Here is a 144,179-nt window from a genome sequence, read left to right as displayed (position 1 = left end):
ATGTGTCTTTTATGTTTACTTAAAAACCAAAGGAACTTTTTGGCCAACCCAATACTTGGGTGGGAGTCTGGGACTTTCCACTGACTCAATATAAGTCCTCAGTGTCCTTATTTATGAAATGCGGCCAATAACAATATCAACCTCATAAGGTTGTGGTGAGCTTTGAATGAAATTATGCGTAGAAAGCTTTTAACATAGTGCCTGGCACTCCATAACTGTTAATTATTATTATCACTGATGCTACTATTTTTAATAAGGTAGCATCATGACAGTTAAAATCTTGGAGGCTGTGTCACAAAGTTAAAAGTGAGATACCATTTTATAGAAATAATCTACTGTGAAATAATACTGCTCCTGGTTCTTGGCATAGAATTCCTAAGATCTTTATAATTTCCTAAGTGATAGGAGGATCTGACACTGATCTTCTAAATCCTTTGAAATTTCCTGGATGATAGGAATGTCTTTTGTTCTAACGAGGTGACTCTTGATGGGCTCCTGGATGGGGGCTGGCCTCCAGAAAGATCATGCCATGAATAGAAGCTTGGAAATTTCATCTCCCTCCTCCCACCTTTCTCCAGAGAAGGGAGAGAGCCTGGAAATGTAATTAATGATCGATCATGCCTCTGTAATGAAGCCTTCATAAACATCCCAATCATACAGGGTTCAAAGAGCTTCTGGGTTGGTGAATGCATCTATGTGCCAGGAGGTTGGTACACCCAATTCCCCAGGGACAGAGGCTCCTGCACTTCGGACACTTCCACACCACATCCTATGTATCTCTACATCTGGTGTTCATTCGTATCTTTTATTATATCCATTAGAATAAACCAGTGACCACAAGAAAGTGTTTCCCTGAGTTCTGTGATGATTTCTGCAAACTTTTGAAACCAAGGAGGGGTGCATGGGAACCCTGATTTATTGCCCGTGGGTCAGAAGTACAGGTGATTATCTGGGACTTGCAATTACAATCTAGAGTGGGGAGAGTCTTGTGCGATTGAGACCTTAACCTGTGGATTCAACAGGTTAAGGTAAATCCAGGTAGATGGCGTCAGAACTGAATTGAATTGTAGGACACTCAGCTGGTGTTGGTAGTTGCTTGATGTGTGGAAAACCCACACATTTTTTGTCAGAAGTATAGTGTGGTAAGAGTGTGAGAATCAAGGAGAAACACAGGAGTGTTTTTCCAACTCACCAGCATTAAAAGAATTCCAGGGCTTCCCTGGTGGCGCAGTGGTTGAGAGTCCGCCTGCCGATGCAGGGGACGCGGGTTCGTGCCCCGGTCCGGGAGGATCCCACATACCGCGGAGCGGCTGGGCCTGTGAGCCATGGCAGCTGAGCCTGCGCATCCGGAGCCTGTGCTCTGCAACGGGAGAGGCCACAACAGTGAGAGGCCTGCGTACCACAAAAAAAAAAAAAAAAAAAAAAAAAAAAGAATTCCAAGCAGGCTTCCCTGGTGGTGCAGTGGTTAAGAATCCACCTGCCAATGCAGGGGACTAGGGTTCGAGCCCTGGTCTGGGAAAATCCCACATGCCACGGAGCAACTAAGCCCATGTGCCACAACTACTGAGCATGTTTATAATGAAAGAATTTTACACACTGATATATACATACACACACACATACATATACATACATACACACTGGATTAACATTATAAAATTAGTGGGGGTTTTTTAATGAAACCACAGTAAGCAAACAAAATTTTTGAACTGGAGCCCGGGTTGACCTTGGACATTTCTTTAAAATTCAAATTAATTTCTCTTAGGCCCACATTCTCATCATTTTGCCTAAGCAAAGAAGACATTAACTTATCATTTCATTTAGCTCTTCTCATTTCCAGCCTAAGAACAAAGCCCGAACTCCAAATGTCAGTCCAGAAATGTACGCTAAGATTACCAAACAGCACTGCATAAAATAATATTGTTATTTATTTTTGTAGCAGTTTTGCCATGGAACTACCTAGAATTTAATGCCAATTTCCTCCATATTTATGTACCCAAGCCAATTTCCTTGATATTTATATACCCAAATGAACAGAGTTCAGTATTGTATATGGTAATTTCTGAATAAAAAAGCATTTCCTTCAGAAGAGATTTAAAAAAACATGAAAAGAGTGTTTTAGTGCTGACTCTAGTAAACCTGCAAAAACACGAAGGAGGTTGGGGGGAAGGGGCAATTGGGATGTGGACCAGTTTCTCTGCTTATGCCATGCCTAACTTTGGATCAACAAGTTCCCTTAGGAAGTGGAGGGGGGTAGGGATAAATTAGGAGTATGGGATTAACAGATACACACTACCATATGTAAAATAGATAAACAACAAGGATTCACTGTATAGCACAGGGAACTATGTGCAATGTCTTATAATAACCTACAATGGAAAACATTTTTTAAAAAGAATAAAATATATACATATATATGTATAACCAAATCACTTGCTGTATACCTGAAACTAACAATATTGTAAATCATCTATATTTCAATTTTTTAAAAAGGCCAAGTTCCCGGGGCTTCCCTGGTGGCGCAGTGGTTGAGAGTCCGCCTGCCGATGCAAGGGACACGGGTTCGTGCCCCGGTCCGGGAGGATCCCACGTGCCACGGAGCGGCTGGGCCCGTGAGCCGTGGCTGCTGGGCCTGCGCGTCCGGAGCCTGTGCTCCGCAGCGGGAGAGGCCACAACGGTGAGAGGCCCGTGTACCGCAAAAAAAAAAAAAAAAAAAAAGACCAAGTTCCCTTAGATGATGTAAGAACAGTGCCCAGCACTTAGCAATAGTGTCTGAGTCAGGTATTTGTTGAAAAATTTAATAAATGATGCTGTTTAAGACTCACACATATAGAGAACAGGCTTGTGGTTGCCAAGGGTGTGAGGGGGTAGTGGAGGGAAGGAATGGGAGTTTGGGATTAGCAAACTATTATATATAGGATGAATAAACAACAAAGTCATACTGTATAGCACAGGGAACTATATTCAATATTGTGTGACAAACCATAATGGAAAAGAATATGAAAAAGAATATACATATATATGCATAACTGAGTCACACTTTGCAGTAAGAAGAAATTAACATATTGTAAATCAACTATACTTCAATAAAATTTTTTTAATCATGCTGTTTAAATAAAAGATAAGTGAAAAACTGGATGAGTAATGTAAAAAAATTTGCCTATTTGTTGTTACTGATTAGAAAATGCTAGAACTAGAAGGATTCTTAGAAGTGACCTAAGTCACTTCCTATACCTCAATTCATAAGAGAAAATATGGATATTCAAATAGATTAATGGCTCTTTCAGACACAGTACTCATGTTTTCAAAAAATAGATCTGGGTAGCTGCTAGAGCCTCTGTCTTTTTTTTTTTTTTTTTTTTTTTTTTGCGGTACGTGGGCCTCTCACTGTTGTGACCTCTCCCGTTGCGGAGCACATGGCTCACGGGCCCAGCCGCTCCGTGGCATGTGGGATCTTCCCAGACCGGGGCACGAACCTGTTTCCCCTGCATCGGCAGGCGGACTCTCAACCACTGTGCCACCAGGGAAGCCCGCCTCTGTCTTCTTGACAGTACCTGCTTTCCAGAACTCTACCTCTCAGCTTATCAGAAGTCAGGGGTGTTAGTCTTTGTAATAAAAGGAGACATGGAAAAGAATACCCAGCAAGGGAATTCCTGGCGATCCAGTGGTTAGGACTCCACTGCTTCCACTGCAGGGGTCCCGGTCTTGGAATTAAGATTCCGCAAGCCACGCAGTGTGGCAAAAAGAAAAAAAGAAAAAGAAAAACCTCAGGGGGAAAAAGAAAAGAATACCCAGCGAGAGGCCCCTATGCCCAAACCCAGCTTTCCATTTCTTTATTTTGTAGTTTTAAAGCTCCCTGCCCCACCCTTTTCGAATATTCCTGTGGAAAGTTCTTGATTCTTGAGCCTGGGGGGTTTGTCTGTTTTTCAAAAAGGAAAATATTAAATCATAGAGGCTTAGCCACTGTACATGCTAAACTGTAAGTTATGTTGCTAAACTGTAAGTTATGTTTCAAGCTGTGGGGGAAAAAATTGTTTTAAAGACTGAAATAAAACCTGAAAAAAAAAACTCTCTCCAGCAAGATGGTCTCACAGTTGTCAGTCTACTTAAATGGTGGCTGACTTCCCACAGAGCTGTGTCCCAAGAGTACCTGGAGGAAGCTGCAGCACCTTTTATGACCCAGCCTCAGACGTCACATACCATCACTTCCTCTGAATTTTATGGGGCAGAACAATCACAAGTTCATCCAGAATCAAAAGGCAGAGAAATAGGGCTTCCCTGGTGGCGCAGTGGTTGAGAGTCCGCCTGCCGATGCAGGGGACACGGGTTCGTGCCCCGGTCTGGGAGGATCCCACATGCCGCGGAGCGGCTGGGCCCGTGAACCGTGGCCGCTGAGCCTGCGCGTCCGGAGCCTGTGCTCCGCAACGGGAGAGGCCACAACGGTGAGAGGCCTGCGTACCATGCAAAAAAAAAAAAAAAAAAAAAAAAGGCAGAGAAATAGAAGCCACCACTTAATGGAGAGAGTATCAAAGAATTTGGGGGTTATGTCTTCAAAATCACCACAGCCAGGTTGATAATTTGGAGCATAGTCAGCTTACCCTTTATAAGATTTTTCATTTAGTTTGGATTGTAACTATCTCAAGGTTACATTTTTAACTTTTTATTATAGAGAATTTCAAACATATAAAAGCAAACTGAATGGTACAATGAACTCCTGTGTGCCCATTACCCAACTTCAAAAATTATAAACTCAGGAATTCCCTGACAGTCCAGTGGTTATGAATCAACGCTTTCACTGCCATGGCCCGGGTTCAGTCCCTGGTCAGGGAGCTAAGATCTCATAAGCAACGCACTGCGGCCAAAAAAAAGAAAAATTATCAACTCATGGCCAACTTTGTTTCATCTATACCTCCACTTGCTTCCCCAACTCCCGTATTATTTTGAAGATTAACAATAATCACTTAATATCATATTTAGTTGGCTTTTAAACTTCCAATATCTCATAATGTCATACTTTTCTTTAATATGTTTAAATCAGGATTAAAATAAAGGTCACATACTGCAATTTGTCAATATGTCTTTAAAATCCCCCACCATCCCATTTTTCTATTTTTTGCAATTTATTAGTTGAATAAACTGGGTTGTTTGTCCTATAAACGTTTCCATAATCTGGATTTCGCTGACTGCATCCCAGTGGTGCAATTTTTCCTGTTTGTTTGTTGTTTTTAATCTGTATTTCCTATATATTGGTAGTTGGATATTGATGCTACTCAGATTCTAGTTTGATTTTTTTGGCAACACGCCTTCAGAGGTGGTACTGAGTTTTTTCATCGGGAGGCACACAATATCTGGTTGTCTCTTTTTTTTGTGACATCAGTGGTCATGGATGCTCAATGCCTAGATCCATTAATTTATTAAGAATTACAAAATGGTGGTATTTTATTTCAAAGACTCCTTTTTTCACTTGTTATCTGGAAGAGCTCCATAAAGAGGAATCTTTCCTTATCTACATTTGGTTACCCAAGGACACAGTTAGAATAGGAAAAGCAGAATGGCAGAACAATGCTTAGTTCATCCCCTTTATTTTCCAGTATTCAAAAGAGTTAGTAGATTACTTTATAAAATTCAAATAGGAATTTATTATGCAAAAAAAAACTTCAGGGCTTCCCTGGTGGCGCAGTGGTTGAGAGTCTGCCTGCCGATGCAGGGGACACGGGTTTGTGCCCCGGTCCAGGAAGATCCCACATGCTGCGGAGAGGCTGGGCCCGTGAGCCATGGCTGCTGAGCCTGCGCGCCGCAGCGGGAGAGGCCACATCAGTGAGAGGCCCACATACCAAAAAAAAAAAAAAAAAAAACTTCAGAAGGTATAGTGTATAAGCATCAGTGGTTTTTTGGTTTGTTTTTTACTTTTTAATGACATATAAAAATAAAAGGCTAGGAATTCCCAAATCAGCAGCTGTGTACAGCCCAAAAGAATATTCTGCCCAGACAAGAGCACAAAGGAAGACTCTGGGAGAGAGCTGGGAAAACTATGGAAGAGGTTTGTGTGAATATTTGGAAGACATTGTTGATATGTAGATGACAGAGGTATGAACTGCTTGGGGGAATTTGGATGGGTTCATAGACAAATAGGCAAATGAAAAAAACATAGCAAATTTAACATAGGAAAAATGAAAATTGTATGAAAAAGGAGGTGTGGTTGAGAATACTACTTGGCTTGTCTGTCAACAATATTTGCTTGGTCATAATAATGTAAACACTAACTTTTCAGGCACCATGCAGTTTGCAGGTTCTCAATTCCCCAACCAGGGATTGAACCCTGGCCACGGCAGTGAAAGCCCAGAATCCTAACCACTGGACCACCAGGGAACTCCCTAAACACTGACTTTTTTTTTTTTTTTTTTTGCGGTACGCAGGCCTCTCACTGCTGTGGCCTCTCCCGTTGCGGAACACAGGCTCCGGACGCTCAGGCTCAGCGGCCATGGCTCACGGGCCCAGCCGCTCCGCGGCATGTGGGATCTTCCCGGACCGGGGCACGAACCCGTGTCCCCTGCATCGGCAGGCGGACTCTCAACCACTGCACCACCAGGGAAGCCCAACACTGACTTTTGATATAACAAAAAATATTGATATGCTTATGCAGAGAACATGGGAGAAAGGGAAATGGGAAAGGTGGTATGGAAAAGCGAAACCCTCATCTACCACAGTGGAAAGTCAATAGATTATATCTAAAGTCAATCAGTCAAGAGGTTGAATAAAACATATCATTTAGAAAATGGCTGGAATTCCCTGGCAGCCCAGTGGTTAGAACTCCGCACTTTCACTGCGGAGGGCCTGGGTTCAATTCCTGATGGGGGAACTCAGTTTCTGCAAGGCATGTGGCATAGCCAAAAAAAAAAAAAAAAAAAAGATGATAAATGTTAGAAGAAACAGCTAAAAGAGCTGAAGTGATTGCCTCTGGGGAATAGAACTGGAAGGTATGTAAGGATCAGGCCAGGGACTTCTTTTTAGAAATCTTTAGGCAATGTTACCTTTTTATACTGTTATATACATGTATGTATTAATATTACATGTATAAAAATAGAAATTAACCTAAAAATAAAGGGATAGATTGTCCATGCAATATGAAAAATATAGAAAAGAGAGAGCTGACCTTACTCTAAGGTCAGAAAAAAAAACAACACAGAAATATTTCAGCTTATATTTTACCTGTGGACTTAACAATGATCTCTTTCATCCGCTTGCAGTGGCTTTCTACCCCCTTAAAAAAAATCAATATTTTTTTCTTTATTTCCAGTACATTCTCAATCATAATCACTAGCTTCCACTTCAGTCCTTCACAGATTATTCCAAGTCGTTTTATCTTATCATCTCATTCCTAACTCTAAACGTGATTTCAAGCTCAATCCTCTTCTGGAAATGGCCTATCAATTGCATTCATCTCAATGGACTGCCCCAATCCATTATGGAATAGTGGTTAAGGGCTTGGAGCTCTGGAATCCCGCAGACCCAGCTCCATCCCTGCTGGCCCACCTGGGGAATTAAATGGCCTTGGAGAAGTTGCTGTCTTTGCCTCTATTTCTCCATCTGTTCATGAGGATAGTAAGAGTACCTATTCCATAGGTGCAAAGGTCAAAGAGATAATATTTGTAAACAGGTAAGTCTTCCAGGTAAATATGAGTTACTATTGTTAAAGAGCAGGCAGGCATGCAGTCAGAGGCAACTCTCCTAAGTCATCTAAAAACACTAAATGGGGACTTCCTTGGTGGTGCAGTGGTTAAGAATCCATCTGCCAATGCTGGGGACACAGGTTCGATTCCTGGTCTGGGAAGATCCCATATGCCACAGAGCAACTAATCCTGTGCGCCACAACTACTGAGCCTGTGCTCTAGAGCCCGCGAGCCACAACTACTGAGCCCCTGCTCCCCAACAAGAGAATCCACCACAATGAGAAGCCCGCGCACCGCAACAAAGAGTACCCCCTGCTCGCCGCAACCAGAGAAAGCCCGCGCACAGCAGTGAAGACCCAACACAGCCAAAAATAAATAAATTAAATTAATTAATTTAAAAAAAACAAAACAAAACTGTAGTCTTAAGGATAGCACTTCCTGAGTTCTGTGAGCTGTTCTAGCAAATTATAGAAGTTGAGGTGGTCGTGGGAACCTCTGATTTTGTAGCCAGCTAGTCTGAAGGGAGGGAGGTCTTGGGAACTCACATATTTACAGCCAACACCTGAAGCGAGGACAGTCTTGTGGGGACTGTTCACTCAAAATGTACAGTTAGCTAAACTCATTGCAGTAACCAAACACTGGGGAGTTGCCAGGATAGGGAAGATCACATGGGAACTGAGAATCCTTACAGGTGAGTACCAGACCCTGCTTAACTCTCTAGGCTGTGCTGTGGCCCGCTCCGCTCTAACCACAGGGCCCCCACCTCAGGTTCAGCACCTCTTTCCCGCAACCCCAAGTCTTAGAAACCAATCCTGCCCTTCGATTGCGAGGGTTTGAAGAGCACCGACCCAACACTCCGGGACTCAAGTCCATCACACTGGCTGGGAATCGGGAGGAGCATGGCATGGAGTTAAAGGCAAAGCCTTCAGCAACAGACAGACCTGGTGAAGCAGTCAGGGTCTCCCTCGAAAGAAGACAATAAAGAAGGACTTATTATCAAGGGGTTCCCTACAAAAGAGTGGGTACAGGTAACCACAAGGGATTGCGCAGTAGCCTGGAATAGGGCCTTAGCCTCAAAGACCCCAGGGGAGAAAATGGAAGGAGAGGATTCTGTAGAGACAGCACAGTCAGACAAAAGCCACCCCTCCTCACTTCCCCCTTGTCGGTGGGGCGTCCAGTAACAGACCTAGTCCGAGCCAGGGGGCTGTTGATGCAGCCCATGCCGGTCAGCCTCTGGGGTGGAGAAGAGTAGAAAGTGGGTCTGGAGGGACAGACGGGAGATGTTGTTCAGCACTGGGGTTCAAATCCTTGCTCTGTAACCACCAGCTGTGTGATCTTCAACAAGTCCCATGAGCTTAGTTCCTTCATGAATAAAACAGAGGGCTTTAGTAAACAAGGACCAAAAGGTGGTAACGCCCATGAAGTGCTTGGTGTAGCACCTCCTTAATAGGAAGGGGCTCAGAATCTGCCAGACAGTAGTACTAAGTATGACTGCTGCTCTCCCACTGCCTTCATGACCAGCTCTAACAACTAGGCTTCTGACTTGCTTCTGAGACCCAGTTGCCGACGGTATCCCATGCGGATCATTGGATCCAGGTTATTTTCAGTGTGCCAGAGGCCCTGTCTTTGTTATTTGCCTAATCCTGGAGCCTCCTAGGAATGAAACCTTGCTGCATGCTTGTGGGTAACCATGGAAACCCGCTGCCTTCATCAGGTGGCTGGAAGCAAGTTGCTAACAGCCTGATGAGAATGACGAGAGAGAGGCTGAGAACAAAGACTTGTAGGATCCAGATGAAACAAAATCCATGACTTGGGGGTTGAATATTTTAATCCCTCAAGAGAGTTAGCACCCAGCTCTACATCTGGGGCCCCCTCCTTCAGGCCATAGTGCACATAAGACAGTGTCCTCCAAGTGCAAGGCAGGGTTGGAGGTCTCCACGCCACTCTACCTGCTGACTTCCGGTGAGCTCTGCAGACCTTGCAAGCTCTGCAGGAGCCATTTTGTTTGAAACGTTCTCTTCAGAGCCACCGCCTCTGAGGCCTTGGTTCAGGAAACCGGGAAGCAGAGTGGAACCGCTCTATAATTTTAGAGAAAGGGAGTGTATCCGTTTTCTAGGGCTGCTGCAGTAAAGTAACACAAACTGTGTGGTTTCAACGACAGATATTTATTGTCTCACTTTCTGGAAGCTAGAGGTATGAGACCAAGGTGTTAGCTGCATTGGTTCCTTCTGAGAGCTGTGAGGAACATTCTGTTCCATGCTAGCTTCTGGTGCTTTGCTGGCAATCTTTGGCATTCCTTGGCTTGTAGAAGCATCACCCTGATCTCTGTCTTCATCTTCACATGACATTCTTTTTGTGTGTGTGTCTCTGTGTCAAACTACCCCTTATAAGGACACCAGTCATATTGGCTTAGGGTCCACCTTAATGACCTCAATTAACGAATTATATCTGCAAGGATCCTATTTCTAAATAAGATCACATTCTGAGACACTGGGGCTTAGGACTTCAAGATATGAATTTTGAGGAGACACAATTCAACCCATAAAAGGGGATATAGGTGGGGAAAGGCCATCCCATGACACCTGTCCTGTATTCCTAATCTGCCAGTGTTTCTTCTGTTTACCTGAGCCGACTTCCTCAGGCCTCACCTCCGGGCATGTGCTAATCCAAGCCCCTGCTTTTTAGCTGTGCCCCAAACTCTGCAGGTACTGGGGCTACACCCAGCTGCATCCTGAGGGAAGCCAGCAATTTTTTTTTTGGTTTTTTTGACCACGGGGATCTCAGTTCCCCGACCAGGGATCGAACCCACGTTCCCTGCAGTGGAAACGCGCAGTCTTAACCACTGGACCACCAGGGAAGTCCCAAGCCAGCAATGTTTGAAGTTCATAGAAGTGAGGACGTTTAGAGCCAGACAGGCAAGGTTCAGAACCAGGTAGGAGAATGCACAGGTAAACAGAGTTACAGTGCAACTTCGTAGATCTAAGTGTGTTTATTACTGCCCCTTGTATGGACAATCTGGGCCTACAAGGCTAGACTATGGTCATATAAAGGTCTGCAGATGAGTTGTGCCCCAGAGTAAAGCAGGAACAGTCTGGCAATGGTTATGGGCATGAATATTGCTCATTAAGCCTCGGCTTCTGCATGCATAAAATGAGACCCATAAACCAAATGTATCTTATGGGATTTTTGTGGGAATTAAATGAATAATGAATATATAGCCTTAACCCCGTGCCTGGTAACATGTGAACATTTAATATGATAACTGTGGAGACCATGATGGCCACTTTAGACATTATACTGCTTCCACACATTTCCGTGATGTCGCTGACTAAGTAGTTTCGGGGTATGACATATTAGAACTTCTGTCCTTTCTTCTTGAAATTTAGCGCCCATACAAAAGTACACAAACTCTTGGGGAAATGCTGGTATTCTCTGGGATATCTCTACACAACAGTATAGCTGAGTTATGACCACTGACCCAGGCTAGGGCTATCAATTTGCAATCTACCCAAATATTTTAAGTAGCTTTTCTGTAATGAGCAGGGAAAGGGTAACAGAGATCTTTTCCGCTCCCTCCAGGGAGAGAAGGAATTCTGTGGGCTCCTGAGATGTCAGCATTGGGCTAGAACTAGGTCCTCTGAGTGCTAACAATTATCCTACACGCTTCCTAACTTAGCTCAAAAATACCCACACTCTCTCAAACAGGGTCAGAAGCACCTTGATCGTTTTGAAAAGATAATTTCCTCAGATGAGAAGTGAACCACTTAAGTAGTCATTATGTGCATCCCCTCCTGCCCCTCCTCCAAAGCCAAAGTGTGATTTAATGTATTTTAGGAACTAAAGTTCAAAATGTGAATTTCCTGTGTAGAGAAAAATTATCTGTCAGAAAGCACTTAGGAAAAGGCAGAGCAGACAGATTACCTATGTTCAAAGCTCTGTCCTTGGCCTCCTTTTCTGTTTTCCTTGACAATGTCATTCAAACGCTAGCCTGTGATGGAGGCCACTCCCTGCTTGTGTCTGTGACCTTGCTCTGCTTCTGACGGCCTGGGTTCTCCATCCCTACTGCCCACTGGAAGGTCCGCCTACAGCATCGTGAAAGCAATAGATATCAGACGGAAGGGATCATCTCTACTCTCTTCCAGCCAACCCCACCTCCTTATTTCTTGCCTTGGGACCTCTTTTTCTTGACCACTACTGCCATCCTGCTGGTCATCTGGGCTTGAAACTGCTCAGCCAGTGGTTTCTAGCCCTTTTTGAGTGTCTACCCTTTTTTTTTTTTTCGGTACCCGGGCCTCTCACTGCCACGGCCTCTCCCGTCGTGGAGCACAGGCTCCGGACGCGCAGGCCCAGCGGCCATGGCTCACGGGCCCAGCCACTCTGCGGCATGCGGGATCCTCCCGGACCGGGGCACAAACCCGCGTCCCCTGCATCGGCAGGCGGACCCTCAACCACTGTGCCACCAGGGAAGCCCTTGAGTGTCTACCTTTGTGATTGGATTGAAGTTATGGATTTTCTCCTCCAGAAAAAGAAATCTATGGCTATTCCCACAAATATTTACTCAAAATTTTGGGGTCCTTTAGGTTCCCCTATCTAAGCAAACTTTCTTCTTTTCTTTTATTTTCTAATCATATCTGCTCAAAAATCTTTAGTGATCCCTCACTGTCAATAAAATAATGTATGTCCATATTTCCTGGCCTGGTACTTAGAACATACCACAATCCAACTGCAGCCCATCTTTCTAAAATAATGGGTTAATGGGGTTTCTATGGTGGCGCAGTGGTTAAGAATCCACCTGCCAACGCAGGGGACATGGGTTCAAGCCCTGATCTGGGAAGATCCCACATGCCGCGGAGCAACTAAGCCCATGCGCCACAACTACTGAGCCTGCGCTCTAGAGCCCACGAGCCACATCTACTGAGCCCGCGTGCCATAACTACTGAAGCCCGTGCACCTAGAGCCTGTGCTCCGCAACAGGAGAAGCCACCGCAATGAGAAGCCCGCACACCGCAGCGAAGAGTAGCCCCCGCTCGCAGCAACTAGAGCAAGCCCACGCACAGCAGCGAAGACCCAACACAGCCAAAAATAATGAATAAATAAATAAATAAACAAATAAATACAATTTAAAAAAGAAAAATAATAGGTTAATGCCTGCAAAGCTCAGAATGTGGCACAAGGTGAGCACTATGGAAGTGTTGGCTATTATTATTATCATCCTTGTTTCTGTCCAACTAATCTCTCAACTTCTCCCATTACCCTTGGTGTCCCATGCTTCATTCCTATTGTGTTTTTTTATTCTCTCCCTACCAGTAATTTATTCCCCATGTCCTTAAGCCCTCCAGCCTTCTCAGATCACAATTCCCTTAACTCAGGTCCCCATCCTATAAGAAAGTCAATCTCTTCTTCAATAATTCTGAATCCACGCAGGGCTATTTTATCTTCTTCCAGTTGGGGCTTATCACCTCCTGCCCCAAACCCCTGTCTGGCTTTTTCTCTATAGGGTCTGGGTGTTGCACAGCTGTGGCCACGCCCCACACCTCATCACCATAAGCATGGACATAGCCCCCCTCCTTCATGTCCCCACTAACACCATGTTAATTGCACATAACCCAGCAACCAGAGCAATCTTTCTAAAATATCAGTCAGTTCATGTCATTTGTATAACCAAAAACTCTTTAATAGCTTCCCATCATACCTAGAAGAAAATCCAGATCCTTCCTTTAGTCAGCAAAGCCAGACCTCATTTTATACCCATGGGCAGATTTAGGTTTTGTGGAACCTGAAACTTACACAATTTATTTGGGGGGAAGGAGAGTAGCCTCTTTAAGAAAAAATATAAAATCACAAATAAAAAATTAAATTGAGGACTTCCCTGGTGTCTCAGTGGTTGAGAGTCCACCTGCCGATGCAGGGGACACGGGTTCATGCCCCGGTCCAGGAAGATCCCACATGCCGTGGAGCGGCTGGGCCCGTGAGCCATGGCCACTGAGCCTGCACGTCTGGAACAGGCGCACAGTGGGAAAGGCCACAGCAGTGAGAGGCCCGTGTACCGCAAAAAAAAAAAAAAAAAAAGGAAAAAAAAAGTACAAACAATGCCTTTATCATCAAATATACATTTACAAGAGTCTGCATGTTTTCTTTTAAAATCTTTATTCTTGTATAGACATAATGGTTACATAGTCAAAACACCCCAAAAAACTAGGGCTCTGGAAATAGACCAGACTGGGTTTAAATCCCAGCTCCATGACTTATACCCTGAGTGACCTCTATTTAGTGACTTTTGTAATGAAGATAATATTACCTACCTCATTGGATTAATGAGATAATGAGATCATAAAATTTGTATTTATTTAGCAATTCGTAAAGCTTTGAAGTAGGTTGATATGAGAGAGAGTGTTGGTGGCTACTTAACACAGGGTAGCCAGAGATTTCCTTGAGGAGATGATTTTATGCTGAGGTCTGAATGACAAGCAAGAAGCAGGCAAGTGGGGACTTTCCTGGTGGTGCACTGGTTAAGAATCCGCCTGCCCATGCAGGGGACACGGGTTCAAGCCCTGGTCTGGGAAGATTCCACATGATGTGGAGCGACTAAACCCATGTGCCACAACTACTGAAGCCTGAGTGCCTAGAGCCCATGCTCCACAACTAAGAAAAGCCACCGCAATGAGAAGCCCGCGCACTGCAATGAAGAGTAGCCCCTGCTCTCCACAACTAGAGAAAGCCCGCGCGCAGCAACGAAGACCCAGTGCAGCCAAAAATTAATTAATTAATTAATTAATTTTTTAAAAAAAAGAAGAAGAAGCAGGCAAGTGAAGATCAGAGGAAAGAGAGCTCAGTCCAGTGCAAAGACCCTGAGGCTGGAGCAAGCTTGGCTTGTTCACAGAACCAAATGGCCCAGCAGCTGGAGCATGATGAGGGGAGGCTGAGGAGCACACACTGTAATCCAAGGTCGATTTACCATGAAGTCAACGGAATGACATTTTGCAACATTACAATAAACTAGTGAGAAGTTACAGACCTCTGATTTGGATATGAAAGGCATCTTCTTTTGAAATCTTTTACATTTAGTTATTAAAAGACTGAAAAAAATCCAGAGTAAAAATTAGTAGAATATCAAAGAAAAGTGATATAGATGATAATTCAGTAGTAAACACTCTGACATTGAGAAGTGAAGTAGAAAACAGCAAAACTTATAGATTCTACAGAAAGTACTAATGTGTTAGAAGGAAGAGACAGGAAGAAGGAAGATATAAATAAATAGAAGGAAGAGAAATCTATGGCTATTCCCACAAATATTTACTCAAAATTTTGGGGTCCTTTAGGTTCCCCTATCTAAGCAAACTTTCTTCTTTTCTTTTATTTTCTAATCATATCTGCTCAAAAATCTTTAGTGATCCCTCACTGTCAATAAAATAATGTATGTCCATATTTCCTGGCCTGGTACTTAGAACATACCACAATCCAACTGCAGCCCATCTTTCTAAAATAATGGGTTAATGGGGTTTCTATGGTGGCGCAGTGGTTAAGAATCCACCTGCCAACGCAGGGGACATGGGTTCAAGCCCTGATCTGGGAAGATCCCACATGCCGCGGAGCAACTAAGCCCATGCGCCACAACTACTGAGCCTGCGCTCTAGAGCCCACGAGCCACATCTACTGAGCCCGCGTGCCATAACTACTGAAGCCCGTGCACCTAGAGCCTGTGCTCCGCAACAGGAGAAGCCACCGCAATGAGAAGCCCGCACACCGCAGCGAAGAGTAGCCCCCGCTCGCAGCAACTAGAGCAAGCCCACGCACAGCAGCGAAGACCCAACACAGCCAAAAATAATGAATAAATAAATAAATAAACAAATAAATACAATTTAAAAAAGAAAAATAATAGGTTAATGCCTGCAAAGCTCAGAATGTGGCACAAGGTGAGCACTATGGAAGTGTTGGCTATTATTATTATCATCCTTGTTTCTGTCCAACTAATCTCTCAACTTCTCCCATTACCCTTGGTGTCCCATGCTTCATTCCTATTGTGTTTTTTTATTCTCTCCCTACCAGTAATTTATTCCCCATGTCCTTAAGCCCTCCAGCCTTCTCAGATCACAATTCCCTTAACTCAGGTCCCCATCCTATAAGAAAGTCAATCTCTTCTTCAATAATTCTGAATCCACGCAGGGCTATTTTATCTTCTTCCAGTTGGGGCTTATCACCTCCTGCCCCAAACCCCTGTCTGGCTTTTTCTCTATAGGGTCTGGGTGTTGCACAGCTGTGGCCACGCCCCACACCTCATCACCATAAGCATGGACATAGCCCCCCTCCTTCATGTCCCCACTAACACCATGTTAATTGCACATAACCCAGCAACCAGAGCAATCTTTCTAAAATATCAGTCAGTTCATGTCATTTGTATAACCAAAAACTCTTTAATAGCTTCCCATCATACCTAGAAGAAAATCCAGATCCTTCCTTTAGTCAGCAAAGCCAGACCTCATTTTATACCCATGGGCAGATTTAGGTTTTGTGGAACCTGAAACTTACACAATTTATTTGGGGGGAAGGAGAGTAGCCTCTTTAAGAAAAAATATAAAATCACAAATAAAAAATTAAATTGAGGACTTCCCTGGTGTCTCAGTGGTTGAGAGTCCACCTGCCGATGCAGGGGACACGGGTTCATGCCCCGGTCCAGGAAGATCCCACATGCCGTGGAGCGGCTGGGCCCGTGAGCCATGGCCACTGAGCCTGCACGTCTGGAACAGGCGCACAGTGGGAAAGGCCACAGCAGTGAGAGGCCCGTGTACCGCAAAAAAAAAAAAAAAAAAAGGAAAAAAAAAGTACAAACAATGCCTTTATCATCAAATATACATTTACAAGAGTCTGCATGTTTTCTTTTAAAATCTTTATTCTTGTATAGACATAATGGTTACATAGTCAAAACACCCCAAAAAACTAGGGCTCTGGAAATAGACCAGACTGGGTTTAAATCCCAGCTCCATGACTTATACCCTGAGTGACCTCTATTTAGTGACTTTTGTAATGAAGATAATATTACCTACCTCATTGGATTAATGAGATAATGAGATCATAAAATTTGTATTTATTTAGCAATTCGTAAAGCTTTGAAGTAGGTTGATATGAGAGAGAGTGTTGGTGGCTACTTAACACAGGGTAGCCAGAGATTTCCTTGAATAGAAGATATAAATAGACTCCTAGAATAGAAGATATAAATAGAAGAATAGAAGATATAAATAAACTCCTAGATTGTTTGATAATCCAGTTAATGAAAATGAGGGAGGGACTTCCCTGGTGGCGCAGTGGATAAGACTCCACCCTCCCAATGCAGGGGGCCCGGGTTTGATCCCTGGTCAGGGAATTAGATCCCACAGGCATGCCTCAACTAAGAATTCGCATGCCACAACTAAGGAGCCACAAAAAAAAAAGAATCCCCCTGCCAGTGCAGGGGACATGGGTTCGAGCCCTGGTCTGGGAAGATGCCACATGCCGCAGAGCAACTAAGCCTGTGCACCACAACTACTGAGCCCGTGTGCCACAACTACTGAAGCCCATGTGCCTAGAGCCCCTGCTGTGCAGCAAGAGAAGCCACCGCAATGAGAAGCCCGCGCACTGCAACGAAGAGTAGCCCCCGCTTGCCGCAACTAGAGAAAGCCCGTGGGCAGCAGCAAAGACCCAACGCAGCCAAAAATTTTAAAAAATAAATAAATTAAAAAATATATATATATACATAAAACCATAATATGTGCAGTTTTCAATCAATTCTCCCAGATAATCAACTATGAAATTGAGCAGATGGCCCACCTCCCAATTCTCTCTCCTCCCCAAACCCACCCCCATTCCAGAACTCCTAGCAATGGCTGAAATGTAGAACAGAAATTCCTACCTCTTGTTATTGGAATGGATTCAGGGGTACACTGCCTACCTAGATTCCCCCTTTCACAACTGAGCACTCAATCCTCTACCTGCTGGGAGAGTTGGCCAACTGCTCTCAGATGAGTGTCTCTCAGAGAATTGCCCACCTGTCTTATCCAAGATCATGCCCCTGTCCTTGGGGGTATAGCCACTTCTAATGACTGGCCAATGATGGGAGGTGGGGTGGCGGGGGAGATTCCGAGTCTTTAGGTGCTCAGTGAGCAGACTGGGGAAGAGTGGGCTTCGGGTTCCAAAGAAGCTAAAGATTCCAGGACAGGTCAAACCTTCTCCCCCCAAGTAGCCACACCAGCAGCTGCAGGCATTCCAGCCCCATGGCTCAGCCTCCCCAACAAAAGACAGTGTGTGCCTGGGAGCGTGTGGGTCACTACCAAGGCTGAAAGCGGAGAAGAGGGCCTCACTGAGTTACAGTGCTGGGTGATGCTGGCTGAAGTTGCTTGCCTTCACCTCTAACTGGACAAATAGAAGTTGCAGGCAGAGGTATTTTATGACTCAGGGCTATGTGCCAGGAACGGTATCATTTAGCCATTATGAGGCAAAATAGCTCAATTTTACAAGATGTTTTAGGTTTTGTTTTTAGTGTGGCTTTCTTACTAAGAGCCAAACACTGTGTGTGCATTATCTCTTCTAATCTTGACAACAGCCCTTCGACACCAGGGTCCTATCAAATGATTAAAAAACTGAAGTTTAGAAAGACTAAGGAATTGCCCCTGGGACTCAGAGCTAGTAAAAAACATTTAGCAAGTAGGAGCCAGTGATATCAGGGATTTTAGTTTGACTACTGCTCTCTGCTGACTCCCCATGAAGTTGTAGCCCACCATAATCTTTGTCCAAAGAGCTTGTGTGATCAGGGACTTCCCTGGTGGTCCAGTGGTTAAGACTCCACACTCCCAATGCAGGGGGCCCAGGTTCAATCTCTGGTCAGGGAACAGTTCCCGCATGCATGCCACAACTAAGGGCCCTCATGTCGCAACTAAAAAGATCCCGCATGCTGCAGTGAAGATCCCGAGTCTGCAACTAAGACCTGGCACAGAAAAATAAATAAATATTTAAAAAACAACAAAGAGTTTGTGTGAGGAGCTTAAAAAAATCCAGCAAGGACCTTCCTATCAGCAGTGCCTAGCACAGTGTTTTGTACATAGAAACGGAATTGAATTGAAAGGTGCTGACAGATTTCTTTAATACCAGATGTCAATGTGATAGACACCACAAACATACTGAAAAAGGCGAAGCTGACTTTTTATTCACACCATGGAGAAGAACTGAAGTTCCATCTTCAGTTATCAGAGCTTTCTATTTCCTGTAACAAAGCAGTACTCGCAAAATCAGGATCCCAAGGTGATGTGTTTTTCTCTAACTGAAAGTACAGATGAGTCAGACGCTGTCATTGCTGTTTCAGACAAATGGTTAGGTGGGCTCATCTGCCTGCGTGAACAGCCTTCTGAGCAGTTCCCCTGCTGTGAAGGAAGAGGGGGCCTCAGCTGCCTGCTTTGGCTCCCGACTGTATCCCCAGCTGCTGACACAGTTCCTGGCACAGATGAGGCTCTGGGTAAATCTGTGTTGAAGATCAATGCACTGTCTGAGGGACATCTCAGGGTACGGGGACCAGGAAAGAGAATTAACCTTTATTGAACACCCACAGAGCCTCAGTACTGTGCTAAGCGCTGGGGTACAAAGTTGGATTGAGGACAGCTACAAGCTTTGCAGAGCCCAGTGCAAAATGGAAATGGGGGTGCCTGCACCTTGTTCAAAAAGTATTAAGAACTTCAAAACAAAAACAAAACAAAAACACCAACAACAGAAGAAGAATTTCAACATGGTGCCAGCAGAGCATTCAACCAAATGTAGGCCCTTCTGAGTAGGGCATCTTGTATGACTCACAGGTTGAACACCCAGGAGCTGGCCCTGGGTGAATTAGAAAGTTGTTATTATCTAAGGGCAAGACAAAGGCATACTGAGTGGTGATGTGATATGATACTGTGTGTTGGGGAGGGTGGCATGAGGTGTTATAAGAGCAAAGACTCATTTAGATGTCACACAAGTATTTCAATCTCCTTTTTTGAGTCTCAAATATTTTAAAAATATTATCTGTTTGGGAATTCCCTGACAGTCCAGTGGTTAGGAATCGGCGCTTTCACTGAAGAGGGCCTGGGTTCAATCCCTGGTTGGGGAACTAAGATTCCACAAGGTGCAGGACATGGACCCCCCAAAAAAATAACATAGACTTACCTTATAACTCAATAATTCAGCAATTCCACTCCTAAGAATAGGCAAATCAGGGCTTTCCCTGGTGGCAGAGAGGTTAAGAATCCGCCTATCAATGCAGGGGACACAGGTTCAAGCCTTGGTCCTGGAAGATCCCACATGCTGCGGAGCAACAAGCCCGTGTGCCACAACTACTGAGCCTGTGCTCTAGAGCCCGCGAGCCACAACTACTGAGCCCACGTGCCACAACTACTGAAGCCTGCGCTCCTAGAGCCCGTGCTCCGCCACAAGAGAAGCCACCACAATGAGAAGCCTGTGCACTGCAATGAAGAGTAGCCCCCGCTCACCACAACTAGAGAAAGCACACACGCAGCAACAAAGACCCAAACGCAGTCAAAAATAAATAAATAAATAAATAAGAATAGGCAAATCCATCGAGACAGAACGCAAATTAGTTGTCACCTAGGGCTGTGGAGAGATGGAGGAAAATGGGGAGGGACTGCTAATGGGCATGGGTTTTCTTTTTGGAGCGATAAAAATGTTCTAAAATTGGGAAGTTCCCTGGTGGCCTAGTGGTTAGGATTTGGCACGTTCACTGCAGAGGCCAGGTTCCACCCCTGGTTGAGGAACCATCCCACATGCCGCCAAAATACGAAAAACAAGAAAAAAAAAAGTTCTAAAATTGATTGTGGTGATGGTTGCCCATCTCTATCAAGATAGTAAAAACTATTGAATTTTACTTACATGGGTGAATCTAATTGTATGGTATGTGAATTATATATCAATAAAACTATTCAACAGGTAATTTTTCTTTTGGCTGCACCTTGCAGCTTGTGGGATCTTAATTCCCCGGCCAGGGATTGAACCTGGGCCCTTGGCAGTGAAGGCATGGAGTCTTAACCACTGGACCACCAGGGAATTCCCGGAAGCTTTATGTTACTGAATTTTTAAAATAACAGCTTTATTGAGATATAAATAATATGCCACAAAATTTACCCTCTTAAAATGTACAATTCAGTGGGACATTTACAGAGTTGTGTGACCACTAATATCTAATTCTAGAATATGTTCATCACCCCAAAAAGAAATCTCATACTCCTTAGCAATCATTCCCCATATTCTCCCTCCAGGCCCTGGCAACCACTAATCGGCTTTCTGTCTGTATGGATTTGCCTATTTGGGAAATTTCATATAAATGGAATCATACAATATGTGGCTTTTGTGTCTAGCTTCTTTCACTTAGCATAATGTTTTCAAGGTATATCCATGCTGTAGCATGTAGATAACATCCTTTGTATAGATGAGGAAGCCAAGACTCTGGGAAGCTAAATGATGATTTCCTCAAGGTCACATAGGTGACACAAGTTGCAGAATGGTTGGGATGACCAGCCATTCCAGTTTGCCCAGGACTGTCCCTATTTTAGCCTTGATTGTCCCATGTTTCAGGAAATCCCTGTCCTCTCTGACACACACACACACACACACACACACACACACACACACCCCATACTTTAAAAAGTAGCATGCAGCCATCATGACACTTCACCCCTAAATATCTCCATATGGATCTCCTAGAAAAAGGACATTTTAGCAAATAACCACAATACCATTACTATCACACTTAAGAAAATTAACATTAATTCAATAATATACTTTAATATCCTATCTATATTCAGATTTCTCCAGTGGTCTTTAAAACTTATTTTACAGTTGGATTTTTCCCTCCTAATGCAAAGTCTAATCAAGGTTTACACATGGCATTTGGTCGTTATCTCCTTAGTTTCTTTTAGTCTAGAAAAATCTCCACCTTTTGGTGTTTTCCATGACATTGAACTTTTCAGAGAATCCAAGCCAGTTGTCTTGCAGATTTTTCCAAATTCTGGGTTTGCCTAATTGTTTCCTTATGTTTAGATTCAGGTTAAGCATTCAAGAATTCTGCATAGGGGGTACTGTGTACCTCTCAGTGCATAAGGTCAGAACACTGCCTGCTGTCTTACTGTTGATGATGCCAAGTTTTAGCTCTTGGTTAAGATGGTGTCTGACAGATCTTTCCATGGTAAAGATACGTTTTCCCTTTGGAATTATTAATTGACCTGAAGGATGCTACTTTGCTGCTTTTATTTATTTTTATTTATTTATTTTTTTGGCCACGCCATGCAGCTTGAGGCATCTCAGTTCCCCGACCAGGGATTGAACCCAGATCCTTAACAGTGAAAGCGCAGAGTTCTAATCACTGGACCGCCAGGGAATTCCCAATGTAGGATACTACTTTGAAACCATATGATTATCTTGTTCCCCAAAATCCTTTCACTCAAAGACTTTAGCATTCATTAATGATCCTACCCTGAATCAATTATTATATTGGCAGTTAAAAACTCTAATTCTATCATTTGTCTACATTTATTAGCTGACATGCTTGTGAATCACTGTGGATTATAGATTTTTTTTTACTTTTCTTTTAATGTGTTACAATCTATTACCATTATTAATTTCTTTTCATGCTGAAATTGTCCAAAATTTGGCAACTGGGAGCTCTTAAAAACCAAAATTTGAGGGCTTCCCTGGTGACACAGTGGTTGAGAGTCTGCCTGCCAATGCAGGGGACACGGGTTCGAGTCCTGGTCTGGGAAGATCCCACATGCCGCGGAGCAACTAGGCCTGTGAGCCACAACTGCTGAGCCTGCGCATCTGGAGCCTGTGCTCCGCAACAAGAGAGGCTGTGATAGTGAGAGGCCCGCGCACTGCGATGAAGAGTGGCCCCCGCTCGCCACAACTGGAGAAAGCCCTCACACAGAAACAAAGACCCAACACAGCCAAAAAAAAAAAAAAAAAAACCACCTGTAATTTAAAGAACAAAAAAACCCCCAAAATTTGAAAGGTCTTTATAATAATCTAATGTATATGTCACAAAATATGATGGTTTTAGGGTCCATGAAACTTTAAAATGTAAAATATACTCATATATTTTAACTACTTTTTGGATGGTTTCTTGGCAGAAAATATTTGCTACCTAACTAGTTCAGAAAGAATCTGTTGACACCTTTGATTTCTTAGAAGCTGTATTATAGAACACTTTCCTTGAAGTTGATGTTGATGTATTATAATAGGACTTCCTAAGAAAACCAATGAATTTTGATCATTACATATTATTTGGGTTTGTAACAAGATTTCAAATGTCTTTAACCCAACTCTTTAAAGCGACATAGGAAGAGTTGGAGAATTAATACGACTACATTGGATGCCAGAAATTACATTTCCTGAGCAATGGTGATGAAGTATGAGGATAGAAAGAAACTCTAAATAGCCCCAATTAGATAAGATTGGGTTGGGGTGCAAGTAATAGAAAACCAGATAATAATGGCTTTAACCCTCAGGGACTTTTTTTTTTCTTATGTAATAAAAAACCCGGACTTCCCAGATGGTGCAATGGTTAAGAATTCGCTTGCCAATGCAGGGGACACAGGTTCGATCCCTGGTCCGGGAAGATCCCACATGCCACGGAGCAACTAAGCCCCTGCACCACAGCTACTGAGCCTGCACTCTAGAGCCTGCGAGCCACAACTACTGAAGCCCGCGTGTCCAGGGCCCGTGCTCCACAACAAGAGAAGCCACCGCAATGAGAAGCCTGCGCACCACAACGAAGAGTAGCCTCTGCTCGCCACACCTAGAGAAAGCCTGCGTGCAGCAACAAAGACCCAATGCAGCCAAAAAAGATAATAATAATAAAATAAATAGAATAAATTAAAAAAAAAAAAAGAAACCCAAAGGTAGTCAGTTCAGGGATAGTGGAGCTGGAACTTCCCTGGTGGTCCAGTGTTTAGGACTCCGCACTTCCACTGCAGGGGGCATGGGGTTGATTCCTGGTCGGTGAACTAAGATCCCGAATGCTGCATGGCACAGCCAAAACAAAAAACAAACAAAAACCCCAAGGGCTAGTGGAGCTGCTCAGTGATATCATCAGACCTTCCTCTTTCTTTCCATTCCACCATCCTCAGTCTGTTGCTTTTATCCTCATGGGTTCAAAATGCTACTGAACGGCTAAGGTACTGCATCTATGTTCTAGATTAGGAAGAAAAGAGAAGGGATATGAGGTCAAACTGAATCAGTCCCTATTAGGAAACTTTCTTTGAAGACCCCAGCAGGTACTTGGATTTATAACTTGTTGGTCAGAATTGGAATATACGGTCTCCTTACTTACATGGGAGTCTATCGTAGAAGAAAGCAAAGGAGAAAGAGGTTACAAATACATTTCAGTAACCAATACACAGTATCTACAGCCATATAAACAGCTAGGCATCTTTAGTTGATAGTTCATAAAAGTTACATCAGAAGAAATTAACTTGGCCACAATCTGTATGCCTCCCATTCATGAAGCAAAAAAATTTTGAGCATCTTCTATGTACTATTACTTCATTGAGAATATAAAGATGAAAGAGATATATTGCTTCATTTGTCCTCTTTAGAACATACTTATGAAAAGTTCCAAGTAGTAAATCCTAGGACTCAGGAAACAAACAGGTGTGTTCAGCTTTGTGTTGCCTCTTCACAACAATTTCAAATCCAAAAAAACAGGTATTGAATCACTCCACTGAGGTAAGTGGCTCAGTCAAATACTCACTGTTCTCCTATGTAAATGGTTCTCTTTATGAAGAATTATCCTACATTAAATTCATATTCAGACAGCCTTGCCAAGCTAACTTCAGTAGCCAGGTAGGACCAGAATTATTTCCAATGTTTATAGTAACTTGCTTATGTTTACAGAATAGTTATGATAGTTTATCTTATACTAAATGATAATAGAGAGCTATTTTGGGCATCTTACTTACAAAAATAAGTTTAAAATCATAGTGATACCACCCTAAACCCGTGTCTTTTTTTTTTTTTTTTTTTTTTTTTTAATTTTTTTTGCGGTATGCGGGCCTCTCACTGTTGTGGCCTCTCCTGTTGCGGAGCACAGGCTCCAGACGCGCAGGCTCAGCAGCTATGGCCCACGGGCCCAGCCGCTCCGCGGCATGTGGGATCCTCCCGGACCGGGGCACGAACCCGCGTCCCCTACACCGGCAGGCGGACTCTCAACCACTGTGCCACCAGGGAAGCCCAACCCGTGTCTTAATAGGTAAAGCATAAACATGTAGGACTCCTTAAAGAAAACTGTTGCATTAGGCTGCAAGCTCTCAGATATTCTAGATCAGGAATTGGTAAACTATGGACTATGGGCCAAATCTGAACTACTGCCCGTTGTAAATAAAGTTTTTTGGAAAACAGCCATACCCATCTGTTTATATACTGTCTAAGTCTGCTTTGAAATTCTAATGGGCAGAGCTGAGTAGTTTTGTGGGGGGACTGTATGGCCCTCAAAGCCTAAAATATTTACTCTCTGGCCCTTTACAGAAAAAATTTTATTTATCATTACCTAGCACATATTAGGTGCTCAATGAATGCTTCTTGATTTATTGAATGAATACACTCAAGGCTTTCCAGCTGGATATGAAAAATTAACAAATGAACAAATCTAAACACAAAGCATTTTATACTTCCCCAATTTATCTGGTATTTGCTTGTTGGACTGTAGTTTGCTATTGTTGACAGAAGACCCCATGCCTTGCCAGGAGCATGTTAGTGCTTTAAGATTCCAGAATGCAAATTGCTCTAGATCCAACTTTTCAAAGAGCTGGACTTTGGGCTAAATATGTCTCATCCACATGTTTTATTTGGCACACATGATGCTGCTGTTTGTCTTCAAAGCAGCATTAGCGGCCAACATTAAAAAATAAGGAGACTTCACAAATAATTCAAATTTCCCGCTTCTCTTGTTGAACGATCAGGCAATATGGGTACATATTTTGGTTAGGGCCATAACCACCTGGGGCTGAGTAGCCGTTACCTCCTTAGATGGAGTAAGTGCCCTCCAATTCACCACAGTCCCCACTACTCCCTATAGCCTGACCCCAGGCTGCCCCCATCCAGGTACCTTATCTGCCTGGCATTTCTGTAGACATTTGCATCTAGAATCCTTACTCTAGTGGAGTATCATTTGCTACAAAGGCCCCTAAACTACAGCACTAGCTCTACATTTGCTTGGTTTCCTGGGCTTGAAAACAGACTGGTACATCTGAAGACAAAATAGGAAAGAACAACAATGCTATTAAGCCTGTTCCCTTCATTCCAGCTAGAAGGCAAGTTCATTCTCCCACCCCCTCTTTCCTTTTTCAAGGAAGCCTGAGGACTCAGCCTGCTTTCCTTTCAGCTATTCAGCTCCCTCCACCCACTCCATCTCCTGGAGTTGTTTACCTCAAACCCTGGAGTTCAGTTTCCCCAGTTCCCTGCTTCCTCACTGCCCTTGAAAACAAACACCTTGGCCCTTTTTGTTTTTAGAGTTTTACTGCTAATCACTACAGGGAAACAGACAGGAAATAACAATAAGGAGGAAATGACAAAGTTTAAAAAACCCTTCTAGTTCTTACAGTCACAGCCCCTGATTCCCTTAATGAGATGGCACTTGGAAGTACCCTATTTTTATTCTCTCTTGTTGATTCTCATAGCTGATGGATTATGTATAAAAGAGTCGAAAGATTGTACAGTATCCAAACGGTGCTGAAGAATCACCTTGATAGAACAGGAACCGTTAGGTGGCAGCACAGGGCATGTCTTTTCTAGTCTTGCTACAATAGGCTGGCGGATGTGAGGCACCAAATTGTCTAGGAAGGGATAACTTAGCATCATCTCAGGGCAAGCACGGGGGCTGAGACCAGGCAGAGGATAAGAGCCAAGAGGCTCCCAGTCACACTGTGCCCTCAAGTAGCCACGTGTAGAATTCCTGTGTCCTTCTGTGCCTTTCCCTGATATGCTGATTAGAATCACAGACTTTAAGGGCTGATAAGAATCTTCCAGTCCAACACCTTGACTCTATGACAAGTAAACCGAGGTTTTGAGAGGTCTGACTTGAGTCCAGGTAGCTGTCTTTGCACTTTCAGTGGTGCCAGCTTATCCTTCTGACCTGTCCCTCTGGTTAAAAAGCATTTACTGAGGTCTGCTTAGAATAGTTAAAGACTAATTTTCCTAGTTTCGAAGGTGAAGTGAAAAGGCGCGTATATAAAATAGATAACTAATAAGGACCTACTGTATAGCACAGGGAACTCCACTCAATACTCTGTAATGGCCTATATGGGAAAAGAATCTAAAAAAGAGTGGATAGATGTATATGTATAACTGATTCACTTTGCTGTATACAACATTGCAAATCTACTATATTCCAATAAAGATTTTTTACAAGAGAAAAGGGGTGTCTCTGCCTGTAGCAGAGCAGGACTTAGGAAACAGAGACTTACCGGACACAGGTAAACACTGCTTCTACCTACCTAAACCACTGGGGAGAAAATTCAGGGCCCCTATTTCAGAAGGGGGGTAATAGCTCTCAGCACTCTGTGCAGCCTGGCATGTGCTCCCTTTTAAGGGACCAGATAGTATAATTGTGGCTCTTATCAAGGGTGGCCTAGCTTGGCAGGGCTGGGCTATGTACACCCAAATAACTCACCAAGCCTTTCAAATTGCATGAGTAAAACCGCCCATATTCCTAGAATTTAGACACAAATCCAAACTGCACTATAATAAAATCATGTCCTCAGGCTTCCATTGGTTTAGGGGCAGTCTAGTGATCAAAAGATAAGGCCTTATTGCAAGGTAGCATGTACTTGAAGGGGTCAGGCCCCAGAAGAGGCATTTTCCCAGAACTATTACCAATAGAAAGTGTTACTTGTTTATTTTGAAACACCTTACTGGGTGTTATAGGGCCTTGCCACTCAAATTGTGGTCTTCCAACCAGCAGCAACACCTGGAAGCTGGTTAAAAGTGGAGAATCTCTGGCCCAACCTATTCCTGCTAAATCAACATCTCCATTTTAGCAAGATCCCCTGTTGATTCCCATGCACGTTCAAGTGTGAGAAGTGCTGCTTTAGGACATCTTAGAAAAAAGGCCAAAACCAACAACAGACACCACCTCCCTCTCCCCAAATAGTCCCTACCTCAGGGAGCTTATAGGTTGTTTAACAGTTCAAACCACATTTTTCTTGAAAAATGTCATGCAAATGACCATTAAGAAATGTGTTATTGGGACTTCCCTGGTGGCACAGTGGTTAAGAATCCACTTGCCAATGCAGGGGACACGGGTTTGATCCCTGGTCAGGGAAGATCCCACATGCAGTGGAGCAACTAAGCCCGTGCGCCACAACTACTGAGCCTGCGTTCTAGAGCCCACGAGACACAACTACTGAAGCCCGCACACCTAGAGCCCGGGCTCCGCAATAAGAGAAGCCACTGCAGTGAGAAGCCTGTGCACCGCAATGAAGAGTAGCTCCCACTTGCCGCAACTAGAGGAAGCCTGCGCGCAGCAATGAAGACACAACGCAGACAAAAATAAAAGTAAAATAAAAAAGAAATGTGTTATTAACGTCATGTGGGCTGCCCTAGGACACATATTTTGAGAGCGTGCAAAAGGATGATTACAGTTAAGAGGGGTCAGCCTGGGCAGTCTTCCCACGAGCGGTGAAATTTTGATAAGTATGTATGAATGGAGAGGAAAAGGCCTTTCTTTTGCACAGATCAGGGGCAAATTGTAAACTCTAGGCAGTGGCCTATAGATACCTTATTATTTTATGCCTGTCTCTGGACTCTCACTGGATCCTTCCAGCATGTCACAGGTTGCTGTGGCTGCACACACATATAATCTCATCTCATGTTATGTATTTTGGTTTAATCAATGGTTTTCATGGGAATTCTTCAAATGTTCTCACCAATATGCAAACTTTCTTTCCTTTGGATTCAGAAAGGCAGGAGATCCTCACCCCTTTCTCGGGTAGTTGGCTGTGATTTCTAGCTCTTCTTTTATAATTGGGTAAAAGGAAATTCCTTATATGTGACTCTCCCACATAGCTAGAGCCTTTCTAACGTGGTGCAAATCTTCTCTGTAAAGCTCTTAATCAGATCTCATAAACGATTAGCCCAAATATGTTTACAGTTTCTAGGTAAAGTTAATCATCCTTGAAGGCCAGGAATTAACATGAAAAGGGGGGACTTAGTGGTTCCCCTGTTTTACGTCTAGATTTAGTTTGCAAAGCAAAAGTGATTGCACAGAAGATGAAATCCAGAGTTTCAGTGTTCATTTTCCAAATGAGCTGGTGTGATTGTAACCCTCTCCTCTTCACAGGCCTATCGGATAAACAAGAGTTGTTCCAGGGATGAAACAGTGGGGATGAAATGGAGGGTTATGAGAGCGCCCCCACTGGATGCCTGTGGGAAAGCGCGTAAGGAGAACCTGCCCCCCCCCCTCGCCCTTTCCCCCACCCCAATCCCCAGCTTCCTGAAGTGGCACAAGTAAACTGGAGACTCCAGAAGAGAAATATGATCATTATGAGGAGCTAATACGCTTTAAGTAATTCTTTAGAATAGTTCCACCGTAAGCTCAAGGACTCTTCCCCTATCTGAGCCCTGGTACGGGTCACTGAAATCAGGATGGAGCCCTGAGTCTATCCTGGTGGGCATCTACCCCTTGGCTTCAGGGCTGCAAGTTCCTCTGCCCAGTAACACTCTGGCAGGGAAGGCCCAGATTGCCCAGGAGCAGCTGACTGTTCGTCTCTGTCAGAGCCTATCATCAAGGAACTTGTCACCAGCTGCCCAGCACACGCAAGGAAAAAAATGGTTCCTACAGTCACAGAGATAATTTGGGTTAATAGGATAGCATCAGGGGAGAGAATGGCTTCACCAAATCAATACTTGAGCTTTACAAACTAATGCCTTGGCTCTGACTCTCAGTTTGTATTCAGGAGGCCATTGCTCCCAGACAGAGATGCTAAATGGAACAGACATTTCGCTCCAAACAACAGCAAATTCCCTTTTCTTAATGAGGAGTCAACTAGAGACTTGACATATTAAAGAAATTCATTTAGAACATCCATTAACTGTGAATTTTGTAATGTTTCTTGTGGTATGCTTGTAGGAAATAATGTGGATAAGCAGGAAAAGGAGAGCTGCCTGCCTGGCATGAAGGCCTGGTTATAAGAATGAATCTTTCTACATCCATGTTCATAGCAGCATTATTCACAACAGCTAAAAAAATGGAGAAAAACCCAAATGTCCACCGATGGATAAATGATAAATAAAATATGGTATATACGTATAATGGAATATTATTTAGCCTTAAAAAGGAAGGAAGTTCTGATACAAGCTACAGCATGGATGAACCTTGAAGACATGATGCTAAGTGAAAAAGCCAGTCACAAAAGCACAAATACTCTATGATTCCACTCATATGAAGTACCTAGAATAGTCTACCTCATAGACACAGAAAGCAGAAAGGTGGTTGCCAAGGGGCATGAGGTGGGGGAAAGGGGAGTTACTGTTTAGTGGGTGCAGAGTTTCAGCTTGGGAAGACGAAAACGTTCTGGAGATAGATGGGGGTGATGGCTGCATAACAATGTGAATGTACTTATTGCTACTGAATCGTACACTTAAAAATTGTTAAAACGGTAAATTTATGTTATGTTTATTTTGTCACAATGGCGTGAAAAGATGACTCTTTCACCCATCAGCCAGAGGGCAAGCCCTTCATTTAAAGGGATCTCAACCTCATTGACTCCAAGGAGATTTCTTGGAAATGTTTAGTGGAGTACAAACAGTTTAACCCCTGACTGGGTTTACTTTTGGACATAAATCATAATCATAGGGGTTGACAAACTGATTACATATCACTTAGCCCTGCAAAAAAGCTTAAGATTGCAACATTGTGACAAGTTCTACCAGCTAAGCAGTTTTCCTATCTTGTAAATCAGGACTTTTCAAACTTGAATGTACCTGGGAATCACCAGGGCATCTTGTTTTCTTTTTGTTTGTTTGTTTTTTTAATATTTATTTATTTAATTATTTGGCTGCACTGGGTCTTAGTTGTGGCTTGCGGGATCTTCGCTGCAGCGCACGGGCTTCTCTCCAGTTATGGTGCTTGCACTCCGGAGCTCACGGGCTCAGTAGTTGCCCCGTGCCACGTGGGATCTTAGTTCCCCAACCAGGGCTCGAACCCATGTCCCCTGCATTGGCAGGCAGATTCTTAACCACTGTGCTACCAGGGAAGTCCCACATTCTATGACATTTGATGAAGACATTGCTTAGCTTCCTAAAACACAGTGAAGTTGCCCTCAGAATGACTTTGCTGAAGGTCAAACACATTGACACCAATTTCTGTGTTTCAGCAACTGCGAGTGAACTCCCCTATTCTGATAAACTGTGTTTCCCCAGCTTCTTCATTTTATAGTATTAACCATTCATCTTCTCTGAAAGACCACTACAAAGGTGATAACAGTACTTTTTCATGGAATTTGGGGGAAGGCTAGAATCTCTTTTGAATATTAGTATGCTAGTTGTACTCTTTTTTATTGAAGTATAGTTGATTTACAACATTATATTAGTTTCAGGTGTACGACATAGTGATTCAACAGTTTTTATAGATTATACTCCATTTAAAATTATTACAAAATAGGGAATTCCCTGGTTGTCCGATGGCTCAGGTCCGCCAAGGGCTCAGGTTCAATCCCTGATCAGGGAACTAAGATTCCACAAGCCACAGTGTGTGGCCAAAAAAAAACTGTTACAAAATAATGGCTTTGTTTCCCTGTGCTGTACAGTATATCCTTGTTCCTTATTTATTTTATACAGAATAGTTTGTTAGTTGTACTCTTCTTATTGACCCTTTGCCCTAAAATAAGTCTTTAAAATTGCAGTGGCTCCAAGTTTGAGGTCTCTGGGCATCTAGCTATTACTAGCAATTTCCAAACTTGTATGTCTACGAATGTTTCTGTAGATTTTTACATACATACTGCCTGCTTTATGCAAAGTACTTTGCCAGGGGTTTGGGGGACTATCAAGCTCCTAATGTCAAAAGCTTTGCCCTTCAGTGGTCTGGTCTGTGCCATTTAATTCCATGGTCTCAGCACCTACCTAAACTTTAGTCCATCTCTAGGCTCAACTCTAGACAGATGTTTCTAACAGATGGGCTTGCCTATCTGAATATCATGTGGGCATCTTAAAGGCAGCATGTTTTTCTCTTTCCTCCCAAACCTGTTCTTCTTCTATTACCTACTGTAGTTAATGGAACCCTCATTTCCTCAGCTGCCCTGGCTACTGATTCTTAACTTTTTTTTGTTTTGAATTTTATTTATTTATTTTTTATACAGCAGGTTTAACTTCTTTTTTTTAAAAATTAATTAATTTATTTATTTTTGGCTGTGTTGGCTCTTCGTTGCTCCGTGCGGGCTTTCTCTAGTTGCGGAGAGGGGGGGCTACTCTTCGTTGCGGTGCGCAGGCTTCTCATTGTGGTGGCTTCTCTTGTTGCAGAGCACGGGCTCTAGGTGCGCAGGCTTCAGTAGTTGTGGCTCGCGGGCTCTAGAGCGCAGGCTCGGTAGCTGTGGTGCACGGGCTTAGTTGCTCCGCGGCATGTGGGATCTCCCCGGACCAGGGCTCGAACTCATGTCCCCTGTGTTGGCAGGCAGATTCTTAACCACTGCGCCACCAGGGAAGTCCAGGTTTAACTTCTTAAGTCATCCTTAACTTCTTCCTTTCCCACCTCAACTCCCATCAATCATCAAGTCTTATTGTTTGAGTCAGTCTCTCAGTTCTTCCTTGAACCCATTCTGTTCCCTCTTTTCAACTATCAAGACCTTATCACTTCTCACCTCCCTGTTGATTTACCTGCTGAAATATTTCCCTGTTGATTTCTTTGCCTCCAGTTCCTCCCCACAATAAGCCTTCCTCCAGACCCGCTGCCAGAATGTCTTTCTAAAGCCCAAACCTAATATTGTCCTTCCTTTACTTAAAGTCCTTCAACAAATCCCTTTTATCTGTAAAATAAAGTCCAAAGCCCATAGCGAGATCTCTGCAAGAAGTTCTGGCGACTTATCTCCTACCCCACCCACCTCTTCAACCCCTCTTCTGACACTCTCCCTACATACCTCAAGATCCCTCCATACCAAACGATTTCCCACTTCCTCACACACCATGCTGGCTCCTCCTTCAGGGACTTTCCAGATCATCTGGAATTTCAGCTGTTATCTTCAAGATCAAATGTAACCTCCTTTGTAAAGACTTCACCTCCAAGCACTCAGTGCATGCTTCTGTTATGGTACCTCTCATGTTATAGTTATTTTTTTATATGCCTCCTCCCCTCCTGGACTGAGTCCCTGGAATGTAGGGACCACATCTCACTCTGTTTTGTACACTGGCCTTTGACACTGTACTTGGTGCATAGCAAGCCTGCCTTAAATGTTCAATGAGAGGCTGACCGAATAACTTAATGAATAAATAACTGACTGTGATACGAGTCAGAATAAGAACGATAAGAAATGTGCAAATAAACTGTTGCTGTTGGGTGTTCAAAGGACTGAGACTGTAATTGATTGCAATCTTTCAATGTAACCCTATGTATTTGTTTATGTCTTAAAACAAGATTCACTTAAATCCAGCCATGGCCCACTCCTTCTCCAACTTTCGCCCCCAAATGAAACTAGTTTTACATTCTGTCTCTGGTATAATAGTAGATCTTTAGATCATTTTAGCTTTGCATATAGCAATCTGGTTTCTTGTGATAATTTACCTATTCGAAAATGGAGATTCCTTCTTTCTTCCAAGAAGGATTTAAGTGGCAGCCTCCGTACCTTCTTGTATAGAAAGTACCCAAAAAATGTTCATTGAATGAGGAAGTAAAGGATTGCTTAGGCCCCAGTGATACTCTTGAGTTGCTTGGCAAGTACTGAGACCTCTTGAGAAGTAGCTGGGTACTTAGCTGGAGCACTCTTCCTAACCTGCATGTTTGATGTCATTTCTGTTTTCAACTCATTTGCGTTATATATTGTTTCACACAGATTTTTTTTTTTTTTTTTTTTTTTTGCGGTACGCGGGCCTCTCACTGTTGTGGCCTCTCCCGTTGCAGAGCACAGGCTCCAGACGCGCAGGCTCAGCGGCCATGGCTCACGGGCCCAGCCGCTCCGCGGCACATGGTATCTTCCCGGACCGGGGCACGAACCCGTGTCCCCTGCATCGGCAGGCGGACTCTCAACCACTGCGCCACCAGGGAAGCCCCTCACACAGATCTTTTGAACTTAGTACACTGAAGTCCTGTGACTCCTATAGTGCTAATCTGCTCCAGTGTGGTTAATGTTTAACCCCTAAACCGCTGGCTGAATGTCCATAAATCTGAAAGAATAACAAGCAGAGGCCAGCAGATAGCTTGGGCTTATTTAGCGACAGGTGCTTTGTGACTATCGTCTCAGTCCTCTCAGGCACCTTATCATCCTTTCCATAAAGAAAAAGGGGACCACAAAGCAGGAGAATCCAGCTGGAGGGCAGTTCCTAAGGGGCCAAATCAAGGAGCAAAGTCTATTAACCTCCGTGACTTAAGGGGCCTGTTGTGTAATGGGGCCCTGCACAGAATTCAGAATCCAGATCTCTGATTCCTAGGCCTGTGCTTGACTCACCAGGTAATAACGGGATATCTGTGTTTTCTGCAAGCTGAATTGTCCCCTCCGAGCAGAATCATTTCATGTATTTTCTTTTCCTTCTACAATATTATGGACGGTTATTGGCTGCGGCCCCTTTTCTCTTCCTAATAGGTCCCCAAATTTTTCTTCCTTCCTTCCCTCCTTCCTTCCTTTTTCTTTTTACACCCACGGGAAGGGAGGACACAAAGCCTGGAGCACCGGCTTCCCTGGTGGCACAGTGGTTAAGAATCCGCCTGCCAATGCAGAAGACACGGGTTCGAGCCCTGGTCCCGGAAGATCCCACATGCTGCGGAGCAACTAAGCCGGTGCACCACAACTACTGAAGCCCGCGCCTCGAGCCCGTGCTCCCAACAAGAGAAGCCACCGCAGTGAGAAGCCTGTGCACCGCAACGAAGAGTAGCAACCAGAGAAAAGCCCGCGTACGAAGACCCAAAAGCATCCAAAAATAAAACAAGTAAAATTTTAAAAAGCCTGGAGCACTCCCTGGGGCCATACCCTCCCACGCTGCCTCGAGGAAGGCCCTTGGGCCCATCCCATTCCTAAGCAGGCCCTCCCACCCCTCTGGCGGCCCCAGGGGCTCCTGAGACCCCCCTCCGAGAGCCCCCCACAGCCCAGCCTGAGCCTCACCACCGCGCTCACTATGACGGCGGGGGGCGCTCTGCTCGCCGCCGCCTGGACGCCCGCTGTCTCACCGCGCCCGCAGCTCTTCGCCCCCTGTACCCGGCCGCACTGAGGGTAGGGTCCACAAATTTCTGAGTCACGTGGGATGGGCCCCACTGGGTTTAAGCCCATCAGTGCATCCCATCACACTGAGCCCGGTCGTTGCTTTAAGGATGGCCTGTGACCTAGAATGGTCTCGTCAGAGTGGACCTCCGAGGTGTGCAGGGGATTCTGGGACTTGAGCTCTTCTCAGGCCAAGTGGTAAACGATGTATCCTATTTCCGCTGCAGGCGTAGTGGAAAGGTTGAAGCCGCCAGGGGAGGGGAGGGGTTCCGTCTTGCGGCAGCAACAGAACGCATCCTGCCCAGGGGAAGAGCCAGGCAATGGAGCCCTGTTGTTTGATGCCTGGATCGAATTGTGCCTGGATCCCCAGTGAGCCAATACATTTTCTTTATTGCTTAAGCTTGCTTGAAGTTGTTTTATTTCACTTGGAACATTAAATTTCTAATTGATACACCCTAGTTACATTATAAACGGTGTGACAACAGAGAGGGTCCATCTTGATCACCCTTGGCACGTAGTAGACATTCAATAAACAAATTTTGAATGGACACATTTCAGCTGGAAGGAACACCCTATAAACTCCCCTTTACTCATTTGACAGCTAAGGAACCTGGTGATCTGTAGGAAAGTAGTGATGTGGATCTAGCCACCAGGATCTCAACCCAACACAAGGCTTTTTCTAACCACCAGGAAGTCTCCCAGTAAATGTTGGGGGCTTCGAGGAGGCCCCAAAATAGTAATCACCCCCTTTTCTCTGCAAGTTTTTGAACTAAATCAGAGGTAAGATAACAGTAAGCTAGATGGGGACCAAAAATGCCCTTTATAACTAATAAACCTGATATTTAGAGAATGTGGCCTATATTGTCAGGTACATGAGCTTCCCAATACTCAAACTCAGCATTAGACAGACCTGGCCACTCAGTGACACGCAGCTGGGCCAGAATGGGCCACCCCGTCCCACCCTGCAGGAGCAGTGTGGGCTCCCAAGAGGAAAGGAAGAGGAGATGCTAAAGAGGCACAGATTCTCCTTCGAAACTCAACCGTCCTATTAAACCACTCCTCCTTCCCAGGGAAGAATGAGCAGATGGAGAGCAATCGGGAGTGTTATGCTGTTGGGCTTCTTTCACCAGGAAGAAAACAGCAAGAGGGGAAAGACGAAGACTCTCTAGCACAAGTCAAGCGTGGTTTGGTCAGGTCAGTTGATTCTGCTTTCTTTTCAATCAAAATGGGTTCTTTTTCAAAGTGATGAAATATGTTTGCTGTCTAAAATATCATTGTCCATGGAATTACCTCACACATCACAGTAATATCAAGCTCCCAAAAGAGTTAAAGATCTTCATCTAAAATCATGCAAAGTTCAAAGGAAGAACCAAGAATTTGTGATAAAAGTACACAGTCGAGGGCACTGGATGGCAATCATCCTTGTGCTCGCACACCATGCCCATCAAAGGCGTTTCAAGAGCACTGAAATCTCACACACTTCCCACGCCGACTGTCAGTTTCTTTCTCGCTGATCTCAGAGCCACACGGTGCCTATTAGTCACCAGAGAGCACAGCCAAAGTTTAACTCCTTGGTGGCGTAGGGGAAACGGCACTTCAAATTGGATTCCAGGAATCTAGGGGAATACTAGACAGGAAGTCTGTTACAGTATTCCCAACTTGCCCAATGTCAAGGCTGGAGCTGGAAGTGTTTTTCGAAACAAATGGTCAGTTTAGCAATATGACTGTCTGCACATGCTTTTCATTTTATTCACCAGGGCACTTCTTCCTGCTCCAGGTTTTTTTGTTTGTTTTTTACGGTAAACATTTACTATTCAGGCTTCAAGAGGCATTCCAAAAAACCCATTGTTTGTAAATTTGAAGTTCGGTGGACAAAAAAATTACCACATCAACTGGACAACAATAATCCCCCAAATTAGCCAACAATACATGTAAAATTCAGCGGGTTTTACTGCAAGCAGTGGTGTCGGCTGTTTAATGTGACTGAGCACAGTTAGGGCCAGGATGCCCTGAACCCAGCATGGATCTCTTCTGGTCAGGCTGCTAAGACAAAGCTTTGATCTCATCCTGAGAAGCTCTCTGGCAGACTTCTTGCCTGAGGTCAGGAAGCAGGTTTCATTGGCCGGTCCTCCGAGAGAACCCAAGCTAACAGTGGAAACCCAGATTGAAACAGTATGTTCCCATCCTCTCTTCTCAAACGCCAAGCTGTTTTCTCATCTATTACCTGCCCCTATTTTTACCATGAGAAGCTCTCCAATGTCACTTTAGCTATCGATAATTGGCAGTGAGTTTTGCAATTAACAGCAGCCCAGAATCAATTTCAGGGAGTTACATAGAAACCATTTCCAAAAAAGCACATTTGGGGATTACTCACTGCTTGCCTTTCTTCAATCCTTATCCTACCCCACACATCATCTGCTGGAAGAATCTGAAACTTGAACCATGTGCCTAAATGCCCAGTTCTGACTGTGTGGTAGGAATTCTCTGACTGATGTGTACCTAAGGAAAGGAATGGGCAGTTCCATAAGGAGTTGCTGTGTAATTCATAACAAAGTGCTGACTCATAAGTCCTTTCTAATTTCAGACCAAAGCCCTCCGGGAAAGATTTGGGTAAAAAACTTGGCCTCAGAGAAAAGCCACTGAAGTTTATTTGTTCCCCCGAAGAAAAGCAATAGAGAATTGCCAACTGTGATGGGCACATCTCAGTCTTTGCTGTTTTATCTTGCTCATCAGCCACACCAAGGAGGGGCCTCTGTGAAGCTGAACTTCCCACCCACCTCACCCAAGCCACGTGGAGACATAACCCAAGGCTTTGGTGAGTTTCTGAGCTTCTGCTCACACGTGGCATGGGGGGAGCCAGCCCCCTCACCAATGCCCTTTAAATGACACTTCCAACACTGAAGACCGCGGGGCCTCCAATCACTTGAGAACCAGGAGGCGGATATTTATAGAGACGTTCTGTCATCTGGGCAGCCTCGAGTGGATTTTTTTTTTTTTTGCTGTACGCGGGCCTCTCACTGTTGTGGCCTCTCACGTTGCGGAGCACAGGCTCCAGACGCGCAGGCTCAGCGGCCATGGCTCACGGGCCCAGCCGATCCACGGCATGTGGGATCTTCCCGGACCGGGGCACGAACCCGTGTCCCCTGCATCGGCGGGCGGACTCTCAACCACTGCGCCACCAGGGAAGCCCGGATTTTTTTTTTCTCTCTCTCTTTCTTCAGCTCCTGATCTGGTGGGTTTGGGGCAAGAAAGCCTCCAAGGGCAGTAACCTCGGAGGAAGTGCTTGCTAATGCAAGAGGTGGGGCAAAGGGGCAGTCAGGGGGAGCCTGGAGCTGCTCAGGCTACTGGAACCCTCAGCAGCTCAGGCCAAGACTTCCCCTCCTGATTCCACATCGAGCTTCTTTAAACCAGCCTCAGCCGAACAGCTATCACGGGGCCTGGTGTTTACAGCCGAGCCCAAGACAACAGAACCATGGAGATGCCGCCCCTGTTTCTATACTGACCCAGTGGTCAAGGAATCATCCCCTGGGCCCGAGGACAACCTTTGTTGTTTCCTCTCTGCAAAACACCAGAACGCCTTTGCCTCGAAGAGGTCGACTCTGTTGTCAGCTGTGGGAAAAAACAGCCAGAGTTGCTATTTACACCCTGAACTGCAAGCTGGGTAAAAATAGCACTAGCAGCTTGGTCCAGCTTCAAACCCCGCTGCAGAAAGAGATTATTTCTGGAAGAGAAGATTTTCCTCCCCACCCACAGATCTGAAAATGGTCACCTCCCTAGAGGAAAAGAGGAGAGACAACCCCACGCAAAGGTGAAATATACCCACTTCTCCACGGCCCCTGCCCAGGACAGTGCACCAAGAGCCAGACTAGAAATGCCCTCCCCTGACAGCCAGGTCAGGCCCCAGCACAGACCCGCAGGTGACCTAGTTCAAGGTACAGTGGGAATTAATTAACTTTGACTACAGTGAGAGGAGGCTGCTCTCTGAACCTAGATGCTGCCATCATCCTGTTGGCTATTATTGCTGGTAGGCTACTTGTTTGCCCTTCCAATAAAGGAAGAGAGCTCCCCTGGCAGCACAGTGGTTGAGAGTCCGCCTGCCGATGCAGGGGACACGGGTTCGTGCCCTGGTCCGGGAAGATCCCACATGCCGCGGAGCGGCTGGGCCCGTGAGCCATGGCCGCTGAGCCTGCGCGTCCGGAGCCTGTGCTCCTCAACGGGAGGGGCCACAACAGTGAGAGGCCTGCGTACTGCAAAAAAAAAAAAAAAAAAAAAAAGGAAGAAAAAAGAATTGACCAAAAGAGTACGTAAGATCCCAAAACAAGAGCCTAGATGATCTACTGCCTCAGGGCTTGGAAACTACTAAGCTTGGTCTGGTCCCACCTCTGTATTTAAGGTGCCCTGACTGCTGGGGGCTGAAACTCTTCCCTCATGTAAGTGCTAGAGTTTAGGACCTGGTGTTTGGGATCCCAGAATTTCTTTCAAGTTCAGGAAGTGGCCCATATGACAATCATTGGAAGGAAAGTCACTTCTTTCTTTTCTGTGAAGAAGTATTTTATAGATACATATAACTGTGTAGATTATGACACCTTTGTAACTCTAAAGAGATATACACATATGGATAGTACGTGAAAAACAGCAGAGAAAAATGCCAGATCAATGGTATCATTCAATTGTCCTATAATCTGAAAGTGCCCAGGCCACCCAGAGCTGAGCCCAACAACAGGTGCTTAATAAATATATTTAGGAAGTAAGGGGAAAAGTCTCCCACATCCCATCTGCGTCTGAACCTCCTTCTTCAGAGATCCAGGAACCAAAATGAATCTTCTACTTTGAGGAAACATACCTAGGCATGCCTAACCAACTAAAAGAAAGGTGAGAAGATGATAACATATCACTCCCCCACTTCTCAGCACCTCCCAGCGACACACATACAGACCTTTACCACCTTGACCTCAGTATGAGTACTGGAGTAGCAACAGAGGGGAGAGAGCTGGGTCAACGTAGAAGAAGCAGAAAAGATAGGGATGTGCTTTGGGCGCAAAGGCAGGAAGCCTGGCTTTTCCTCTGGCCTCAGACAGACCTAGTTTTTAGTACTATCTTTGTCACCTACTGTGTGACCAAGTCACTTTACCTTTCTGAATCTCACTTTTTTCCCCTTAGAAGAGGGGTAATAATACCCCCCTGTGGGGGCTGGTGCAGACTAAGTGTAGCAACATATGCAGAACATGCGTTCTTTCAGTGCCTGGTACAGAGTAAGGGATACGCTGAACCCAGCATCCAGGAGCCGATCTATTTTTCCTGTGGCATGCCCTGGCCAGATTTTGGAATCTATCCTGCTTCCAGCTGCCAGAGGATGGCAAGTCTACCAGATGGCTAAAGTCTTAACTCCCTGAAGAAGGCATTACATCAACAGAAATTACTGAAAACTTTCTCCCACGTTATCAGGCCCTTCTGCACCATGTCCTTCATTCTCCCCTTGCACCTTTCTGTAACGCCCACTTCCCCAAGCCTTATCAAGAAGCCAGAAATAGAATCTCCCTGCTCTGACATCTCTGCCAATGGGAAGGGCTGGCCAGCCAAGGGCTGGGTCAGCACTGGCTCCTCAGTTGAGGGAGACCACAGAAACGTAGCCCCAGCACCTTTCCGAGACGCACGGACTGATGACATCGTGAGGGAAGAGTTGCTGCTCTGCTGAGTCGTAGCTATTTATTTGTTCTCAGGGCTCTGAGACTCCCCAAGGACCTGGGAAAGACAGCTGTATATCCCTTTGATCAGGACTGCTTCAGGTTTCTATTTCCAAAGTTGAGAAATCCAGACAGTGCTGACTCTGGTCCAGGGACGAAAGGAGCTCAGGTCTCTCTCTCTCTCTCGCTGACCTCTGGCCAAGGATTGTAGGCCAAGGTGGCCAGGCTCGCCCCTCCAGTCTAAGTCAGCTTCCTCCTGAGTCAGCTTTCTTCACCTTCCTATTAATAGCCACTGCTTTGGCTGGCTCCTCTCACAGTATGATTACAGTTTAATAATACATCTCAAATAAGGAAGCAGCAAACTTCCTGGAGCTGGGCTGCCGAGGGCTGGGAGAGCTCAGGCTCCATCCCAGAAAGCAGAGGCAGAGGCTTGTCTTCCGCAGAAGGATAGAGGTCCAGGTGATTAAGTCACTGGTCTCCGAGACAAGACACTGCTTTGGGGTTTCTGTCTTGCTGAGATGCCTCTGGTTTAGGGCAGGAGACAATAATACAGGCTAACTTTCATTTTATTGGAGCTTTTATCCCCACAGATATTCCTGGGCAGATATTCCTGGACTGAAAAAGTGTGGTTCTTATCCAATGATGCAGATCCTTCAGCTACCTTGGATGGAAGTTTGGGCCAAGTTAACATTAGTCCCTACAGAAGTCACCTTTTCTCTGACACTACAGTAGCAAGGTGGCCACTTAGAGAGGCTCGGGTTGTCTGGACAGGACAGGGTGCCGAGAGCAGACTGAACCCCAGCAAAAGAAAAATGCCCCCTCCTACCCCTCCTCACTCCCCAGTAAAAGCAAACAGCTAAACAATCTTTAGTGTTAGATTCATACTGATGAGTAATGTATTTGGGTTACCCTGTAATTTGTTCCAGGATTCTTGTTCTTCATGGGTCCTGGATGGGAAGAACACACACATTTAGGAGCCAGGCAACCTGAGTACAAATTATGACTCAGTCTCTCAGCTGAGGGCTTAGTAAATTTATTTTAGTTTTCTGAACCTCCATCTTCTCATGTATATAAAAGAAATAATAATCTATCCTGAAATGGTTTTATACCAGTGAAGTGAGACAACTTTGGAAAATATGCCTAGTACAGTGCCTGGAATATAGTAGGTGATCAATAAACAGTCTTAACTTTATTTCCAGAAAATAAAATGTGGGGCTTCCCTGGTGGCGCAGTGGTTGGGAATCTACCTGTCAATGCAGGGCACACGGGTTCGAGCCCTGGTCTGGGAAGATCCCACATGCCACGGAGCAATGAAGCCCGTGCGCCACAACTACTGAGCCTGAGTCCTAGAGCCCGCAAGCCACAACTACTGAGCCCGCATGCCACAACTACTGAAGCCCACGCGCCTAGAGCCCGTGCTCCGCAACGAGAGGTCACTGCAATGAGAAGCCCGCACACCGCAACGAAGAGTAGCCTCTGCTCGCCGCAACTAGAGAAAAGCTCTTGCACAGCAACGAAGACGCAATGCAGCCAAAAATAAATAAATTAAATAAAATAAAAAAATTTTTTAAATTAAAAGAAAATAAAATGTGAGGGCAAATCAAGGTCATCCAAGCCCCTCACACTAGTGGGAAAAAAATGACCATCATCTCTAAATGTGCAGACCCACGATGGGAACATCTCTGATATGAAAGCCCATAAGAATAAGCAGAACTTTGTTTCCCTTCCTTAGATTCCTACCATTTAGAAATCCCAAAGAGAGGCCCAATCTGGACTGTGATGCATCTTGCTGAGGCCATAGTGAGGAGTCTCCTGGCTCCATTTACCTTCTCTCATGACATTTATCAGAGGTCTCACAGTTGATAAACAAAGGATGGCACTGGGAAGATGGGTAGGCACGGTGTAGGGTCTGTATGCTCAGCTACATTTCAAGGTCCCCCTTAAAAGAACCAGGTCAACCAGACGTCATGGGCGAACCCTGCTCTCAGGAAGGCCAAAGGAGAAACAAAACATCATGCCTGCCCCGTTTTTCAACCTGCTGAGAAATAATCTGACCCTCAAACACCTGCTTATAAGATGGCAAATAATGGTCCCCTTAACCCAGTACCAGCTGGCTTCCCTCAGCTACTCCTTGCAGTCTAGGAGGGTGGCAGACTTTGTTCTTGCGGCAGCTTGCTTCCTTCTCGCTTGCCAACAGCCGGCACATATCTGATAGGAGCTGGCGGGAGCTCCTGGCAGCACAAAGTGGGGCAAGCCCCAGCATGACCTGCTCCCCGCTGGGCACTGAGTGGGGGCTGGTGTGGGGAGGAGAGACCAGGGCTGAGTTGACTTAGGCTCGTTCCCATAAGAGCAGCCCCCAGGGCTTCCCTGGTGGCGCAGTGGTGGAGAGTCTGCCTGCCGATGCAGGGGATGTGGGTTCGTGCCCCGGTCCGGGAAGATCCCACATGCTGCGGAGCGGCTGGGCCCGTGAGCCATGGCCGCTGAGCCTGCGTGTCCGGAGCCTGTGCTCCACAACGGGAGAGGCCACAACAGTGAGAGGCCCACGTAACGCAAAAAAAAAAAAAAAGCAGCCCCCAATCCCCTGCACCTCAGTAGGCAAAGGGGTAGGACTTCCTCAGACACCTCTTGGGGAGTGGTTCTGACTTCCCCTTTGGACCTATCCTTGGTATTAACCTAACATGATTTTACTTATATGCAGATGTTGAGGGGAATGAACACACTTTGATTTATTTCCATGCCACAGAGACCACCCGTCTGAGGATCAGCCACCCAGACACCATTCACTCCTTCGTTCATGCAACAAATAGTTTTTGAACATTGCCCTCACACCAGCCCTGTTCTGGGTTCTAAACACACTGGTGAATTTTTTAAAATGATGGTCTTTGCCCTAGGGGGAGAATCAGACACAGAATGTGAAAATTAGTAAGTATGTAATTCCAGTTGTGAGAAATGGTGGTAAGAAATGGTGCTCGGGTGCAGTAATAGAGAATGATAGTGGGGGGAGTTCCCTGGTGGTCCAGTGGTTAGGACTCCAGGCTTTCACTGCTGAGGGCCCAGGTTCAATCCCTGGTCAGGGAACTAAGATCCCACAAGCTGCTCAGCTTGGCAAAAAATAAAAATAAAAAAGAGAGAGAGAATGATGGTGGGGGTGAGGGGTGTCTTATTTAGAGGAGAAGGTCAAGGGAGGCCACTCTGAGGAGGTGACATTTAAAAACTAGATGGGATTTCGGTGGTAATTGTCTATGGAGGTCCCCCCTCACTGCTCAGCTAATTCCCTTCTCTGCTAATGAAAGACTATAAGAACAAAAGGGTACCTCAGCCAGGGATGCAGTGAAGAACATCCTGGGAGAAGAAAGGGGACTACAGAAGAAGTAGGTACTGTGGGCATATCTACTTATCTTCTCTCTCCTGCACCCCAGCACCCATTTGTCCTCTGTCCAGGGCCTTCCTGGCACATGTTTCCCTACAAACCCTTCCTTGTTCCTCTCACCTGACAGGTTCTCATTACGGTGGGGACATTGCCCACCACTGGCACAGCCCAGAGGAGCCCATCATGGGCTCACTGTCTTTGAAAGCAGTTTTCTCCAAGGTCCCCACAGGCCTGTCCTTGAATCTCCAGAAGCCAAATAGCTCTGACCTGCAATAGATAAACTCATCATTCCTGCTGGGCCAGCAGGCTAATTACAGAGTCTTCTTTCTCCAACTCTTTATCTCAGGATTGTTTTCCTAACTTAGTATCAGCTAGGTTGACATCAGTGCCATCTACTGCCTACATGAAGGAGTTGGCCCTCTAGACCAGCGGTCCCCAACCTTTCTGGCTCCAGGGACCGGTTTCGTAGAAGACAATTTTTTCACGGACGGAGTGGGGGCAATGGTTCAGGCAGTAATGCGAGCGGTGGGGAGCGGTGGGGAGCGGCAGGTGAATCTCTGCTTGCTGGCACGCTTCTCACCTCCTGCTGTGCGGCCTGGTTCCTAACAGGCTGCAGACCCTTACTGGTCCGCGGACCGGGGGTTGGGGACCCCTGCTCTAGACTGTTGGGGACCCAGCCCAGATATCAGAGCCAGACAGACATGGATTCGAATCCCAGCTCCCCACTTTTTAAAAAAAATATATATATTTTTTTATATTTATTTTGTCTGCCCCAGGTCTTAGTTGCAGCACACGGGATATTCCTTGCAGCATGTGGGATCTTTTAGTTGCAGCATGTGGACTCTTCGTTGCAGCATGTGGGCTTCTTAGTTGCGGCATGCATGCGGGATCCAGTTCCCTGACCAGGGATCGAACTCAGGCCCCCTGCCTTGGGAGCACGGAGTTTTACCCACTGGACCGGGGAAGCCCCCCAGCTCCCCACTTTAACCAGCTCTGTGACCTTGGGCAAGTCAGGAGTCTTCTCTGGGCCTCAGGTTCCTGACATGCACGACGAGGAGGGGGAAATTGCTTACTCTGCAGACTGGATGTAAGAATTAGCCAAGAGGGAGGCAGGGTGGATGCAAGGTAGCAGTGCAGGACAAATGGGAGCCTTTGTCATGATATCAGCTATAAAATAACCTCAGTGGAGTTTTGGCAGTGCCTCTTTTAGGAAGGTGGTCCATGGCTCTTTCAAGAATGGTGGCCAGGTCTCCATTTCACCAACCATTTGGCCACAGCAGCTCTTTAATACGAGTATTGCTAAGAACCAGGTGAAAGGAGGACACTTCAGGACACAGTAAAAGGCATGGATCCCAGAATCTCGGATTGGAAGGAATCCTAAGAAAATTCTAGTCCAAGTTCTTGCTATCAGGCAGGACTGAATTTCAGTTTGAGACAGATGGAAGTCTTTTCCAGTACATAGTTGAGCAGGCATCACCACGCTGCCCCAGCCGTACTGTTCTTGTGATCACACAGACTTGACTATTCACTCAGTCCTTTAATCATTAATTCAGAAAATATTTATGGAGCAGTTACTATGTGCCGAGTACTACTCAAGGCACATAGATATGGAGGCAAGAAGACAAAGGCCTGTCCCTCATGGAGACCAGTTATATGCAGAGATTTTTAAAAGAGGGAGGGAGAGAGAGGAAGGAAGGAAGGAAGGAAGGAAGGAAGGGTGGGAGGGAGGAAGAGAGAAAAAAAGAGAAGTGATATCAAGAAAATAAAACAAGGTAGGAGGATAGAGAGATGGGGTGGGGGTAATGAGGTGCAGTGGTCAGAGACGCCCCTTTGAGGAGATGCCATCTGAGCAGAGACCTGGTGGGTGAGGAGGAGGCAGGCATAGGAGGATGGGAAGAGCTTCATGCTTCAAGGCACAGAATGATTGTCCAGGTGGCTGTGGTAGTGCAACCGCAGGTATGAGAGCAAGTAGGGCCTTGAAGGTTGAATTTTATTCTAACTGCAGGGTTTTAAGCAGAGGACCGGCAACATCTGATTTATACTTTGATTTTTTTTTTTTTTTTTTGGCTGCGTTGGGTCTTCGTTGCTGTGCGCGGGCTTTCTCCAGCTGCGGCGAGCGGGGGCTACTCTTCTTTGCGGTGCGTGGGCTTCTCATTGCGGTGGCTTCTCTTGTTGTGGAGCACAGGCTCTAGGTGCGCGGGCTTCCGTCGTTGTGGCACATGGGCTCAGTAGTTGTGGCTCACGGGCTCTAGAGCACAGGCTCAGTAGTTGTGGCGCACAGGCTTAGTCGCTCCGCGGCATGTGGGATCTTCCCGGACCAGGGCCCGCACCCGTGTCCCTTGCATTTGCAGGCAGATTCTTAAGCACTGAGCCACCAGGGAAGTCCCTGTTTAAGCTTTGAAAAGATCCCTGTGGCTATTCTTGGAAATGTGCTATAAGGTGCGTGAATAAAAGTAAGGAGACCAGTTAAGGAGGTCGTTGCCATGAGTCCAGGCAAGAGGAGATGGTAAAAACTGGCCAGATTTGAGATATCTTTTGAGGGTACAGCTAACAGGACTTAGCTATGGGTTAGATATGGGGGCTGGGTGTGCAGGGAGGGGGAAGGAGGGGTTGATAGGAACCAAAGATGACTCCTAGATTTTGAACCTAATAAACTGGGAGAATAGTAGTACTGTTTAATGAGATGGGATTGTTTGGGAGAAATGACTAATTCCATGTCTTTCTCCTCTTCTAGACTATACATTCCATGAAGGCCGGGCCCCTAACTCTCTTGTTCACTGCTGTGTGCTCAGTGACTGGCACAACATCTGGTTTGCAGAATAATAAAGGCAAACACATACCAATGACTGAGCGTGTAGTCCATGCCCAGTGCTGTGCTTCATGCTTAATAGTCATGCTCATTTAATTCTCACAAGAGAAATGCGAGGAGATACTTGTTTGTATCCTCATTTTACAAACAAGAAGTTGGGTTCAGAGAGATCACATGACAGCCTCAAGGTCTCATAGGTACTAAGTGGTAAAGTGTAATAGTGGTGTTTCTGGCTCCAAACTCTAGGCTCTTCGCCAGTGTACCACACAGTCAAAGAGTCTGGGTGGGTATATGGATGGGTGGGTGGGTGGATGGATGGACCCAAGGATGGATGAATAGATGGATGGCTAGAAGGCAACATCACATGCTGAAAATCATTTATACCATAGTGTCTCTCTGAAAGTAAAAGAGATTCCAACTGGAAGGAGTAGATTCAGATCTACGCCTGAAAGGAAACACTAGACGAGCCAAGCATGAATTCCCACTAAAGTTATTCCCAGGAATGCAGAGGAGATAGAATCCACTTGGGGGAGGGGCGCGCAGGGGAGACAGAGAAAGTTCTAGAAAGCTTTGTTAAATTTTTTTTAAAAACTTAGATAGTCGAAGAAATTATCTTTTCAGGGAGCATTTCCTAGTACCTAGTACTTTTTTCAATGATCTGGGATTACTTTAAGAGCATTAGGATCACATGAAATACTTTTGATATTTGAAAAATAGCTTCTGAGAACAAAGGCAGAAAATCTTGCTATGAGTCAGGCAGCCCAGAACCTGGAGCTACTCAGGAGTGTCACTTATTACTTCCACGGCTCAACAAGTACATCAGATCTTAGTTGTGGCCCATTAGGAACAGTTGCACAATGTTTTTTCAGTAGGTGCTCTATAAGATTACAACCTTCTCAGGGAGAGTAACCGGCACCTAGTTGACGTTGACAGTGACCCAGGTCAGGAACCCGGGAGCCAGCCTAGATTCCTCCCCTTCTCATACTAAAATGATGTATACAGAAAACTTGTTGAGCACTTACGGTGCCAGACACTGTTCTCGATGCATGGATCTCACCTGATGTTAGCCACAACCCTTTGCTGTAAGTACTATTGTGTCCTCATGTTACAGATGAGGAGACCGAGGCAGATGGGTTTAAGTATTAATACCTTGGTCAAGTCACATTGCTATGAAGTGAATGCAAATGGTGCAGTCTGGAGCCACATGCAGTTAACCACTACATTACCTCATGGTGAAACAGTCCTCAACTCCAGGGATTCTGTCTCCTTAATCCTACTCCCGTTGCCTCCTCCTCCTCCAGGGGCACGGCCCCAGGTTAGGCAGTTTATCTTTTCTCATCTTTGAAATTGCCCCATTGTCCTAAATTATCTCCCTGCCCCCATGCCTCCTTCCATAACTGACCAAGTTGGATTTGATAGCCATCCTTTTTTTTTGGCCGCACCATTTGACTTGCTGGATCTTAGTTCCCCAACCAGGGATTGAACCTGGGCACACAGTAGTGAAAGCTCAGAGTCCTAACCACTAGACCACCAGGGAAATCCCTTGATACCCATCTGACTATGTCATGCTTCTGCTCAAAATCCTTTATTCGTTTCTTGTTGCCTGTGAGTTAAAGGCCCTTATAAGGCCCTTCAAAGACCTGGTCCTGACCTCCTTGTGCAGCCTCATCCTCCTCTCCTGCTGTTTCCCTTGAACCCTGTGTTCCAGGCACACCAAACACCTGCTCTCAGGTATGAGTACTATGCTTCCTTTTCCCCTCTGTGCAGTACCCCACCTCATATGCACGAGCACCTGTGCACACATGTGTGCAGGCACACACACAAATACACACTTTGTCTGCTGGGTGATTTCTCTTTATTCTTTGAGACTCGGCTGCTTTTCCTCACTCTCACAATCAGATATAGGCTCCTCTTCTTTTCCTTTGGCATTGTGCCTTCATAGCTTTGATGAAATACATCATTTTTTACTGTAATTGTCTCTCTACAAACTCTTTCTCTTTAAGATTGTAAGGTCCATGAGGGCAGGAACCATAGTTATCTTGTTACTATTGTATGCCCAGCATCTTTACATGTTCATAAATCTTTGTTAAATGAATAAATGAATGACTTGTTGAAATGAATTGATTTTCGAAGTAGAATTCAAAATCTGGGAAATTTTGGTCCCCACATTTTCCCATTGTTAGACTTATCTACCTGTGGATTTTTGCTGCAATGGGGCTCTAGTTGAGATAGAATTTAGTAGTTGTTAAGAATGAAGACTCACATCACCTGGTTTTAACTTTTTTTTTTTGTGGTACACGGGCCTCTCACTGTTGTGGCCTCTCCCGTTGCGGAGCACAGGCTCTGGACGAGCAGGCTCAGCGGCCATGGCTCACGGGCCAGCCGCTCTGCGGCATGTGGGATCTTCCCGGACCGGGGCATGAACCCGTGTCCCCTGCATCGGCAGGCGGACTCTCAACCACTACGCCACCAGGGAAGCCCTGGTTTTAACATTAAAAAAAAAAATTCATTTATTTATTTGTTTCTTTTGGCTGCACTGGGTCTTAGTTGCAGCATGCCTGCAGGATCTAGTTCCCCGACCAGGGATTGAACCCGGGCTCCCTGCCTTGGGAGCACAGAGCCTTACCCACTGGACCACCAGGGAAGTCCCTCACATTACTTGGTTTTAACTTGGCTCTACCATCTGCTATGGGCCCTTAGGTAAAAGTCACTCTCTCACTAAGCCTCAGTAAAACTGAGTTAATAATATCAATAGGACCTATCATAGGGCTAATGAGAGGGTTAATTAAAAAAAAAAAGAACAGGTGGGCTTCCCTGGTGGCGCAGTGGTTGAGAATCTGCCTGCCAATGCAGGGGACACGGGTTCGAGCCCTGGTCTGGAAGGATCCCACATGCCGCGGAGCAACTAGGCCCGTGAGCCACAACTACTGAGCCTGCGCGTCTGGAGCCTGTGCTCCGCAACAAGAGAGGCCGTGATAGTGAGAGGCTCACACACGGCCATGAAGAGTGGCCCCCACTTGCCGCAACTAGAGAAAGCCCTCGTACAGAAATGAAGACCCAACACAGCCATAAATAATTAAAAAAAAAAAAAAAAAAAAAAGAACATGGGAATACCCTGTCGGTTCAGTGGTTAGGACTCAGCGATCTCACTGCCTTGGCCCCAGGTTCGATCCCTAGTCAGGGAAGTAAAATCCCATAAGCTGTGTGGTGTGGCCAAAAAAAAAAAGACCATGTGGAGCGTCTGGTGGTTGGCACAGAGCAAGTGCTCAATACATATGAGCTATTATTAGTAGCTATTTTCCTGATAGCATTGCTTGACCCCATTGTGTCACCATCACTTTTTGAACTAAATGTCTAGAGCCTGGTTCTCAAACATGAATGCTCAGTTTCAGCATGCTCTCCATTTGCCAAAGTATTGGGTCACCCTGGATACAGGGCCTTGGGGAGTATGGTTGCAGATGATGGCTGAAGCCAGGAGTAGCCTTCTGCTTGTAAGTCATGATTTATTTCCTAGAAACCAAAAATAAGCCTTGCCAACCAGTCAGCAGATTACCTGAATTCTTCAAAATCCCCCAACCCGCCCCCTTGTTGTCCCTTGCATTTGGTAAAAGAGAGGTGATGGGTGTAAGCAGCTTTGGATACAAGCAGCAATTTCTCCTTGGATGAAAGGAAGTGGGACGTAGACTGTCAGGGTAGGATGTGGGGTGTTTTGTCCCTTTTGCTGGCTGCACAGAGGTGTACAAAGCAACCATGGATAAACAAAGCCCCTGGTGTGTGTCTCAAATACAGCTGGAAGAAATGCCTTCCTTTCAATTTTCATGCATAAGGAGGGGGTTGTAGTCTCTATTTCAGACCTGAGTTTTCTGGATCTCGATTCAAACAGCCTCTTTCAGAGGCCATAATAGTCTCAATGGAGACTGGAACTAAATGGCCGAGATATAAATTGGAAGATTATCCTGAAAATGTGTGTGCCAATGAACTGAATGAGGAGTGACAAGGAAAAGAACGAGTCCTCAAAAGAATTCAAAGACTCTTCATGTCAAATCACTTTCTAAAGAACTAAAAAATAACATAATTTTGGGTCAAGGGTGAGGTCTTCCTCTGAATGTGTAATCTTTTATAATCATTTTCCATGTGGCTATTTTAGCAATGCCATTGTCCCACCCATCTTTCTGTGAGAGCTGGCATTTCTGGTTTAAAGGAGACTAAGGTGGAAAACAGGAGTTAACAAAAAGTGGTGGGTTTTATAATCTATGCTGAGAGCAGAAGTGAATTTTTCCAAATGGATTAATCAGAAAATTTGGCCAAAGGTATATGTCCTACCTAGATGGGTAACAAAAAGGAACCATACTGGAAAGGTTATGAGACCCCATACCTCGGTCCCTCTTCCCAACACCTGCTCCTCACATCTTCATTTTTTCATTCTTATCTTTGTGTTTTCTTATGAAGCAAAATATATTTTTGCTTATTATGTAAATTTCCTCTTAAATTTCCTCTTGGCTTTATTTGGTCAGATAGGATTTTCTGCACATTTATCCCAAAGGAGAAATGTGTCAGTAGAAATCAGAAAGAAAAAAAAATGAGTATCCACATCTATCAGAACGATTAAATTGAAAAATAAACAGACAGACAGACAATTCTGAGTACTGACACAGACATGGAGCAACCAGATCTCCCACGCAGTGCTGGCGGGAATGCAAAATGGCACAGCCCCTTTGGAAAAAGTTTGATGGTTTCTTCTAAATTTAAACATCCACTTGCCATATGACCTAACAATCTTACATCTAAGCATTTACCCAAAAAAGTGAAAATATATACAAAATACATAACAAAACCTGTCCACAGATCTTAATAGCAGCTTTTTCATAGCAGCCAGAAACTGGAAACAACACAAACTTTCATCAACTGGTGAAAATACTGTAGTATATCCATAGTATGAAATACTATTAAGCAATAAAAAGGAATGACTTACAGATACATGCAATAGCGTGGACGAACCTCTAAAGTATTATGTTAAAGCATTAGGAAAGAAGCCAGATTCAGAAGGCTACTTATCCCATGGCCTTCTGGAAAAGGCAAAACTACAGGAACAGAAAACACATCAGTGGTTGTCAGGGGCTGGGGATGGGAGAAGTGGGTTCATTAGAAGAGGGACATGAAGGAACTTTTTGAGGTGATGGAAATATTCTCTGTCTTGATTGTGGTGATGATTAGCTACATGACCGTACACATTTGTCAAAACTCATAGAACTGTATACCTAACAAAGTAAATTTTGCTGTCTCTAAATTACATCTGATTTGAAAAAATATTTGTATTTCTTTAGCTTTTGAGTTTCGAGTTTCAAAATCCTAGGTCATCAAGGGTAAGAAAAAAGGACTTTAGGCCAGAACAAGGTATGTGGGAGAAAACACCACAAATGAAAGCAAGATGTCCTCACTTGTGTCCTTCACTTGAAAGGGATTCCCTAGACCCTGAGAGATAGGGAAGAGAGAGGAAGAGGAAATGATTAGCGGTGCCTGGAGATGTAGAGGCTGAACTTAATGGGACCCACAAGAAGGATTAGAGTCCCTGTTCACCAGCTTCCCAGCCTGTGACTGAGTGATAGGGAACCACAACTTGTTGGCATCCAGGCCATACTGGTGAGGACTTTCCTTGGGCAGCAGATTGCTCATCACCCTCTGACCAGACAGCTGAAATGACTCATGTTTGTTCCCCCAAGACTTGGCCCAGCTCTCTGTCCGGCTTACCCCAGGTGGAGAAATCCTCCTGCCTTGTTATTACATGAGTGACTGCCCGCCACCCCATGCTCCCTACCACTTGTAGTTGGTTAGACTGAATGAAACCATTTAAGAACCTTCACTCCCACCAGGAGATGTAAAACATGCCCACTTTAGTTACCTTTCCTGTCTTCTAAACTTTTCTCAGGAATTCCCTGGCGGTCCAGTGGTTAGGACCTGGGTTCAATTCCTGATCTGGGAACAAAGATCCTGCAAGCCGTGTGGCATGGCCAAAAATAAATAAATAAAAAGTAAACTCTCATTTACCTTATTGTTTCCAGTGGAAGGAAGGTAAAAGGTGAAGCAATCTTTCCTTTCTTCCACGTATGTTCAATAAATATCATGTTTCCTTTTGGGTTGGGATTGAAAGGAAGAATACTTTTGTTGGCTGGCTGACTACCCCTTACATCCACACAATTTTTGTTTTTTTTCTGGCCACGTGGCTTGCGGGATCTCAGTTCCCCCATCAAGTATTGAACCTGGGCCATGGCTGTGAAAGCCCGCAATCCTAACCACTAGGCCACCAGGGAACTCCCCACGATTATTTGTTCATTAAACATTCACTGCTCGGCTATAAAGAGTCTGGGTCCCTGCCCAGGAAGGAGTCCTAAGGAAGGAGATAGACAATAAACTTGGTAAGGGCCATTGAAGAGGCCTGAGTCAAGTGCTACAAGGACCCAGTGGGAGACAGGCAGCAAGGGGCCGCTGTGCAGCCTTTCTAGAACTATACTCTCTAGTCCAAGCCAGTAATTGCTGTGGTAACTCTGAGCTTTTCTTTACTGGGCAACCTCTCTCCCTTGTCACACAAGCACTCCCTAAAGAGATTAAGAAAACTCCCTGAGGGCAGGGACCTAGTCTAGTTATCCCTAGCACAATGCCTGGCTCAAAAAAGACTTGCTGGGGGGCTTCCCTGGTGGTGCAGTGGTAGAGAATCTGCCTGCTAATGCAGGGGGACACGGATTCGAGCCCTGGTCTGGGAGGATCCCACATGCCGCAGAGCAACTAAGCCCGTGAGCCACAACTACTAAGCCTGCGCGTCTGGAGCCTGTGCTCCACAACAAGAGAGGCCGTGACAGTGAGAGGCCCGCGCACCGCGGTGTAGAGTGGCTCTCGCTTGCCACAACTAGAGAAAGCCCTCGCACAGAAACGAAGACCCAACACAGCAAAAATAAATAAATTAATTAATAAAATAAACTCCTACCCCCAACATCTAAAAAAAAAAAAAGACTTGCTGGGGCTTCCCTGGTGGCGCAGTAGTTAAGAGTCCCCCTGCCAATGCAGGGGACACAGGTTCTAGCCCTGGTCCGGGAAGATCCCACATGCTGCAGAGCAACTAAGCTCGTGTGCCACAACTACTGAGCCTGTGCTCTAGAGCCCGCAAGCCACAACTACTGAGCCCATGTGCCACAGCTACTGAAGCTCGCACGCCTAGAGCCCATGCTCCGCAACAAGAGAAGCCACCGCAATGAGAAGCCTGCGCACCGCAGCGAAGAGTAGCCCCCACTCACCGCAACTAGAGAAAGCCCGCACACAGCAACCAAGACCCAACACAGCCAAAAATAAAATAAATAAAATAATTTATAAAAGAAACAAAAGACTTGTTGAAAGAATGGGTAAGTTATTGTCCTTGGGGATATTTAATATTTGCCAAATATACAGAAATAAAGAAATATAAGATAAAACATGTTCAGAAAGTGCATGCAAAGAAAAAGGATAATTATAAACCAGCCTACTAATAATCCTTGTCATTTGACTATTGGTGCACATGCATTTTTCCACTTTGAATAGCACACATCCGTGCTTTGCCTTTACCACTATTTAAGTAACAATAACCAACATTTCTTTAGCTCTGGGGTGCCAGGTACTTAATGCACATCACTTCACTTAGTCCTTACAACAACCCTCTTTTACAGATGAGTCAGCTGAGCCTCAAAAGGTAACCAGCCTATCCAAAGTCACACAGCTAACTAGAGCCTAGAAGCCTGCTTTTTAATCCCCAAGTGCCTGGTAGTCTCATGCCCACAGGCAGAAAAGCTCTCTCCAGGAATTCCTCTGTTGAGTTCTGCCTGCCTTATCTGCTTTTTCAGGTAAGTCTCCCTCAGGCTGAATCTAGCTCTACCCAAGGCAAGATGAAATATCTGATACATTGGACACAACAGGTCCAAACCAGTTATGTCAGTGGTAACTGATCTTTTCTTTGCAAGATGACTACCCAACTCCCCCTGGTTAAGCAGAAACTCCCAGAGCTCCCTCCTATAGCCAGGGCACCAGAAGGTTAGTGGCTTTCCCTTTCCTCAACCTGCCTCCCTCATGTGGCTGACATGCTTGCTGGTACTATTTCTGTATAATATTGTTGAGATATATACACGAAATGAAACCTGAGCCCTGGGTATGTCTCGTCACCATGGAAACGACTTCAAGCCTGAGTGCCTCCAGGAGATGTGGGTGCTATTCTTCCAATGGCCGTGGAAATAAGGATCTGGGAACTGGACAAAGCTAAAACAAGCCCCTGTTGGACTCATGGGAGTTTTGGTAATAAATACCATGTTCAATATAGGACTGTGTCATCAGCAGGGTGACCAACCTATATTCTCAATTTCTGACACTGTGCTGGCTTGGTTCAGAACATACCAGCCCAATGAACATCAGTTCAAATTATCCTTCTTTTGTGAAGGGATGTTTTAAACACTATTAAGGTGGCTCAAAGACTATGGTAGAAAAAAAAAAACAGTAATAAATTTCAAGAACATTCTGTAGATGAATTTTTGCTTCTGGGAATGGGAAACCAAAGTTTTCCCAAGAGACTCCATTATTAAAGCCATAAATAAAACATCCCTGATTCAGCTGCTTGGTTGCTGTGCTTGTGTGGCCGCGCTTTGGAGAAGTGGCTCAGAATTGGAGGCAGGCAGTCCAGGGAGGCTGGGGAGGTGAGAACATCCTGCTTCTTCTCCCACAAGTTGCTATAGCACATCAGTCCAGGGTGTAAGGATAATGAGCAAATTTTGCTTTATTGAAGACGACCCAAGGATGGTTACTACAAACATTTCAAACAGGATCCTAAAATGCAAGGATGTTTTTCTAGCTGACACCCTTTTTTTTTTTTTTTCATAAAAGTACACACTCTTCTCTCGAAATAAAAGCAAGCAGCGTGGTGCAGGGACCACTCACCTGATTGCCTAGGTGCCCTGGGTTTCAGTTCCAGTTCTGGATACTTACCAGGCCCGTGACCAAGTGTTGGTTACTTAACCTTCCTGGGTGTCAGCCTCCTTGGTGGAGGGATGACTGTTGGATCCTAAATATCCTATGTGCTAGTAGTGCCCATAACAGTGAGTTCCAGTCACTCAGCAAATAAAAAAGGACAAGTGACACATGTTAAGCCCTATTTGGTCTGGGCAATGTGCTGGGCCCTTTGTGGCTGTTATTTGATCCTCACCGTAACTTATGCATCGTTGCTGGTACCCCCAATTTACAAATGATGGAAACTAGTCCTGAGAATTGCAGTGACTTCCTCAAAGTGATCAATGGCTAAGCATGCAGTCAGGCTTCAAATCCCCATCTGTCCAACTCCAAAGTAACCTTCTTTCTATTTGACCTTGCTAATTCCTGAGCTTGGGATAAATCATTAACATGATTTTAATTCAAAGTAAATATAACTCGCTAGTTCTATCATAGTTTTCAAATAATTTGCTCATGCCTTGAAAAATTCAGCGTCTCTAGCCATTCTTTCTCTCATAAAAAAATGATCCCACATCACTTGGGAATTAGAAGAATCTTCATGCAACATGAACTTTTAATCCTTGGCTTATTCAAGCTGGCCTGGAGCATCACCCCCAATGGCCCCATAGAAATGCCATGTGTTAGGATACTTTAGTCACTTCTGCATGGGTATGTTTTTGGGTTTCTATCTTTTAAATCAGTCTGAGCAACTGAAAGTAACACTTTTATTTCCCCTCAAAAGAAATGAAAAATAATAGTGCTGCAATCAACAGCCATGAAATCCTGTAAAAATAAAGGTATAATACAACAACTCTTCCTCGGTTCTAAGCTCTTGGCTTCCAGTGGAAAAGCCAGGGTTTTCATTTCATGAAAAAAGAGTAAAATATGAGAGAGCAAAATAGCCATGACATTTTGGGTGTGTGCTTAGTCAGATCTGCCAGAAAGTTTCCTATTTGGTAGTTATTCGTTTTTCCTGAACAGCAGGCTGGGGACACAGATAGGGTGTGGGCTTCAGAATCAGAGTTAAAAAAAAATCCCAGCTCTTCCATGGACATGTTATTTATGCTCTCTGAACCTCAGTTTCTTCCTCTGTAAAATGGGGATGCTTCGTGGGATTGTTTTGAAATTAAACAAAAAATATACATAAAGAGCAAAATACAATAGTCTTCTTTACCCCACTCCAAATGCAAAACAGACTTGAGCAATTCATAATGATAACAATCATTTTATTATCATTGACGCTTTACTGGCACTGGGCTAGCCCTTTCCATAGATTACCTTTTTATTAAGGGAAACCAGTATTTGAAACCACGTGTTCTAATTCCAGGGCTTGCCCTGTGCCCTGCTCTGGTACACTATTATTGGGTTCAGATTAAAGGATTTATGAGCAATTGCTTCTGCAGGAAACAGCTGCCTGAGGGTCGTGGTCCATGTGGTTAGATATTTGGCCAACAGTAGGGAAAGCCATGCATAATCCTTTGTTCTCACTCAGCACAATTAGTACCTCTGCTTTTCTGCTCCCTGGGGTTAGTTTCCTGACTAGACTAGGCACATAATAGATGCCCCCAAAGTACTTGCTGAATAAATAAATGCAAATTAGTAAACTGATTGCTCATGGTATAACCATTTACTTTATGTAATATTTAATGCTAACCTCTTCTCCATTCTTCTCTTAGGGAAACTAACATGTTAAAGAGATTTTTTCTTAACCCGTTAAGTCTCCACATTAATTCAGTGTTCACCAAGCACTTATTAAGTACCTACTACTAATCAAGGGGCCAAGGATTACATATGTAATCCATTACCGAGTATTAAAAAACAACAAAGCCCTGCTTATATTCAGCTGTGGAATACACAATACTTTGTAGGTAGCATTGACCTTTGTGGCTTTGTTTAATTTTCTAATTTGCATTCCCTGAACCCTATTTATTAGGCAGTCATGGTAGGCAGACTGGGAAAGTGTCTTTTTTTTTTTTTCTGGAGTATAATTGCTTTACATACAATGTTGTATTTAGTTTCTGCTGTACAACAAAGTGAATCAGCTATGCGTATACATATAACCCCTCTCTTGAGAGTCCCTCCCACTCCCCCTATCCCACCCCTCTGGTCAGCACAGAGCACAGAGCTGAGCTCCCTGTCCTATACAGCAGCTTCCCACTAGCTACCTGTTTTACATTTGGTACTTGTATATATGTCAATGCTACTCTCTCAATTCGTATCCCCCCCCACCCCCACCACTCCCGGGTCCACAAGTCTGTTCTCTACGTCTGTCTCTTTTTCCACCCTGCAAATAGGTTCATCAGTACTGGGAAAGTGTCTTGTGAAACCACACTAGAATTAAGGCTAGAGAGGAATTCCCTGGCGGTCCAGTGGTTACGACTCCACGCTTCCACTGTAGGGGGCCTGGGTTCAATCCCTGGTCTGAGAACTAACATCCTGCATGCCACATGGCGTGGCCCAAAAAAAAAAAAAAAAGAAAGAAAGAAGGCTGGAGAAGAGAGAGGCTGAAATTTGGAACATGGTGTAGGGAAAGAACAAAGAACATAGGGCTGTGAAGTCAGACGGACTATGATTCCTGACCCTGTCACTAGCAAACCTCAATTCTGTCATCTACAAATTGAGGATGATCAGCATTGGTCACTGTTTTCCCACAGGGTGGGAAGGACTCCTAGAATGATATGAGGAAGTGCCTCATTGTGAAGATCCTACATGAGGTCACAGAAGCAAAGCACCCAACACAGGGTCTCACGCAAACCAAGCGCTCCATGAACATCCTTGCTCTCCCCTTCCTTTCTTCCAGAGTAATCTCCTCAACAGCCACTGTGGGCTACGAGAGCTTGGAAAGGTGAGGAGGATCCAAGGGCTGCTGGTCTGAGACTGGCTGTCTCCTGCACATGTTATCTTTTCTCTCCTCCCTGCCTGCCAAAGGCAAACAAGAATGAAATGATAACAGGCATAGGCATTGAAGCAAAACAGGTCACAGGAATAAGATAATGCACTCAAGGACAAATAAAAGTTACCTGTAGCTGGGCCCAGAATAGGTAAGTAAAAAGTCTAGGGAAGTAGAGAAGGTATTTCCTATTTTATAGGGAATAGGCTTTTCAAATATTATCACCAATGTGAAAACTCACAAACACATACACTCGTGTGGCTTTAATATTCTCTTTGCTATTTCGGTTGACTGCACAAAGTGGGAACTCTGTAAGTTATGGATGCAAGCTTTTGAAAAAGTGCTTTAAAATACAGCATAGGGCTTCCCTGGTGGCACAGTGGTTGAGAATCTGCCTGCCAATGCAGGGGACATGGGTTCGAGCCCTGGTCTGGGAGGATCCCACATGCCGCGGAGCAACTGGGCCCATGAGCCACAACTACTGAGCCTGCGCGTCTGGAGCTTGTGCTCCGCAACAAGAGAGGCCGCGACCCCGCTCGCCACAACTAGAGAAAGCCCACGCACAGAAACGAAGACCCAACACAGCCAAAAGTAAATGAATAAATAAATAAATAAAATTTAAAAATATATATATATAGTACAAATTGATGATGTCTAGGCAAATATGTTTAGCCTTGTTACAACTGTACTTATAATGACTGGCTATGCAAGGTTGTGTGTGCATATGGACGAGACTAGAGGAAAGGTACTTGGGGAAAAAAACAGCTGCTTCATTAGGATGATCGAATTGCCTTACTCAGTGGCTAGAACCTAATAGATGTTTAATATTTGTCCAGTGAGTGAGAAGACTTGATTTTCCATATATTATAACTGTGAATATTTATCTCCCTTTGTTAGCCAACCATTCAGAGATAATGTTGCCTCTTTTTGACATTATTTTGTTGTTTTACTTTTTTTTCCCTTCACCTAATGTAATTCTATCTCTAAAGAAAACTGGTATAAACAGAAAAGCTTGCAGAGTCTAAGAATATGGGGCTTAGTAGACAGAAATGATACATTTCTGCATTTCTGATCTCCAAAGTCAGGAGAAATGTTTGTAGATAAACAGAAGACCTGATTTGTATTCATTAATCAGCCAAGTGTCCTTAGGGAAAATAACCCCTCAGGGCCTCAGTTGACAGATCTGTGAATAGGGTTAGACAGATGACCACCTACAGGTCTGTCAGTTACTTTAAATGTTAAATGTCAAGATAAAACATGCTGGGCCAATTAAGACAGATGAGCCCTCCAAAGAATTAATATTTGAAAACTTTATTTTCTCAAATGAGCACCGACACAGATTGGAAATATGACAGAAACAATGCACTTTTCTCTAATATTGAATCACTATGTACAAATACAGGAAAAGGTGAAGACAAATTACTTGAAAATAATTATCTTTGTTATTGAAGCAAAGTGACCTGAAAATGCCACTGAAAAAAATTTTTAATTAAAAAAAAAAAAAGAAAAACAAAACCCAAACCCAACAAATACAGTTTGTAAACACAAGCATAAATAGAATCTGTATTGAAAGATAGTCTCTGCAGGTTGGAAAAGGGAACTGACTCTCACTTTCACCAAAATGTTATACAAAAACACATGGACAGATAGAATTTGGTAATATGAAAACAGCTTGTTTCTTCTTGGCTTTACCTTTCACTGCTGGCCAATTTCACGACTGTATTTTATTTTTAAATATTAAATATCTCTTTCCTTGAACTAGACCACTAGCATGTTTTCTCATTTGAGCAGACTCTTTTTTAAAACATGTAACATGATTGTGTTCAAGATTTGATTTCCCAGCCTCTTCCTGAACCTGAGGCAATCTGACCTTAAAAAAAAAAAAAAAAAAAGGTGTTTACCTCCAAGGTATGTGTATTATTTTATTGACGTTCTTTCTACCCAAACCAGTTTAATGTTTAACATGATGTGGCTTCCACAACAGCTGGAGCCCTGGGTTCATGATGAATACACTCACATCTCAGTGAGAAACACAGCTTTGACTCTGCTTGATCTTCACAACAACAGATTTCCTTTACAGTCTGTAAAAGTTGAGCACACAAAGAAAGACAAAGGAGCAAACAGGCAACAGCTCCATGCTCAGGAAAACAAAATCCTCGAGGGTTGTGCTGTTGGTCCACTCAGAAACAAAACCACCAGAGAAAAAGAGAAGAAAAATCTTATGTGCCCAAGGTGTAAACTGTAGGTACAGTGTCCCCAATAAAAACAAAAACAGGAGGCACAATCCAAAGTGCTTTACACACACACACACACACACACACACACACACACACACACACACACACACACAAATTAAAAACAAGACTCCAAGACTCCAATCTGTTGGAAATTCTTCTAACAAGAGGAATCACTCTAATTTGTTACTAAATTTATTTGATTTTATCTATTTTCTTTTCTAGCCAATAGTGGTGCAAGAAAATATTTCACTTCTCAACTTGGTAATGTACTGCAGAGTCTGTTCCATTGGGAAGAAATGCAGAGAGGCATTGCTTTATTGCCTCTGTCCAGACTAAAGTAATGGAGATCTTTTTTTTTCTTTTTTCTTTTTTAAGAGTATATTGGTGATCACTGTTTCCCTTAAGATATACTTCAAGAAATGCAGAGGAAACCACAGCATTTAAAAATGAAAATAAAAAGTGCTCTCAGGGGATCTGAGAAAACAGCACCAAATATATTATTTAAAAAATTAAATATTATTTACAGAAGTATATTTCACAAGCAACTGCTTCTTATATATCCACTTGAAAATCTTTTTGTCAAGGGGACACCTCTCTTTTACACACTGATCCACCAGTAAAGATTTACTCTGCTGTCAGGGGAACTGGGGGAGCACGCAGGCAGGCCCAGCTGACGACAGGTTGACATCAGCAGCCTGAGACTAACACCCCGACCGGGAGGCTGGGTGTAATCCAGGACCGCCGAGGCCGTATGACCTAGGGAGGTACAGGGGAGATGGAACTAGAGTCTGCCGGTTGGACTTCAGTTGAAAATGAAGGCAGCTGCTGGCTGAGGTATAAAACTTCTTCTGAACCTCAGTATAACTAAAAGGTTGTATACCTTTTCCTTTCTCACTTCTTCTCGCCTTCCCTACTCCCTGCACCCCACGCTAGCTTTATCATTGAACTCCAATTCCCCGAACCTCCCAGGGGTGAATGGATGAGGTCTTTGGTTATGCTCTGAGTCAATAATTTGGTGAGGAAATTAAGAAATGAACTGACTGAGGCCTTGAGTTGATGCATCTCCATCACTCAGCTGCGGTCTCTCCAATACTATAGACGGTAGATAGACAAGCCATGAATGAAGCTGAAGTTATAAGAAGCACTTTTGGTTGACACAAAGGGAATGCCTAATGAGTTGGGTTTTCTTCCCCTGTTGCAACATTCTGCTCAGATCTCTGGCACCAAGTACGGTGCCATGCGCCCATTGGATGTTCAAGGGATAGTAATTGAAAAAAATACCAGAACCAGGGTCTAACTGGAGCCTGCTCTGATCTATGTAAGAGTCAGAGGCCCCATCCCCACAGACACAGTGGCACATCAGTCTCCTCTGCCCCTTGAAAATTCTAGGGGACCTCATGTCCGGTTTCTATGTCACCACGCTCCGTTTTTACACACCTACCCATGTCCTCCCCAACCCCCCATACCGTCTTCTTTTTATGCAAAGGATTATCAATAGCCAGGACATTTCCTGAGTCAAGGGGCTAATCAAAATACAGAAATGATTTTGTTATCCCTTCAGCAGGGATGGGGAGGGCAACCCATGATTTCTATGCTGGCAAGCCAGCTTAGGAATGTGAAAGTTGAATTTTTTTTTTTTTTTTTTTTTTTAATTGAGATCTGGGGCCTGGGAGCCAGAGGAACTATTTCTCTGGGATCGGAAATGAAAAGACTTCTTCTGAACCTCAGTCTGCTTTCTAGTAACGTGGAGAGAACAACTTAATCTCCCAGGCTACTAAAAGCACCAAAAGATGTGGGCAAGAAGCCTTCGGGAACAAAAGATTTGTAAGAATCCTCTTTGTCTTACAGAAGCTGTCTGCTGCTAAACGTGGGGCTGGGCAGGACCACACCCATCTCAGCCCCTGTTCCACAATCAGCACACAGAAACTCAAAAAGGCATTTCCACAACAGACTCGCCCCCTCTGGGAATTTGGCTCAATTCTGAAAATGTCCTGGGTTGGCCGCTTTAATCTTGGTTAAGAATTTTACAGGTTCTCATCTCCATGAACTCACTCTTTTGTGACTTCTAAGGTGAATTTTCCTATGGGATCAGCCTACTTGGGGAATGAGGTGCTGAGAATTACCTAACATAACCTACACCTATCTTAGCAATAATAATATTTTCAGTCTAAGCAGTGAAATTAACTCAGTTAAATGAGTTTCGGTCATGCACCGCGTACTGGCTAAATTGCTGTACAACAGACTTCACAGTGTTGATTAAACGTAACAAACGCCTCTCTCTCTCAAGAGCCTTACAGGGATTTGTTCTCCACTTCCCTAATATAATGAACTTTGGATGGGGAGGCGGGGAGTGGGGTGTAACACTGGAATTTATAACTTGCCGTTTGACATCAAATCTGAGACCTTCCCATCGCTGGATCCCATTGACAGATTTGTCTCCACACAACACATTCAAGTAAAAGAGAATAGCTAGGGGCATGAGGAATCTACCGGCCAGGTTATCACTAAGCTCGAAGCCTTGGGACTTTGTTTTCCACGATCTACAATGATAGAACTGGAGAAAAACACCCCAAACTCTACGTACAAAGAATTGCTGATCTCGGTGAAGCCATTGCATACCAAAGAAGAAAGATGCACTTAACCTGTTATGGTTCAAACCTGAACTATTCCCGGCACTGCCCCGCCCCACCCTCCCTTCCTTACCACAATGCTCTTCTCTTACTAAGGTTCAGAAAAAAAGGTCAGTCAGAACTGCTAACTGGTTCTACTTTTTATTTTCTCTGGCCCAATATCAGAGCCATTTCTGCAGGAGCTCCTAAGCTGCATCCCCCTTTTGTTCCCTGTTATCCTCAATCACTGATTTTACTTGGTTGCTGGTCAAAGCCTTTGGGACGTTTGGCTCTTGCACCCATTGCAAATGGCAGTCCCCTCTCCTGTCACCTACAGTGGCTGAAGAGGCAAAGATGATTACCCAGAGGAACAGTGTGGCATCAGAGTCATCAAAACCATCTGGGCTTTTCCCGAGTCACTCATTGCTGCCAGGACACTCCCCAGCTCGGCCCAGGGGAACCAGGCCGGCCCCTGCCCTGCCAGCTACAATTAGGGCCACTTCTTGTGCTCATTTGCTAACCTGGCACATTTGGTGTCAGGAACAGAAGCTTCGGATCAGAGAGAATGCAGTCATGAGGTATTTTTTTTTTTTCTCTTTGTCCTTTTAGACAAGTCGATTATTTCAAGCCTAAGTTCCCAGGTCTCCAGGCGCAGCACAAGTTTGTTCCTACCTCTACCCTCCCGTCCCCTACCCACCCGGGACCCTCCTGGTTCCCCTCTTCCTCACACCCCTGTGCTGTGCCACTGTCCTCCTGACAAGAGGCCATCGGGCAGCTCTTCAAGGGCCCTGGGGCCTTTATCAAAGTGGGCTGCCGCCATGCGGGCAGGCATCTGTTCCTTTTGTTGTTTTGCTTTCAGCCAACACTAGAACAGAGAGAGAAGCCAGGATCAACTCACAAACAGACACAAAGCAAAGAGACAGAGAGACAGCATTTTAGAGGCTGGTCACCAGGAAGATGGTGGCAGGGGGGGAGCATGCCCCAGATGGCAAGGCCCCTAAACGGATGGAACCAAGTGTTCAGTCACGCTCTCACGCTTGGGCAGAATGTTCGGTTGGATGGCGTTCACGTGGACACTGGGGTGGGCAGACGCTCTCCAGTCAGTCCCAGCCATTGTCTTTGATCATGTGTGCCAGCTCAATGATGTATTTGCCTTCTTTATATTTCTGGCTGCTTTCAAAGGCGTGTTCCTAGGAAACACAAAGGAAGAGAAAAGACACTGAATGACCAAAGACAAGCAGATGACTTTTGGAGCGTAGGGGCCAAGGCGGGGCCAACGACAGGTATCAGGACCACTGAAGTCTGGCTCTGGCGTCACCCAGACTCACTGAGAATTCCTACCACTCAGCACACTATGTCCCCTTGGCTTAACTGCAGCACTGACTGAGGGATCAGCAGGACTTTCTCAATATTTACAATAGAATTTAAATAGTTTTAAATTTAAATGTTCTGAATTTAAATATTCTAAATATGTTCTCAGTATTTGCAAGAGCATTTCTTCAGGATCTTTGCTCATTCAAGTCTCTGGCCAAACGTCCCCATCTCAGTAAGGTCTTTACTGAAAATCACAACTTCCCAGGCAGCAATCCCTCCCTGCCCCCCTCTTTTCCTGCTTTATTTTTCTCCACAGCACTTACCACATTCAAACATGCAGTATAACTTGCATATCTATTTTGTGTTTTGTCTGTCTCCCACTACCACAAGATAAACTTCATGTTTTGTTCATTGACAGATCCATCTATGTGTGTGTGTGTCTGTGTGTGTGTGTAAAATCTTAGGGGCACTTGGTTTCTGATGTTTACCAAAAATCTGCCCTACGGAGGTATCCATAAAGTTTCTGTGTCATTATTTTATTTTATTATTATTTTTTGGCCGGTCTGTGTGGCTTCTGGGATCTTAGTTCCCCGACCAGAGATTAAACTCGAGCCCTCGGCAGTGAAAGCCCGGAGTCCTAAACACTGGATTGCCAGGGAATTCCCACTGTGTCATTATTTTAAAGTGTGCTTGTTAGGCTTAGAGAAAAGACATTCAGGGACAGGAACAAAATAGATTGTGAGGCCAAACAGGTCTCTCTTTTAATTCTTATCTTGCTATTTCCATGTCAGATGTGTTAAGTTTGTTTTTCCGTCATTGCTTTTCTCCAGGGAAAAAGGAGCTGTATGAACTCCAGGCTGAAGAACCTGGCAGCCCTTGAGCCCTACCCAGCTGCCAGGCCTCCAGAGAAGGGCAAACCCGCTGGGAGGTTACCACCTGAAACTTACAGCACTGCAGGCTCTCCCAGCTAATAAGCCCCACAGAAATAAGTCCTGCATAGGTGTAGGATCAAGGTGACATTCTATTTGCAGACACAGATACAAAAAACCATCTTGGTATATCATCTGAAAAACACTGGGTATAAGGGTCATCAGATGGCAAAGCTCAATGTGCAGAGCAGTGGACATCAGCTCTCCCTCCCGAGTCCCTAAATTAGGAAGGAGTTAAATAAATCCTACAGTCGATAGATTCTGGGCAGCATTTGTATGGACTGTATCTTCTGTTCTAGAGCTCAGGGGCTCCGGGTCTCAGAACAAGAGTTCAGACTAGCCTCTTGTTGAGAGAGGAATCATTCCACATAGCGGAGAGGGGAGGGGCACCGAGAGAAAGTGCAAACACACCACACACATACAAGAGCTGTGGGCTCAGCAGTAATTTCCCTGACACCTCATTATTCCCCGGCTCCGTCTGTGTGTGTGTCTCTGTGTGTGTGTGTGTGTGTGTGTGTGATGTGTACACAACCAGAGGAATGTGGTTTGGGAATAGGACCTATTGTTCCATAGGAGTGTATTCAGGATAGAGAGGAGGAAAAAACAAAACTAGCAAAGTGACAGTGTGTCTGTCCCTATTAAACAAAAAAAGAAGAAAGGAAAAAGTCAACACCCCCCAAGCCACAGGGCACTTGCAAAATGTCACAACTGGATTCCAGTAGACAGCGCTAGATCTGGAATTGAAACAAACATCCCCCCTAAACCCCACGTCTACTGCTTCCTAGCATCAGAAGCATCATTTAAGCATCTGACTTCCTTTTACAATTTACAAAATTATAAACTTTCTATTTACAAAATTGGGATAATCACAAGTACTTCACAGGGTTATTATAAGGGTCGGAAGGGATAATAGAATGAAAGGTTGGAGCACTGGGCCTGGCATGTGAGAGGTGATCAATGAATGTTTGGGGAGATGGATGTTCCTCTGTTGTCCTGTCCAGCTGTTGTAACTTCACCTGTGGTTTTCCCCCTTGGTATCATGACTATAAACACCCTGAGGGCAAGAACTAGATCTCATTCACTTTTGTATCCAGCACAAAGGTTCTTAATAAAGCTTTGTCAAAGGACTGAATCATTTTACCTGAAGAAAGGAGCAAAACCAGCCAAGTCAGATTTATCTTCTGTATATAAATCCAGCACATGTTCAAGGAATAAGACAGCCAAGAAGTTGGGAAACAAAGCAGCAGCAGAACACTTTTGGATAATCAAAACCAGAACTGTGGCCCCCAGGTCACTCAGAGGGGTCCAGTGGCCATACAGGGGGAGAAGGGCCAAGGCCAGTTTCTCCCGTAGGAAGCTGTGGTTAAACCCTCTTGGTATCATGAAACACAGTGTCCAGGTTTTTTCGTTCTCATTCTGAACATTTCAAGGAAGACGTGAAAAGATGGAATCTAAAGGCCATGCTGCTGCACTGCAGACTCCACCGGCAGCTGTTTTTTAGATCTGCACTTTTTTTTTTTTTTTTTTGGCCAAGCCACGGAGCTTGTGGGATCTCAGTTCTCCACCCAGGGACTGAAACCAGGCCATGGCAGTGAAAGCCCGGAATCCTAACCACTAGGCCACCAGGTAACTCCCCAAGATCTGCACATTTTTGAACTTTATTTTTTTATTTTTTATTTTTATTTTATTTTATTTTTTTTTTGTGGTACGCGGGCCTCTCACTGTTGTGGCCTCTCCCGTTGTGGAGCACAGGCTCCGGACGTGCAGGCTCCGCGGCCATGGCTCACGGGCCCAGCCGCTCCGCGGCATGTGGGATCTTCCCGGACCGGGGCACGAACCCGCGTCCCCTGCATCGGCAGGCGGACTCTCAACCACTGCGCCACCAGGGAAGCCCCTGAACTTTATTTAAATGGAATCATACTTTCATGTCTGGCTTCTTTGGTTCAACATCTTTTTTCACATACACTCATATTTTTAGAGCAGTTTTAGGTCCATCACAAAAAGGAGCACGAGGCACAGAGATTTCCCCTGTGCTCCCTGCTCCCACATATGCACGAGCTCCCCCACTATCAAAGTCCTGCAGAGTGGGGCATTTACTGCAGTCAACAAACCTACACTGATGTGTGCTCATCACTCTGTGGGCGGTTCTGACTACTCCTTCAGGCTCCTTCCCAAGGCTAGCTAACGGCAGGTCCTATGAGCCAGCCCCACACTGATGCTCTGCAATGGACAGGACAGGGAATTTGAAGCATTTTATATGGAATAAATTGCCCTCCCAGAAACAGGAAGACTCATTTTTCAATATTCCCACAATGAGAGAGAGGACAGAGAAAAGCACTGTGAAAAGATCTGCCAATAATATAATAACAATAATACAAGTTGACTTTCACTGAACACATATACGTCCTCTCACCCTGGCAAGGGACCGCCTACTCTCCTAGGTACCAAGGAGATGTTAAAAATATCTGTTGAGTCAAACAGTGCAGGAATAAATGTCCAGTTGGGCAGGTCCAGCCATGACTATATCTGACAGTGGACATTAATTAACACAATATTTGATGATGCCTAGCACAGGGTCTGGGACCTAAGAGATGTTTTGGGGACATTTACTGGAGCATCAAAGAACATGGGCTCTGCAGTCGGACCACCACCTGGACTGCTATCCTCATTTGGCCATGTAATGGCTAGACAACACTGGACATACTATTAACCTCCCTAAGCCTCAGTTTCCTCATCTGTAAACTAGGGATTAAAATGGGTAAATCCTTATCCTCTAAGGATTCTGCAAAGAGTAAATAAAATAATGTACGTCTGGAACGCAGTAAGTTGTCAGGAAATGTTATGTGCCATTGTTATTATTACCATTACTATTATTATTATTAATTAAATTGAGAGGGTGTGTGTGTGTGCGCGCACGCATGTATCAGGAGCAGGTGAAGAAAGGAGTAGGAGGGGTGGACTGTCAGTGAAAAGGGGATGAGTGTGGCAAGCAGAAGTGTGCCAGGAACTGCTCTTTGAGCTCAGTTTCCCATCCTGGTCAAAGATAATCCCACAAGGCCACGGGAGGCAAGCTGAAGAAAACATTCTTCTAATGTGTGGCTCTCAGCTAGTTCCTTCATGGCCCTCTCTCCACCAGTCAGACTCCTTGGTACTTACATATTTCCAGCCCAGAGTGGTTTTGCAGTTTTCACAGTAAATGTCTGCGACGGCGTGCAGTCCTGTTAGCAACACGCGCTCTTCTGCCGGCCCGCAGCCCACGTTAACTCTGTGCCAAGGGACAGAGAGAGAGAGCGGGGCGTCAGGCACATGCTCACCATCAGTTGTTCAAGCTGGACTTCCAGCAAAAAATTAACTGAGTACAGCTGCCTGAAGGGAAGCCAGCACTGAGAAGAGCATCATCTCTAACTGAAACCAGGAATAACCTCCCAAAAGGTAGCCACATGGAAACGTCTCCGTTGAGATGCATTTCAGATCTGCAAGCTCTGATTCAATGAGTCTACTAGAAGAAGTCTTTTATGGTTGAGACTTTGCTCAGAATTTTTCTAACAAATGCTTTTAGCCTTGTGATTTAAGGGGACAAACCGACAACCACACCGAAGTCCACAGCCACGAGCACAGGTCCTCAGAGCTTCCTGAGGACTGACTGCAGCCAGAGATGTCAGTCATGACGGCACAGTCCTGTCCTGATCACAAGGATGGGGGAGCCCCATCTACCAAATACATAGACTCCTTCAGAGAGCACCTATTATTTTAGACTGAACACGCTAGATTTCCATTTTCACAGTTCATCAGGCTTGCTTTCCTAGAGAAAGCTGTACATAAGGCTGAGCGCTGTGGCAGACTGTGCGTCTGTAGGAGGGATGGAGGCTCTTCACTCACTCCACTTTATGAAGGTTCCTCCAACCTTAGTCCTCCAGCAGATCCTGGCGTCCTATGTTCGCCCTCCTTCTCTTCCCCAGAGACACGTCTCAGGTCTAGTTATGAGACCTCCCCGTGTTGAAGCTCTCAGAAGCACTTCAGCTTCTTCCCTAGGAGACTACAGCCCTCTGTACTTACTGGGGGTAGTGACTATATTATTTTTAGCCAAAGATGATGCCACCCCCCAAAGTCCCCAAGGATAACTGGCTACCACTTGTGGTAAATAACGCTCCGTGTGAGTGTGTGTGTGTGTGTGTGTCAGAGAGGACAGGTTCCACTGTTTAATTATCACTGAGCGTTGCTTTTCCCCACCCCTCAAAATTTGCACCGAACAATGGATGTACCATTCAGAGACACTCACACTGAGTTAAAGAGGTATGCTCGTCCTTGACTTCCTTGGAACGACTGAAATGCAAGAAGACAAATCGATAGTTAGAGATCCATTTCACCCACCCATTCGGGAAACCAGCCCCAAAGCACAACAATCATTTGACCTTGCAGGGCTGACACGGCTAAAAGGGAGCAGCGAGCCAGTTAACCCTCCAGCTAGCAGATGGCATGGTGGGAGGAGGAGAAGGCAGAATAAACAGAGCTACAGAGCCCGGGTCAGCCCACACTCGGACTGTTTTCACCAGCCCAGGTAAGAAAATATCATTAATCCACACTGGCCTTTCCTGGACCCACTTGATTTCAGCCACCTGTACTGCCCACAGCTTTCAAGTCGGCTACGGCATGGAAACCAGCACAAGCACCTCTGCTTGCACTCTTGGTTCAACCCTGCAGAAGACAGCAGAGAATCCCCAAGGTAAGAATAAACCACCAAACCCACACTTCGCACAGGTCTTGCTTTCTTGGAGATCCTAACTGCTAGAAGAGTTACCATCCTCCTAAAGGGCAGCTCGAAAGCTCTCCTTTTGAGGTGTAAGCAACTTCATCTCTAGATCACAGGAATGCTCATTAAGCAGTAATCCCACTTTAACTTCTAGCTGAAAGAGGAGCTTCTTTCTTCTGGCTGGAGGATGGCAGGGAACAGGAGCCAGAGCTTGCCGTGCGATTTGGCATCTGCTTCCATGAACACAGGCCCTATCCGTGTTTTCCTCCTCTGGTTACACTGAAACGTCTGGCTGACATGAGCCGTCCATGTACTGCATTTCTGCCTGCATGTTTAATGTGGCCTGACAACTGTACCCTGAATTAAACATCCTGGTCTGCTCTGAAGACCACTCTTAAAATAAACAAACAAACAAATAAAGGACTCTCCCATGACCTCTGCTATTCAGTGGCTGGAGAAGTCTATGGGTGACTGGTTACCAGATGACCAAAGGGTAGGAGAGAACCAGACAGGACACAGATCACTGCCCATGAGACAGCTGCTGTCAGAAGCACAGGACTTTAGGGATCAGTGCTGCCAGCCAGAGAGAAAGGTAAGATTCTTGACTTGTGGAAAAACTGCCTTTGGGGAAGCTAAATTGTTGGTTGCCTCCAACATACAAATGTACCAGAAGCCTTGGCTCCCAGGTGCAGCGCTGAGGAGCAAGCAGATGTTCCCCAGCTGCTGCTCAGGCTGAAACCAGATCTCTTTCCTTTGGGTCTTGAAACATCTCCGGGGAACGTAAGAGCTCCAGGCTAGCACTGAGCATGAATAGGAGTGTCAGTCACAGCCTCGAAACCTGGAACCTGGAAGTCCATGCCAAGTGTTTGGATGAGACAATGTCCCAGCAACACAGACCCTATATTTGGCCAACCCGTTAGTTCAACTTTGGAGCACAAGACATCCAAGCACCGCCAGGATAGCAAAGGCTTCACGATCTGGTCCCACCAACCTCTGCAGTCTCTTCTCTTGCTACTTTCCCACTGTGTCCTTTGCTCTAGTCAGGCCGAACCACTTGCAATTCCTGGAACTTGCATTTCACCAACTCTGACCACCATCTTCCCTGAGATGGGGAGGCTCCTCCACTTGACCCATCCTAAGCCTCAGCTCAGCTTCCTCTCTTTCGTAAAGCTGTCTCTGACCTCCTCAGGAAGAGGTACCCATTGGTACCCATGTACTGGACTCCTCTTGTTCCCTGCCTGTTCCTTTTTCTTAGCTCTTAGCATACTGGATTTAAACTGTCTCTCTGTCTAACTCACTCACTAGATTGTGAGCTCCCTGAAGGCATCAACCATGTCTTCAATCTCTCTCTGAACCCACAACACATAGCATGAATCTGGCATCATTTATAAAATATTTATTGCATGAGTCAATTGCCTCTCATTTCCTTTTTTTTTTCTTTAAATGGCTTTATTGGTGTATATATCTGACATACAATAATAAAGTGTGTATATTTACAGTGTACTATGTGATGCGTTTTGATACCTGCATATACCTGTGGAATCATCACCACAACCAATATTATGGACTATTTGTCACATCCAGAAGGTTCCTCACATCCCTCGGTCCGGCCATCTCTTCTCTCCTCACTCTCTTCCCACTCATCCTCAGGCAGCCACTGCCTCCTGTCACTATAGTTTGTATTTTCCATAATTTTTAATAAATGAAATCATACAGCATGTAGTGTTTCTTGCCTGGCTTCTTTCACACAGCATAATTCTTTAAAGATTCATCTATTTGCTGTATATATCAATAGTTCATTCTCTTTTCATTGCTGAGTCATATTCCAGTCTGTGAATTTACCAGAGTTAATTTATCTTTGGTTTGATTTTTTTTTTTTTTTTTTTTTTTTTTTCTTTTTGCGGTATGCGGGCCTCTCACTGTTGTGGCCTCTCCCCGTTGCGGAGCACAGGCTCCGGACGCGCAGGCCCAGCGGCCATGGCTCACGGGCCCAGCCGCTCCGCGGCATATGGGATCCTCCCAGACCGGGGCACGAACCCGTATCCCCTGCATCGGCAGGCGGACTCTCAACCACTGCGCCACCAGGGAGGCCCTGGTTTGATTTTAATAAGGGATTTGGACTAGTTGACCTCCAAGTCTCCTTCCAGCTCCAAAATTATATTCTCCTATAATTCTGTGGTCCTACGTTATGGATAATTGGGAGTGCCACCCTCGAGGAAACTTCTATCAAGATCTTCAAGTTAGAGCTTAGAAGAAGGTGGTTATGGGAAAACAAATTCTAGAAGAAAGCAGACTGGAAAATGACAACATGAAGTAACACAGCTTCACCATTTATGGCAGGAAAAGACATTCACTTCTCAAAGACTCATAGATCACCTGCTATCTGCTGGGCACAATGGGAATGCAGGGAGAGAGGTAGCACTGTAAAGCTTTTCAGGGCAGCAGTCCCCCCAGAAGGTACACAAGACAATCCTTCAGGGTAGGGGGAAAATACTAGAAATTTTATCTATTTAATTTTATCTTTAAAAAAAAGTTTCACTAAACAGTATTTAGCAATGTTTTCATTTTATATGACCTTTGGAGTTCAGAATTGATATGCCTGTACAAAAATTAAAATGGAGGATATTCAGAAGAAAATGCAGGAGAAAATCTTTGTGGCCTTGCGTTAGAAAAGATTTCTTAGAAGCTACACCAGGAACACAATTTATAAAAGAAAAAACTGCTAAATTTCATCAAAATTTTAAACTTTTGCTCTGAAAAACACTTTTAGGGCTTCCCAGGTGGCGCAGTGGTTGAGGGGTCCGCCTGCCGATGCCGGGGACATGGGTTCGTGTCCCGGTCCGGGAGGATCCCACATGCTGCGGAGCGGCTGGGCCTGTGAGCCATGGCCGCTGAGCCTGCGCGTCCGGAGCCTGTGCTCCGCAACGGGAGAGGCCACAACAGTTAGAGGCCCATGTACTGCAAAACAAACAAACAAACAAACAAACAAAAAAAAAAAACACTTTTAAGAGAATGAAAAGATAAGCCATAGACTGGGAGAAAATATCTACAAATCACTTGTCTAACAAAGGACTTGTATCTAAAATATACAAAGAACTCTCAAAATTCAATAATAAAACAAGAAACCCAATTTTAAAATGGGCAAAGATTTGAACAGACTTCACCAAATATAAACAGATGGGAAACAGACCCATGAAAAGATGCTCAACATCACTAGTCATTAGGGGAATGCAAATTGAAAAACATAATTAAGATATCACTATACACATATTAAAATGGTCCAAAAAAAATTTTTAAGTGACAAAACTAAGTGCACTCAAGAATGTCTAGCAACTGGAATTCAGACATTGCAAAATGGCACAGCCATTTGGATAAGAGTTTGGCAGTTTCAATTACTCAAACGAAATGAAAACCTATGTAAATACACATAACATGGATGAATCTGAAATGCTTTAGCTAAGAAGATCATTGGTTGCCAAAGGTTATAGGTAAGGGGAAAGTGTGACTACATAGGGGTAACACAGGAGTTGGAATTTTCTTATCTTGATTTCAGCGGTGCATAAGACTATGCATTTGTCAAAACTCATTGGATTTTTTAATTTTTAATTTTACATACAGTAAAATCACTCTTGTTGGTGAAATCCAATAAAAATTTTAAAATAAGCCATCTCTAAACTCTCCTATATCTGAACACCGTACTCCTATATTTGTACAATTAGGAATTGTAAAAAATTTCCTGATCTATTTAAAAGTATTCCAAACAAAGTGCTTCAGAGGAGTTTGAAGTCTCGTTAAAAGGTACTTTTCTAAACTACAAAGTTCAGCAAAAACCTTTGTATAACTGGTGGGTGGGTTGGAAAATGGGGATCATGATTTTTGTAAGCTCAAGGATGCAAATGTTCCATTTGAATCTACCTTTGTAAGGAAGTTTTCATTAAGGGCAACTGTTAAAATGAAGTACAGAAGTATACTCTCCTAGGGACACACCTCTGAATTACTGAATCACAAAGTGATAAACCAAGATTCTTTTTTTTCCTAAAAAGAGAGCATATTCAATCGTATATACCTTCAACAAAATAAGATTAAAAGCAAATTTACAATTGTTTTATTTTTTCTTCCATCCTTTTAAATTACAGAAATTACTAAAATTTTCTAATATTTGTTTATAATGTAGGTATTACATAGCAACACATGTATACCACTTATAAGTAAGTAGACATATTAGGAATACATGCTCAAACACTTTACTGGTAGGGGTATGTGATTTTAAAGGTTTGGAGGTCACTGTTCTGGGGGCTCCAATCTGTTTCAGGCAGGGCCTGAGAGTCACTTTCTCTGGCCTGACACAGATTTGAATTCCTAGAGAGTAGGGTGGGGGAGGGCACATGGCAGGGAAGAGAGTTGCCAGTCAGGCCCAGAGGCGCCTCACAAGGCCACCACGGTTCCTCCTCCAGGCCTATTCTTCGAGAGAGAGTGCTGGCAGAGGTCCACACTCTGCAAAGGGTGCCGAAGCCAATCAGGTCTGTCTCGGAGGCAATACCTACAGAGGTACCTCCCCAGCGACAGTACCTATGAGCCTGTCTCCTCAGCCTGGCACTCAGGACCAGCTGAATCTCTGGGGCAGGATTCTGGAAGCTTTTCCACCGTGGCTTCCACACTGGGCCCCTGCCAAGCCAACATTTATGATGAGAAAAACATTCACAGAGAACAACAGGCATCTTGCAAATAGAGACAAGAATAGCCCGGCTGGGTCGCTGTCTCCTGTGGGCCCAGCCCAGCCTGGCACAACGAGGCACGGTCTGGCGCTCCCTTGAGTGAGGGTGGTACCCAAGGTGGGGAGACTGAAAGGAAGTGAAGGAAGCAATTAGAATGAAGCAAACAGAATCTCAGACCAGGAGATCCCAAACAGACTGTTGGACACATTTGTTTGCTGTCATTACTGCCAGGCAACAAGGCAGCTCTTTTCCATGTTGTGTATCAATGAAGGCTGGTATTCAGGACTCCAGAAAAGGTTTTTTTTTGTTTTTTAAATTATACAAAAACTTTTCTTCTGTCCTTTAAAGGAAGGTAATAGTTCCAGGCCCAGCCCTTCCAGCCAGCTCAAAGGAACGGAAAGGGCTTTGAGTTTCCTGTTTAGTAGCCAAAACCACCGATTTCTGGCCCCTTTGAAAGTCTGGAAGGCAGCAATTCCTTTTCAAAGTAGGAGGACCATTGAAAAAATGAATACTTGTGGGGGGAGGTGGCAACAGAGCAAACATGTGGGTTCCTCCTTCACTTGAACAGGCTCAGGCATGAAGTCCTCCTAGCATGAAGCAGAGCCTCTCAATCTCCTCTCTCTGGGAACGTCAACCATTATCAACCGAGTATGTGCCCCAGGAAGTGCCCAGAGATGAAGGAAGCAGATGCCCACCTGACTACTCAGCTGTAACATCTGGGAGCTAGACAAGCCCTTGCATATCTTCATATGATAAGAGGATCTCATCTTGGCTCAGAAATTCAGGATAAGACCCTGGTTTTACAACTTCAACTTAATAGCTACTTGACCTTGGGAGAATTATTTAGCCTCTCTCGGCTTCCACATGTTTTACATCTGCAGATGGAAACCACGCCTATTTTCCAAGTTGTTGAGAACAAGAAGTAAAACAAGGTAAACAAAAGTGCAGAGTAAAAAGATCAGTTCCCTACCTTTCCTTTTTGGCCTTTTCAGGAGCCTGGAGAAGAGAGAAGAAAAGGTTGACTCTAATCTATTTGGTTCTTCAAACTTCTTTTCTTCAGTGACTTTGGTGTCCCCCTTTCTCTGTATTATGGCATAAGGCCACTCTTCCACTCTTTGTAACTCAATATCCATAAAAATGTAGGGATGGAACTGAAGCTCCCCATGATCCTTTCCACTTGTAATAATATGAGTCTTTTAAAGCACCTAGTGCTTACTTCTCCAACCTACCATCCATAGGCACAGTGTTCATTACATGGGCTTTGAAGAGGCAGGACTGCCAGACTTTGAGCCCCAGCTTGGCCATATACTTGCTATGTTACTAACTTGGTCAAGCCAATTAATTTCTCTGAGACTCAATTTCCAAACCTGTAAAATGGGCACAATAATATAGTATTTACACCCACACCAGATCTGTATAAGAAATAAATGAGATACTATATATGAAAGAGGTAATTCATAAACTTCAAGATATGATAGATAGATAGAACCTTACCATAAAAGTTACCTTTTTAAAAAATTTATTTATTTATTTATTATGGCTGTGCTGGGTCTTCACTGCAGCACGCAGGCTTCCCTAGTTGTGGCATGCGGGCTCTAGAGCACACAGGCTCAGTAGTTGTGGAGCGCAGGCTTAGTTGTGGTATGTGGGATCTTAGTTCCCTGACCAGGGGTCAAACCCGGGCCCCCTGCATTGGGAGCTCAGAGTCTTAACCACTGGGCCACCAGAGAAGTCCCAAAAGTCACTCTTAATGTATACAATTCAGGGGCTCTTGGTATATTCACAAGATTGTGCAACCACACCACTATCTAATTCCAGAGCATTTTCACACTCCAAAAAGAAATCTTGCATCATTACCAGTCACCTTCCATTTCCCCTGTCCCTGGCAATCACAGACCTACTTTCTGTCTCTATGGATTTGCTCAACGTACTATATGCTATACTATGTACCATCTCAGTGAGAAGGTAACAGAGGTATTAGATAGAGATACAATGGAGAATTTGAAAAACTGCTGCCTTGGGGTGTTGGGTAAATACCCCACCTCAACATTTTGCTGGGGAAGGTCAGGGCAGTCCCTTTTCCTTTCTCATTCCTTTCTGCATCCATGGTTAAGCCTGGTGGAGTTTGCTATTCAGGGTCAAAGTAAACCACAGGCTCCATTCCAAAGAGCTGAAACCCAAGCAAAATAATACTGGATCTTGTTTGGATTTCACCCTTGAGGAAGCACATGGAGAAAGTGGGAAGGGTGGTAATAAAGAACAATGAGGGCTTCCCTGGTGGCGCAGTGGTTGAGAGTCCGCCTGCCGATGCAGGGGACACAGGTTCGTGCCCCGGTCCGGGAGGATCCCACATGCCGCGGAGCGGCTGGGCCCGTGAGCCATGGCCGCTGAGCCTGCGCGTCCGGAGCCTGTGCTCCACAACGGGAGAGGCCACAACAGTGAGAGGCCTGCGTACCGCAAAAAAAAAAAAAGAACAATGAAAATGATGAAAACTTCCACAATGAGAACCTGGTGCAGTTTAAAGAAACTGAACAGTGAGCTAAGAGGAAAGAAGATTAAAGGGGATTTCTTCCATCTTCTCTGCAATAAGAACAAGAGGAAACAGACGGAAATAAGAGAGACTTGGGTTAATTATAAGGGAAGAATTTCCTGACTCTGTATGACTTCCACACTAGGACACAGGTCACCGGGAAAGACTAGGAAAGAACAAAGCCATTTGTATGTGTCCATGGCTTACAGCAAGTTTTCACACATCTGTCTAGAAACCTCAAGATGGGGTAAAAAGCCATGTGTGTTGCCTCGGGGCAGAAGCATGGCTGCTTCCAGCCCTCTCTGGCTGCCTTTGAGCTTTGGTAGATCTCAACTCGCTCTCCCGTTCCTGAAACAGATGGAGGGAGGGGCAGGGAAAGGACTGGCTCTAAAGGAGGAAATATCTGCTGTGTGGAGTCATAAAATTCCAAGGGCATGGGAGCATACACGATGCAAACTATGCAAGGAACCGAATGGCAAAAACAAAAGGTGGTGTAGGGCCTGGGGCCTGGGGGCCACATTTAATTGCTGAAACGTGGAGATTTCGGTATCTAAGTCACTTAAGTCACTTAATGATCAGACCTTTCAATTCAGCAGGTGCCATCAGCTCTCAACAACCTGCACTCCCTCCTGTTCTCCATAGAGAAGGCCTGGAAAACAGGCATTCTCCACAGGGATAAAGAGCAGGGGATTCGTATGATCAGACAAGCCCCATCCTCTACAGAAGAAAGGCTGACATGTCTGTTCCGGGAGACTGGCTTCTGAGTTAGAGAGTGAACAGGTGGAATCAGGATGTAATGGCAGCCAGTTAATAGCTAGCTGAGTCCTTTGCAGTTCAAATATAAAACTAAAACCTTTAAGGGCTGAAATAATGGAGCTCAAATTTCTCTCAAAACCATCAGGCCAGGCTTCCCTGGTGGTGCAGTGGTTAAGAATCCGCCTGCCAATGCAGGGGACATGGGTTCGAGCCCTGGTCTGGGAAGATCCCACATGCCGCCGAGCGACTAAGCCCGTGCGCCACAACTACTGAGCCTGCGTGCTAGAGTCTGCGAGCACCAACTACTGAAGCCCGTGAGCCACAACTACTGAAGCCCGTGCGCCTAGAGCCTGTGCTCTGCAACAAGAGAAGCCACCGCAGTGAGAAGCCTGCGCACCACAACAAAGAGTAGCCCCCCCCATAGCAACTAGAGAAAACCCACATGCAAGCGAAGACACAATGCAGCCAAAGAACAAAAAATTAAGTGAATAAATAAATCGATTAAAAAAAAAAACACCAGGCCCTTCCACTTCCACCATCAGGTATATATTTGAAAAAACCAAAACACTAATTTGAAAAGATACCTGCATCCCAATGTTCATAGCAGCATTACCTGCAATAGCCAAGGTATGGAAGCAACCTAAATGTCCATCAACAGATGAATGGATAAAGAAGATGTGGTATACATATGGAATCTAAAAAAAAAAAAAATTGTTCTGAAGAACCTAGGGGCAGGACAGGAATAAAGACACGAACGTAGAGAATGGACTTGAGGACACGGGGAGGGGCAAGGGTAAGCTGGGACGAAGTGAGAGAGTGGCATGGACATATATACACTACCAGATGTAAAATAGACAGCTAGTGGGAAGCAGTTGCATAGCACAGGGAGATCAGCTCGGTGCTCTGTGACCACCTAGAGGGGTGGGATAGGGAGGGTGGGAGGGAGATGCAAGAGGGAGGGGATATGGGAACATATGTATATGTATAACTGATTCACTTTGTTATACAGCAGAAGCTAACACACCATTGTAAAGCAATTATACTCCAATAAAGATGTTAAAAAAAAAAGATGTGATATAGATACACAATGGAATACTACTCAGCTGTAAAAAAAGAATGAAATTTTGCCATTTGCAGCAAAATGGATGGACTTGGAGTGTATTATTCTAAGTGAAGTAAGTCAGACAGAAAAAGACATACTGTGTATCACTTATATGTGGAATCTTAAAAACACAACAAACTAGCAAATACAACAAAAAAGCAGCAGACTCACAGATACAGAGAACAACCTAGTGGTTACCAGTGGGGAGAGGGAGGGAGGAGGGGCAATATAGGGGTAGGATTTTTTAAAAAAGGGTTATTATGGGATTATATGAAATCATGTGTGTGAAACTTTTGAAAATCATCAGGCTTTTGAAAACAATTCACTATGAGCTGCTGAAGTTAAGAAGACAATGCAAGTTAATACACCTAAGAAGAACATAATCAATTTCCTGGATTTATGTTTCAATCTACACTTCTGCTCCCAAAGGCAACTGGCCATTGGCAAATGAAAATGTCCTGACACTACAAAGGATTTCTGCAAAGTCAGTGGGCAAAACCTACAGACTCTCAAGGCAAGTCTTCCCCTGTAACCCAATCCAGGCAAAAAGGCCAGAAAAGGTTTTCCTCCAAGACTAAAGCCACATGCCATGGAGGGGATTGCCTTTTAAATATTTTCTAACAAGCAATCACTACAGTGAAATTGGAGGCAGTTTACAGATGAGATTGAGGTGGCTCATTAAAATAAATTGGAAATGGTGAAATAACAACAGTCACAGCTCACATTTATATAGTGCTTACTATATGCCAGACAGATTCAAACTGTTTTACATAAACCAAGTAATTTAATCCTCTCAACAATCTGATGAAGGAGGTACTTTCATCGTTCCCATTTTACAGATGAGGAAAGCAAGGCAAAGAGAGGTTAAGACATATGCCCAGCATCAAATACAAATACATGACAGAGACCCAGGCAGTGTGACTCCAAAATCTAGGGGGAAAATGAAGATGGGATGACAAGGGTGTTGTCCAAATGACTCCCTAAAAGAAAGGAGCTCAACAGAATTAGACTAATACTGACACATTTACAGGACCTCAGAACGTACAAAGCACTTTCACATATATTAACTGATTAACCTTCAAACCAACAGAGGAGGAATCTGAGGTCCAGAGCTGTTGAATGACTTACCCAGTTTCACAAAGCTTGTAAGTCAAGGTCAGAACTTAAACTACAGCTTCTGACTCCAGGTCAAGATTTTTCTAGAATGTGTTCACTTGGAAAATGTGTCTCTTCGAAGAAGAAGGATGGATTAAGCTGTCAGAACTGATGAAAGTCTCTTAGGCTATTCACCTTCCTCTGCCCTGACTCCATATTTACTTAGCAACTGCCTAAATTTAATTCTCTCGCTCAGTGGGTTTACCTTCAAGGAAGATAACAACACACAGTCCAAGCTTTCGGGATTATCTGCTCCACTGTAAATTAATTAGAATTCTGGTCTACCAATTAGCTTCCTATGAGTTGTGTTAGGGTGAATCACTTCACCAGAGCTTGGTCACTCTTGGGTGAATGGATAAAATTTAATTTGTAAACTTATAATGCTTAAGGCTGACAGGACCACCAAGAGAATGTTCTCTGCAACCTAACCTGAAAACAGCCTTCCCAGCTAACTACTGAATGAATGATTCTCACTTCAAAACACGTGGGAAAAAATAATTAAAGCAAAGAAGCCCTTTAAAATCTCCCCCCCTTTTTTTTGGCACCTGGACTTCATGGCAAAGAATGAGCAGAGAACCCAGAAGAATGCTTTGGGGAGTTTTCAAAAAGAGAAATACTTAACTAATTGCAGTCTGCAGGAATCCCATGCAGTGGATTGCAGGTTGGGTAGCGTGGAGGATCTCAAAACAAAACAAAATATACTTATGGCTTTATCCAGTTTTAATTTCATAGGCCACTGGAATTTGAGGAGCCCCAAGGTCAGTTACACACCTGATGCAAAGCTCTTGTCCACATTTCTACCAAACCTCTGCTTAAATACTTTCAGGGATAGGGAATGCCTCCTCGGGAAGCCCATTCCACTGCCAGCCGTTCTGACAGTACCAGAACTCCTTCTACGAGCTCAACTCCTGAGAGCTCCCTGAATCCTTCATCTTTACATCCTTTGGTGCCAAATAACTTTACAGCTTTTGTCTTGCCCATACCAAGGTCTCCTTCTGTGGGCTAAGCTTCTCCCAGTTTAGTAGATGAACTAGATTCAAATCCCAGTTCTGGCACTTTCTCTACTGTATGCTCTTAGGTACATTCACCTCTCTGTTCTCAAGTTCCTCACCTGTCAAATGGGCTAATAACACCCACCTCACAGATAGTAAAGTGCCTGGCATACGATACGCCAGGCCCTCGAGAAGCAGTAGCATCCTTCCTTCTACCAGCTCCTTCAAATTTCCTGCACACAGCACGGTTTCACACTCGTTGAGTCTACCACTGTGTTTTTTGTTGTTGTTGCTTTGTTTTATTTATTTATTTGGCTGCATTGGGTCTTAGTTGCGGCACGCATGATCTTCGTTGCGGCATGCAGGATCCTCAGCTGCAGCATAGGAACTCTTAGTTGCAGCATGTGGGATCTAGTTCCCTGACCAGGGATCGAACCCGGGCCCCCTTCACTGGGGGAGTTAAAAACCACCGTGTTTTTAACCTGATTTTTCATTTCATACTAGGTGTTCCCTAAACACTTTCAACACTTTCCTCTCCTGGAAATGCTAATCAAAACACAAGGCCTTGGGGCTTCCCTGGTGGCGCAGTGGTTGGGAGTCCGCCTGCCGACGCAGGGGACGCGGGTTCATGCCCCGGTCCGGGAAGATCCCACATGCCGCCGAGCGGCTGAGCCCGTGAGCCATGGCCGCTGAGCCTGCGTGTCCGGAGCCTGTGCTCCGCAACGGGAGAGGCCACAACAGGGAGAGGCCCGCATACCGCAAAAAAAAAAAACAAAAAAAACCCCACAAGGCCTTGCTTAAACAGTCGGGCTTCAGGTTGTACATACAAACTGAAGTAGGCCAGGTGCTGTGCTCTCCCCCACCCCTCATGGCAGATGTCCAGCACTAGACCTTCCACCTGTGGCGTATTCGCATGTATCTACATTTAACCTCTGTATTCATATACCCCCAGGGACGGGGCTGAGTTAGGAGTAGAGAGTTATTGAAATAGTTACGAAGGAAGAGACAATGGTATTTAAAAGGGCTTGAAGAAATCACAGCCAAAGAGCTCTTATGAAAGAGACTTGAGCATACAAATGTTAGAAAGATGTGAGCATAAAGGGCTTGCCAACGTGCGAAAGTTGGGCACTGGTGATTCTCAGTACTCCCTCTAGAAACAGATCACGACTGGGTCAGAACATCGAGCTGACCCCCTCCCACCCGTGCCAGGCAAGGCTAGATCATCTGCCTCTGACCGGCATGACTTCCTCAGGCAGACCCCTGATTCCCTGAACTGGGAGTTGTATCATCTGTGAAAAGAGGAGGTTGACTGAGGTTTCTTACGAGGGTGGATATCCCATGAGGCCATATTCTCAAGAGAGGAGACGCCTTGCACAGTAAATGAACATTTCTGAGTCAGAGTTAGACCTCTTTTCTTGTGTTTTTAAACTTCCTGTTGGTCTGCATAAAAGGGCTTTTCTGCTCATCGGCTGGGCTATCTTATCTAAGTCCTGGCTAAGACTCATCCTCAAGACATAGAGACTTAAATCCCTTTCACCTATTCTGGTGATCAACATTTTCCCCTGGCCAACAGAAAAACCTGAGGCACATTGTGAAATATCAGGCACTAGAAAATCATCTCCCAGGCAGAAAGGTTTTGTCACACTAAAGCAGTCTATGACAGTTTTTAAATGGGGGGCGGGGGAAGGAGGGAGATCTAAATCAACAAATATTTAATGTCCCAGACCTTGCTCAGCCCCAGAGTGTGTAGTGAGCAGCTCTGCCCAGAAGATGCTTAAATTCCAGCAGAGGGCTCTCCTGGGAGAGAAAGTAGGGTGAAGAAGATGGTGAGGACTTAGCACAGCCTCAGCACAGCCTGTCTATATGCCCATCTCTTTCCCAGGGGAGGATAATAACTCAGTGAGAAGTCAGCAGTGGTCCCCAGATATTTGCTACATAATAAGAAAAACAGTGGTATCTTGTATCTCCCATAGTTGGATACCTCGTCAGGGCATTGTCTCAGGTATTATTCCTGTTTTATAAGGCAGCTGATGGGAACAGAGCCACACCTGGAAGTTAAATCTCAGAAAGGCCCTGGTCTCTCTTTTGGGCAGCTACTTCGTTTGGAAGTGTGTGTGAGCATTGTCCATTGTGTACACATCACTCCCCTATCCACTGATCTTTCCTGTTGATGGGGGTGGAGAGGGTGTGGGATCCTTAAGAGCACTAGACAGCAAATTTGAAAGCAGAACTTGTTAGTTTTTAAACAAGGATCAGCCAGTTGGACCACAGAGTGGGTGTCCCCATGCAAATCCCAGCACTTTCAAGTTGCTCCCTGAACTGAGCCCAGCCAGGACAGCAAGCCGCGTTTTTTTGCAACCAGCACTTTGATTAGGTCTAGAGAGGGACTCAATTAGCATCATGGAAACACAGAGCAGATTTCAGAAAGGAAAGGTCAGCTGCAAGCCCTAGCATTTGCTATCAGCCATCTGCCAAGCAGGAAGTGCTACTCAGATCTATTTTTAATCATCTTCCCTAGGCAAGGGTTCCTGGGAGAATGCAGAGGCCAGGCTTACTCCAAGAGAAACATTTAATTGCTACCTTTCTGTACACATTTTTAAAAGAGTCTCTGGGTACTCTGGATATCATTTTAAGTATATTCTGGACACCAACTTGTACACAGAGGCCCAGTTCTATAATGGAGTGAGTGTACTAACTCCAGGGTTCATTTCCCAAAGCAGTGAGACTGGCAAACCTAACGGTGCAAACTTCCTGGTCACTCATTTTTTTTTTTTTTTTTTTTTGCAGTACACGGGCCTCTCACTGTTGTGGCCTCTCCCGTTGCGGAGCACAGGCTCCGGACGTGCAGGCTCAGCGGCCATGGCTCACGGGCCCAGCCGCTCCGCGGCATGCGGGATCCTCCCGGACCGGGGCACGAACCCGCGTCCCCCGCATCGGCAGGCGGACTCCCCACCACTGCGCCACAGGGAAGCCCCCGGCCACTCATGTTTAGTTTAAGTGCATCTATCACTTCAGAAAGGTAAACTAACACCAGTTCATCTGGCAGTAACTCATTTGTGACTCAAGATATGGACTGGCTAAAGAAAGGAGAAAGGCTTCATCTCTCCTCCCAGAGGCCCGGCCTGTGCCGTGCTGGTCCGCCCAGGCGCAGGAACGTTTGTCCACTGGCTTCATCCCCCTCCCAACTCGCAGCAGCACTCGTGTCTCAGTTCCATTCTGCCTGAGGAATGAAACCTCTCTGCGAGGTCTGGACAGGGAGTCTGGCACGGCCATTGCAGATTATACAGAAACAGAGCCTGGCTCAGGAACCCCTGCATTCTCCCAGCCCACACACTGAACACAGAGTTTCCTTGTCTCTTGACACTTACAAACTTTCAGCCTCCAATTTCTAGCCTAAGGTAAAGCTTAGCATATGTACAAGTATGCCTCAGCCAAGTCAAGTTCCATTTGCCAATAAAGGACGGGGGCCAGGCAGCTAGCCACCACCCAGGGCTTGCCCCGCCAAACACAAGACTGGGGAGCTACAGGACCCACTGCACCCCATGACAAAGGGACAAAGGGGTCTGCCCCAGGTTTTACCCACCTCTCCACCCTCCCTCTTCCCTCCTCTTAGAAGCTTATCTGTCAGTGAGCAGCCGATGGGAAAGCTAAGCTGAAAGGGCACCTTGGCTGTGGGATCTTTGCCTGAGGATGTGAAATAAGAGACTGGGTATTTGGGGCAACTTAACACCAGTAGGAGCCCAGCCAGAGGGCCAGGGAGGAAGGGACTGAATAGGTAGACATGTGCCTCACAGGAGATCTAACCCCTCTGGGCTGGGGGGCTGGGAGTGTGGGGGAAGGGAGCAAGGCTGAAATCCCTCCCCCCAGTGGCATGGAACTCTGCTCTAGTGAGCTGTGGCATACAGGTCCCTGGGGGGAAGGAAAAAAAGGCCACTGCACAGGGTCACTCTCCCTGACCCAGTTGGACCACAAATCAATTAGGGCTTCTGAGCCCTGCTGAGTCTTGAGTTCCTCTTCTTTCTGGTTGCAGGAGCAAAGGGAGTTAATCAGTGAACAGCTTAAGAAAGAATAACTCTTCTGCTGCTCCTGCCAAAGATCACCTGTGTGCTTCCTCTGCCCTTTCCCCAGTCTGCCATGGCTGTACGTGTCAGGAAACCCATTCACACAAACAAAAAAACACCCAAAGGAGAGCTGGGGTGTCATGTTTGGTCCAAGTACTAAACCCCAGGTATAGGAAGTTACCTGGAGATTTCAGAGCCAGGCAGACTGCCTGGGAAGGACCAAGAGAGGGGGCTGGGCTAAGCTCCTTTGCTAATTCAGAGCAAGAAATAGGCCCTGTGTTAGAGCACTTAGGGGAGTGGCCTGGTGTGGTCACACCACAACTCCGGTTCTACCATTTCCAAGAGGAGTCCCCTTGATCAACGTAATGTGCCTAAGCCTCACTTTCTTCATCTGAACATGGGAACAACAGGAGAAAAGGGAACCCTTCTACACTGTTGGTGGGAAATGTAAATTGGTGCAGCCACTACGGAAAACAGTATGGAGGTTCCTTAAAAAACTAAAAATAGAGTTGCTGTAAGGTCCAGCAATCCCACTCCTGGGCATATATCTGGAGAAAATTCTAATTCAAAAAGATACATGCACCCCAATGGTCATAGCGGCACTATTTACAATGGGCAAGACATGGAAGCAACCTAAATGTCTACGACAAATGAATGGATAAAGAAGATGTGGTACATATATACAATGGAATACTACTCAACAATAAAGAAATAATGAAATAACGCCATTTGCAGCAACATGGATGAACTTGGAGGCATTATGCTAAGTGAAGCAAGTCAGAGAAAGACAAATACCATATGATATCATTTACATGTGGAATCTAAAAACATGATACAAATGAACTTATTTACAAAACACAAATAGACTCAGACAGAGAAAACAAACTTATGGTTACTTAAAGGGATAGCGGGGGTGGGGTGGGGGTGGGTGGGGAGTGAGATAAGTTAGGAATTTGGGATTAACAGATACATACTACTAAATATAAAATAGGTAAACAACAAGGACCTATTGTATAGCACAGGGAACTGTACTCAATATCCTGTAATGACATATAATGGAGTGAGTGCCTCCTTACATCTGGTGTCCTAGGTGACTTGTTTCCTTCCCCCACTAGGGGCTCTGATTCCCAGTCACATTCAGACCTACAGAATAGGAATTTCTGGAGGTGGGACCTTTTGATAAAAACCAGCCTTTTTATCCCAGCTTTTTCTGATGTACTGTCAGATTCGGGAATCGCTGCCTAAGAATCCCCATTTTCCAATGCCAGTTTCAACTACTCTTAGGCCCTAAAAGACATGAATACTGCAGAAGCCACTTATTTTCTGCCTTCACTTTTCCCTGTCCTAAACTTCAAAACTACATCAAAGGCATCTGAATTCTGCAACTCAGTTCTCCCATTAAAGTAACAGAAAAACTCAGACATGTGGGGTTGCAACTGCCAGCTTATGATGACTCAGTGAGTGAGCCTCAAGAAGCCAGGAGGGTCACATGAGAGAGAGCATCTCACCCAGAAAAGCAGGGAATCCAGGTCCTGGAGCACTATGAAAGCCCCTCTTCTCAGTTATGGGTGCCTGGTGTTTGCCAATGATTTATCTGGTTGCTGTTTAGCTGAAGGCATCACCAGGAAGGGACTGACCCCGGTTATTAATTACAGCCACTGGTTTAATTATCGGTGCTTATTAACTTTATACAATATCAACATTCCTCTTCACACAAAGCTCATGGATATACAGTCTGTAGAAGTTAGAGAGAAGTTGAGCGCAATGTGAACCAAACGCTATTACTCCCTTGCTTAAAAACTTTTTGTGGCTTCCCAGAGCATGCAGCATACAAAATTGAGTCTAAACACCTTAGCTGGGCCTTCTGGGCCCTATGTGACCCATCCCTGCTGACCTCCTGCTTCCCTCTACATGCCCTCTCCATCTCTTACCTGTGGCCCCCTAGGCTGGATCTCCTCTAGAATGTTTCTATGCCTCTGCTCAGGATGGACTCCCCTTTCTTCTTCACTTAATAAACACTCATCTTGCTCTTTGGCCCCATAGCAGCCTGACTAATCACCTACTCAAAGCCTGTGTTTCACTACATCGTATAATAGTTCACCTATTTGTCTTCCCCACTAGATCATGAGCTACTTAAGGGCAAGAATTTTGTTGTGTCCATTTCTGTAGCCCCAGTGCCTCATACAGTAGAACTCAGTATATGCTAAATGGCCAGAGAGCGGTCATTATCCAATGCCACCCTCCACAGTTAGTGGCAGGATTTCCCTGGTGGTCCAGTGGTTAAGAATCCACCTTCCAATGCAGGGGACATGAGTTCAATCCCTGGTCAGGGAACTAAGATCCCACATGCCACGAGACAACTAAGCCCACGCGCCACAACTACTGAGCCCGTGCACCACAACTAGAGAGAAGTTCCCACGCGCCACAGTGAAGAGCCCACGTGCCACAATGAAAGACCCTGCACGCCACAACGAAGATCCCACGTGCCGCAACTAAGACCCGACGCAGCCAAATAAATAAATAAATAAATAAGTTAGTGGCAGGGCCAGGCCCTAGAGCAGAGGTGGCCTGACCCTTTATTCAGGGCTTTTAAGGTGGTGCCAATGACTCGCCATCCACAGGGCCCCATATTGTTTTCCCACATAAGTGATGAGATTGTACGAAATTGTGTGCTCTGTCTGGCTTGGTTACCCTGTAACCTCTGGTGGGAACCAGTGTGCTAGATGGCTGAGGTTGAAGTTTGGCCCGTGCAGTAGAATTCTCTGGTGTCAATCAGACCTTGCCACTGAGCATAGTGCATCAACTCCTATACTATCCCTACCAAATGAAGCCACTGTGTTGATCTGGGATGCCTCCTGAAATCACATAAACTCATTTCTCCAACACCCATTTCACAACTCTCATTCCAATCTTCTATTCAGGGGTCAGCGAACAACGCACTAGGGCCAAATGGGGCCTCTCACCTGTTTTGTAAGTAAAGTGTTACTAGAACATAGTCAGGCTCATTTGTTTAGGTATTCACTATGGCTGCAGAGTTGAAACCCTATGGCCAGCATAGCCTAAAATACTATTATCTGGCCTTTACAGGTAAAGTTTTGCTGACCCCTGATCGAGCTGAAGGGAATGAAGACTCCAAACAGCCCTTCCCTTCTACCAAGCGTCTGGCTGCTCCCACTCTGGAAGTCAGTGGACCAACTGGCTTTTGCATGATGTCATTTCTTTTTTTAGCACTGGTTACAGGCCTGGGATCCACGAGGAGATTTTGCCTACCAGAGACACACAGGGGCCTGGAACACCTAAGCACATGACCTGGCATTTAATGGTGATCAAGAAATGTGTATTAAATAAACAAACAAACAAAGGCCTGGGAAGTCAGCTAGTCTGTGCCCTGAGCAAAAGTCCATCCTCCCTCCTGTCGTTTCAAGGTGACTAGTCACACAGGTGCCTGGAGCAGCCTGGTGACCTAGATTTGTCAGACCTTATCTTATCAGCTCTCCTTCCTCGTGTACTTACCCAGCACCTGGCCCCACAGTGCCCAGGGCAGACTGGCCTGTTGTTCTTCTAGAGAAGGAGACAGACTGGGAGGAACTCTCCTCCCCCACCTATACGCTCTGCTGTTTTTCTTTCTCCTGCTAAGGGGAGGATCAAGATATACGGCTGACTTGGAGCTTAAAGGAGCTCCAAGAAGTCTATTTTTTCTCACTTCCTCTCTCCTTAGGTTTCCTGGGTGAATCTGTCTAGGATGAACCTTAAAGGTTCCTCAGAGCCTTACCTGTCATTTGGAACATTCAGCATGTAGAGGGGAGGGACCAGCTGTGGGTAAAGGAAGCAAAGCAGCCACCACCCAATGGTGACAGGCCTGGTCCTAAGAACAGACATTCCTCCAAAGATAAATCAGAGAACAGCGGGTCTGATTTGCTGGCCACCTCAAGCTGCAAGAGCCCAGCTGGCAGTTTTACAGCTTGGGCTGACACTGCAGGGGAAGCAGGGGGAGTCAGGGGGAAAGCTGTACACACTTGGGCATCTCATGAAAATCAGGCAAGTTGGGTAGAAAACAATATGGAACAATATGCTGGCCTCTCAGCTGCTCCAGACAGCCCTGGGTACCAGGCTCAGGATGGATCTCCCCACTTGCACTGCTGCTAGCTGCTTCTTCAGACTGGATTCTGGGCACAAGTTGGGTGAGGGCACGTTATACATCTGTTTGCCACTGTATCCCTAGTATCTAACAGGTCAGAGGAGCTCGCTGAAAGCAGAACTGGTGGGGCTTAGTGCAGTAGGCTTCACACCAGGATCTTTTGTTTGGGCAAGGGAATGCTCTTCCAGGCCCCTCATTTATCTGTTCGAGTTGAAGTTACAGTGGATGCTCTTGGTGGGACCAGTCCTAAAAGGGAAGAGAAGGAATTTCCTGCCACTCCTCCCCCGCAAAGAGAGATAACTTTCCTTGTGACAACCATACATTGTCCCTTCAGAGACCCAAAGGCATTAGGGGCTGGGGGAGGGGAGAGTCCATGCCACCTGCTCTGCCTGTTGACATCACTGTGCTCTGGAGGGGAGGGAGCGTATGGACTGATGAGATGCTGTTGTTTTTAGCAGCAGCTGGTGGAGCTGTCTCCTCTCTTCCTCTCCTCTCTCCTCCTCCCCTGAGTCACTGTCCAGCCACCAGCAACAGGCAGGGAGGAGAGGGAAGCAGAGAGCTAAGGCTCTCCTTGGCTAAGCAGCCCTGACCCCAGAGACAATACTCTGGGTCACCAGGTCAAACCCTCCCCTCAGGAGGTGGCTGAGTGCTTTGGAAACAAAGGCATCAGAGATTCTTTTTTGGGTTTGTTTTCAAAGATAAGAAAAATGGCAGGGACTTCCCTGGTGGCACAGTGGTTAAGTATCCACCTGCCAATGCAGTGGACACGGGTTCAAGACCTGGTCCGGGAAGATCCCACATGCCGCGGAGCAACTAAGCCCGTGTGCCACAACTACTGAGCCTGCGCTCTAGGGCCTGCGAGCCACAACTAATGAGCCCAAGAACTACAACTATTAAAGCACGCGCACCTAGAGCCTGTGCTCCGCAACAAGAGAAGCCACCGCAAAGAGAAGCCTGTGCGCCTCAACAGAGAGTAGCCCCCGCTCACCTCAACTAGAAAAAAGCCCGCACGCAGCAACAAAGACCCAACGCAGCCTAAATAAATAAATTAATTAATTAATTAATAATAAAAACAACCTTTCTGTAACAAAAAAGGAAAGAAAGAAAAATGGCTTCATTCAAAAGAACCTTGCCCCGCCCCCCCACCGTGGAGCATCACAGGGTGAACCAAACTGAGAAGCAACTCTCAGCTACAGCTGCAACACTCAGGCCCGGAATTCTCTTCGAGCTGCCCAGGCTGCTGTTGTCACGGTAGTTTGAGGTTTCCGTAACTGGTTGACATGTGGTTCACGGGCAAAATAACCACCTGTCAGACTGGAAGGGAAGGGGGGTAGGGGGCAGATTTTTCCATTTAAATTCTAGAGAGGCCTCCCAGCTACTTGCAGGTAAGCCCCCCCAAGAGCAGAATGGAAGCTGCTGCTGCTGCTATTCAATTACCTCCAGAAACGTGCTGGTCCCTTTGGAATTACTATAAAGAACCAGAGACTTATACGGGTCTCAGAAGACCACCGACAACACCGTATAGCTAAAGGGCAATACCTGAGACTCAAAAAAAGGAAGGAGCAAATATACCAGAACTGTTACGGGTGCCAGGACCTGATTATGTTTGAGTGCCACTTTCTGTTTTCTGCTTAACGATATTCATAGATAGAACATTTACTGAGCATTTACTATATGTCAGGCACTGTGAGAAGTACTTTATATTGATTGCCTCACTTAATTGCCACAAAAATCTTACAGGTATCTAAGATTAATATGATTCCCCTTTTCCCAATGAGGGCACGAAGACACAGAGAGGTTACTTAACTTGCATAACTAATAGGCAAAGAAGCCAAGGTTTGAACCCAGGTAGCCTGACTCAGACGTTACACTGTTAACCACTAAGTTATGTTGCTTTGTATCATCTTCTGCTGCTATACTAGAATCAGAGGATGGGGGAGGTGGAAGGTACCTTTAATGACAGTCTAATCTAATGCCTCATTTGGATTGGATGGATGAAGAAAAGGGAGAGCCTGAGAGAACAATCTTGCCCAAGATCTCACAGCTTGATACTTTCATTATCCCGGCTGCCAGCCCTCTCTCTTCCAGGGCTGCCTCTAGCATTTTCAAGCACCCCCTCTGTGTAAGGCAGTAGGTGGCGTGTGTGGCAGGGAGGAGGTGGCAAAGCACAAAGTTAAGAGGCACTCGGTTTCCTACTCTGTAAAATGAGGAGTTGAACTAGAAAAACCCAGGGCCAAAGGCATTCGGAAAGCCTGTGACTCCAGGTCATTTAGAATCTTATTAGGGAACAAGACAATTACACATAAAAGTGCATGTAACCACATAACATAGACCATATTCTTACAAGAGTCATTACTAATTGCCAAATGAACAACCAGGCAGTGAGTACAGTGGAGGGAGAGAATCCTATAGTCCAGGAAGACATCCTAGAAAAAAATACTTAAGCTGGTCTTCAAGAATGGGTAGAAACTGAATAGAGAAAAAGAAGCATTCTCCAGGCAAGAGAAATGATAGGAGGGGAGACGGGGTAGGATTTACCACCAATAGCACTGAGACCCAGAAAACAGTCAATGCCAAAAGGAGCTGCCTAGGTCAAGCTATGATATAGAGGGCACAGACCTATCTAGACCTGTATCCCATATGGCTTTTTGCTACCCCATGGCTTTAGGCAAGTCACTTAATCCCCACCTTGAAGGGATGTTGTAAAGTAAGGAGTCCCTAACACACAGCAGATCTTCAATAAATAGTAGTTAACAGCAGCAACGTAGATTTTTCATCCTGGCACCAGTACAACCTCATCTGTACCATTCTTTTCTGCCCTCCGTAGTGAGCCTTCCATTCCCATGCACCCCAAAGATCACAGGCTCTCTGAGTGTAGGAATCATGTTGGCTTCTCTCTATCCCTAGCACCCAGCCTAGGCCTGGCATGTTGTTTGAAACACAAAAAATATTATTGAACTCTATACAGCATCACCACCAACGACCAAAAGCTACGGCTACACATAACAAGATGAATAAATCTTTAAAATGTAATATTGAGCAAAGGAAGTAAGACATGAAAGATTTATACAGAATAATTTTATTTAGGTACATTTCAGAAACAGGCAAATCTAAATGGTAAAGTACTGAATATACACCTTGGTGGTTAAAATATGAAGAGAAAGGAGGAAATTCCTACACAAATCAGGAGAATGGTAACATTCAAGGGGAAGGTTGAGAATAACTGTCGTCTTTTAGAGTTCTGTCAATGATCTACATTCAGTTACTTCAACTGGGTGGTGGTGAGATGAGCAATTCTTTAAGCCATACATTTGTGTTCTATGAATCTTTTTCTGTATATTTCATAATAAAAATTTAATGTATATCCTTAAAATACAAATATATATATATATATATATATATATATATATATATATATATATAATTGAACTGAACAATTAGTGTATAATGGTAGATTCCAGTCAGACCCCAAAATACAAACAGCCAAAGAAGCAATGGTGCAGCTTTACCATTCCAGAGACCTAGGGAGTGCTGGTGCTCAAATAAAAACACAGGGGCAGGGGTTCTGCATCTACTTCTTGCTTCCCAGGGAGAACACCCTGCTGAAAAGAGTCCGGATTTTCACGAGAAACACAGGCTTGCAATCACCAGCGTCCTTGCTGAATGCTGAGGCACGAACGTACAAACCAATCTTAGGACTGGAATCTTTTTTTTTTTTTTTTGATTTTAAAGTTTATTTATTTATTTTTTAAATTAGTTTCTGCTTTATAACAAAGTGAATCAGTCATACATATACATCTGTTCCCACATCCCTTCCCCCATGCATCTCCCTCCCTCCCACCCTCCCCATCCCACCCCTCCAGGCGGTCACAAAGCACCGAGCTGATCTCCCCGCGCTCTGCGGCTGCTTCCCACCACCTATCTACCCCACGTTTGGTAGTGTATATATGTCCATGCCTCTCCTTCACTTTGTCACAGCTTACCCTCCCCCCTCCCCACATCCTCAAGTCCACTCTCAAGCAGGTCTGTGTCTTCATTCCCGTTCTACCCCTAGGTTCTTCATGACATTCCTTTTTTTTAAAATTCCGTATATATGTGTTAGCATACGGTATTTGTCTTTCTCTTTCTGACTAACTTCACTCTGTATGACAGACTCTAGGTCTATCCACCTCATTACAAATAGCTCAGTTTCGTTTCTTTTTATGGCTGAGTAATATTCCATTGTATATATGTGCCACATCTTCTTTATCCATTCATCCGATGATGGACACTTAGGTTGTTTCCAGCTCCGGGCTATTGTGAATAGAGCTGCAATGAACATTTTGGTACATGTCTCTTTTTGAATTATGGTTTTCTCAGGGTATATGCCCAGTAGTGGGATTGCTGGGTCATATGGTAGTTCTATTTGTAGTTTTTTAAGGAACCTCCATACCGTTCTCCATAGTGGCTGTACCAATTCACATTCCCACCAGCAGTGCAAGAGGGTTCCCTTTTCTCCACACCCTCTCCAGCATTTATTGTTTCTAGATTTCTTGATGATGGCCATTCTGACTGGTGTGAGATGATATCTCATAGTAGTTTTGATTTGCATTTCTCTAATGATTAATGATGTTGAGCATTCTTTCATGTGTTTGTTGGCAGTCTGTATATCTTCTTTGGAGAAATTCCTATTTAAGTCTTCTGCCCATTTTTGGATTGGGTTGTTTGTTTTTTTGCTATTGAGCTGCATGAGCTGTTTATAAATTTTGGAGATTAATCCTTTGTCAGTTGCTTCATTTGCAAATATTTTCTCCCATTCTGAGGGTTGTCTTTTGGTCTTCTTTATGGTTTCCTTTGCTGTGCAAAAGCTTTGAAGTTTCATGAGGTCCCATTTGTTTATCTTTGTTTTTATTTCCATTTCTCTAGGAGGTGGGTCCAAAAGGATCTTGCTGTGATTTATGTCATAGAGTGTTCTACCTATGTTTTCCTCTAAGAGTTTGATAGTTTCTGGCCTTACATTTAAGTCTTTAATCCATTTTGAGCTTATTTTTGTGTATGGTGCTAGGGAATGATCTAATCTCAAAGTTTTACATGTCCCTGTCCAGTTTTCCCAGCACCACTTATTGAAGAGGCTGTCCTTTCTCCACTGTACATTCCTGCCTCCTTTATCAAAGATAAGTTGGCCATATGTGCGTGGGTTTATCTCTGGGCTTTCTATCCTGATCCACTGATCTTTCTGTTTTTATGCCAGTACCAGACTGTCTTAATTACTGTAGCTTTGTAGTATAGTCTGAAGTCAGGGAGCCTGATTCCTCCAGCTCCGTTTTTCGTTCTCAAGATTGCTTTAGCTATTCGGGGCCTTTTGTTTTTCCAAACAAATTTTGAAATTTTTTGTTCTAGTTCTGTGAAAAATGCCAGTGGTAGTTTGATAGGGATTGCATTGAATCTGTAGATTGCTTTCGGTAGTAGAGTCATTTTCACAATATTGATTCTTCCAATCCAGGAGCATGGTATATCTCTCCATCTATTTGTATCATCTTTAATTTCTTTCATCAGTGTCTTATAGTTTTCTGCATACAGGTCTTTTGTCTCCTTAGGTAGGTTTATTCCTAGATATTTTATTCTTTTTGTTGCGATGGTAAATGGGAGTGTTTTCTTGATTTCATTTTCAGATTTTTCATCATTAGTGTACAGGAATGCCAGAGATTTCTGTACATTAATTTTATATCCTGCTACTTTACCAAATTCATTGATTAGCTCTAGTAGTTTTTCGGTAGCATCTTTAGGATTCTCTATGTATAGTATCATGTCATCTGCAAACAGTGACAGCTTTACTTCTTCTTTTCCAATTTGGATTCCTTTTATTTCCTTTTCTTCTCTGATTGCTGTGGCTAAAACTTCCAAAACTATGTTGAATAAGAGTGGTGAGAGTGGGCAGCCTTGTCTTGTTCCTGATCTTAGTGGAAATGGTTTCAGTTTTTCACCATTGAGGACAATGTTGGCTGTGGGTTTGTCACATATGGCCTTTATTATGTTGAGGAAAGATCCCTCTATACCTACTTTCTGCAGGGTTTTTATCATAAATGGGTGTTGAATTTTGTCGAAAGCTTTCTCTGCATCTATTGAGATGATCATATGGTTTTTCTCCTTCAACTTGTTAATAAGGACTGGAATCTTACAGGCATTTGCAAACCACAGAATTAATTTTCAGGGTATGCCTCATAGCTCAAGTCAACATTTCCTTTTGGTATTTAAAGCAACCACATAGAAAGGACCACATTTGAGCAGATTTGTGCTCCAGCTGCCTGCAGTCCACAGCAAAAAACACAGATGATTCACTCGACTTGGTCCCCAGCAGTTCATTTGGTAATAAATTGGTGAACAATTCTACTTATGCCCACCCAGATCATTAATTTTCACAGACTGTAGGAAAGGTCTGCCTCCCAACCAAAGAGTGTGACTTCCTGAACTCAATTCCTCTTGTTCATGGCTATAAATGATAGAGAGAATTTTTCTAAGCCCTAGAATGCTTGTAGTTCTTTCCCAAGTGGTGATCAACAAGTATGTACTGAATGACCACCATGTGCCTGGACCACCTGCAGACCACTGAGGTGCATATACACTCGTATCCCCAATTCTAGTCTCTTCTTCAGCAGTTCACCTAGGATACCACGACAGCTGCCATCTGAAAGCAAAGCTCTGGTCATGTCATTACTTGCTCAAAAGTCTTCAGTGATGGGACTTCCCTGATGGTGCAGTGGTTAAGACTCTGCACTCCCAATGCAGGGGGCCCAGGTTCGATCCCTGGTCAGGGAACTAACTCCCAGATGCATGCCGCAACTAAGAGTTTGCATGCCACAACTAAGGAGCTGGTGAGCCGCAACTAAGGAGCCCGCCTGCTGCAACTAAGACCCAGCGCAACCTAATTAAAAAAAAAAAAGTCTTCAGTGGCGCCCAACTGCCAGCAAAATAAAGTCCGAACTTCTATTCTCCCAACAACCTGGCTTCAGCCTACCCTTTCAATCTGTTTTCACACAGTTCTCAATGTTACCCAAAAGAGTGGCTCCTCCCCACACACTCTTGGCCTCTACTTCCTTGTTCGTGATGCTCCTTTTACCAGTCCCTCCCCATCCATTTCCACACGTCTAGGTTCTTGCCTCAAGGTACATCTCAGTGTCACTTCTACCAAGTCTTCCCAGAACTTCTGTTTCTAGACAGATGGATCTTAAGGGCATTTTTTTGAACAACAATCCTTTGAGAACCTAATGAAAGCTATGGAACCCTCCCTAGAAAAATATACATACACATAGAATTAAACATACAATTTCAGAAATCCGTTGAAGCCAGCCCATGGACCCCAGATTAAGAGCCCCTTATTCTGTCTCTATCTTAGAGAACTAAGTTACTCGCTCAGATATTCATTGAAAATTTACCAGTCTTTAGGAGCTGTGCTGGGTGCTAGAGACACAAAGATGATGTCACAATTATCTCCACAAGTAGTTCACAGGCTAATGGGAGACATTCATCGTTATACTGTGATAAATGGTTTAAGATAAACATAAGGTGGGGAATTTCCTGGCCATCCAGTGGTTAGGACTCGGTGCTTTCATTGCCAGGGCCTGGGTTCAATCCCTGGTTGGGGACCTAAGATCCCACAAGCCACGCAGTGTGGCCCCCCAAAAAAGAAAGAGACCACCTAAGATAACTGTAAGGTGAAGGACAGTCATCCCACTGTGTCCACAGGGGACTGGTCCCAGAACCCACCTCAGATACCAAAATTCAAGGATGCTCAAGTCCCTTATATAAAATGACATGGTATTTGCATATAAACTACTATACTTTAAATCATCTCTAGATTATTTATAACACCTAACACAATGTAAATGCTATGTAAATAGTTGCCAGTGTGCATGTAGCAAATTCAAGTTTTGCTTTTGGAACTTTCTGGAATTTTTTTCCTGAATTTTATTTTATTTTTTTTTTGCGTTACGCGGGCCTCTCACTGTTGTGGCCTCTCCCGTTGCAGGGCACAGGCTCCGGATGCGCAGGCTCAGCGGCCATGGCTCACAGGCCCAGGCGCTCCACAGCATGTGGGATCTTCCCAGACTGGGGCACGAACCCGTGTCCCCTGCATCGGCAGGTGGACTCTCAACCACTGCACCACCAGGGAAGCCCCTGAATTATTTTTGATCCACTGTTGGTTGAATCCTTGGATATGGAACTGTGGATACAGAGGGTTGACCATACAAACTTCAAGAAGGGACAACTTATGGGGGAGGGGCCAAGACGGTGGAGTAGGAAGCCCCTGAGCTCACCTCCTCCCATGGGCACACCTAAATTACAACTATTTATAGAGCAGCTATAATGACCTGGGGAATGACCTGAAGACTAGCAGAAAGGATCTTCTACAACTAAACGTATAAAGAAGGAACCACAACCAGATGGGACTTGAAGAGCGCCCAGAAAACACTTTTACGGGTCCTTTACCAGAGGCCCTTAGCTGTGAGAACTCACACCATTGACTCTATGGAGACATGCTACGTGGATGAGCATCGTTTTTGCCTCTATCTAAAGACTCAAGTTGGAACCTACAATAAAGAGTTTGTACACGGAGGCTTTGGAAGAACCAAGCCGAACACTGACTCTGATTAATGTGACTGCAGACATTCCTGAGCTGGATGTTGTGTCTATAGAGGCAGACTGGCCCCCTGCTCTGGAGGACTAGCTTTCAAATTTGGAAACAAAGAGTAGGGTTTTGTGGCATGATGTGGACATCCATTCAGTATACACTATAAAATGGTTGTTGAACCACCATAATGGTGTCTTGGAAACGATTTGGATCATGTTGATCTACATATTTTAAATTTGTTGTAACATCTCAGGAGCTATACATGTGTATATTTTGTGTTACATTGTTCTAAGGGGAAAAAAAAGGGATGACTTATGAACCTTTTATCTCCCCGACTAGAGTGAAAGTTCTTGAGGGTAAAATCCTCAAGGGTAGTATCATATCTAGTACAGTGCACCCCACCCCATTACATATTTTGTATTCGTGCAATAATAGAACAGAGCCAATGAGACAAAAGAGCAAGTTATAGGCACAGTCCCCACTGCCATCACCCACATGTACCAGAGGCCTCTGAGATCCAGTTAAGGTGGTCCCAACTTTGAACAATTATGCTGTACAAATTGTACCAGCCTAATTTATGGTTTATCTCACCCTGACTTGATTCAATCTCTGCGCCCATGAGGAGAAGATATCATAAGATGTTCTATCTTACGAATTCTAAATAGTTTCTTTTCACCAAGAAACACTGTAATCTAACCACATTCCTTTGGAGATTTGCTGTAGACGTGGTTCACCTGTCACCCTTCCTGGGTGGTCGACAGATAGCTCACCTGTACCCCTCCAGAACTAACACTTCATTAGTAGGAGATTAGGGCTTTCAAAGATCAAACAGCTGAGGGAAAGAAGTAAGTAGTTTTAGGTTGGATATGTGATTTTCTTTACAAAAGCTAAATTGATTGAATGTGTTTTTAAACTGGGCTTATTAGTTTATGTTGGAACTCTTCCATAATTTATTAATTCTGCCTTTACTGCACCTCAGAAATGCTCTTTAGGAAACTGACAAACACACAACAGTGTCTTGCAAACATTGCAAAAGAAGCAAAGGTGCCCGCTATATGGTATGGGTCCTGCAACGGTGATTGTTCTCAACCTTTTGTTTCTTAAAACCTAACAATCACTCTGGCCCTAGGTTTCCACTATTCTGGAAACAAAAAAATGGACACTTTTAATGAGACAGACATTTATAGGTTTACATGCAATCTGGCTTTTTCCCCCCTCCTGCTAGAATAGAAAAACTAATTTTACTGAATTATGGTTTTTGTAAAAACAATTGTCATCCACTGGATGCCAAAACCTCTCAGTTAATAAAACTACAATATGACATATATTTTGCAAGATAGATAAGCTCACAGAATTATCTTCAAAAGCCGCATCTTATTGTATACGTTCTTTAGGAATTATGCCTTTTAATGTGACACAGAGGTCACTAACACAACTAATACAATCTGATGCTCACTGTAACATTTTCCAGGGCACCTAGAGGAAAAGAAATGAGTAGATTTTTAGAAGTTCTGTTCCTGTATTTATTTTTTACATGAAGTTTTTTCAGGACACAAATAACTGCATTCATATTTTGGAAAGTTAGTTTTATTGCACATTAAAGACAAGCTGGTGGGTGGTGGGGATTAAGAGAAACAAATCCCTGACACGTAGAGCTGACAGGATAGGATGGTACTCCCTCTTTGCCCACAGCCTCTAAGTCACTGTGTTGGGGTACAAGACTTTTTGAGAGCCACTGGTGTAGAACGCTAGTGCTCAGAGCAGAGGTGGGAGGCCGAGGGCAGAGTGGGCCTCTCAGCAGCCACCAGATCAATACAAGTCTTCAGGCTTCACAGCATCTCCCTCCCTGACACTTTTCTCAAAGCTATGCTGCAGCTAATGTCTAGGCAGGAAGGAAAAACCAAAATGTCACCACTGTGAGCCCAATGGAACCCCACAGGGAACAAAAAGAACCTGCCTCCTAATTAGACTGCAGCCCCTAAGGAGGCCCAGCTCTTCACACAGACAGCAGCTGAGGGGTGTGAGGTAGAGAAGCCCGGCCCTGAGGCTGTGTAACCTCAGGCTGTCACTGAGTTGCCCACTCCACAGCCTCCAACACCTTCCCTCTAAGGACCCAGGGCACTCAGAGCAACCTGTGTCTTGGAATGAAGCCACCGTCCCCAAAGTGGGTTCATGATAGATTAATCCAATCAATTCACCATTCTTAAATGGCCTACTTGCAACACCACTGAGGGCTAGCAGTAGGGAGGCAAGGGAAGGACTGACTACAGGTAATTTTTATGGAAAGCTTTGCAAAGGTCCAGGTTTCCATAATAGATAGTGTCCACTGAAATGAGCATTAGATTGTTTTCACTGGGGGCAACTAGCTGTTCCAATTGAAACTATTATTATTTTATAACCAAAGTATATTTTTATACTGTGACTTGCACCATTAAGTGAGAAACAACAGCGTGAGCAATTCCTCGTGCCAACTCAAAATACCTCTGCGTGCAAACACTTCAGCATTTAGACCACAGCACCCCCGAAGAAAGAAATTGTAGGAGGCCTCAGCACATTCCCTAGATAGTTCTGTCATCGATTCAAAAAGCACCCCCAACGCCCCGCACCCCCCAGCGTCCTACAGAGCAAATGCTCTTACCTTTCTGCCAACACACACAACTTGGCTGTCCTCCTCTTCCACTGCCTTATTCTCTCAAATCCAACTCCTGTGCTCCAGGTTCTAAAGTGAAACTATCTTGGCTAAAGTAAATTTGCTTAGGCAGTAACAATCCCCTCCACCCCACCTCCTTGCCTTTTTTTTTGGACATCAAGGCCAAGAGAAGCAAAGGGACTACTTTACATTTGCATAGAGCTTTGTGATTTGCAAGCCACCCACACATCGATGATCTCATCCAGCCTCCTAACAACCCAATGAGGTAAGCCTACACCCCCTACACTCAAATAAGGTAGGGCTACCTCCTAGGACTGTTCCAGCCGTGGCACACAGTAAGCACACGAGTGCTAACTACTAGCCATTAGACACAGCAAATATTATTTAACTCATTTTATTAGTGAGAAGCTGAGACTCAGAGGTTGGACAGCTGACTCCAGGCCTCTAGGAATCTGAAGCAAGCTGGGAACCTAGTGCAGGAGTCTTTCCACCACATCAATACAGACCCTAACTGTTTAAAACTTGACAACTACCCACTTCCACGGAGGCTCAGCCACGCTGATAAGAAGGGAGCCCGAAGTCCTGATTCTGTTCCCAGTTCTCTGCTAGCCACGTGCTCTGAGCTTCAGTTCTCTGGACCTTTGTGTTGGCTTCTCCATAATGAAGGCAGACTCACTTTTTTAAAAAAAAAAAACAACAAACAATGGAATGTCAAGCTTCCAGATGAAAGGCTCTGTTACAAGTACAAAGTATCATTTAATTACACTGCTGCTCCAGTTAGCTGCTTCCCAGCTCCTAACTCCCACTGGGTGGATTCTGAAACCGCATAGGAGATTATGTCAAGAGGGGAGAACAGGAGAAACATTCTCTCCCTGAACTTTCTTAAATGGAAGAGAGGAACAAAATGAAAGGCCCATTTTCCAAGGAGGGGGCTGGGGCAATGATCTTCCCATTAAGTGGACCTGCATAAGAATCTATAGATTATTTAACGCCGGGGGTGGCTGTGGAATGAAATAAAGGAATCTTTGTGCAATGCCAGCCACAGTTCCCTCACTCTCTCCCCACGGTCAGGCATTTAACACAACTCTTTAATCATCCAGCTCTAATGCACCCCATCTGTGCACTGGTTGTAGCCAATGAAACTGCAGCCTGTGCTGACTTTGGCCTGGACTTGTGAAGGAGCCTTTCTGCCCCAAAAGGGGCAGAAAGGAGGACATGAGGCCAACAGTCTTTTTTGCTCATCACTTGTCTTCTCCCAAGGCTCAAGGGCCATCCATCTGTTTATCTGACCATTTATTGAGCTCTTGCCATGGGTCAGATTCTGACCCAGAGATACAAAGCTAATCGGACATGGCCCCAGGAGGAAAAGGATGTGTAAGAGCTCCTGTGAGAGAGGAAGGAGGTAAAGAAAAATGGATGCTTTTGGCTGAAGCACAGAGGCCCGAAAAACCCCTATCTGCATATTCAGGGAACTGTTGCTTAGTTCCAAGTGGTTGGAACATAAAGCAAGGAAGCGGCAGGGACCCTAACTCAAAAGCTAGGCTCTGCCAGATCATCCAAGACCCTGTGCACCAAGCCAAAGAGGTAAGACATCAACTCTGAAGGCCACTGTCATCCCCACATACTCCCTTCTGACCATTTCACAAGGCCCAGCTTAAATACCACCTCTTCCAGAAATTTTTCTTGAACACGCTCAAAGTAATTGCTCTCTCTTCTTTGAGAACTCAAGACCTGAGTTCTTAGACAACTTGTATGAGTCTCAGCTTCTCCATCCATGAAATATATGACTAACATCACCTACCTTAAAGGCTTCTTACGAGGATTAAGTGAGATAATATTTATAAAGTGTTAAGTAGCAGTTTTTAGTACACAGAAGGTGCTTAAATACAGTTTATGGTTACCTCCACTTCTTACGATACGCAGTACTTCTTTTTTTTTCTTTTAATAAATTTAGTTATTTATTTATTTATTTTTGGCTGCGTTGGGTCTTCATTGCTGCGCGCAGGCTTTCTCTCTAGTTGCGGCAAGCGGGGGCTACTCTTCATTGAAGTGCACGGGCTTCTCATTGTGGTGGCTTCTCTTGTTGCGGAGCACGGGCTCTAGGTGCGTGGGCTTCAGTAGTTGTGGCACGTGGGCTCAGTAGCTGTGGCTCGCGGGCTCTAGAGCACAGGCTCAGCAGTTGTGGCGCACGGGCTTAGCTGTTCTGTGGCGTGTGGGATCTTCCCGGACCAGGGCTTGAACCCGTGTCCCCTGCACTAGCAGGCAGATTCTTAACCACTGCACCACCAGGGAAGTCCCCACAGTACTTCTGGATATTAAAAAGATGTCTTGTTTTCTACTCCTCTGGAGATTTCCAGAAGTAGAACAACTCATATTTTCCCTCCAAGCTTCCAAAGTGAAGAGGACTGACTCCCCTCTCCTCTCACTGACATAGCCTCCCCACATCCAAACTTCCAGGCTCCAGGGGTTCCCCAAAGGTCCAAGAGGAATCTGAGACAAGATGAGTTAGCTGACAGAGGAGGAAGCTATAGGCTGGCTGGAACACAAATAGCACAGAGGAGAGTAATTAGCAGAAACCTAGAGAAGGGAAAGTGGGCCAGAGACCAGGACTCTGAGGGCTGCAGGGTTCAAGCCTTTTGGTAACCCTAGACCCTAGAAGAGGCCTAGAAGGAGGAGTTCTTCCATCTGCAGTCCTGATTTGAGAATCCCCACTAACAGACGTGGTTGTTCAAGCAGCTTCTCCACTTCCTGTCAGATCAGCCAGCTGGACAGGACTGTTCTGTAACTGCTGATCCTTCCTCCTGCTCTGCCTGGGGCTACCGAGCCAGAGGCAGGGAAAGTGATGCCACCTTTTTTAGCAGTTCTTGTAAACAGATCAAGAACACTCAATTTTTTTTTTTTTTAAACTTTGTCTGAGTCCGCATAAAGGTTTTTTGTTTGTTTGTTTGTTTGTTTTTTTACTTTAATGGCATGAAGTCCAGGTTCTGAAAAGGATGCTTTCTAAAGCGAAAGTCCCCCGTGAGCTCTTTCTCCTTTTCCTGCAGGCTAGTAAAGCTGTTTCCCCTCCCTTGGCAAGGAGCTTGGGGCCAGGAGGGAGCAGCTCCCCTCTGAATGCTGTCTGAAGCAGCCAGTGTCTGGACTGCTCAATGGGACATTAGGTTTATTTATTTGTTAATAATCCCCCCACCCCAACTTCAGGAAGCAGGTGCCAAGGCTCCTCAGGGAAAATGGGGTTCCACTCTTTCTTCTGATTGTGACCAAACGTCATGCCATTTCACCTCACGTAGAAGCCCAAAAGGTCCCAACAAGCCAGTGGGTCAGCTCTTCACCAAGCCACTTTTGGTCCTCCAAAGGCCACCCATTTTAGTAACTAAATCATCTGGTAACCTTCCCTAGGGGCTTAAAAAGCAATATTCCCCTCCCTCATTTCAGCCATTAACCTCTCCTACAAGAGACCACCTTTCTCAGAATTCCTTTCTAGGCAGGCAGCACCCTACATCGCATGCATCTGCCAACACAGCCCAGGCGAGCAGAGTGCAAGGCTCCAACCCCTTTTCAGCCCCTCTCCCCTCTGGCTCGCGAGCCCCCAGCCCCCACAGACTCAACAGGGATGACATTTACTTTCCAAAGTTACAGATTAAACGAGTACACTCTCCCCCTAACTCTGAGTTATTTCTCAGCTGAGCGAGACAGCCATTTGGGTCAGCCCTCCCTGGACAAAAGAAGGAATACAAATGTTCCGGGCCCTTTGGCAGAGCTCATAAACGTCTGCAAACCTAGGAGCCAGAAGTGCCCTCCCCCAAGGTAGGCAAGGAAGGCCTGCAGGGAACATGTACCTTGGAAATTAGTTCATCATGATTGGCCAAGTGGGCTCTGCAGTGAATGCAGCTGTAGGTCCGGTGGCAAGAGGGCAGATATGCCTGGAAAGTCTTGGATCTTGTCATCTTCACCATTGGCGCTGCTGAGTGTGGGGTGAACTCTGGGGCGGCCCACGAGGCACTCCCACAGGATGGGTCGCACGGGAAACACCGGAAGACACAGGTAAAGGCCGTGGTTTGGCAGGGGGTGGGTGTGGGGCGGGCTCCACACACTGGTGATGTCTTCAGAGGAAGGACCCTCAAGCAGAGGTCTAGGGCTGGTTCTCAGCAGCCTGCAGTGCCAAGATAAGGAATATCATTAGCTGATGGAGCTGGGCTTCCTGCAAAGCCAGTACAGTAGAGTCCAACTGCCACCCGAGAGAGGGCAACATTTACAGGATAAAATGACCCCCCCCTCTGTTCTTACACTGTGCCAAGATGCCCCACGAATAAGAAAGAAACCAATGGAGATCCCAACATTGCTGCAATTCTAGAGTCGGAGGTTCAGTATCAACTCAGGGCTCTCAGGAGTTACCCTACCAACATCTAGCAAACCGGCACGATCACCATTCCTAGGGAGCCCTAGAAAAGGCCAGGCTTAAAGATGTGCTACCTCCAACCCCAGGGAGAGGACTCCCAAGGGGCCCCTTCTCCTGATCCAACCAAGATAAATGGCTTAAAAAGTTCAGTCTCGGGCTTCCCTGGCGGCACAGTGGTTGAGAGTCCGCCTGCCGATGCAGGGGACACGGGTTCGTGCCCCGGTCCGGGAGGATCCCACATGCTGCGGAGCGGCTGGGCCCGTGAGCCATGGCCACTGAGCCTGCGTGTCCAGAGCCTGTGCTCCGCAACGGGAGAGGCCACAACAGTGAGAGGCCCAAGTACCGCAAAAAAAAAAAAAAAATTTTAGTCTCTAGAGATCTGCTACATCAACAATCACAAGTGGATTTCTCATCCATTTCCAGATGCCAGGAGTCCTCCAGCACTTGAAACCACCATCTGCAGAGGCAACAAACCCCACACCACCTTTTGCTTATGAACTAAGCATGGGATACAAAGGATCAAGTTCCCAACCAGCAGGATCCCTCGTGGCTAGCCAGTACTTCTAGGAGAAGTGATTCTGTTTGTAATACCTTGCCCAGAAATAGATGCTCAGCACATTTTTTTAAAGCAAGTAAATTAATGAAACTAATGGCATAATCAGGATCCTGCATCTAAAATTCACAACGACAGTGAATCTGACCAGAATTTCTCTTCAACTCTCAAATTTTCCATTACTCATCCCACAGTACGAAGCATTTTTCCTTCCATAGCCTCAGCTTTTTTCTTCTAATGGGAAAGGACACTGAGATAGCCGGGTGGCTCCTAGGGCCACCTAGGGTATGTCCAAGTAGAGGTCTGAGGGCAAAACCCCAAGGTGTGAGATCCACTCCGCTTCTCTGTGGCTCACATACCTGAGGCTTCTGGACCTACCTATTCCCTGGGCTTCACTAACGGGGGTGGCGTTCCCACTTGCCTACCTCCCAGGAGAGCCAGAATGTTAATTAACGCCTGCGTCACGCTTTGAAGATAAAATTATTTAGAGAGACAGGGGAGGAAGACAAACAAAATCAGATCTTCCTTGCTGGATTATGCCTGGGATCCATCTGGATGCTTGGACAAAGCCCACAAAGCATAGTCCTCTTTTTCCTCTGAACCTCACTGGAACCGAATCTTCAGCAGGGAAGCTGCCCTCTTCCCCGACAGCCTTCCCACCATAATGTCACTGAAGGCCACTATACCCCTGGGACTCCGCAGAGCTTCCTGAGTGGCCAACACCACTGGCCAGCACTAGGCTGAAGGACAGCAGTGGTCACTATCCTTTACCCTGCATGTCCCTTGAGGAACTGAGCCAAGCAAGCTCCATATCCAGGGTGACCAATTACACAAGATGTCCAACTGGTTTTTTTTGTTTTTTTTTTGCGGTACGCGGGCCTCTCACTGCCGTGGCCTCTCCCATCACGGAGCACAGGCTCCGGACGCACAGGCTCAGCGGCCATGACTCACGGGCCCAGCCGCTCCGTGGCATGTGGGATCTTCCCGGACTGGGGCACGAACCTGCGTCCTCCGCATGGGCAGGCAGACCCTCAACCACTGCGCCACCAGGGAAGCCCCAAGATGTCCAACTGTTGAAGGGATTCAGACCTACAGGGGCCCAGGCATAAGGTCTTCCCTGCTCGGTCTCCCACCACTAATTTTAAAGATGAGTAATCAGATTAAACTGAACATCACAGAAATACTTCAAGAATACGGGGGTGAGAATTAACCTCCCCAGCTTTGCCTCAGAGATAGGCCTGGCCATAACAAGAGGTAACACGACCCCTTGGATCAGAACCCCTGCGTCTCACCCAGGCACAGTGGAAGTGGAAGTGGAAGTGGAAGGTGAGTGGTCAAAATGAAAGCCCAGGGCTTCCCTGGTGGCGCAGTGGTTGAGAGTCCGCCTGCCAATGCAGGGGACACGGGTTCGTGCCCCGGTCCGGGAAGATCCCACATGCCGCGGAGCGGCTGGGCCCGTGAGCCATGGCCGCTGGGCCTGTGCGTCCGGAGCCTGTGCCCCGCAACGGGAGAGGCCACAGCAGTGAGAGGCCCGCGTATCGCAAAAAAAAAAAAAAAAAAAAAAGCCATGGTAGACCAATGTTGTTGGGTGTTGAAGTGGAAGAGGTGGTAGAAAGAGCTAAATAGCCCACTTGGGGTTTCCCGAAATATCCTTGAACCTTCCAATACTCCTGTTCCACTCTCAGGAAGGACAGTATTTCCAGGAAAGGAAGGGGTGATAGGTCAGGGGGTAAGGAACAGGAAAGACGGAGGCAGGGGAAGCAAGCGGGAGGCTTGCCCCAGGCCAGCCACTTCTGAAGTCCACAGCCTCAGCAGCCCGGTGGGGAGCTGGAGGGGCACTGGCCCCATTCGCCTTATACAAACGCTGAGGGAAGGAAAGGCAACAATGAGCCCTGGCTGCCAGTCTGGGTTTATAGAGCAGCCACAGAGTCTGTTTTCTTACACATGCAGATGGCTTCTAAATTATGCCTTTCCCCAGAGTAGAATTATTTCTTTTCTCACTCCTCTTCTGTAGGAAACCCAAAAAAAGTTCACCGGCAGGGGTTTCTGGTTATGCTCAGCTTCAAATGTGAATCTCAAAACTTATTCATAGCTACCTTTGGAGAAATCAACATTCATAGTCTGCATTAAATGTGAGTATGTCACATACAAACACATTCATTGCACACCACAGCTCAGAACTTAAAAAGAGAAAAAGAGACCCTGCAAGCAACATCCCAGGCTGCCTGGCGCTGGAAAAGCCCCAGAGAGCCTAGGCTGCAGGCCTTGGACTTTGCCCTATGGCCATTCTGGTCCTCTCACTCTTCGCTAGGGATTGACAGGCACCCACAAAACTGACTCCTTACCCGAGAAGGAAGAAAAGAAAAAGTGGCTTGCTGTAATATGAATCTTGTCCCACTGGTACAGGGCAATCAAGAAGGAATGAGAGAGGGAAAGTGGAAAGCAAAGTGAAGGAGGATCAAGCGGGGGTCCTCGTGCCTGAGAATAAAGGAGAGAACGGGGTGAGTGAGAAAAAACGTGGGAGCTGGGGGCCGAAAAATAATCACCCGTTACTGTCTTCTTCCCTCTTAAGAGAAAATATTAAAAGCGGCTTCTTTAAAAAAGAAGTCTGTTTTTAAAAAGGAAGTAAAAAAGAAGTCAGTTTTTAGGAAGGAAGATGAAACAGATGTTGTTGTTGTTGTTTTATGGAAGAAATTAAGGGTATGGGGCTGTAGAACTCACCACATTTTAATTTTTGGACTCTGGTACCTGTTAACGGGGCCACAGGCTCCATGGGGCTTCATGAGTCCAACCCGCTGAACATACTGTGGAGTCTAAACTGATTTCCAACAATAATCAAATGAGCTCGCTTTTTTAAAGCCTCAGGGCACGTGTACAAATTAAACACCATTTTACATGAAGTAAGAATCCATCACAGTGGAAATTAAAGGAAGATTTGCCACCACCTCCAGCTGGCTCCCGCTGGGCAGCACGGAAAGCAAAGGTGTGAACTATTATGATTAAAAACAAAGACCTTAGGCACACCACTCTGAGAGCCAAATGCATAGGGAGCGCACAGCAAACCTGGCCATCCCACCTCACGGACTGGCCTTTTCCAAAAGGAGCCACAATTGCAGGTGGAACTCAAAACAGAACCTTCTGAGTGTCCCCAGGATGGAGGGGTAGGAGGTACGAATTCCTCAGATAAGTCAGGAAGGAAATGGAAAAATGATGTGGGAACAAGATTGTACCGCCACACACAGAGCCACAGAAACCGAGAAGGCAGAACTTGCCAGGGGAAGTGACACCTCCAGCCACAGGACAGGACCACCCCTAGATGTGCCTCAGCGTTGCTGTTTTTGTGGGGTGTATTGGAGGAGGGTAGGTAAAGACTGTCTGGAAAAGAAGTGGGCTCTGGAATCAGAAGCCAGTTCGACTCCGTTCTAAATGAGTGACTTTGTCAAGTTATTCAACCACTCTGACCCTCAGCTTCCCCAATTCTAAGAAGACCAACATACACAGGGTTATGAGGATTAACTGAGATTGATGTAAGTACACACACAGTGCTGGCACACAAAACACACCAACATTGGAGCTATTATTATTTTTAGTGGTTAATGAATTTTTAAAAATATATGTTGCTACTTAGAAAGAGAAGAAAAAGAAAAAGGAGGCCGAAGAGTTCAGAGACATACATAGTTTTCCTGCCACTTCCATTAGGACTCTCTAGCTTGTCTTCAAGCAAGGTAGATGGTACTACTGGGATGACATTTCTCTAAACCTCGAATTCTCAAGGTAAGACAAGGTGATGATGACACTGGAGGAACCACAGGAGTATCCCCCCCTAAGAGGTGGCTTCCCCAGTGGTCACGCTCCCAAAGGCCCTAAAAGCACGGCCAGGAACACAGCGTCTCTGATTCACACAGCCCTGGCAGGCCCCTGAGCCTCCTTTCCCCCTTAAATCCACCCTCTGCATTTCAGCCAGTGTTATGTATTTAAAAAGCAGATCTCACAAACAATAAATGCTGGAGAGGGTGTGGAGAAAAGGGAACCCTCATACACTGTTGGTGGGAATGTATGGAACAGTATGGAGGTTCCTTAAAAAACTAAAAATAGAATTACCATATGACCCAGCAATCCCACTACTGGGCATATACCCTGAGAAAACCATAATTGAAAAAGAGTCGTGTACCACAATGTTCATTGCAGCTCTATTTACAATAGCCAGGAGATGGAAGCAACCTAAGTGTCCATCAACAGATGAATGGATAAAGAAGATGTCACACATCTTCAATATACAATGGAATATTACTCAGCCATAAAAAGAAATGAAATTGAGTTATCTGTAGTGAGGTGGATGCCCTAGAGTCTGTCATACAGAGTGAAGTAAGTCAGAAAGAGATAAAACAAATACTGTATGCTAACACATATATGTGGAATCTAAAAAAAAAGGGAAAAAAATGGTTGTGAAGAACCTAGGGGCAGAACAGGAATAAAGACGCAGATTGCATAGCACAGGGAGATCAGCTCGGTGCTTTGTGACCACCTAGAGGGGTGGGATAGGGAGGGTGGGAGGGAGATGCAAGAGGGAGGAGTTAGGGGGATATATGTATATGTATAACTGATTCACTTTGTTATACAGCAGAAACTAACACACCATTGTAACCAATTATACTCCAATAAAAACGTTAAAAAGAAAGAAAGAACGAACTAAAGGAGGAGGAAAAAAAACAAAAAAAAGCAGATCTCACCATATCATCACTTTCATGTCCTTCAGAAAGGCAATACGAGGGGGCTTCCCTGGTGGCGCAGTGGTTGGGAGTCCGCCTGCCGATGCAGGGGAAACGGGTTCGTGCCCCGGTCCGGGAAGATCCCACATGCCACGGAGCGGCTGGGCCCGTGAGCCATGGCCGTTGGGCCTGCGCGTCCGGAGCCTGTGCTCCGCAACGGGAGAGGCCACAACAGTGAGAGGCCCACATACCGCAAAAAAAAAAAAAAAGGCAATACAGGACAGTGGGTAAGCAGATGGGTTCTGGATATTTAACTAAAGAAAACAAAAACACTAATTCAAAAAGATCTATGTACCTCTATGTTCATTGCAACACTATTTACAATAGCCAAGACATGGAAGCAATGTAAGTGTCCATCGATAGATGAATAGGAATGTGGTGTATGTATATAAATCTATATAAAATGGACTATTACTCAGCCATAGAGACAAATGAAATCTTGCCATCTGCAGCTACACGGTTGGACCTGGAGGGTATTGTGCAAGGTAAAATAAGTCAGAGAAAAACAAATACCATATGATTTCACTTACATGTCTAAAAAACAAAGCAAATAAACCAACATAATAAAACAGAGTCATAGATACAGAGAACAAACTGGTGGTTGCCAGAGAGGAGAGGAGTGGGGGGACAAATGAAATAGGTGAGGTACAAACTTCCAGCTGTAAAATAAATGTCAGGAGGATGAAATGTACACATAGGGAATATAGTCAACAATACTGTAATTACTTTGTATGGTGACGGATGGTAACAGGTCTTACTGTGGTGATCATTTCATAATGTATAAACATATTGAATCACTATGTTGTACACAGAAAATGAATATAATACTGTACGTTAATTATAACTCAATTTTTTTAAAAAGACGGGTTCTGAAATCAGACTCCGAGGGTTTCATATCTCAGTTCTACAATTTTCTAGCTGTGCGACCTTGAACAACTTACTTAACCTCTCTGGACCTTGCTCTCCTCATCAAAACCTAGGAACACTAATACTGACCTCCTAAGGCTCTTGTGAGAATTAACTAAGCTAATACATATACAGTACTCAGCATATGCACCTGGCATGTAGTAAAGCACACAATAAATTCCAAGTGTGTATTATTGCTGACAACCATTGACATCCATGAATGGCATCCATGAGAGACTCATCTCTCATACTCTATATACTCCATTTTTTGAACTGATATTTAAGGGTCTACTGTGTGTCAGGAACAGTCTCCTAAGTGTTCAGATTTGCCAACCAAACTCTCTGTAGTTCCCCCGAATACACCACACCTGCATTTCACCCTTCCATGGTTTTGTTGATGCCATTCCCTCCATCTGACATATCCTTCCCACCTCCTCACCAGGCCCTTACTTGTCCATTAAGACTCAGCTCAAATATCCCCTCAGCATTGGACTTATTGACCCATCCTCTGTGCTCACCTCCATCTTAACATTTACCCTATTGAAACTGAAATTATTCTCTTCTGCCTCTGTATCCTCTACGAGAGGTAAGTGCCAAGAGTAGGGACCACATTTTAGTTGTTTCTGTACCCCCTGAACTTGGCAGCACAGAGCACACAGTAGCGGCCACTGTTGGACTAAACTACCCCTGCTTCCCCTTGGGCTGCTGACTAGACCAGTCTACTCATCCATGTGGGTAGCACAAATGATTGAGGTTCCTCCCTTCCCCCTGCCAGTAACGAGGCAGGATGCAGAATGACCCTGGCCCCATGGAACCCTATTCTCCCCCATAGCCCCCACTCAGATCCTGTGCTGAGATGCCCATAACTACAGTTCTTCTAGGCAACAGAAGATTTTTCTAAGTCCTGGATGTTAATCAAAGGCCTGTCATTGGCATCCATGCCCATTTTTCACACTCACAGGGTCTAGGTTAAAATATACTATAGTAAATATTAATATAGAGAGATATACATATATACACACATATATATATATGTGTTGAGGTAACAGCTTAACCATTTTCCAGCTTTCTCCATCTCTTACTTATTGTAGGAACTCTCAGAAAGCCTGAAGAGGACTTTATGCTGACTTTAAGGACAGGAGGGTAGGAGCATGACTGAGCAGTCTGTTCCAGGAGCAAAGAGAGAAGCCCTGATTGGAGGCAATAAATAGGTGGCAGTGGAAAGGGGATAGGTAAGCCATTTCTGGGACTGGAGACAGAAAAAAAACCCAAAGAGACAGAATGGCTGTGGAAAGCCCCTATCCCAAGAGGGTAGTCCTCCTTCCCCATTCCTCATCTCACCAGAATCCTGGACTCAGACCAGGGAGCATAGAGACCCAGTTTCCCTGGGCCGCCACAAAGAGAAGTGGGTGGTGGTGTCGTCCACTGGTGAGGAGGACAGGATTAGAGACAGATGGACTTGGATTCTGTTTTGGTTCTTCTCACTAGCTGCATCGCCACTGGGCAAGTTGCCTGAAAGGGAATAACAGTGCCTACTTTATGGAGGAGACAAAAGCATCAAATGACATAAGGCAAGTGAAGCATTCAGCATAGCACCTGGCACGTCATTAGTACTCAATAACCTTGATTAGCTGTGATCACCCTTACCAGCAAGGGAGAAAAAGCGTGGGAACTGTTCCTGTTCACAAGACCCAAATGAGCAGTGCTCCTGTCTGCCAGGTTGACTCATGGTGGCTAGAGGGTTAGGCCTAAATTAATCCACTTAAAGGTATACTGTGGTTTTAGTAGGTTTTGGTGGCTTAGCTGGGGATCTGACATTATTGCAGTATCATTCCAAACAATAGGCCACTCCATCACTTACTTAGTGCAGTGGAAGTTACCTCTGCAGTCTGCACTGACTCTACTAATCCCAGGATGAGGCCACTATTGAAAACTTTACTGAAACTCCGCTATCAAAACTGCCACGAGCTGATGTACTGGGAAAGCAATGCTATATCACTTCATAGTTAACAACTTTATAGCTCTGGACCCAGCTGGTACTGCAAATCCATCCAGTTGATAAGAAAAACCAGTTTGGATAGTCAAGAAACCACTCCCGGGCTTCCCTGGTGACACAGTGGTTAAGAATCTGCCTGCCAATGCAGGGGACACGGGTTTGAGCCGTGGTCCAGGAAGATCCCACGTGCCGCGGAGCGACTAAGCCCGTGCGCCACAACTACTGAGTCTGCGCTCTTGAGCCCACGAGCCACAACTATTGAGCCCACATGCCACAACTACTGAAGCCCGCGCACCTAGAGCCCGAGCTCCAAAACAAGAGAAGCCACCGCAATGAGAAGCCCGCGCACCACAACAAAGAGTAGCCCCGGCTCGCCACAACTAGGGAAAGCCCGCACGCAGCAACGAAGACCCAACGCAGCCAAAAATCAACAAATAAAAATAAATTAACTAATTAAAAAAAAGAGAGAAACCACTCTCTTTCATAAACAAAACCAACCATTCATCTCTGTGCTGGATACAGGGCCTAGTCTTGATTTCAGGAGGCTTATCTGTCAGATGATAATCCTACATGATCTCTAGGATTCCTTCAGCTCCTGAAGTCCTGATTTCGTGTTGTAATGATGTCTCTGCCAGCTGAACCCTGCCCCAGAACTGAGTACCCATCCACCCACCTTTATTCTGTTAAGACCTTGATTTCAGCGAGGTCACAGGACCTGCCAGTCTCGCAGAGTCCACTTGGATATGGCTGGACGGTGCTTTGCAACATCTGTTAGCAAAGCAATATACTTATCACATGGTCCTTAGTTCAGCACTCTGCCTGTGAGGCCCCCAGATGAGGCTGACCTCTGTTAGAACATGGCATAGAGAAGAGGCACTTCCCCTTGAACATTCTGAAACTTACATGTAATTTACTAGTTATTACATAGAAGTAGCTGTTGCTAGCTGGCTATGAAGAGATCAGATACCATTTGGGTTGTTTGTACAATTTCAACCAAAAATGATCTGTCCGAAGATTTATTGCCAAGGACACTTGGCTAAAGTTCATCAATGGCTTCCTTCTTTTCCTTATACAACTCCAAGATGCAAAAAGGATTTAAGGTGGCTTATAAAAACATAAACAATACTATACTATTAAAATAGACTAAGAAATTATGGTAGGAGGAATAAAAGAACAAAAGGAGGGTTAGGACACAGAAATGCATACTATTAAATTGCTTAATATTTACTGAATTCCAACTGCAAATTTGGCTTTGAGCTCCCCAGTAACCAAGGCAGGAAAGAAAATACCAGCAGTTATAAGGTTTATATTTCCTATGAAATAAAAGCATCTTGGTGGTTCAGGATACAGATTTTGTGAGAGACGTTTATTTCTCCCGTGGGTGGTCACGGGAGACAGTAAGCAACCCCGCGGACAGAGCCCCAGCGCACATCAGCCCTTCCCGCCGTGTCACCCTCTTGCATGACTTTCTTAGAGGCCCCTCCGTGAAAATGGACACCAGAGGGCAATTCAGTGAAAGCGATTCTACATGGGGTCAAATCAGGGCAGCCCAAGGACGTGGCAGCCCAAGGACCCAGATCCTGACGGTCTGGCTGGATCCAGTGATATCGGCTCTCCAGAGGAATGGAAGAGCTACAGAGCCTTCTGGCAATGCTCCATGAATATCACTGATCACAACCAGGCCTCCAGCATGCCAGGTCCAAACACTAATACTTTTGAACGCTAACACTATTTGGCCCTGGTGCTACATCCAGCTCTCTCATGGGCTGTGTTTTCTCTGAAACTCTCCCTTATGGGTGTCATCTTGTCTCTCTGGGTTCTTCTGTGTCTCTGACTGAGCCTCAATCTCCCTGGCTGCTCTTCCATCCTCCTCCTCCTTCGAGGTGCTTCCACCGTATGCCTAGGCGCTCCCCGCCCCCAGCATTCTCACCCATACCCAAGTCTTCTAAGCACCTCTGTCCCCTGCTCCTGGACCTGGACTCCTTTCTAAAGGGGGCCTCTTTCTGGCTCCTAGGAAGGCACTTCAAACTCCCAAAGCCGGCACCATCTTTTCCCTTCCCCCTGATCCTATCCCCTTCACCCCCTTTCTGTTCCTTCCTCCTGAAGGCCCAGCTGCCCAAGCAGGAAACACCCTTTATTCTCTCTCCCTTCTATGTCGCACTCCATCTGTCCCCTACACGGTTGTGCCTCTCAATCCACCCCCCGTTGCCATCCCCAGTCACAGGCAGCACATTGTGTGAGCCCCGTCCTCTCCCATCCTGAACCTCCTAAACGGGTCTCCCTGACTCAGCTCTTACCTCTCCAGCCCATTCTAGAATTCTATTTATACAGCACAATCTGATCACATCTCTCTCATGTTTCAAAGCCTCCAGTGGTTTCCTAGCAGCCTACAGGACAAGGTCCAACCCGTTAGGCGGCACCGAGAACCTGGGCCCAATTCTCCTTATCTTCTCATCACCTTCCCACCCCACTCCAAACCCGCTTCCCCAGCTGACCAAGCTCGTTCACTACCTTTTCTCAAGTTATTTCAGCCTCCTGCAAAGCCTTCACCTGTCTTCTCTGCCCGGTAAATGCCTGCTCATCCCCTAATATCCAGCTCAAATAAGACCCTAAGCAGAGCTGGGGACCCCCTTCTTCCAGCATGCAAAAACCTATCCTCTGGAATGGCACTTTAACACACCATTGTTGTGTGTCTCCCAGACTGGAAAATTCCTGCAGTCAGAAGTCCAGTCTTTACCCCGCTTGGTTCCCCAGGACTCCTAGTATCCAGCACATTGGAGATTCTTGATAATTATTAATTAACTGAGGAAAATGAATGATCATCACTGGCACTGTGCTGCCCTGTAAAGCTGATATTTTTTAGTCTCCTTACTTTGTCACTATCCAGTACGATTTGAAATACTGAATTCTGAGCATTACATGGGACTCACACACCATTAATGCTCCACAAAGTTTGAAAACTAGCAAACTCTTATGACGTAAACTTACTTGGGCTGGCAGGTAGAGTCTGCAACTCAGGACTGTGGAGCCACATCTCCGATGGGCCACACCACAAGACCCTCTGGTGGTTTTACCCAGCTGCTGTCTGACGGCAGAAATATTTCCCATTCTGTCTCACCTGGCCCTTCGCACCATTTCTGTGTGTCACCTAGGGCAGCTTCCCGAGGGACCCTCCCCAGGCTGGCAGTGGCTTCTGGACCCCTAGAGAAACCCTTCCAGGTTGATCCCCACAAACCCCCCACGGCAGTCTGAGCTGCTGTTCTAGGCAAGACTGAGCCAGGGGAAACGCAGTGGTAGACTTGGTGCCGGCTAAGAGGGAAGGGGTCCCTCGACCCTGCCTTTGCTCCACATTTCAAAGAAACCAGATCCACCCTTTTCTGCAGCCCCCAGAGACTGCCGTCCTCGGCGTCAGTCCTGCATGTTGTATTTGGCCATGGTCAGAGATGATAATCCTGGTCAAAACAAAGCGAATACTTTCTTCCCATGATCTGGGACCCAAAGAGAGATTGGGTCCATGCCTCTGTCCCCAGACAAGGCTACTCTTGAACTGTAATGTAAAAACAGCCATTTAGAAGATCTATCAAGAAAACAACATCTTGAAAAGCAGAGTAAGAGATGGCCAGTCTTCAGGTTACTTCACCAGGGAACCCTCCCTTTAGCCTCCTCCAACGCCCACTAAGTCAGGCCCCCAATTCCAGAGGCATAGCACTTTTCACAGTTGTTGTTTTATTGAGATGATTATTTGTCATCTGTGTCCCACACACTCAAATATCCAATATTATTTACTGACTAAGTGAATGTCTTTTGGAATATGGGCACTGTGTGACCTTGATTTCTCTTTAACTGCTGCTCCCCGAGGGCACAGCTGGGGCCCCAATTAATTACAAACCATCCATCCCAAATCTGCCAACACAATTCTATTGTTCAGCTGTCAGCATGCCTTTGGCTTTCTCACTTTAATCTCCCATTTCAAATAAATCCAAAACTCTAGACTCTCACATCTGTGGCTGGGCTCCCTGCCTTTCCACGACTGGAATTTGGAAATTGAACTTAAAACTCAAGAGAAAAAAAGGGCAGAGGCACTTTCAAAAGGATGCCTGTTGTATGTCCAAAGTCCCAGCCATCACCAACCCAAAGATGGATGCATTTTGTTCTAAGAATTAAACTGTCATCTAGCGTTGCCATTTATTGAAGCAGCGGAAAAGGAATAGGGTGGGGAAGACAGACTGATTCTAGAGCAAATTTCTGGACTTCTCCTATTATGGGAACGGGAGATAGATTTTAATAAGAAAGACAGCTTCTGGGCTTCCCTGGTGGCGCAGTGGGTGAGAGTCCGCCTGCCGATGCAGGGGACACGGGTTCGGGCCCCGGTCCGGGAGGATCCCACATGCCGCGGAGCGGCTGGGCCCGTGAGCCACGGCCGCTGAGCCTGCGCGTCCGGAGCCTGTGCTCCGCAACGGGAGAGGCCACAGCAGTGAGGGGCCTGTGTACCGCAAAAAAAAAAAAAAAAAAAGAAAGACAGCTTCTTTTCCTTTCAGGCCTGGCACACTAAGGGGAGCCATGCACATTGCCAGTGCAGCTTTTTCATATAATTTAGAAACCTCCACAAAGCTAGCAGTTTATGGGTCAATCTTCCCACTAGATTGTGTGCCGTTCCTGACCACATCCAGAGACCATGTCTGGTTAATCATCCATCATAGCTAGCCCAAAGCTCCACTGGCACTAAGCTCAGAACGTGTTGGTTGAAGGAGGGTGGGAAAGCGGGGGAGGAGATAGGGAGAGTCATCTGAGGCCCTTCAGCAACTGTCAGCAAGCCTCCAGGACTCTACAATTTATTAATTTCGTACTATGGGCCCATAAGGGGCCAAGTACTTGATATGCATTATCTCAATCCTCACAACAACCCAGAGAGGCAGGCATTATTATGATTACTCCTATTTGAAAGACGAGGAAAAAGCTCAAGAGAAGTTAAGCAATTTGCCCAAGGTCACTCTACTAGAAAGTACCATAACTGGGATCCTGGGAACAGCCCCCCTCAACCTCCACCCCCCAGGGGATCCTTCAACCAAGACATGACAGAGAGGGGTCTGAAGATGTGCATCCTTGGTACTTGAGCCCTCTAAAACAAGCAGAATATCTCCCAGAGGGAGAGTCTAAGTCAATTAATTACAATGCAAAACAAAGATGTCAAGTTCTCTTAAAACATCTTCAGGCTGTCAGGGTTGGCTCAGTGCATCAACTTTTAATTGCAGAAACCTGAGAAAACAAATGAGGGAAGGGAATAACCTGAACCAGAAGGTGGGACAACAGATTAGGCACAAGAAAAAGCTAGTTTTCAGTTCTTATCATCTCTTCATGCTGATGGGATATTTAGCTTTAAGGCTGCAGTCATGTGCGGGGATACTTTTTCCCTCAAATCCTAAAGAAAACAAATTAAGAATTGTGCAAGCAAAACTAACCAGAAGCCCTATCTAATTTACATTTACATAATACACATGTTTATACCATTAGCACAGCAAATGCTGAAAGAGAATTCATTTCTACTTTATGGTCCATTTGGTGGTGGGTCACCTTAGGTAGGGACCCCCAAAAGACAAAGACCAAAATGGTGATAAAAGAAGAGATAAAGGGAAAACAAATATAGTGGATGACACACAGGAACATACAAACAAAAGAAGAAAAGGAAGAGGCAAAAATAGAAACTAAGGGAAAGGAGGCCAAAGGTTAAGGGTGTTTAGTAGTTGGTATCTGCCAGGGAGAGCAACTACCTTAGTGATTTCCAGACCTCAGACATGCGTGGGGTGGTCTGAATTAGGAAAACCTGGGACATTGGGGTGAGGGGGAAGTGTAGGTATTAAATTCTGATTTTATAGGCTTTTGGCTGGGCCAGGAATTCTTAAGGCAACCAGGTGTGAGAATCCCTAGGGATAGTCTCGCTTTTGAGGATGCCTATTATCTATGTCGGCTAGCCTTCATCCTCCAGAGTTCTACTGTGAATGTAAGTCACAGTCCACATCTATGGAGCTCCTCTAAACTGTAGCAATGGTAGCCCAAGCAATATCTCCTTCCTGCATCTCATATGCCTCCTGAGCATTCCTCATACATTACCTGTCATGTCATTACCTCAGTGCCTTTGCACACACTGTTTCCCCTGGCGTGTTTCTGCATGTTTAAATCCTCTTCATTCTTCCCAGCCACATCTCCAAAATGCCTACCCTTCTTTCTGTATCTCTGTAATGAACTTAAACTCTTTCTACCTTGTACTCTGGTTATTGACATAGATGTCTTAATCACTCCTATTTGAGGATATGCTCTTAGGGACAGGGGCCATATTATGACTTTTTCTCCCAAAGGTCTTATTATCTGTTGAATGACGAATACCCAGGAAAATAAAACAAAACAAAAATAAAATAAAACCAAATAAAAAGTTGAGTTTCAGCCCCAGGCCAGAGGTTCCTCTTCTCTATCTCAAAATAGGAATCAAAATTTTCCTGACTCAGGCAGGATATGTTCCAAGCCTGTGCTCTCTTGCCCCAGGTACTCCCACCCAGAACACCATGGGAAAACAAAACAAATCATTAGGCAGGTCAATATTTCCTATAACTAAATTCCGTATCAGATAGAATAAAACCACTTTCTTCTGCCCAACCAAACTCAACCACTGTTCACACCCAGCAGATCCTGTTTGAGCTTCGGTGGCATCCATAGGCCATCTGGATATCAAGCCTTCCTTTCATGGCAAGAAGTAGCCAAGGGAACTCCAGACACTAGAGGCTAACTTCATTCTGAGCAGGCAAGCTAATTTCACATAAAACCCACTAAGTCTGGACATACTACATTCTCAAGACCATGGGGGAGGGCTGACTGCCCTGCAACTCAGGAGACAGGAGAGCTCAGTGCTGCTGACCCAGCCAGGAAACAGGAATGAGAGTGGCAGTGCCACACCTCATTGGCAGATGTTGCTTTGTCCCATCACAGAGGGAAGGTAGGCTTTGCCTAGTATTGAGACGTTATGGGTTATTTAGAGTTTAAGTCAGAAGTTGGTACTTTTCCAGAATGTACAGGAGTAGTAAGAGCCTTGGACCTGAGAAATAAAAGATATGGTTTACAGTCTGTGCTTTGCCCAAATTAGTTCTGTCCTAAGCAAGTCCTTTTTGCCTGTCTGAGCCTCAATGTTTATACCTCTAAAATGTAACACCTAAAATGGATTTTAATACCCAATCCAGCATATATCTAATCAATAGAGTTATAAACCATTAACTTGAAAGTAGAGAAAATAAAATTATAAGGTTAACACTGGAAAAAATTGGGATGCAGGGCCCGACAGTTACTAAAGTCAAGCCACAAATTTGTTTCTCTGCTTCCTGGCAGCCAAAGCAAAAAAGAGAAATATGATCAGTTATATCCAATTGTCCACAAAGAAAAATCATGCCAGTTCCTTGGGAGAGGCAAAGCTTTTCCTAGCACTGGGTTCTGAAAGCAACTTCTCTGATTAACTTAACAGACATTAAGTGAAGTGGTAGCTTAAGTCTCCAACAATATAAATTATTATAAGAAATGTAGTAGCAACTTATATAAAGCTATTTTGGACAGCGTCCCTCCATAAAGCAAAGGGCAGGACACCCAAGTTCATCTCAGTGAAAACAGTTCTGGAGGGGCTGAGCTAACATGGCCCAAGTATGCAGCTTTCAGTTGGCCCGGCTTAATTCAAGGATAAAACTAAGACCAGGTAGACAACATATTCTTCCAAACACTTCTATGAATATTACTTCTTCCACATGGGATGTTTATTAAGAGTTGGGTAGCAGTGTGCAATTAGATGACTTCTAAATTCCATTCCAGTTCTGATAAATCTAAGTGACATTTTGGGTCTTCATTTACTTACACTAATTTAAAATTTGGGAGTTTTCCCCCTCTTACTGCCCACTCCCAAATCAATGGATAGGGAATTCCTGCCAGTGAGAGAGGGAATCTAACTATTAATATTAGTCTTGTTATTAATAGCTAATACCAAGCGCTTATGTGCCAGGCTCTGTGTCTGGGTTCCTGTGCATTCTCTCATTTAATCGTCCCATCAATCCTGTGTGATAGTAACTATTATTAGTCCCATTTTACAAATAAGGAACAGAGATGTAGAGAATTTTAGCAAATTGGCCTGGGTCACAGAGCTAATTATTCAGATCTTTCTGGTTCCGAAGCCAAGGCTCTTAGCTCTACTTATAGCGCCTAGTATTAATGAAATGTGATTACTGATAGAAATGCTTGTTTGCCAGGAGAACAGTGAAGCCTAGAGTAAGGCTTGTAGGGGAGGCAAGAGTTATTAACAACAACAAAATAACAATGGAGCTTTTAGAGACTTTGGCAACCCATAAAAAAAAATAAAAGGATGAAAAATATTGTGAAAAGCAGAAATCTCAAAAGAAAGTAATTCCAAGGGAACAGGAATTCCGAGGAAGAGAGAGAAAACTTCTTTTCCTCCTCTTCTCTTGAAAATGAAGTATTATTTCTTACTCTTAAAAGACTCTAAACCTTGGCTCTCTTGGTCATTCATTCATTCCACCAACAATTAGATATTTATCCTGTGCTACTCCCTGCTAGGCACTGTCAGCAGTGAGCAAGACAGAGGTGCTTCCAATCCAGCCATCAAGTAGACAATGCATTTCCAGATGGTATTAAAGTGCTTTGAAAAAAAAAATTAAGGGGATTAAGAAGGGCTGAGGGGCAGGGGTGGAAGACTGTTCTAGATAACAGGTTAGGGAGGGGCTCTCTGAGACCCAAGTGTAGGAAGCCAATCATGCAAAAATTTGGAGACCAGTGACTACCAGTAGAAAGGCCCAAGGACAAAAACAAACCTTACGTGTTTTAGAAATCTCAGGAAGGCTAGTGCAGTCGGAGCTGGACTGAAGCAGAATGGACCAGGTGAGGGCCGGTAGGAGCTGTGGGGGGAGAAGTTGGGATGGGACGGGGGAGAGGTCTGCAATGCCTACAGGGAAAAGGGGTGGATTATTTCTGAAGGGCAATGTGAAAGTTGTAAACATGGGAGTGGCATAATCCTATTTACCTTATAAACCTCCAGGGCTGTATTCCTAGCTCCCAGGGAAATTCAGGTAGGTGCAGTATCACCTTTTGTTAGGGATAATATCACTAATCTTAACAGAATCCCTTTAGCCTGTAGGCCCTGGCTTTCCATCATTGGATGCTAAAATTCAAAAAGACACTTCCTTTTCCAGAGCTTTATACCCCCTCATCATGCTAAGGGAATGCAACTGTGGTTTGGTTGACAGACCCTAGGGAAATGCCACGATAATTTACCAAGAAAATTGATCCAGACCTCAATTTGAATCCCACCTGCTTTTCCTATCCTAGGATATGCCATCCTTTTGTTGTTTCCTTTTTCTCCATAGGCTCAAAACTAAACGTTAATGTGAGCTGCTTGACCAAACTGAACATTATTAAAGTTAATTTCAACAATCCTACAGTTAGTGTTCCCATATAAGGCATACCCTTGGCAGAAGGACCACAGTTGCATTTGAATTTGGATAATTTAGAGTTCTTTTTGAAGCTAAATTGCAGCTTTGATAAATTCAAGGACATTTCTTTTACCAACACGTTTGGACACAATACCTAAGAGGGAAACATACAACATGTGGAAGCATCAGGTGTGTGTATGTTTATGCTTGAAAGTAGAGACAGAGGTAACAGAATCAGAAACCGGAATACTAACAAGATCCACCTGCACACAGGAGCGGAGCTGTTACACAGGAAAGCACCAGGGCTGAGGCAGGCGAGGAGGTGGGGAAACCTGCGCCTCTTCTTATTAACTGTTGACAGACAAGCCCCCGGCTCCCCTCCCCACGCCTAACAAAAATAAAATCACCAGTCTGCCCTCCCCCTAGACTACACAGCCTGGAATACCCAGGTATTAAAATCAACCTTTTCTGCTGCCCAAACTGTTAATGTCCCAGGCACAATGACTGTGTCATTGACTCAAAACCATTCAAATCATTAAAATAGTGAAAATTCACATAAATCTGTGAATAATACAGCAGGCTCAACAGCACGACTCATGACCCCAACCCCACACACCTAGAAACATCCAGCGGTACAGAACCATGAACAGCAGCCCTCAAGTGGGCTGGAGCGGAGTGGTGTGGGGAGGGAAGCGGGGCTGGGCTATCTCTTGGAGCCAATGCCTCATGACAGTGGAAATCAAACAACACTATACCCTTAGACTAGCCTGGGCTAGTGTGACAGATGAGGGATCCTGGGTTTGCATAGAGTATGGCTCACATATCTGACTAAGGCTTTGCATTCTTCATATCTAAGTTAATGCCTTTCACTGTTCATTGCCCCCAACTCCCACTAGTTCAGGGTTTCTTATCAACCACCTGTCTCACAACCTCATGGCCCATTTATTAAAAATGTGCCCCACTGAGAATAAACATCTCCAGACTGGACTTACATACTGCATTTTTAAACACTACCTGGGTCATCTTTATGCACATTTAAGTTTGAGGACCTCTGTTCTACAGCAATGTTTCTTAAACTGTGGGCCGTGACCCGTTTGGTCAAGAAACCAAATTAATGAGTCATGACCAGCAGTTGATTTTTTTTTAAGTAAGTAGGAAAAAATTATAAATAGAACACACTGCAGGTAGTCAGGGCAATTATTGTTTCTGGGAACTTATGCGCTTGTGGACCTCTGTGCAGGGATGTAAAATGTATTCCTCACTGTGGATCCCACTCAGAGTTTGAAAACCACTATCCTAGAGGGAAAAAGGAAAATGATATTCTTGCACATGCGTTTTCATTTTTCACCCCTAATTCCAAGCTTCTGGAGTTTAGTTCAAGCACAAGATATCAAGACAGAAAGGCTGTTATCAAATCCTAAATTGATAAGGCAAAGCCAAACTGAGGAGGGGGATAAGCCCACGGCCAACACTCTGCTCCTGCCTGAGACCCTTATCATGGACCTGGGGATAAGGAAAGGTGCCAAAGAGAAATTTGCACAACTCTCCTCAGGCTGGACCTGTTCCTTGGTGAAGAACCTGTAGCCACTCATTGTCACAGTTTAGAGGAATTAAAATGTTCCCCATGCGGGGGAGTGGGGGGGGTCAGAGGAGGCTCAGTCTCAGTATAAGGGATAGACAAGTCAGGTTCAACCCATCTTTGCAGTCCTGTGGCAGTGACTAGGTCAAGGCAAAGTCAGGAAAGGGTGAATGGTCAAGTCTCACCCCAGAACCAGCGACATGAGTTGCCTTGGGCAAGTCGCGTAACCTCTCAGTTCCCTAGGTTCCATGCATGGCTAATGTTCTGGGAGCAAGTGGGGCACAGGCAATCAGAGAGCTTCCCTTGCCCAAGGCTCTAGGACAGGGAGTCCCATCTTGCACATCTTGCCGGAACAGAAGAGAGGAACATGGGAGGAAGCGCAAGGGGAAAAAGATGGTAGCTAGCTGTGTTGTTAGCTTTCAGACTCACCAGAAGCAAGGACGTACTGACAAGAGCCTCAAGACCCGAGGAGAGCAAACTGACAAGGAGGCCAGAGAGCAAAAAACCCAGCGAAGCCCAGGAGCGTTTTCCCGTGCCATTCACAGCCGCGGGAGTGCGGGAGGGTCAGCTACATAACAGAAAAAAACGGAGGACACTCACTCACTTGGCTTTGTAAGCTCTCGTAAGCTGAGAGTGAAGTCAGAGGTGGCAGTCTCCTGGGCTGGGTCCAAAAGAACAGGTGGTTCCCCCCACCCGCCAACGAGAGAAAAGCCACCACTTGGGTAAAGACATCCAGAGGAAGTCAGCGGCCAAGGAGGGTGAACTGGAAGCAGTGAGAGATCGGCGCTGCCCCTCAGCGCAAGTTCCCGAAAGGTACTCGCTGGAGAGGCCCCTTAATTCCGTCGGGCAGGAGTGAACTCGCGCCCACCCCTTTGGCAAGGGCCCTGGGGAGGCGCCGGGAAGCGGCCAGGCAGGAACTCGGCTGCGGTTACCTCGGCCCGGGGCCGGCCAAGCGCTCCTCGGAGTCTTGAAGGCAGCCAGTCCCCCAAAGGCGGGGGCACCGAGGGCGGCGCCCCCGGACCCAGTGTCTCCAGCGGACACCCAGCGACACCGGGGACAGAAAACGCCCGAAGCTCCCACCCTGCCCCCCACAGACTCCGAACCCGCGGGAACTATGCTCAGGAAGAAGCAGCAACCAGGTCTCCAGGTCACCCCCCTACCGCCCCGCCAAACCGCGCGCGCCCGCCTAGTCCCGCTCTTCGCACAGGTCCCCGGCCCCCGACCCGGGAACCGGTGCCTTCTCGGCTCCCGCCGCGGGCCGCCGCCAGGGCCCCGGCAGTGTTTGTAAACAAACCGGTCACGTGGCCCCGGCGGCCCGCTCCCCGCCCCCTGTGCTCGCGGCCCCCAGGGTGACCCCCCACCGGACCCCGCCTCGGCCGCGCAGGGCAGAGGGTGCCGCGCGCTCTGGGGAAGCCGGGCCGCAAGGACCACGGGACCTGCGCCCAGTGACGGGGGGTCGGGCGCCAGCGCTGACAGCGCGCCCCACGCCTACGCACGCCTGGCTCGCGCAGTGCTCACGTCTGCTTACCGGGCAGCAGGCAGCCCGGTCCGGCCAGCTCTGAGCTTGGCTCCGCGGGGGTGCGCAGCAGCAAAGGACCGCCCGGCCGGATCCCGGGCTCTGGGCGCGCTCTTAAAGCCACAGTCTCCGCCACTGCCGCCGCCGCCACTCCGCATCCCTCCGGGTCGGGGCCGGGGGCTGCCTGGTGACGGACGCGCCCCCGCGCCTATCCCCTCGGCTCAGCACATAGCAACACGCCGCGGGTTGGCTGGGCCCGGCCGCAGCCCATCCGTCTTGAGCCAATCAGCGAAGGACGGAACTCCGCCCCCTGCTTCCCCTACCTCCCACCCCCCACCTCTCGGCCCTGGCCGGGCTTGGGTGAGGGGAGTGTGGCGAGTGCCGGGCCAGGCCTTATGAGGCTCAGCCAGCAGAGCCTGGCCAAGCAGGGCAACTGGCCGGAGGAAGAGGGAGAAAGGGTGATGAGGATGGGTAGGCTCTCGGCGCCCGGGAGGAGGCCGTCTATTTGGGTTTGGAGTTTGTCCCCGCTTCCAGGCTGGGATTTCCAGACCCCGGGGTAGGGAGAGGGGAAGCTTTATAGTGCTTCTTCTACTCTCTAAGTCCCTCCTCCCACCTTAGGTATCCCTAACTCAGAGGCTAAGTTACCTGAGGAAGCTCTCGGGAACTGGGACAGTTGAATTAAATAAGACAGTGCCAGCCCGACGGGGCCCAGCCAGGACCTACTCAGAAGCAAAGCATTTCCCCTTTTCTCTCTGCTGAAATTTGGCGAATTAAAAGTAGGAACGAGGCATTACAGGAATTGGAAGGTACCTAGCCCCCAGCTGCTGCTGATTTTCCAAGGCTTTTAAAGAGAAATGATATGCCCCTGAGAGTAGGATGGTCAGTGATCATAGGGGAGGCGCCTACGTTCTGGGTCAGTGGAGTAGTGCTTTTCAGGGAAGAGAAGGTTAAAAAAATAAGCCCAGGGCAGTCAGGAAATCTAGGGAGGCACCAGGTGGGTGGAGTGGGGCAGTCTCCCAGCAAGAAAACAGGTCAGTTTGAGAAAGAATGCTGGCAGGGATCAGGGGCAGAGAGCAACCCAGCCTTTTCAGTTGGCCACTGTTAGTTCTGCAGTTCCTCAGAGAGCGGTAGGAAATGCGATGTTTTATTGAGCTGCTGTCTGAATGTGAGATGCTTCTGGAGGTGCTGCAGACTTCAGCCCCCTTCCCCACTGGTTTGCACATAAATGGAGAATGGTACGGGGTAGATCCCCAGGTGGCTCAAACTTCACCGCAACTCCACCTGGCAGTCTTTAAAATATATTTGATTCAGGGACTTCCCAGACGGTCCAGGGGTTAAGACTGCTCCCAATCCAGGGGGCATGGGTTTGATCCCTGGTCGGAGATAGATAGATAGATAGACATTTGATTCAGTTAATATATTTTGCATTCAAATTGTATTCAGTTAATATACCTTGCATGGTTGGATGTGAATCCAGTCCTAATGTTAATAAAATGTTAGTAAAAACAACAAAAAAGACCTCAAAAAATCGGTATCATACCCATGTATCAGTCTCAGTGTAAGCAAGAACACCTTGTCACTGTTCACAGCTGACAAAGTTGGAAAGTTTAAAACAGATTTTTTAAAAATGACTTTCAGGTGAGAAAGAATCATGAACAAGAAACATTTAATACTTAATCTATGAAGAGGTGGTAGATTCTTTCGTTTGATTTCTGCGCTCATCTGCCTCTTGGGAAAATTTCTTTGTCTCTCTAGGCCTTGGTTTCCACAGTTTAAAACAAAGAAAATTGAACTAGGATGATCTCTAAAGTCCCTTACCTCTCCAAAGTCTAATCAGGGCCCGAAAGTCAAACTCATTACAACGTTTCAGCAATATTCTCCTAGTGAGTCTTCATGTTGCCAGATCACCACTCCCCAACAGTAGATGTTACATTAGTTTAACACCCTAGGATATTGGTATGTTATGTAACAAGATTGGTGGCTACTGTTTTCTGTTTAAATAAGAGATAATGTGAGCTCAGGAGGACAAGCCTGGTGGGGTGGTTCAAGAGGGAGAGGTGAGGACCCCTGCAGGCCTGCCGTGTGTATGCAGGGAACTGGAAGAGGCAGCGGGACTTGCAAGACCTGGAGACAATAGACCCTGCCGGCAACCAACCAAAAAAAGGAGGTAATAAGGCTGAGGGTGCCTCCTCCCAGACAAAAGAGCCAAGCACTGTGAGTTGTTAGGCCAGAAGGTAGACGTGAAACAAAGTAGTAGAAGCAACTTCTCTTCCTCTCTGAAAGCACCTCTAATGGCCCCTCAGTACACATTTACTCAGTGCCTATTCTGTGCAGAATTTCCTGCTTGGCTTGGATGGTAGTTTCCTGAAGAATCTACCAAGAGGAGAGACCCTGAGGCCTAGGGAGAGTGTGTGAGAACTGACAGATATTCATCCCATAGGGCAAAAAAAGAGGTGGAAACATATAGGGAGAGAAGTAAGGAAATTTGTTCAGATTTAGCCAGAGGGCTTTTTTTCCCCCCTAGCAGTAAAAGTTTGAGAAGTTCCTAGCCTCACAGACACGTTATCAGCTTGGCTTTGTCAGTGGCCCAGGACCCTTGTCTCCTCTGTGTGTGGGCAAATTCATTCATTCCCAAAGCCTTCACAGCAGTTCTTTTCCAGCGTCCCCTTTCTCCAATCCCACATTCCTGCCGTTGCCACACTGACATCACTACTGCCGTGGAAAGGTCACTTTCACGTGCTCATCTCAACCTCTCATAGCGTTTGACCTGATTACACCCTCTTTTCCCTCACCACCCCCCCCAACAGTGCATCAGCAGGTCCCGTCAGCTCTACTTCAACAAAATACATTTGCTCTGAACACGTCTGTCTCTGCTGCTATCCCCCTGCTCAGAGCCACCAACATCTCTTGCCTAGATGTTGCAACGGCCTGCCAACCCACCTCCCTGCTTCCAGTCTCTACACAGCAGCCAGATGGTAGTTCCTCAAAACAAACTCCTTACGATGGCCACAAGGCCCTACTAAGCCAACCTCTCTGGTCTTTCCCTGTCGCTCCTTTGCTCATGCCGTTCCAGTCAAGCTGGCCACCTTTCTGCTCCTCAGGTACACTGGGCCTGGTCTTGTTATAGTGTTTGTATTTGCTGTTCCCTCCACCTAGAACACTGTCTCCAGAAGGCTGCCTCCTCACCACTTGGTTTTCAAGTCAAACATTTCCTCCATAGAGGCCCCCCTGATACTTACATGCCCACCAGGGTACCCTCTATTCTACCTACTCCCAACTTTTCTTTCTTTTTTCTTTTTTAATTTTATTTATTTATTTATTTTTGGCTGCCTTGGGTCTTCGTTGCTGCGTGCGGGCTTTCTCTAGTTGCGGTGCGCTGGCTTCTCACGGCCATGGCTTCTCTTGTTGCGGAGCATGGGCTCTAGGGGCGCCGGAGTCAGTAGTTGTGGCTTGCAGGCTCAGTAGTTGTGGCGCACGGGCTTAGTTGGTCCGCGGCATGTGGGATCCTCCCGGACCAGGGCTCGAACCTGTGTCCCCTGCATTGGCAGGCGGATTCTTAACCACTGCGCTACCAGGGAAGTCCCCCAACTTTGCATAACACATATCTCTCCCTGAAATTACTTTCTTCGTGTTTTTATTTGTTTTCTGTCTCACCCACCTCTGAAGTGTAAACTCCATGAGAGCGTCTGGGACTTTGTCTGTCTTGCTTCCTGTTGTATCCCCAGTGCCAGCAACAGTGTCTGGCACTCGACCAATACTTGTTGAATAAATAACTGAACAAATGAATGAATAGCGCATCACCTCCTACACCATCTCCTGCAGTTTCTTTCACTTTCCTTTATCTCTTTTCCCTCTTTGCTCTTTCCTCATTCCATCTCAAAGCCTTTTGTTTGATGACTCAATCCAAAGATCAGATCAAATGTCACTTTTCTGGAAGAGTTTCCCCTAACCTCTCTAGAAAAACTAATCTTTCTCTTCTCAATACCTTCCATAGCACTGTATTCATAACTCTATTACATCACTCAGCACTCTGCACTCCTTAATAAGAGTTGTCAGTTATCCATTCTCTCTGCCAGTTCCTCCTGGGCTGGAACCTTATCAGATCGTCTTTGTATGTTTAGCACCTGGCACATGGCAGGCCCTCCCTCCAGGTTTATATTTGAGTTGAATCCAGTAGGGATCCAAGCAGGAATGGATAGGTTCTGTCCTCAGAATCCACTGATTAACAGATAACAGTCTTACTTCATAGTATGAAAAGATTAACCTGAAACTTTAGGATGGTCTATAATGAAAGGAGCTGCCTACATTTTAAAATCACAGCACAATGGAAACTTCCTGAACGCTAAAGGCTACAGGCTCTCACACTACCATACCACCTGGGAAAACATTCCCCTCTGCCTGTCTGGGGAGGGGGAGTTGCTCCTCCCAGGCTTCACTCCCATCTCCCCCGACAAGGAAAGTCCCATGACATTACATCACAGAGGGGGGCCTGGTGCCATTTTCCTGCAGACGCATCATGGCAACAGTGCTTTGTTTCTTTATGTACAATAAATGCTTTCTCTGATCCTTGTCCAAGTTCCTCACTTTCAGTCATGAAAGTGGCTGATTATGTGCTTTTCAGACTGTAAGTGGGTAAGGGTTATACATCAGCCCTCCTGAACACACTCTGAACAAAACAGCTGCTCTAATTTATTGAGCACATGTTGTGGACAGAGCAGTTTCTATTCTATCTTGTTATATTTAATCCTCAAAGCAACCTGCAAGATAGGTATTTTCCCCCATTTTTTAAAGAAGCTGATCCTATGGAATTTGAACCCTAATCTATCTGGCTTCAAATCCCATTCATTCTCTTTCTTCTACACCATCAAAGAGAACAAATGCTTCTCCCCTCTTCTCTTCAAATATCCCAATCCCTTTTACAAGGAAACTCATCCGAACATCAGACTACCCAACAAAGCAAAATTCAGAGTGCCCAGAAACAAGAGGTGTAAGGGCTTAGCACTTCCATCCTAAAAACAACAATAGAAACTATAATATTTACGTGGTGTTTCCTATGTTCTAGGAGCTGGTACAGACACTTTACATGCATTGCTTAATTTAATCCAATCTTCACAACAACCTTATGAGGAAGATACCACTGGGTCTACATACCTTAACCACAGTTCCAAAATTCAAAAAGCTCGAAAAATTAAAAGTAAGTTTGACACAGCTCATATGGAACAATAACAAGTTAATAGTATTCAATAACTAAAATCTGGGGACTTCCCTGTTGGCGCAGTGGTTAAGAATCCACCTGCCAATGCAGGGTACATGGGTTTGAGCCCTGGACCGGGAAGATCCCACATGCCGTGGAACAACTAAGCCCGTGTGCCACAACTACTGAGCCTGAGTGATACAGTACTGAAGCCAGTGGGCCCGTGCTCTGCAGCAAGAGAAGCCACACAGTGAGAAGCCCACACACCTCAACAAAGACCCAACACAGCCAAAAATAAATAATAAATAAATTTATAAAAAATAAAATAACTAAAATCTGTAGGGTAAAAAATATTTGGGAGGATACAAGGAATTGTATTCTCCTTCTTTATTTTCATAAGCTACTAATAGTACTCTCATTGAGTATCTTTTAATTTCCAGTCCTTCCCATGTGGGCTAGTCTCAGTATTTGTCTAATCAATATGTTACATGTTATAATCAGTTACAGTACCATTGAGGATGTCTCTCTTCTGCACAATTTTAAAAAAATTATTTTTATTTTTATTTTTGGCTGCATTGGGTCTTCGTTGCTGCGTGTGGGCTTTCTCTAGTTGTGGCGAGCGGGGGCTACTCTTCATTGCAGTGCGCAGGCTTCTCATTGTGGTGGCTTCTCTTGTTGCGGAGCACAGGCTCTAGGTGCGCAGGCTTCAGTAGTTGTGGCACTCGGGCTCAGTAGTTGTGGCTCACGGGCTCTAGAGCGCAGGCTCAGTAGTTGTGGCACAGGGGCTTAGTTGCTCCCTGGCATGTGGGATCTTCCCAGACCAGGGATCAAACCCGTGTCCCCTGCATTGGCAGGTGGATTCTTAACCACTGTGCCACCGGGGAAGTTCCCTGCACAATTTTTAAATTGATGTAATAAACCATAGAAGATTTTCTTATGCTCCACTTTCAAAAAACAAAAAAATTTGACATAGCTCATTTGATGGCAAACTTCAGCTGACATGAGGTCATTCATAGGCTTTATTAATCTCATCTAGTATGTTCATATGTTTCTTAGAGGAATATTAATGTTCAGAAGAGCTCATACTCCCTAGTGTTTTATGTAATATACGGTATATGCACTGAAAGTTTCTAGAATCTAAAACACATCTATGCCAGGGTTTCAAATATGGGGTTGAGGACTATATTATTATCCTTACTTTACAGATAAGTAACTTAGGTTCAGAGAGGTTAAGTAACTTGCCCAAAGTGACACAGCTAGGAAATAGTAGAACTACAATTAGAAATATGTCTGGGGCTTCCCTGGTGGCGCAGTGGTTGAGAGTCCGCCTGCCGATGCAGGGGACATGGGTTCGTGCCCCGGTCCAGGAAGATCCCACATGCCGCAGAGTGGCTAGGCCCGTGAGCCATGGCCGCTGAGCCTGCGCATCCAGAGCCTGTGCTCCGCAACGGGAGAGGCCGCAACAGTGAGAGGCCCACGTACCGCAAAAAAAAAAAAAAAGAAATATGTCTGAATCTATGAAAAAAAAATTTGGAACACATGTGAAAGACTAAGGGCTAATTCTTCTGAAGGCAAAAATAGGAAGTGACAATTCACAGTAGAGGAAAAAAATAACTTGTAAAGATGTGAAAAAATATTCAGCTATAGTTATAACAAGAAAAAAAGTAAATTAAAATTACAATGAGGTACTATTTTTATCTTATCAGATTGGAAAGTAGTAAAAAGCTCAGTAACACTGTGTTGGAGAAGATGTGACAAAATAGCCACGTATATGTTGTTTGCAGTAAGGTAAATTGGTACAATTTCTATGAAGGGCAATTTGATAACCTCTCTCAAAATAAGAAATTAATATACTCAGAAATTTCACTTGTAGGAATTTGTCTTTAAAATAGACTCACGCATGTGCACAAAGATGATATTAAAGGATATTGTAACATTGTTAGTATTAGCAAAAACTCTGACTCTCTGGGAAATGTAACTTTGCAGTTGATTAAAGCCCAGAAATTTTACAATGCTCTAAAACTGATAATGGGGGATGATTATTTTTTCTGTTCAATAGACGAGAACCTCAAATGTTATTATTTTCACCCTATATTTTCACCCTATATTAGCCAGTTATCTACCAAAATTAGCAAAGTTATTTCAGAATTTCTTTTTATCCACTGACTTTACGCTTTTCAACTTGCATAATATGTTTTGAACTCACTTGTCATCCTGGTGGTTTCTTCATTAATGAGTTAAATAAAACTTTAATATATAGTTTCTGTGCATTTATATTGGAAGTATGATTTTCATCTTTTAAAACTAATACTTTGAAATAACCTAAATCCATCCATAAAGGACTGGTTGAATACATTACAATGCCTCTACATGAAGGAATACTCTGCAGCCTATAAAAAGAGGCAGGTTTATACATAGCAGGTTTATACATGGGGGCAAGGATCTTTGTTTGGTTCCCCAATGAACCTAAGCACCTAGAATAGTACCTGGGCACATAGTGTTCTTAGTTTGCTTCTGGCTGTGATAACAAACAATTCCAAAGTATCAGTGGCTAACCCACGCATACACACAAAACACATTTATTTTTTTCTCATGGATATGTCAGGTAGCTATGGTGGCACTGCTCCAGGCTGAGGGTCACAGGCTGGGTTGAGGTTGTCTTCTAGTGTCTTCTTGTTTAGGGACCACGGATGTGTAAGTACATGGTAACATACAATGTCTCTTAAAGCCTCTACTTTGAGTGACACATTGTCACTTAGGCCTGCAATCCACTGGTCAAAGAAAATCATATGGCCAAGTCCAAAGTCAAGAGAGAAGTATACTTTACCTTCTTTACAGAAAGACAGAAAGGGCCTCAAAAGTCACATGGCGGGGGCTTCCCTGGTGGCGCAGTGGTTGAGAGTCTGCCTGCCGATGCAGGGGACACGGGTTCGTGCCCCGGTCTGGGAAGATCCCACATGCCGCGGAGCAACTGGGCCCATGAGCCAAAATTACTGAGCCTGTGCGTCTGGAGCCTGTGCTCCGCAACAAGAGAGGCCGCGATAGTGAGAGGCCCGTGCACCACGATGAAGAGTGGCCCCCGCTCGCCACAACTAGAGAAAGCCCTCGCACAGAAACGAAGACCCAACACAGCCAAAAATAAATAAATAAATAAAGCAAAACTGTCAACAAGTAAAAAAAAAAAAAAAGTCACATGGCAGAGAGCAGGATGTATAACCCTCTTATGAGGAGTGGAGAACAATATTTCAATCTAGGATAATGCTCAATAAATATGTGTTAAATGAATGAATTGAATGAACAAACTCCAAGGATTCAGGGGGAGAAAAAGGCATGGGGCAGACCTATGGTACAAAGTATGCCACCATTTATTTTTTTAATATAAATATATAGAGAATGTATAGAAGTATGCTTGAATATGCCTTTACTATCTCTAGGAGAAACCTCAAGAAGCTGGTACCTGTGGTTGCTGCTGGGAGAAGAACTGGGAGCCTGGGGGCGAGGAATGGGAGGGAGGCTTACCATTTAGTATCATGTGTATGTATTACCTATTAAAAAATAAAGTTAACTTCTCTACAGAGGAAATAAAAAGAACAATCCAACACAATCTGACTGTAGAGTCCAAACACTAAAACCCTACGTTATGATATCTTTGGGAGAAAGCCATGGATGAGAAGACTTCCTTTTGTTCTTAATTCATCACAGACAAACCGTGCATGGCATCTCCTTTGTTTCAAGTTCTTGCAGACTCACCTATAGCACCACACCAATTACAATAAAATTCCATCTCAGCCAATTTTTAAATGTTCCAGAAGCATAATTTTCAAACCCAGTGGAAAGCTTCAGGAATGGAAGTCTCTGAAGAGAGAGGGGTGAAGCTAGTTCATCCTGATCCTTTCAACCAAATTAGCTCTGCTTTTAGCTGTTTGGCTTCTGAGTTTAAATAAAACCCTTCTCCTAATAGTAAAATGAGGTGATGACTATAGCTCTCTCATACTCACTTTGTGGTTCTGTGTGGAGCAGTACAATCCTTAGGCACCCTCAGAGCTTCAGGTAAAGTTCCCCTCCAGCAGTAACAATAAGGAGAATCAAAATGTGATGGAAGAGATTGGACATCTACACAAAAGACTCCCTTCGTCAGCAAATGGGTAGATAGAGATTTAGGAGTGTCCACATCCAATTAGGGATTAGGGCATAATTTCTAAGTAAGAACGATTGTATACGTATTGCTATTGTATCCAAAGCTGTAAAATAGTCTAGTCTCTGAGTGAATGCGTTGTGTTATACATTGTCTGAAGAATAGCCTCCTTCATTACTGAGATATCCCAGCAAAGAATGGGAATTCCACGACTGGAGGGTTGACAGTGGCACCTCACTCAATGGTTTCCTCTCAGCAGAGCCTGGGGAAACTTGCAGTTTAATGTGCCCTGTTTAATGGATTTACAGATTGTATTATACTACGGTGTTCAGTTTTCACTAAGTGAACCCTCATAAGAAGGACAAGAGCGTCCCGAGTTTCCTGCAAAGAAACAGCAAATTAAAGATAATGCTAATAACTAAAGCCCAAGCCAGCAAGAAAGTGGTGGGGTTGACATTTCTCTTACCTTTAATATAAGCTGTCAGCCACATTACTCAGTAAAAAGCAATAACCTCTTGTCGGATCTGACAAGAAGATACCAAAAAAATTCAAAATTATCCACAGATGATTTGAAAAAATGGATTTTTTTGTTGTTGTTGTTGCTGTAAGGAACATATAACCAGAAATGTTTGGAGACCCCTGGTTTGAAAAAATGACCCCTGAAGAGCAAGAATTTGTCAGTGACTCTCCAATGTGATTCAGACAGAAGGTGCCCAGCCAGAATCTGGGATATTTTATTCTGCTTAATGGGTCACCCCTACAGAGAGGCTGAATGAATCCAGCTATTGTAGCTTGATGATACCGTCTTGTAAGATCACCTAACTCATTTCTCAATTATATTCTTTTCATTTTTTTATTTTTTGGCCACGCCAAGCGTCATGTGGGATCTTAGTTCCCTGACCAGTGATCGAACCCACTCCCCCTGCATTGGAAGTGCGGAGTCTTAACCACTGAACCGCCAGGGAAGTCCCCTTAATTATATTCTTGATTTTCAAGTATAATTTATGGTTCTGATGTGGCTCCACATGTTGTCTTTCTTACAGATGTTTGAGAACGTACCATACAGTGTCAATGCCTGGTCATTGCATTATTCCAATATTGGACTCTTGTGAGCTTGGTTAATGTGGGTCCAACCCCGAGAGACTGCTCACCTCTAAGTGTTATGACAAAATGAATTCCTGGATTTGTCAGAATGATGCCCAGACCCTAGAAGACAGGGACCCTCAGTTTCCCCAGATGACTTCATCTCAGTACTCTCTTCTGGCAGTGCTGTAACCTAAATTCTTTTACCAAAGACCCTGAAAAGTAATACATATAGGAACCTGGGCCTTGTTTCTAAAAGAAGGGAGTTTCTAGCTCTGAATTGTATTCATTCTGTAGCACATCTAATGCTATTCTTGCTCAACAGCTTTTTCTTCTGTGCTCTCAGTTTTTGAACAGTGTTAATTCACTAACTTGAAAGCTGATTGTTGCTTTGGTCTGCCAGGCACCAAGGCCCAGGCTCCCAACAAAGGCTCTTCAGACAACACAATAGCCAAGATAAACTGACCCGCAGAGCTGAGTTTACATAGGCTCCAAGCTGCCTCTCTGCTCTCCTGGCCTGCTGCTGCAGCAGACTGCTAGATGATTGCACAGCCAGACTCCGAAGCATTCTCCCTCCCGGACTCTTCCTTCTTTGAATAAAACTGACATAGATCCATTTCCTTTAGTCAAATGACAATATCATCAGCTGTCTCAGCAGCTTGGCTGACCAGACTTTTATTTTTGCCTCACTGCCTGATGGCAATATTCCAACTCCAGCAATTTCTAGGAGTGAAGAGCAACCTATGCAGGAAAGGTAGGGTGGGCACCATGGAACTAGGCTGACTTTAGATCAATTAGGACTGCCGGCTGTTCTCAGCCTTGGTTGAATATTAGAGTCACCTGGAGAGCTTTTCAAACATAGCAATGCCTGTGCTGAACTCCTAGCAATTGTGATTTAATTAGTCTGGAGTGGAACCTGGGCATGGATGCCTTTAAAAGCTCCCCAGGTGATAAGTGCAGTCAGTGGTGAAGACCACAGACTTGGGATCTTATCCTCCAAGGGAGGATTTGAGGCTGATACAACTCTTTTCTAAGCTAAAGCTAGAAAAAAAGCTTCTAGTCTAAAGCTCCCTCCATCATCTCCACAAATTCCATTTTGCAATTCGCTCACAGACATATTTGCAAAAAGCTGCACAAGTAAACATGTGTTAATGATACAATGCCACACTTCACAGGTTCCAAGACATCTCATATATTCTTTCCTTTGACTCAAAATAACCCAGTGAGGTAAACAGGACAGGTATTATTATCCACAATTTTCTGGTAAGGAAATTGGTATCCTGAGCCAACTGAGGACACAGACTTCTGGGTTTTGTTCAACACTTTTTTTTTTTTTTGGCTGCATTGGGTCTTCGTGGCTGCACTCAGGCTTTCTCTAGTTGTGGCAAGCGGGGACTATTCGTCATTGTGGTGCGCGGCCTTCTCATTGTGGTGGCTTCTCTTGTTGCAGAGCACAGGCTCTAGGCACACAGGCTTCAGTAGTTGCGGCACGCAGGCTCAGTAGCTGTGGCGCACGGGCTTAGTTGCTCTGCAGCGTGTGGGATCTTCCCAGACCAGGGCTTGAACCCGTGTCCCCTGCATTGGCAGGCAGATTCTTAACCACTGCGCCACCAGGGAAGCCCTGTTTAGCACTTTTTAAATTACGTAATATATACTCTACAGTGACATGCATAACCTCAGCTGTCACATATGGGGGGAAATATTGCACAAGAGTTAAAAGCAAAGACTGTAAAATCAGATGTAAAAATTTGAGTTTTAGTTTTCTCACATATTAGTTTTATGATATTGGGCAGATATATAATCTCTCTGAGACTCAATTTTCCTCTACTGGATATAGTCCTGGAATACCACCTTCAAAGGGGTATCAGTGAGATATAATTGTTGATATTCTCATTATATGATCATGACACATTGACCTACTTGTGAGGATAGAAATAATTTCCAAGAATTATTTAAAGTTAGGACTTCCCTGGTGGCACAGTGGTTAAGAATCCTCCTGCCAATGCAGGGGACACGGGTTCAATCCCTGGTCCGGGAAAATCCCACATGCTATGGAGCAACTAAGCCCGTGAACCACAACTACTGAGCCTGCACTCTAGAGCCCGTGAGCCACAACTACTGAGCCCACATGCCACAACTACTGAAGCCCACGTGCCTAGAGCCCATGCTCCGCAGCAAGAGAAGCCACTGCAATGAGAAGTCCACACACCGCAACAAATAGCCCCCGCTTGCCGCAACCCTGAAAGCCCATGTGCAGCAACAAAGACCCAACGCAGCCAAAAATAAATAAATAAATAATTTTTAAAAAAAAGAATTATTTAAACTAGTTGGGCTCCTTTAGTCAAAGTTCTCTGCAGTATCAATCTTTGGCTTTCTTACCTGATACTCTGCAGAAAATGAGGGGCTTGATTGGTACTTGATAGTGGCATTTCTCACTACAGTCATCAAATGATTCCTTTTAAATCGGAAAGCAGAATTCTAGCAAAGCCACCATTTTAAATTTTTCTTCGTTTATTTTACCAAGGCAGGGCTTGATCGGTGCTTTTTTTTTGGCCATACCACATGGCATGTGGGATCTTAGTTCCCTGACCAGGGATCGAACCCGTGCCCCCTACAGTGGAAGCGCAGAGTCTTAACCGCTGGACCCACTGTTAGTCAGGTTTCTTCACTGCAGTTACTCCACACTCCCCTTTCTTTGGCAGCAAATTAGTACGTACAAACTACACTATGGGAATTAAGCTCCCCTCCTTTAGAGTGGCATATCTACGTAGTTTATTTGGAATTCTTCCGCACAGAAGATTGATCAAACGCTTTTGTTCATAAACCTTTTGCTGTCGTCAGCCACCAAGTCATGACAATTAACCTACTTGGTAGTGGCCATAGCCCTGTATGGTCCAGAATAGAACCATAATGCGGTCTAGGGAGACCTCTTGTGGCTAAATAAGGGCATAACCGGTCAGCTACAGGTTCTCGCTATGCCACCATCCCTCCAGTCGTCCGGTGGTTCTCAGTCAAGAGCGATTTTGCCCCCCAGCCCCAGGGAACATTTGGCAATATCTGGAGATGTCTTTGGTTGTCACACTTTTCGGGGGTGACGCTACTGCCATCTAGTATGAAGAGGGCAGGGATTCTGCTAAGCATCCTACAATGCACAGGACACATACAACAAAGAATTATCTGAGCTGACATATCAATAATGCTGAGGTTGAGAAGCCCTGTGGCCAACAGCTGTATACAGGTGTATAAAGGTGACAGCTATGCTCAAAGGAATATTGTTTTAACAGGGACGGGGGGAAGACCCTGTTATGTGGGAAAAGAAAAAGAACAAATTCTTCAATAAAATATGCAGCTCAACACTACTGATCACAACAGAGATAGAAGAAATGGTGAAGTGACTTCTGGACATGTGCAGTTTCTTTTCTTTTCTTTCTTTCTTTCTTTCTTTTTTTTTTTTTTTTGGAAATGTGCAGTTTCCTTTGGGGCCAATTTTGTGCACATGGACCTGAGTGGCAAGAGCTCGTGCTACGGAGCTCAACAGAAGCAAATGGAAACGGGGAGCTGTTCTGAGCAGAAGAGGTACAGGTAGGAAAGAAATTGGACTGGGGCCAGTGTTCTGAGAAGGGGATTATGTGATAAAATTGTTCATTTCAGATAATTGTTTTAAAACTAAGAACAGTCTTGAGGGAAAAAATTTTAGCCAGTCCAATTGAACAACCACAATCCACAAATACTTTCAAATGTATTTCCTATACATACATATTTTTATACTGTGGCAATTGATGAATATGACCATCCATATTCTGCTTTTTTCACTGAATATTTTATCTGAAATTTTTTTCATATTCCTAGAGTCTCCATTATCTTTTTTAATGTCTTTATGATATTCCATAACATAGTTGCAACATACTACAGGCATTCTTCTATTGTTAGACAATAACATTGTGTCAACTTTTCCCTTTTCTAACACTGCAACATAGTGTTTTTCTACAGTTAAAGTGTTTCCTTAGGTTTCCTTTCTAGGAGTCAGAGTCTAGGGTGAAAAAGTATGAACAGTATGGCAACGTAGCAGAGTGGATAGGAACACAGAATTTGAAATTACACAACCTGGGTACAAAATTCACTCCTGCCCATTACCACCTACATGACTTGAATGATTTGCTTAAAGCTCTCAGATCCTCTGGGGACTGAGGTTATGATCCTGTATGCCAAGTACATGGCACAGATCCTGGCAAATAGACATATTACTGTTGTTATTAACAAATTACTGTTACTGTTGTTGTTGAGCCCACCCGCCGCAAATAAGACCCAGTGCAACCAAGTAAATAAATAAATATTTTTTAAAAAATCTAATTCTGATCAAAACTCCTGGTTCAAAACCTTTGCTTACCCCACAACTTTTCTGATAAAGTTCAAACTCCTTAATTGTGGCTTGCCGGCTCCTTAGTTGTGGCATGCATGTGAGATCTCGTTCCCAGAGCAGGGATTGAACCCGGGCCCCCTGCATTGGGAGCACAGAGTCTTAACCACTGCGCCACCAGGGAAGTACCCCAGAATTAGATTTTGACAAAAAAAAATAATTCTGGCACCAAGAATGGGAAGAGAGAAGGCTGGAAAGATGGTGAGAGTCTGGTTGTGAAGGGCATTGCATGCCATATAGGGAGCTAAACCCGCCTTCTGGACCTTAACCCGCAGATAATGAAGTGATAAGATCAAATAAGTAATGAAGTAGTGGGAATCCCCTGGCAGTCCATTGGTTAGGACTCAGCGCTTTAATTGCCAGGGCCCAGATTCGATTCCTGGTCGGGGAACTAAAATCCCACAAGCCGTGGGGCATGGCCAAAAAAAAAATCAAGTAATAAAGTAGTAAAATATTCTGTGATGATGAATGGCACAGATAGTATTAACTGTAGGCTTTCAGGGGAGGGAGTTATCACCAAACAGGAGGGTAATCTTGTCTTTGAAGTCAGATCTGTGTAGGAATCCCAGCTCTTCCACTCATCATCTGTGAACAAATTCTGTAGCCCTTTGAGCCTCAATTTCCTGACCTCTAATAAATAATGAGGCCAGTAATACCTAAATACTTGTTGCAAGTACTATATGAAAAAACCTATTAAATACCAAACACATAGTATGTACTCAATAAACATTATTTCCAACTGTGCCAGTTCCTACCCTAATTGAGCTTATAGTTGAGAAATTTGCATTATTTCTTATCACTGTTTTCATGCTCCTGTATTTCTCAAAATCCTCTATCCATTTCATTTCTCATGTCTACATTCTGACACTTAAATTCTACCTTAGTTTTTACCTAAAAATTACTTTTTGTTGTGTATCCCTTATCTTCTCCCTGTGTTTTACCTTTCTTTTTTTTGAATTTTTGAATTTTATTTTATTTATTTTTTATACAGCAGGTTCTTATTAGTCATCCATTTTATACACATCAGTGTATACATGTCAATCCCAATCTCCCAATTCATCACACCCCCACCCCCACCGCCACCCCCTCCCCACCCGCTGCTGCTTTCCCCCCTTGGTGTCCATATGTTTGTTCTCTACATCTGTGTCTCAATTTCTGCCCTGCAAACCGGTTCATCTGTATCATTTTTCTAGGTTCCACATATATGCATTAATATACGATATTTGTTTTTCTCTTTCTGACTTATTTCACTCTGTATGACAGTCTCTAGATCCATCCATGTCTCAACAAATGACCCAATTTCATTCCTTTTTACGGCTGAGTAATATTCCATTGTATATATGTACCACATCTTCTTTTTTTTGCGGTATGCGGGCCTCTCACTGTTGTGGCCTCTCCCGTTGCTCCGGACGCGCAGGCTCAGCAGCCATGGCTCACGGGCCTAGCCGCTCCGCGGCATGTGGGATCTTCCCGGATCAGGGCACGAACCCGTGTCCCCTGCATCGGCAGGCGGACTCTCAACCACTGCGCCACCAGGGAAGCCCAATATATGTACCACATCTTCTTTATCCATTCATCTGTCGATGGGCATTTAGGTTGCTTCCATGACCTGGCTATTGTAAATAGTGCTGCAGTGAACACTGGGGTGCATGTGTCCTTTTACCGCGGGCCTCTCACTGTTGTGGCCTCTCCCGTTGCGGAGCACAGGCTCTGGACGCGCAGGCCCAGCGGCCATGGCTCACGGGCCCAGCCGCTCCGCGGCACGTGGGATCTTCCCGGACCGGGGCACGAACCCGCGTCCCCTGCATCGGCAGGCGGGCTCTCAACCACTGTGCCACCAGGGAAGCCCGACTTAAGTTTTTAACTGGACCAGTTTGGCTGCTCTGTTGAGAAAAGACTGAAGAAGAGCAATAGAAGAAGCAGGGAAAGCTTCTGCGGTAACCCAGGAGAGGGATGGTTTGGGCTTGGGTCAGGGTTGCAGCAATACAGGAAAAAGTCAGAAGGGATCTGACTTTGCATACATTTTGAAGGTAGATTTGACAGGACTCTTTCATGGGATTGTGGTAGAAGAAAAAGAGAGTATCGAGCATGGTTCCAGATTTTTTGCACAAACTTTTTGGTATAATTGATCACACAGAGAACCCGGCAGGAGTCAATCCTTCAAACCTCAAAGTAGTAACATAAAGTTTAGGAACTATTCCATGTGAATATTCCATGTGAAAACTTTTCTGTAATAGCCTTGAACCTACTTACACCTGTAATCAAAAAAATCATTTCTACTGGAGGAATTTAAGCCAGTTTACAATTATAACTGACAAAGAGTGGCTTTGTTTATGTCTCCTCCAAGGGCTCTAAATGTTTCACAAATCCCCCATGGCCAGCTGCTTCACCTCAACTACAAAGCCATTTCAAAAACAGAGAATTAAGAGGTGTGAAAGAGGCATGAGAATCTAGGTCAGGAAAGCTAACGCCGTCTCCTAAGAAAATAGGGCAAAGCTATCTGCAATGCTTAGTTAAGGTAAATAGAACTCTGGGTCTTACAAAACTGTTCAAAAATGACCTAAACAAGAAACAGCAGTACTCCTCTGATTTCCTACTGCAAGAGCAAAATTAAGGGAATTGCTTAGGGCATTCACAGAACGAAATGATCCTGGTCAATAAAAAGTTCAAGATTAATATTAAATATGCACAACACAGCTGTTGGGCTTTCTCAGAAAATTATCCAAAATGCTTATGAGCCAGTTTTCCTACATGACAACAGCAAAACCCCATGGATTTCCATCTTTATTGCCTTAATAAGGGGGTAA

The 144,179-nt window shown here is 45.1% G+C and overlaps 1 protein-coding gene and 1 long non-coding RNA gene across 2 annotated transcripts; one reads left to right on the top strand and one right to left on the bottom strand.

Moving 5' to 3' along the window:
• The first annotated feature begins 35,007 nt into the window (after positions 1-35,007).
• LOC308607204 lies at positions 35,008-42,422 on the top strand. Its single transcript, XR_014013976.1, has 3 exons — positions 35,008-36,259; positions 37,650-37,880; positions 41,949-42,422. It is a non-coding gene; the product is annotated as an uncharacterized lncRNA (long non-coding RNA).
• Positions 42,423-60,113: 17,691 nt separating this feature from the next.
• On the bottom strand, positions 60,114-126,749 carry YPEL2 (yippee like 2). Its single transcript, XM_081218687.1, has 5 exons — positions 126,556-126,749; positions 105,195-105,508; positions 70,181-70,224; positions 69,058-69,166; positions 60,114-64,848 (listed from the first exon to the last, which is right to left on the bottom strand). The coding sequence occupies exons 2-5, from the start codon at positions 105,309-105,311 to the stop codon at positions 64,759-64,761; spliced, it is 360 nt and encodes a 119-aa protein (XP_081074813.1). The 5' UTR covers positions 105,312-105,508; positions 126,556-126,749; the 3' UTR covers positions 60,114-64,758.
• Between the last annotated feature and the right edge of the window lie 17,430 nt (positions 126,750-144,179).

The sequence above is a fragment of the Mesoplodon bidens genome (assembly GCF_964165515.1).
Source record: "Mesoplodon bidens genome assembly, chromosome: 19".
Lineage (NCBI taxonomy): Eukaryota > Metazoa > Chordata > Mammalia > Artiodactyla > Ziphiidae > Mesoplodon > Mesoplodon bidens.
Note: the sequence above shows the minus strand (reverse complement) of the source record. Positions and strands in the feature narration are given on the sequence as shown.

Coding starts and splice junctions, on each gene's coding strand:
- YPEL2 (XM_081218687.1), bottom strand. CDS start 105,311: ATGGTGAAGATGACAAGATCCAAGACTTTCCAGGCATATCTGCCCTCT. Junction 70,225..105,194: donor ATGATGAACTAATTTCCAAG/GTACATGTTCCC, acceptor CTTGCATTTCAG/TCGTTCCAAGGAAGTCAAGG. Junction 69,167..70,180: donor GCATACCTCTTTAACTCAGT/GTGAGTGTCTCT, acceptor CCCTTGGCACAG/AGTTAACGTGGGCTGCGGGC.